The sequence below is a fragment of the Anoplopoma fimbria genome, chromosome 12 (genome assembly GCF_027596085.1).
Source record: "Anoplopoma fimbria isolate UVic2021 breed Golden Eagle Sablefish chromosome 12, Afim_UVic_2022, whole genome shotgun sequence".
Lineage (NCBI taxonomy): Eukaryota > Metazoa > Chordata > Actinopteri > Perciformes > Anoplopomatidae > Anoplopoma > Anoplopoma fimbria.
In genome coordinates, this window is record NC_072460.1 from 24,549,154 (window position 1) to 24,693,332 (window position 144,179).

At 40.1% G+C, this 144,179-nt stretch overlaps 3 protein-coding genes across 6 annotated transcripts; all 3 read right to left on the reverse strand.

Annotated features, from left to right (window-relative positions):
• Nucleotides 1-21,416: 21,416 nt before the first annotated feature.
• Nucleotides 21,417-41,845, reverse strand: uckl1b (uridine-cytidine kinase 1-like 1b). Of its 3 annotated transcripts, none has more exons than XM_054609712.1 (15): nucleotides 41,729-41,845; nucleotides 34,812-35,005; nucleotides 34,184-34,290; nucleotides 31,520-31,690; nucleotides 31,151-31,222; nucleotides 29,806-29,995; nucleotides 29,523-29,584; nucleotides 27,945-27,961; nucleotides 24,954-25,052; nucleotides 24,761-24,854; nucleotides 24,312-24,374; nucleotides 24,089-24,211; nucleotides 23,757-23,864; nucleotides 23,516-23,672; nucleotides 21,417-22,603 (listed from the first exon to the last, which is right to left on the reverse strand). In XM_054609712.1, the coding sequence occupies exons 1-15, from the start codon at nucleotides 41,797-41,799 to the stop codon at nucleotides 22,524-22,526; spliced, it is 1,608 nt and encodes a 535-aa protein (XP_054465687.1). In that variant the 5' UTR covers nucleotides 41,800-41,845; the 3' UTR covers nucleotides 21,417-22,523. The 3 variants fall into 3 exon arrangements, with proteins under 3 accessions (XP_054465687.1, XP_054465689.1, XP_054465690.1); XM_054609714.1 differs by lacking the exons at nucleotides 27,945-27,961; nucleotides 41,729-41,845 and adding exons at nucleotides 26,746-26,765; nucleotides 38,110-38,305; XM_054609715.1 differs by lacking the exon at nucleotides 41,729-41,845 and adding an exon at nucleotides 38,110-38,303.
• Nucleotides 41,846-47,465: 5,620 nt separating this feature from the next.
• znf512b (zinc finger protein 512B) lies at nucleotides 47,466-80,498 on the reverse strand. 2 transcript variants are annotated; one of them, XM_054609710.1, is made up of 17 exons: nucleotides 80,487-80,498; nucleotides 77,613-77,747; nucleotides 62,858-62,937; nucleotides 62,560-62,688; nucleotides 61,376-61,551; nucleotides 60,994-61,274; nucleotides 60,828-60,899; nucleotides 59,167-59,301; nucleotides 58,129-58,250; nucleotides 56,472-56,564; nucleotides 52,959-53,057; nucleotides 51,377-51,550; nucleotides 50,413-50,766; nucleotides 49,727-49,828; nucleotides 49,482-49,544; nucleotides 48,867-48,965; nucleotides 47,466-48,148 (listed from the first exon to the last, which is right to left on the reverse strand). In XM_054609710.1, the coding sequence occupies exons 2-17, from the start codon at nucleotides 77,743-77,745 to the stop codon at nucleotides 47,837-47,839; spliced, it is 2,424 nt and encodes an 807-aa protein (XP_054465685.1). In that variant the 5' UTR covers nucleotides 77,746-77,747; nucleotides 80,487-80,498; the 3' UTR covers nucleotides 47,466-47,836. The 2 variants fall into 2 exon arrangements, with proteins under 2 accessions (XP_054465685.1, XP_054465686.1); XM_054609711.1 differs by lacking the exons at nucleotides 77,613-77,747; nucleotides 80,487-80,498 and adding an exon at nucleotides 68,289-68,446.
• Nucleotides 80,499-87,268: 6,770 nt separating this feature from the next.
• Nucleotides 87,269-129,512, reverse strand: samd10b (sterile alpha motif domain containing 10b). The gene is made up of 5 exons (XM_054608779.1): nucleotides 129,407-129,512; nucleotides 117,329-117,516; nucleotides 102,864-103,032; nucleotides 95,748-95,888; nucleotides 87,269-87,291 (listed from the first exon to the last, which is right to left on the reverse strand). Exons 1-5 carry the CDS (start codon nucleotides 129,510-129,512, stop codon nucleotides 87,269-87,271), a joined length of 627 nt encoding a protein of 208 aa, XP_054464754.1.
• Between the last annotated feature and the right edge of the window lie 14,667 nt (nucleotides 129,513-144,179).

Here is a 144,179-nt window from a genome sequence, read left to right on the forward strand (position 1 = left end):
AACCGAAAACGTTAAGATCACAAGTTAACTCCAAGTGGACAAAAAAAAAGACAAATTATGAAATCACTTACAGGTTTACAGTTTTCATCATTTACTTGGCTCAATTCTTGAACTTAGATGAATTTTCTTTTTTTTCTCCAAGAGTTTACAACAGATTGGAAATTAAGGATGAAAAAAAAGTTGCTTCCACACTATTCTCCAAAATGTTACTACACAAGTATCCTTGGAGACGTCTCCCTCGTCTCCCTCTCCAAAAACCCCTTTAACTGGAAAAAAAAGAAAGAAACCTCAGGGAGAGCCCCTGAGGTTTCTTTCTTTTTTTACAGTTAAAGGGTTTTTTTGGGGGAGGTTTTCCTTTCCACTGTGAGGGTCTAAGGACAGAGGATGTTGTATGTTGTACTGATTGTAAAGCCCCCTGTGGCAAATATTGGGCTATAAAAATTTAATTGGATTGAAAGTATTGGCAACAAAGTGCACTTAAAGTATAATTAAAAGTATCTCTCATCTCTCCTGTTTTTTAAATGTAAGATCTATCTTGAGTAATAGTAGTAGTAGGAGTAAACTTGCTACATTTTCTTCTAAAATGCAGCAGAGCAGAAGTATAAAGTAGCATAAAATGTAAATACTCAAGTACAGTAACTGCTCTTCATCCCGTGAACTGGCTTCTTACTTTATACAAAAAAAAACAACTAAAAAAGTAAAAATGATGTTGGAGATGGAGATATAGATAGATACGGGCTGATATCAACTGCTGGTTCTGAGACTCTCAACCCAAATCCTAACGCACATGCAGCCAAAATTCCCTGTTACATCATCCATCTCCAATCCCTTCCTCCTCCCCCTCCTCCTCCTCCTCCTCGTTCTATCTTATCTCTGCTGGCCTCGTCTCTTGGGGGTCGTTCGTTTTTTTGTCATAATCACCTTGGAGATTGGGGACCGGTGCCCATGGCAGAGCTGAGCTGAGCGGAGGAGAGGAGGAAAGAGGATGAGAGAGAGTGTTGTATGGTGGTGGTGGTGTTGATGGTGGTGGGGGGGTTGTTGAGATGAGCAGTGGAGGACAGTCTTGCGGAGGGGGCATGACGGCTTGTCTGGCTCAGCCCCGGCTAATGCGAGGGGACAGCCTTGGCTTCGCCTTCACCACAGTCGCGCCGTCGATGCCAGGCGGAGAGAGGGGAAGCAGAGAATAGACGGATGAAAAACGCTCTCCCTTTTACAGCGCTGCCTCCTCCTCCTCCCGCCCGCAACCGACACATGCATTTTTCTGGAAGGCGCGTGGGGCCCCGATGTCACACCCTGTAGGTGTTTTAAGCTGCTTACTCGCACCGCAACAAGAGAAAAGGAGATGAGGCAATAGAAGGCCGGGAGACGGGGGAGAGAGGGAGAAGGAGCTGCAGAGAGAGAGAGAGGATGAGAGAGGGAAGAAGAGTTAGAAGAGGATTGGGGGGCGGAGGTCACGGTCGTAGGAGGGCTGTAATGTGCAAGTATCCCAGTTTGTCTTCGCTCCGAGTAAGGGTTGTTTCATGTGTGTGTGTGTGTGTGTGTGTGTGTGTGTGGGGGGGGGGGTTCATCACTCACCCCGGTCTTGCTTGTGAGCGTGACGATGATGCTGCATCGACAGAGACGGAGAGGTGATGTGAAGTGTCGTCCTCCCGCCCCACCCTGCTGACTCCTCTTGTCTCTGAGTTAAAGAATATTTCCCAGAATACTTTTTCTCTCAGAAAGAGAGGCGTGGGATGAACCAGTCAGTCATAGTGAGAGGGGGGGGTCAAGGTGTGTTTAAAAAAAAAAAAAAAAGCCTGTCAGGCGTGTGTGTGTTCAGGCCTGTGGTTGTCAGCCGGCAACTTCCAGTTCTAAAGAAGTGAAGCCAGTGCTGAAGTGTCTTAAAGCTGCATTCTCTCTCCTGTCCATCAGGGGGCGACTCCTCTGGTTGTATAGAAGTCTATGAGAAAATGACTCTACTTCTCTCTTGATTTATTCCCTCAGTAAACATTGTAAACATGAGTTTATGGTCTCAATCTCTAGTTTCAAGTCTTCTTCAATACAGCATGATGTTCATTTAGTAAATGATGCTCCATTTAGAGTCAAACAGACCATAAAGCAGGGTATGCTTTAGGGCGGGGCTAACTGTGATTGACACAAGAGCCGTATATGGCCCAGAGTTCACCTTCTTGAAACGGTCAGCGTTGAGATATTTATGCATATCCAAAAACCTGTTGATATCCAAGTCCTTCATAAAGTTTAAAAGTAGGTGTGTTTCACCTTCCGAACCAGAAATCTGGGCTTTTCCTTTGGCCATGCATCTCTACTCCAGCTCGGCACAGAGTTGGTCGTAAACAAGAAAAAAGGCAGTGTGTCGTTAAGAGCAATAAACCCCCCCATTGAGACTCATATCCTGAATGCTTTGTATACATATCCAAAGAACGCTCCTAAAACCAGAACCTAAACACACATTTGTTCATCAGAAAATGCCCCCATTCAGAATAAGACCTAATTCAGAATATCCAAGCGGATTATGATGTTTACATAAACCATAATCAATTCAGAATATTGTGAATAATCGTGGAATATGACTGTGCATGTTACCATAGTTACTTTAATAGACACTCACAAACAAGCGAAAGGTCAGAAAGGTGACGACAGGACAAAGACGACATACACGTTCGACATCGGCCCTTTTTTCTGCAAAAGAGAAACCCGTATTTCTGTCCTCTCAGCAGCCTCCTTGTTGATGCATGCTGGGTAGGTTCTCAGACACTCCCTCCTCAGGTCACTGACTCTGTTTGTCCTCGCCCTCCTTTCCTTCAACCGCTCCGCCCCCCCCCCCCGAACTCCTCTCTGCCGCTCCTCCTCGCCTGACCAGCTCCTCTAATTTGGTTTCTAATTTTTTTTTGTTCTTGTTGTCGTTGCTCGACCTAATCTTCTCTCTCTTCAGCTATGTGGGGGTAAAGTACAGCCCCCACCCCTTAGTTATGTTTGTGTATGCTCTGCAAATGTGTGTGTGTGTGTGTGTGTGTGTGTGTGTGTGTGTGTGTGTGTGTGTGTGTGTGTGTGTGTGTGTGTGTGTGTACGGCTTGTATGTAAATCTGCTAAAGTACTCAAGGTTTGTAGCTTCTTCAAAAACGCTGATTTAACACCAGTGGCCTCTGGGAAAACAAGCCCTACATCCGACTCACGGCTAACATGCGGAGAAACATGTGGGCTAATGTCATGAGTACACACACACACACACACACACACACACACACACACACACACACACACACACACACACACACACACACACACACACACACTGTAAAGAAATAAAGACTAGTAGATCAAACAAATGTGTTAAATGTGAGCCGCAAGTCAGACTGCCGTCCTGTTTTGTTATACATCTAAGGACGACTGATTTTTTCAAACATCAATCTGACTGTGTGTGTGTGTTTTTTTTGTGTGTGTGTGTGTGTGTGTGTGTGTGTGTGTGTGTGTGTGTGTGTGTGTGTGTGTGTGTGTGTGTGTGTGTGTGTGTTTGCTGGAGGGAGAGACAGAAATTGAGCGCAGCGTGGTGGTGGAGCTTACAGTAAATGGAGACATTTAGAAAAGCAGTAGATAGACAGACACAAACACACAGATCAAAGAGGTTTGAGCATTACAGTACACTGGGGAACAAAAGGAAAAAGAGAGAGAGAGAGAGAGAGAGAGAGAGAGAGAGAGAGATAAAGAGAGGATGTGAGTGAAGGTGAATAGAAACCCCAATCGATACGCCATCCAAGAACAGCTTGAGCCGGGGCGAAGGAGCCGAGAAACTGAAAAGACGGAGACGGAGAGAGGGAGAAAAATGGGTCGAATAATGAGACGAAAAGGACGAGAGGAGACGGAGAGGGAGTGATAGAGCGGGGGTGAGGAGGAGAAAGAGAGAGAGAGAGAGAAGAACGATCGAGGGAGTCGCGAGCTCCCGACCCCTGCTGACCCCCTCAGCCGGGAGGAGGGCTCGAGGTGCTCGGGGCAGGGGAGGGAAGGGGGGAAGGTCTTTGGGGAGGTTTCAGAGATGATATTGATGTGGCAAAGAGATCTGAGGGGGGGAGGGATGAAGAGGGTCAAAGGGGGGATGAGGGTCGACCGACCGTCCAAGGACAGTAACGAAGCCCTTTTTGTTTCTCGTCTCTCCAGCACCAAACTGAAACTGAATTTAATCCACCTCCATACTCACACCTGTTTATCTCTTTACACTCACTGATAACCGGGTGTCAGTCAGCATCTCGTACACATCACACATTTGGGCTGGATAACGTCCCCGTTATCTCCGGGGTCTTTTCGTCTGATTGTCTGGAGAGAGAACGTGATATGTGGTGACTGATTAGGAGGTTAATAGTCATTAAGCAAGAGGCAGCAGTCATCAGCCACTGTTAATGCTGCGCTACAAACTAGGCAGAGGTAGGCATCTGCCCCCAGGCCCCATAAATAACAGCTTCAGTGTCAACTAGAGAGCTAATTTTTCATGTTTTTTATGTATAATCACGTGGCCCTGTCTTGAAGAGGGTACTTGTGTCCGTTTGGCTCAGGGGCCACACAGTAAATCTGGATCCAGAGAGGCTTCAGGGTTGATAGATGCCCCCTCACAGGTCAATCCTTCCCGTCCACAGGCCTTTTTCTTGGAAGAGATTTTTAAATGTAACAGTAGGGAAAAAATAGGGTGTAAATAACAGAATCAGTGATGGCTGCATTCCATTTAGTTGCCTCTGTTTACCGGTCTGGTATTGCAACACTTTCTTATCCCAACTCGTCAGATACTGACGCTTTGTCGGACCGCTTGGCGTCACTTTTTAACAGACTAGAGGAAACACGGGGTTAACAATGTGAATTCTAACAAAAACATTAGTTACGTTTAAGGTAAAATCATCATGGTTGGGCTTAAATTAACTACGTAAACTAAGTAAACAACGTAACATAAGTGCAGAAAACTCGATCTCTATACTGAGATAAGCCTACTTATCAATTCGTAAAAATGTGTATAGTTTACAGACTTGTCTCTCTGCTTCCTCATTCCTACATTATTAACTTGTTTAGCTTACCTGTAGATTGTCCGGGCTATTGAGACATCCATACGTTACATCAAAGGTGGACAAACTTTTTGTATTGTGGGCAAAATACACAAGTATAAAGAGTCAAGGGCCAATATATAATAAATGTGAAGTTTTCAACCAGTTACAGTGCAAGAAAGTCTGTGTTTCAAGACCAGAAAACAACATGTGCCAGAGGAAATACATAGTGTATGTCAAAGTAAGTTAAAGCCCACTTAAAATATTATGACAATATGTGTAAATCTGTAAAAATGCAAATTAAATATTGGAAAAATAGTGAAATATTGGTTTTCCAGTCACGGCCTTAAGGTCAAAACTCTCCTATCTGTGCTTATGAATTATGAATCATTTCAGTTAAACTCAGAAATTGTTTGTCTGACGGACTTAAAATAGTACATGTGTCTTCTTGCATACTAGTACTACTACAGTGAGTATTCTGTGGCATAAATATACTCACACATTCTTCAGAGAATACAAACAGAGTGTATGTGGAGGCTCTCAGATATGCGTTCACACACTTTACTGTGTCTCTATCTCCTAAAATCAATACGTGTTGCAGGACGTTGAGTATTTCTGTGGAAATGTTTTCGCGTAACCATCACGGGCAACATTCCTCCCTCTGGTTCTCTTCCCGTATCCCTCCATCCTCCTCTCCCACACCCTCAATTTCATCTCTCTCTCTTTCCATCTCTTCCCCCTCCTTCTTTCTCTCTCTCTCTCACACACACACACACACACACACACACACACACACACACACACACACACACACACACACACACACACACACACACACACACACACACACACACTCTCCCTTTCTTCAGCCTCCTCACAGTCCAGATGGCCTAGCTGCCCCCACACTCACTCCCCCACATACACTCACTCCCGTTGCACTCCACCCCACTCCTCGTCTCCCCTATGGGAACAGCACTCCCTTTAGAGGAGTAGCCCTCACCTAACCCCCCAAACACCACTACCTCTATGCCGTCCATGTTCACAATGTATATACCCCCACCCAACACACACTCTTCCACACATCTCCGCTGTCCCCCCACAGTCCACAGGCTCCTCTACTCCCACTCACAAACACTCTGACGCAGAAGATCTCGTTCACAATTCTGCTCTTCTGCAGCACAATGTCTGATGAGAACGACGGTGCTGTAGGTGTGATGTACGGCAGAGTGAGAGCATGGCCGTTCACACGTATTCTTTTATGGTTTTGTTTTATTCTTCTCATTCAACCACACACACACAGAAACGAAAAGATTGTTTCGATCTCTTGCGATAATGTTGGAAAATCTGATCGCCGACACCTTTTCAGTGTTGACTCAGCTGTTGCTAAGCAGAGACGTGATCTTAAGAATGTCTTTCAGTTTGACACACCTGGCTGATGACATGACGAGAAACTGGAAAAGACGCCTTAAGAGGGAGGGACCTATGAGACCTTATACCGGACGAATTCTGTACGTTAGTCAACAGTGAGAGTCAAATATTTTTGGATCCTGTTTGAATTGTGCCGTGAATAATACATGATGTTTGTCAATTTAAAAGATAATTTTGCAAGTCAAAAAAGTCTCAGTTTGTGGTAGTTTCGTTAAGTTTGTGTGAAACTACTCAAAAAACTACATCTCTGGTCGCACACAATTTACGTAACCAACTTTAGGTTCTTGCAGCCTAACGCTCAGAAGTCTCGCGAGACTGATTTTTTAACACAGGCCATCTCGCAGATCTCGTGGCACAGCCGTTACCTCAGATAGTTAGCTAGCTAACTTACCTGAAATGTTTTTACACAGCGACTCCCGTTGTTTGTGTCAGTTCATCCTGGTACGAAACACACCATCGTAGCTTCAGAGAGCGACGTCGTTTATAATTACCTGTTTTCATTACGTAAAATGTAACTATCTTGAAGTGCAAAATTGTCTTTTAAGCTGACAAAGATAATTTTAAACCGGATCAACTAATGATTTGTCTCTTGCCATTCACTTCCATACGTATTTCTTTCTAAAAATAAGTTTCTATGGTGGTGCACTGGAAGGGGCGGGGCTTCACCTCTCTATCACAAGTGCAAACCTACCTGTGAAACCACAATGGCTCAAGCGAAAACACGCCTACGTACACTGGTGTTAACTTATATTCATGCCTAGCTGAAGCTGAGGTCTGGCACATCATTTGAAAAGGGCGTGCACTTTCACAAAATACTTTGCAGGTGATTGGATGACCCATCTTTTTCATATAGAAAAGCCTTCAGTTTCGTTCTTTGCTCTTCTTTCAATGAAGAAAAACTCTCCAGTTCTGATATAGCTAATGCTAATGCATCTATGATAACTGAATATGCTAACCGTAGCTGCCAATAGCTCCTCCCAGGACGCAGATTTTATGGCTTTTTGGATACAAACGATTTACTTAAAGCCTGACAATATTGTTTTTTGTGTGATATGTCATCCTACGATTCTCGCTTGATTTCGTGGCGTCGCGAGAATCGAGCTGCCGGCACGAAGCAGCAGAGAGAAAGTGAGCGCTGGTTGTCAGGGCGGAGAGAGGATCATAGCAGAGAGAGAGAGGCGTGTCGGCTACAGTACCAGGGAAGAGGGCTATTGTTGGAGCGTGTGCTTTGTGTAGCTTGGCCGGGGAATAAAGGGAGAACGAGGGGAGAGTTGGTGTATGAGCAGTGTTTTATTTTCTAGGGCTTGACGTGTGGTGGTGGTGGTGGTGTGAGAGGGTGTAGGCCGGGGGAGGAGGGTGTGGTTAACGGTTATAGCGCTCACAGGAAGCCGTGAGGCAGGGAAAAGGGAAGTGAACCCACCCCCACACTGTTCCAAGGCCGCGGCGGCGTCGGTGCTCTCCTCGGGGCTGGAACTAACTGACCTCAGCTCACAGCTCCCATCACACCTTTAAAACACTCACACACATATATAGAAGATATATTTTTATTACAATTCAACAGACACATTTCAGCATGAAAATAATAAAACAAATACATAAAATGGACAACAACACAAAAGTTATATTCTTTGCAGTTCACAAGTCCACAGTGATTCAAAGACAAAGAGACATTTGTTCCAATGTTTTCAAAAACAAGAGGAAGACCTTGTGTCACGTTGTGTTGGCTCGGTTAAAGCCAATATGATCTTATGAGTCAATTAACTGAGACATAAATTGTTGTTCACTGCATGCAAAGTGGGAACATTACTCACAAATATATGACTTGGACTTGTTGGGAGCTTGAGCAAGATTTTTTTGAACTCATTAAAGATAAATTAATTCCAAATTTCATAGTGTTCCAAAATATGTGTGCTGCAGAAATAACAGAAATAAATCATCTTATGATGTAGTTTTTCTACATGACATAGCCTTGGAATAAAGCACCACAGAATAAGAATATCAGTGTTATCTTTGATCAGGATTTAAATTTTTAACTTTCACATAAAACAAACTTGCCTTTTTTCACCAAACTTGCAACCTGTACTTTCTTGTCTCGCAGGTCTCCATGGATCTCGGTTTCACCTGGATCCTGATCACCCTGCTGGACACCCACTTCCACTAACATTATTATTAATCACATTTTTGTTACTATAACTACTACTCTTACATTATACTTTCCATAACATCCATACTGCTATCATTATTATTATCATATTTATATTATTTTTCCTGCTTTACTATCATTCTATTATAGTCACTGTAGCTGTTATTAATTTTATTCGTCCTTTTTTCTATTATTATCAAAGCTGTTGTGCTTTAATTGTTGTAGCTCTCTTTCTCTCTTTCTCAATCCAACAAGTCATGCAGATGGTTCAGTTCTGCTCGAGAGTTCTACCCGTAAAGGAGGAGGGTTTTTTTTTCTTGCTCGTGAAGGAATGCTGGGTCTCTGAAGACAAATCAAATTGTCTAAAATCAAATATTTGCCAACTTTATTGGCGTGAAATAAAAGTATTTCTGTATGAGGTGATGATTATTCCTTTAGGCGTGATCTTCCAGCATGTATGAAGCAAGGGGTCATAGTGTTAATTCCTGAATCAGGTAAAAAAAATTGACATTGTTAACAGTGACTATAAGATATATGTACATATACACAGAATTGGTCTCAAAAATTGAACTTTGTTAAATCTATTTACAAAAACACCCCTCTTATTCTAGATATTTTATATTACAGTGACATGATAGAGAAGAAGGGCTTTCTTTTTTTTCTCAATTTCCAAAAAAGCCTTCGACAGTTTCATAAAGTTCATGGAGACGTTATTCAAGAACATTAATAAATGTGTTTGAATACCTCATGGTTACCTCACCTTGTTTTGAAGTACAGAAAATAATCAAACAGGGTTGTCTGGCGTCTAGAGAGTCTAGGACTGTTCAATTTAGCTGCAGGGATGCTGGATATCGTGAATAGAACTTGTTGGTAATAAGTCAAGTTTGCAGACGACGAACCTGCTGATAAAGGACGAACATCAGACTCCTGTTTGCTCTTTTTCAAAGGCGTCTGGACTTTTCCTCAATATTCAAATGCTTCAACTGCTGTCTATGTCATTGATGATGCACCTGTTAAAACTGGTTATATAACTTTGTATTTATGTGACAAAAGATGGAAAGGAATGTGAGCTGCAGTTGATAAAGATCTATCCATTTTGTTCACTCTCCATCTTTGATAGCACTTAATTCAGACTTCAGAAAGTCTATAAACCAACTTTAATTATCATATAGAGGAATCAAACTCATTATATACCAAAAAGCTATTGCTGTCACAGACTTTTCTAAAGGTGGACTTAAGATTTTGAATGTATTATTGGGACTTAATAATTGAACCGGCTGAAATAATGTGTTAAATCAGCAGGTGGTCTCCGGCACATGTTCCCTCAAACTATATTTGACAAGGTGGGTGGTATCGAATATGTCTTAAAATGTGATTTCAATGTCACCAAATTACAATTTTACAATCTCAACTTCACACAGAATAATACACCATCAGGAGCTGGATGGATTCTTTTATTACCTTACATAGATTTTTGTTGTAAATATGACGTTGATTGCAACCTTTAAAGAATTAAAATCCCCTATCAATGCCAGAATTAATACATTCATTATTCTAACAAAACAAATAAAAAGTGCACTCTCAGTCTCCATCTCTCATCCCCACGTCTATTATAAATGTTATTCATTTTATTGATAAAAGAAAATGAATAACATTTGTTGCAATTTCAAAAGGTCTATTCTTACAAGTGATTTATACTCTGCTCAGTAATGCATAAGGTCATATTTTAAGGTTTATTCTTTTTGACAAACTAACAGTATCCAAACAAAGTTCTTCAAATAGCGTAGTTCCACTGAAAACAAAATAAATTCACTCCAATATAATGAATGTTTTTTTACCCTTCCAGTTAAATTCAAAGATAAAGATTCGACTTTGAGAGCAATTAATGTGTTTTTCTGTAAAGGTGATATTGAAACAGCAGAGAATCTCTTTCTTTCATGCTGCCGTTGTTCTGGAAACAATTCACAGAAGCAAATCCACAGCAATGCCTATTGATCATAATTTTATTCTTTTTGGTGTTTTATGTGAAGACAGCAAATTGGACATAATGATTGCATCATGTTTCACTAATTTTAGCCAGTTTATTTATTCATAAAGCAATATTCTTTAAAGATTCCACCCATCTTCATCTTGATAATTACAAAATCCAAATATGCCACAGATTTAACTAGAAAATCGCTGATCCTTTCATTGACATCCACTTAAGAATTGTTTTGATATTTTCAAATTGATTTATGGATTTTTCTTACCATGCTTTCTTCATATATAATTTTCTGTAACTTATTCTATTTAATCAGCATATTATTTTACTTACTTTTTCATGTACTTTTATTATAGACTACATTTTTAAGAAATATATATAGACTGTATAATTTAAGCCTTAATATGAAGTGTGAGAATGCTTAGGTTTAGGCTTACGATATCAGGGTGAGCCAATCAGCAGGAGAGTAGAAGTGGCAACACACTTAATTATTCATAACGTTAAGCCCTAATATATTCAAAATGGGTGAGTAGTATAACAATACATCCCTCATAAAGTTGTCATGAATTGTTTATTAGCTATGGATACCAAAACCTTTGTTTGAACCGGGCTGAAAACATGTTTATTTCTGCTGTAAATGTGGGCATTTTAACATGGAGCTCTATGAGGGTTGAGCCAGAGTGAATATAATTCAAAGTGAATTTAATTCAAGCCGTTGCCATGGTTACAAGTAGTCGTAGAGGTCATCGAGGACCCGGATGAGAAAACGTTACGTCATCAACGTAAGTGGGGCAACAGTAACAACTGAAGAGACTGTTGAAATTATTGATTTAAAGTCGGAATAAGTGGAATTAAAGTGTTCACAAACTTTTCTGACGGACTCTGATGTTCAGCAGACTTTTGAAGCTGGTCTCACCTTAAAACCACCACATCTGTGAAGAGGAACCTTTTCAGCATTAATGCACATAAAGACTTTACAGAAGTTACAGAATGGACCTGAACGGGGCTTCTGTCCTTGGCTCATGTTCCCATTGAAAACAATGAGAGACTTATGAAACCTGAGGAATTCACTGAAGGAGGAGGACTCATACAACAAACGTCATTCACTTCTCTGTCCAGAGGCCTACATATAAAGTGCTTCCTTTTGATAATAGATGAATAAATAATATTTAGGGCTGTATAGAAATGTCGAATTCATAAAGTTGGAATTCAAATTATTATTATTAAGAACTTAAAGAAACCTTGTGTGCAATAGTAGACCCACACCTTCCACCTTCTTTACCTATATCTCTATAGGCTCTGAGTCATCTAGGCTGTAATGGTATTCGTCCAACAGTCAAAATGTATTGAAAATCATTTATTTCATAATCTTACAAAATATTTAGCTTCAAATCATATCTGTTGGCATTTAGCCTTTCAAAAACCTTTTCTGCTTTCCTGGTTTGCCATAACTTTGCAAAACAAAATGTAACAAATACATAGATATGAATTACGGAGTTGATATTTATTATTTAAAAAAATAAATCATGCACCAGCAACTTGGTAAATGAAAATCTGTGTGGAAAAAAAGTGACAACCTTTTTTTAATGCAACAAATAGGTCAAAGGGATGTAAAATTCCAGTCTATGATGTTTATAGTAAATAAACAATCAATTGAATTGAATAGATCGGCCCCGATGTGTACCTGATCCAGGTATTAGTATCGGTGCATCTCTAATTTCTAGCATTGATACTGCTCCTCCGGGATGGGTTAAATGCAGAGAATTGTAATTTCCCCATTGTGGGACTAATAAAGGCTTAATTATTATTATTATTATTATTATTATTATTATTATTATTATTATTATTATTATTATTATTATTATTATTATTATTATTATTATTATCATCATTATTATTATCAAGTGTCCAGAATGTTAAAAAAATCTGTTAAAAAAATAAATGTAAAGTCAAAATGTTTAAGCAATCTAGCAGCAATCTACCTGGACCATACAACCAATAATGATAACACAAAATCATATTTCCCCAATTTTTGTAGGGTGACGAGATCATTGAAATATGATAATAGGCTTCGAATGTAAAAAAAAAAAAAGCTCCAATATATATATTTTTTATTAGTTTTTTGATCTTTAACTGGCTTTGTGTATGTTGTCTGATAATATACTACTGGTGCACCGTCACCAGACGCTCATTTTCTGTGTTTATTTGTGCGCTTTTGCGGTTTTGTAGTTGTGAAGCTTTCTACTGGTGTGATGACACCATGCTCTCTCTCTCTCTCTCTCTCTCTCTCTCTCTCTCTCTCTCTCTCTCTCTCTCTCTCTCTCTCTCTCTCTCTGGGCGTTTATTATGTTGTTTATCAGTCTGATTAATGTGGATTTATATTTTAAACCAGTCTTTCCCAGGAGATTTTATTTGGGTTCTTCCATAGTTTTTTAATTTAACGTTTATGTCTGCAGTTCACCTTTGAGCCACTTGAGGGAGCCTGAATGTTCGTACTGTTCTGATGATTGTAGCCGACCTATAACGTTAAATCTAATATTTAAAGGCTAGCATGCATTCTTGTTATTTTACTGATGAGACGAAAAATGTTTATCTCTTATAAATATGTGGTTTATCTATTTCAGATAATATAAAGTGAGGCAGAAATGGCGGTAAAAATGTTCAGGAACGTTTACAACAACGCACAAATTTTGCTTTTCTCATGATTTATAGATGAGGCCTGTGGTGAATTTATGTCGGGATGGTTTGTCATTTAAAAAAAAGTGGATACCCAGAAAAAAGTTTGTGAAACACTGGTGTAAACTATATTTAATCTATCAATGCTTAATGAAGACATATGTAGACATATCCATATGCCACATTGATCACTGGCTCAAAGATTTCACTGCACTTTTTAACCGCACTACATTAGTAGTAGTCATATATATTTGTGACACACACACACACACAGTCTTACCCAATCTTACCCATACAATCAACATGATGCAATATTTATTATGATATATTTACTATCTTGTATCCCAAATTATATTTCTGACTGTGTGGAAGTGACTAAGATCATTTTTTAATGTGTAAAGCCAAAAAATCATCTTACTTTGTCAAACAAATTATAAAAAATACATAGATATGAATTACGGAAATGTTAATTATTATTTAAAAAATATAATAATATAATGTATCGTGTACCACCTACTTGGTAAAAAATATATATTTTATTACCAATAATCTTTAAATGAAAATGAATTATTACTCAATTGTCAATCTTATTATTGCAGCAACAAATAGGTCAAAACTTCAACAGGGATTTAAATGCATGTAAAGTTAAAATGTGTAAGATTTGTAGTGAATGGGCTAAAATATTCATATTTCTTTAAATTATAAAATCTACCATAGCATGATGGATCTCTTAAAGCAATGATGTGAAAATGTGTTTTTCTAGCAGTAACCAGCAGTAATTTGACAGCGATATTGATAAAAGTCTTTTTTTTTAAGTCAAGCACCTCTCCTTTTATTTCCGTGACGTAAGCTGACCTTAACTTCCTCCCCGAGCCTCAGACAGCGCCGTACGCCAGCCGCCTCGGCTAACACTCTGCCAAAACGAGATCTGGCTTCTCAGTCTCTCTCACATGTTCGTTGAGCTCACTCATTCAGAGCCGGCTGACCTCAGGCGACGTTGCTTAAAACCCTTAAACCCCCCACCACCCCCACCACGGTCAGCTGACTCACAAACAGAATGCTGCTGGGCGACTAAAGGTTAAAGCTAGGAGAGCTATCACCCGTAAGATAAAAGTCTGTGTGTAGTATAATCTAAGAGTCAGCGTTCACCCATGTGACCCAGGTCATCCTGGCTGCACGTCACGTTACCGTGGTGACCAGGGTTTTTTAATCTCTCCACAGAGAGCATGGATCCCAAATCCGACCCTTGACCCCAGTGAAAGAAAAGGTCACCGGGGGGGTCACACACTCCTCTGAAAGGGTGTTTGTTAAATGAGACAGAAAACGGATGTGAATACGTTTAATTGTAACAAAGTTATCCTCCAAAACCAGACTACAGATGTGATTTTAAAGGTTGGTAGGGAAACAAACGTGAGACCACTCCATTGTCCTTTGATTACAGGCAGGTGTGTCGTCTCTTTAGACCCTTTCCAGTAAGGCCTATACGCTCAAACAATACCTGTAAACCAATATAGGCCAGTATAACCAGTGATGGACATTTATGGAACACAGTCAAACCACAAACAGCTAACATCCTGTCAGTTTTTAAAGCCACATCGATATTTACACCATCTTTAAAAACAACAAAAAAATATTGTCTGCAGCTCTTTTGGACAAGAGATTATATCTATTTTCTCTTTTTTTCATGTTTAAAAAGTTCCAGTTAAACAGAAGTAAGACTTCTGTACTGTGATGTATTCCCAGAGGAAACAGAGTATTACATAAGTGATTTAAATCAAATTCTTAGCATTTGATTGGACCAATAAAAAGGTGGGCGGGCTTATAGTGCTATATACGAAGCTAACACACACCTCTCTTGTTCCTAAAAGTTGAAAAATCAATTGATGGATGGCTGTTATGATATATTTTGTAGGTACTAGCTAACGTAAAAAAAATCATATTTTGTTTTACAGGAAAATATGAGTAAACTCTTCTTTTTTCTTTGCATAAATTGTTAAATATGTGCACAAAAAAGTTTACAAAGGCTTTCTTCAATTCATCTCCACTTTACCTGTATATTTTCTTGTCTCTGAATAGGAGCCGTACGTACTCTCTGAGGATTTACATAATCTTGAAATAGGAAATTGCTCTCTTATCTCGTATTGCAACAGTTGCTGTGATAGTTGAAGATAGTGGAAGTGGAAACTATCGTTCTGAATACAAAACAACTCAGGACCGGGTGATATTTCAATATGATCATTTATTGTCTTTCAACGGAATCATATCGTGATGATTTCATGAACAGAGAAAGCACGATACACAATTACGTCGTCTAAATCTAGAATAACGAACACATTTTGACTTAAACTTAAACTCAAAAGATCTGAACAAATAAGAATTCTGCTTCTGGAAAATCTCCAGTGACATTAAATCAAAATACTGTCTTAATCTGAGTACTCCGTGTTTGTGTGCATGCATGAAAATATAGTTTATAGCTGGGAATAGTTATTTATGTTTCTCTCCTATTTCACTTGAAACTGTTTGTGTTCAGTTCTTAATCAAACGAGAAAATACTCCTCATATGTCAAGTATTTAATTCACACAGGAATTTACCATGTGGTTATTTCATACAGACTATTTATGTATTGACTTACCAGAAAAAAGGCTATTTTTTTATATATATATATTGTGATCGAGACATGAAATGACCTGTGTCTAATTCTAATTGGATATATCAAGGTTCCTCCATTTCATTTGCACTTTCTGGCTGTTTTTTCCGCTGTACAGTTCAGATTTCCCCAGAAATATATATATATATATATATTATTTTAAAGCACATGTTGAGAAAGCATCCTTCCTGGGGTTGAATGCCTTTTTGTTCAAACGTCTGTAAAAAAAAATATTTTCACAAAACTTTTGATTCTAATAAACAGTTCAAAACGCAAGGAGAAAAGAAAAGGATACGAAGTGATGAATGAAAAAAGATTCATCTGACATTCTATCTCTGGATTGTTTGAACAAAAAATAAATAAGAATTACCTTTTTAATCAGTTCTGTCTCTGAGAGTATCCAAAGGCAATTATGATTATTTTATTTATCTTCATTTTAAATGGTGTTACAGTTTCATATACTTACTGCTGTTAGTCTGTTTTATGATAGATATTTCACAAAATTTTGATTTAGATTTGTTTAACAAGATAATTGAACTTTAATTTTAATATAATGAAATTTTAGGATTTTACTGTTTAGTCTGCACACAGACATGATGTAAGCAGTGATTCCTGTTGCACATATAAGAATCTCAAAACAAAGTGGTCAGTTAAATATAATAACTGAAACCTAATCAAATATAAAGTCACAGTAGGTGATTTATTTAAAAAGTCTCACAGAATTTGTCCCAATGAGATAATAAAGTAACAAACAGAGTATAATATTGTGCAGCCTGTCTTTGTATTTACAATTCCCATACAAACAATATACTTAATATGTAATATGTGAATACATGAATACACTTTCTCATCCTGCACCGATCAGAAATGGTTTCTGCAGATGTGGAATAAGATTAACAGTCTTAGCGAGTAAACACATTATCATCCAAACTACCAGTGTATTAAAATAATATCACATTTAAGCTCAGCGTCCACTTTTCTATCGTTTACAGCAGTGAAGTAGCTGTTGTTGAAACAGGAGATTCAACCTTTATATTAAAAATCAAAATGATCAAAGTGGTTTCCAACAGCAGCGTCTGCTCTCTGGTTAGTGTGAACGCTACTCCCTCTGCTGGTGATGAGGCAGCACTTTGTTAGGAGGAAACTACCTCAACATTAGGAATGCAGAGTTCTGTGTGAGGACAAGGGTCGCCCAAGGTCAGTTGTTTAGATGTTTGCCATTTATAATAATAATAATACGTTTCTGTTATTCCTTTGTGCTGATGTGCAATATTTAACTTTATTTAATACATTACAGAGGAACTGGAAATGTATATTTTGACAGTAAAGTCGTGCAAAATATGAGCCGATGAAATATTCATGAATTAAACAGTTGATGAAATATTAAATAAAGGTGGCAGAAGCTATTTGAACTCAGATGTTAGAAGCCAACATTTCTATTTACACCGACCCAGACACACTAAATACTATATGTTATGTGTAACCTACTGACAGCTAAAATCTAACAAAGTCTTGTTTTCTAAACTTAATCAAACTGCGACTGAAAACTGGAAATATTAATAATGAAAGAACAGAAAATAGTGTAAAAAACAGACTTCTCTCTGGATTCAAACCCCCGGTCTTCTGGGTTAAAGTCATGAGTTTGACCCATTTATCCACCACAACCTACTTCGTACACATGCATTATCTCCCTGTATACTACTACTACTACTACTACTACTACTACTACTACTACTACTACTACTACTACTACTACTACTACTGAATTATTCATGAATGAATGAATGGATTATGTATATTTAAAAAAAAAGAGAAAATAATAAGTCAACCAAGTATAAAAATGAGCTTTTCTTGGGATTCAAACTCCAGTCTTCGGGGTTTAAGTCCTGAGTTTGACACATTCATCACCCACAACCTTCTGCTTACATATACATTATCCCTTTTTATACTGCAACGACTATAACTACTACTTCATTCTTCTTTAGTTTGCCGATCCAAATAGTTTTGTTGCCTAAATCGAACCAGGAAGTTTTGTTTCTTAAACCCAACCAAACTGCGACGGAAAACTGAAAATCATAAGTCAACAAAGTGTAAAAATGACCTTTTCTTGGGATTCAAACCCCAGTCTTCTTGGCTAAGCCATTAGTTTAACCCATTCATCATGCCACAACCTATTCACTTAACATAGATTATCCCTGTTTATGATACTTTTACTATCACTACTATTAATTCTTCCATTCGGCTAGTTCACTATTGCTAAATTAAGTAACATATTCGACATGTGCGGGTGTAAATGGCTGATAAATTGACGTGTGACTTTTCTCACCTGGGTGCAAATAAACACTCCTATACAATATATTTGTCTGATGAGCAGATATTTCAAACCCTTGCTTTCTGAGTATAAAAACATAATCCAGTGCCGTCCTGTTTATTTTTTTATTTTCCTCCTCATAATCTGCTGAGGCGAGTCGGCTTTTCATGGGCTGACGAACCTGAGATTGAGCCTCAAATCACCATTCTCAGGTCGGACAGTCCTGGAAAAGAACCGCTCAAAGAGTAAAAGAAGGACTTTATCTGACGTCCAGGCTCCTCCGTAAGCCTCAGCTCTCAGCGTCCACACATCTCCTTTGACAGAAAACAAAAAACACTCAATTAAAGGGATTAATGTTTGTCTGTTTGAGGATAACTGGTCTGTTTTATGCATAATTAAAACGTTCAGATGCACTTTTTAAACCCTAAACGTATCCTATCAAATTAGCTGTACCGTATGTTTTAGATTTTTTTTAACTATTCTGTTGTTATTGAAGTTAATAAACAAATATAATTACAGACTAAAATAATCCAGCATCCATAATGTAACATCATTTGGATGGACGGTTGGGATTTTGGCGCGAAACACAATTCATCCTCAGAGAAAATCCACCAAAAAAGTTGGTAAAAGTTACAAAAGTGATTTTAGTTTTTATTAATTATGTAATTTCACTTCCTCCTTTTAAAATAAATAAATGTCTGTAATGGTTTTTATGTTTGTAGGAAGATACAGATGAAATATCACATCTCATTTCAATACATTTTAGGTTTTGATCTAACGACAAACTTTTAAATGCATTTAAACAACATATCATGACTCTGTGCAAAGAATGTTCCCGTTCAGAAAACTTCCGAGCTCAATATCAGAAGTTTAACACATCTGGCTCTCAGTCATTGGCTCCGAAAACCACTCAGAGAGCAATTAAAACTCTCCAGTGGAGCCCTAATGCACAAACTGCATCTCGCACTGAAAAACAAAACATCTAAATCACCCCGACCCGACTTTACGAGGAGAGTCCAGATCAACTATGCAGATGGAGGAGAGGAAACGAGAAATAGAGGTGAAAGACAATACGTTAAAACCTCTTCAGCGGACTAATCCAGACCCTCATCTCATGATACAGAAATACTTCACCGTCTGAATTATTCATATCAGATATCTGTACGTGCTTTTGTTGACCCTGCTCTCACCATCACTCCATTTAAAACACACACACACTCACGGGTAGATTTCACGTAAACCAAACAAATAAAAACATAGTTTCCCTCCGTGTTTTGCTCACTTTCATCTTTGAGGATTTGTTGCAAGTTTGTGAAACTTCCTCCTCCTATCAGAGCTTTTAAAATCCCTCCCTACATGAGTTCTTCTTACCCACACGGCAGACTCCTCCATCTCCTCGAGGCCGATCAGTGATGAACGATCTTCATGACCTGTGAGGTCGAGACCCAAAAAGAGAAGAAGAAGAAGAAGAAGAAGAAGAGAGCAGAGCGACCTGGAGACGAGTGAGTGACGAGAGGATGAAAAAGGAAACTTAAATAAAAGGCCACACCTGCTGTGTCTTTACTAAGCTGTGACCTCATCATGCTCTGTGCTACCAATGGGGATGCAACACACACACACACACACACACACACACACACACACACACACACACACACACACACACACACACACACACACACGCACCACCTTCCTGTTTGTCAGTGCCGGTGGTAAACTTTCCACTGACACCTCAATTCAAAGGACCAATATGAAAGTTTTTCATGCATTTTGACATTAAGAAATAACCAAAAGTGCACCTGCATTCAATTTGAATTCTATTGAGGCAAATGTCATCATGCAATAGAAGATGTGTGTGTATGTGTGTGTATGTGTGTGTTCAGAGGGGATACTACAACATTTTGTGACTTTTCAAGCTAATTTAAATTAACATTTTATTTTAAATGTTTGCACAAAAACAAAAGCTCTCCAATGTTTCCACATCTGCGTATTTACTTCAACAGTGCGAGTATGACACATGCCTGATATTATTAGCTCTCGCATGTCTTTTGACTGTCCTTCTCACGCCCCAACACCCCTCCGTCTAAAAAAAGACGCTTCTTACAGGTCAGTATCCGCCTGATAGGCTGCCAGTTTTTTGTAATTAACTGATGGAAGATGTCAAGTTTTTTTGTTTTTTTTTCCATGAGAAGAGGACAACCACGATATCCTTCCTGTTCATTTTCAAAGTGTAGATGAAGTCTTTCTGTTTTTGATAAAGGGACAAAACACTGAGGTGATGGTGTGAAAGTTTAAATTGTGTGTTTTAATGACCCTGAATAAAGATATGATCTCTGTTTAACCGGTGCAAAACACACTCCACATTTGACATGAATTAAACAATACACTGTGAGACATTTAAAAGCTTTTATTTAACAACTATATATATAATATATATATATATATATATATAATAAAATAAATAACAAACACAAAGCAGCACGCAGCTTCTGTGCAAACACAACTGGTGGATTTTCAGTTCAGTGACTCACTAACAGTTTTGTTCAGCAGTCAGCTGTAAACCGCACGGTAGCAAGTGACTGAATGGAAAAGAAATGGAGAGCCAAAAATAAACGTTTGTTTTCACCTTAATGTTGTATATTTTACATTATGTCCAATATGTAAAAAAGTACATGTATGTGTGTGTATATATGTATGTACGTTTATATGTATATATATATATATATATTTATATTTAAGAGGCAGAACAATGCACACTTGTTTACACATGGTTTTTTCACCTTAATGTATATTATAGATTCTTTCCAATATGTAAACAAGTATATATATATATATATATATATATACTTGTTTACATATTGGAAAGAATCTATAATATACATTAAGGTGAAAAACCCATTTACTACAATATATATAAATATGTCCATATATGTATATATATATATATATATATATATATTTGTATATAGGTTTGTGTGTGTAAAAACAGTACATATATTATATATGTAAAAATGTACACACAAAAATATGTATATATAATTATAGGGATTTGAATAAAAAATTGGAAGAATATAAATAAATGTACATATATATACACATATACATAGATATGTTTATATTTTTACAAATTATCCGTTAAAATCTGTATATTTATAATTCAACTTGTTGAAGAGAACATCCTATTAATGAAACTGCATAATGATCAAAATGAATATGCAACACTTCTTATGTTTTATTACGTTAACTCAAATAGCCGTAACATTGTGGAGTGCGACCAAACATTTGGCAAACTGTCAACAATTTTTTTTCTTAAAAAGAAGAAGGCAATAATAAATAGGCACCAACTTTACCCGACAGATTTCATTCATTTCAGTTCTGATACTGTTTATAAATATCAGGAACCAGTCAGCAGGGCTTTGTTTGCAATTTTCAACATCTAGATGTTCTGAGTTCACATGTAGCCCTCTTTTAAAAAAAACCCAATCCCATCTTATGCATAAAAATAAAGAGTCATAAATCAGGATGTGCGTCACAGAAATAATCACTCGATCTATGTTTGTTAAATGCAGCTAAGAGATGCAAGACTTGGCTGCTCACTGGTCAGATCCATCCGTAGAAAAAAAGAAAATGTAAATGTAAAACATGCTGCATAAATATACTCCACAAGTGCATACTTTTAGCTGTATAATGAAAAAAACAGTTTTATAACAACCGTTTTTCAACTGTTTAGGTCAGAATCCACAAAAAAGAAAGAGGTTGAACCAGAGAGCTAAAAAAAAAAAAAAGACAGATACACCCACACGTTTTCCGATTGAATGGTCCTTCAGAAAGTGCTCATGGCGATGGAAGTTGAGCAACACGAGTTCACGTTCTGATTTTCACTTTTGTGAAAGTTGTGAGGAAGGTGTACATGTGTGGGGGAAAAAATAACCTTAAAAGCGTAAAGTCTTCTTCTTTTAGCGGCACGTGCAGATTCACATTCAGTTGTGTCGTTCCACAGCACACGGCGGCTTAAGGCTGGGTTCATCTTTTCAAACAGAAACACGCCTGCAAATGTCTGAGATTGTCACAATTCAAACAATAAAATAAAAAATATTTGGCCTTAATAACATACAGTACATATAAAAATATTTCATACTTCATAAGTTAAATAATAAACTTTAAACTTTCAACATGAGTATTGTCCTGTTTTCAGTGGATTTCTCGGGGCTCCTTGTGTTTGGCCCAACGGACACAAACAGTACAGTGATCCCTCGTATCGCCATCAGAGTGGCAGATCCCTGAAGCTCCCGATCATTTCACAATAAATCAATAATCAGTAACTGGGCTCGTCCATCTCTTCGTCGCTCCAGTCCGGCGGTGCATCTGTTCCAAAGTATCGATCCCCGAAGTTTCCTACAAGAACCAAACAAACACCAGCATCAGTTAAGACCAAAACATAGTAAAAAATGAGTTAAGTTAAGTCACTATCCATCGCTGAAGGAGGTTCCACGATGCGGATTGATGAAAGGTATTGCTGTATTTATACATTTGCAGTATGATGAACTGTTTTTCTCCATTGTGTACACAAAAACACAGAACTATGCACCAGAGTTGGAAACTTAAAGATTGTGCCAATAAAAATCCTATATTGTAAAAAGTAGTTTATGTCTTTTTTAAATTCTTATATTAGGTTTAAGTGATACATAAATACTGTGAAAGATTAAAAATAGAAACTGTGCCTTCAAACAAATAATATATATATATATATATATATATATATATATAGATATAGAGATATAAATATATATAGACTATTTTATAGTTTTAAAAAGTCTAAATATGGCTCCCTTTATTTCTGTATTGCAGTGCATGACATCAGCTGACAGGGAGTAATCAAGGACCCAAGCTGTTGCCTAGCGACACAATTCTGTTGAAAATGCGCTAAAACACTACAGTTTTAGACAGAGTCAATACCGGTATATTCAGACAATAATTGTTTTGTTTTTTTATCATTGAAGCATGTAAACATGTTTTAGTAAAACCCAAAATACAAGTGTGAACCTGAAAATGTTTCCTTTAGCATCAACGCCTTGAACATGAGCAGATGCCGAATTGTGACGTGGAAATGTTTGGATCCTTTTTAAACACAATGTGTGTTTTTCTGGCGTTATCAAAGCTCCTCAAAGTTCCTTCATTACCCGTTAGCGTAGTGAGAAAATGTTTGATGTGCATTCACAGGCAAAAGCGAGCTGCAGGGAACCCCCCCGCCTCTTTATCCGTACAGACCCTCAGGGATGCGTCATGCATTAATCACAGTTTACTCACCGATGCCCGGTATGATGTGGAAGAGGTCGTTGACCTTCTTGTCCACAGCTGTGGTGATGATTTTGACCTGTGGGAACGCGTAGGCCACTGAATGAACTCCCATTTCTGCCATTAGCAAAGACACCAGCAGGATCTTGTCCTCCTGAACGTCATGGTCCTAAAAAACAAAAGACACACACGTGAATACTGGCGACGTGAGGGAGTCTTCACGGGCTTTCGTTGGCAAATACAGCGAACCCACCAGTAGGACTCGAACGGCCATCATGGCGGCGGCTCCAGTGGACACGGTGCAGTCCATCAGGATCACGTGATCTTCACCGATGTCTTTAGGCAGACGCAGGTAATGAAGCTGAAAACGTTCAGAGACAGGATGTGGTTTAACGGCAACACCTAACACACAAACACTTTCATCCTGTAGCTATATGAAAGTGGGCATGAGCAGAAATCCACCCAACACGACGGGATAAAAGGACGACAAAGCAACCAAACCAAAGTGCAAGTTGATATCTAAACAAGCACATATTTATTTGGAAGTTTCCATATTTAAAAATAACAATAAACTTAAATCTGTACCTCTGGTTCTCCTGTGTCCTGGTTGGTCTGGATGAGGATCTTGCCGATGCGGACGTCCTTGCAGACGGCCCTCAGAGCCGGCTCCATGGTCTCCCCGGCTCGCAAGATGGACACTCCTGTGATCTGAAGCAGAAAAAAAACCCAACAACAAACATTTAGACAGAGGTTAATTGCATCTCTTCATATAAAGAAAGACGGCAGGAAGTAAATGGAGTTCACTCACCCTCTTCCCGTGGAAAGCCCGGCCTTCGTAATCCTCCCCCTGGGGGGTCTGGACTACGTGGACCTGAGATAATATTAAAAATCACAACAGTGTGAGGATGAGTGCTGCAACATAGTGAACTATAGGAGTCATTTATGTCACTTTCATGTGTGTGTGTTTCTGTAATTGCAAAACCTGAATCTTATGGTTAAGGTATGGAAACTTTCCATTGCGGTGACTCGATAAGTTTCCGTGCTCATGCTGCAGCCATTCTCTTTTTCCATTCATCTTTATCTCTCCCCAGTTTCAAGGCCACATACTGTACTGTATCAGCTTCTGTACATCCACTTTCTATCTCACGCCTACTTCCTCCTGCGTCTATGCCCAGAGTCAATGTCCTACTTTAGACAAAGCGTTACAGAGCCTCCATGCAGAGTGAATGTGAACTAATTAACGGCGTGTCTTGGCACCTGCGAGGGGAGGAAGGAGAGCGCTCGCTCGATCAACAGACGCATCAACCTCTTGGAGTAGAAGATGAACTCGTCTCGGCTGGTCTCCTTGTTTCTACATGTGGCGATAAGGGAAAGAAAGATGCATTTTTGTAAATCACAGTTAACGGAGACAGATTGATGTCGTTGGGGTAATTTCTCCTCAGCATCGTACCTGATGATGGTGTGCATGCCCCTGACCTGGGGGGTGCTCTCCAGAACACTGAGGGTCTGGGGGAGGGGCTGGGCCTGGTGTGCAGAAGCCAGGGCTGCCCTGTAACCACGGCAACAAATAGCAGAGCAGGGGGGGGGGAGAGGGGGCGGTTGCAGGGGTGAGGGGGAGCGGAAAGAGGGAAGACGGACAGACGCATGAATACAACTCGGAAAAACAGGAGTGCAGTTCTCTGCACGCACCGTGTGCAGCGTTAGGCTTTAGTTTAATGAGGTGTCCGTTAAGAGGCAGAACAAAGCACAGCAATTATGTTCATATTATTGAACATTGACAGATGTTGTGACGCACATTTCTTATGTTGCTGGATTGAGCCCCGCTTTCGTCATTCCAGCAAACCTTGATTGGTGTTTCTGGGACAATCCAAGCCAAAGCTATTTAAAAATAAATGAATAAATAAGAGCATCATATTTGGCACGCGTGTGCACGATGGATTGATGAGAAAGTTTCACCATCGTGGTGTGAAATAAAGTTTTAGCGTGATCGTTATCGGCTGATAATCAGTAAGAATATACAATCTAGAAACTGGCACCAGCTGATCCCTGTAATGTTACACTGTGAACAAATAATCTGTGTTCAAATCAGCCGGAGGAGGAGAGCTAGTAACGTTACCAGCACCGGAGCTAACTGCTAACGTACAGAGGTTACATTATGATGCGTTCAGGCTCTGTTCTTTAAAAATGAGTATGTGTTCATGTGTTCATGATGAACTGCTCTAATGACCTTTTTTTTGTCAGAAATATGTAATTTTTATTTCCAAATCATTTTTATTGTGTTGCCCTACTTTTTTCTATCGTGCTGATCGATCCGTGAATCAAAATTGGGATACGATCTGAACCGATCTGTAGCACTCCGAGTGTTCGTTTCCTCAATTCATCAACCCATGTTTTTCTCTGCCCACTTTGACACCAAATTTGGTATCAATCAGAGTTTATCATCATGATCAGCTACATTCAGTTCCGTTTCGACATCTTTCACTCGGCCTGGCTTTATTTTGTGTCACAATTTCTGTCAATTTAACCATTTTTTGCAGTAAAATACTTTCAGACAATAATCCTCTTCATATGTAGGTGACCTAAAAAGAGTATAAAAAACATTATTGTGCTTTGTTCTACTTCCAGTACGGGTATACCAACATTCTGGGTGCCTTCCCACAAGACTATATGTGCGTGTTTACACACAAGCGTGCACACACACGTACTGTATGCACATTCAGAAAAAACAAACACACACATAGTCGTGTAAGTACGTGCAGAAAACTGAATACACCACAAAAATACTTTTTGTCAGTAGTAGTTAAAGCAAAGTAGATTACGGTTGTGTGCAACGGCTGTTGCAGGGGGGGGGGGGGGGGGGGGGGGGGGGCAGACGCATAAAATTGCAAAGCACACAGTGCCAGTGTTGTGTAATTCAGAGGGGAAATTACAACAGCAGAGAGACATCCATAATGGAAAATACTTTGTTTAACATATTAATTATATGTTTTTGAAATAAAAGAAAATTCAACTGAGTCAAATAAATCACTGCATGTTGGTTATTTTCCACGATAGGTCTCTACTACTTGTAATAACTCCATCAACATTAGGTTTGAGTTAGCCTAGCCTCAGTTAGCCTAGCCTGTGCTCTAAAGGATAAGACACACTAATGCAAATTAAGTCGTGTTGACACTACAGTATCCACCACGTCACCGTTAGCCAGATGCAAAGAAAAAGAAAAGAAACATAGCAAATCTGCTCACATATCCCAGCGAAGTTTCCTCTATAGGGAGAGGTTGTTTTGTTTTTTTGTCGACGAAACACAACCAGGACAGAGGGGGACACAGATAGACGACAAACAACAGATAAGAGGAAGGGGGGGGAAAAAAAACATCAGGTGGATGAAGGGATTATCACAGCGTGGCGAGAAAAGGTGACAGCCGAGTGTTGGAAATGTCAAATGTCAAATGTCTCGTCTGCCAAACGAGGTCATTTTAAGTCAAATATCATCACTTTGTTATCAATTATGATTCAGATTAACAGGACATGCTTTAAATGATCTTTACAGATATAAGGATAAAAAAAGTCTTTCTAGATCAGATTTATAGACAACCGTTGCGTGTTTTGCGTGGGAGGTGCGGCTGTCACTCTTTTCACTGTGTAGAACAGCAGAGTTTGGTATTTCAGCTCACAGGCCCCGGCACATCCTGTGTCTAAAGACAGGCACCAAGCTCACTTCCTCTCTCTCTCTCTCTCTCTCTCTCTCTCTCTCTCTCTCTCCGTCTCAGACACTGTGGCCAACATTCAATGGAAAAAACTCAGCGCTTTGTAGTAGGGCATTGGAAACTTTCTCTGTGGCTGAGCTATGTGATAGTCAACAATAGCTGTAGCAAAGAGCTTCCTCTCTCTCTCTCTTCCTCTCTCTCTCTCTCTCTCTGTTCTGAAAGGAGGGTCAGTGTCTCGACTCATTGGTGTATTTTTAGACACAGAAGGCAGGAAGAGTGTAAGCTGTCATTTTTCTCTACGAGGCAGAGAGAAGGAAAGTCTTTACATGAACATGCTGGCTGCACCACACCACGTTCCAAGCTTTTCATCTTAGCAGCTTTATGTGCGTTTCGTTTTTTAATATCTATTCCACGCTGGTGTGGATGAAGCCCTTTTTTGGAGCGGTCTCACACTCTTAACGACCAATCGCCAATTAGCCGTATTTGCTCTGCAGATGCAACAGTGCCGCCTGGTGATGTGCCGCGGCAGCCAGCAGATCAGTGGCAGGTGGAGGTTGTTTGGTTTTTTTTTTCTCTCCACCTGGCCTCTTTTCCTCTCTCTCTCTCTCTCTCCCAGTAAGAAGCTGGAGAAGTCGGGGTGAGGAGGAGGAGGAGGAGGAGGAGGAGGGGGAGGTAGGGGGGCACTGGACAGATGGCGAGAGAGGAGAGAATGATAGACAGGATAAAGGCCACTCTACCTGACGCTGAGCTCGCGCTGTGAGCCGTGGATGGGGAAGTGTGGGAGGGTAGGGGGAGAGAGAGAGAGGGTGAGATAGCAGTCCATCAGTGGCGTGTGTGTGTGTGTGTGTGTGTGTGTGTAAAGCTTCGTTTATACTCGCATGTGGCACCGAGCAACGAGGACGCAAAAAAAGAGCTGTTTGTTACATGATCCTCCAAAAACGCTAAAGGGCGTTCAAACTAAACGTACTGTGAAAACAACAAAAAGACAACGAGTGTAACCTGTAAAACGCCATAAATAAAGCTCCTCACTGCTGAGGAGGGACTGTAACTAACCGTTAAATCATATCTCATATTCATGGACTACTTTATTGTCTTTTTTCCAAGCCCTGTAAAGAAAGGAGTCAAGTATTAAATGCATTATAAAGATATTAAAGGTTCAATATCCTGTAGAGAATTTGGTTTGGCTGCAAAATATTAACTCAAATGTAGATTTTTAAGACCACCAGTTTCTAAAGCATCTAAAAAACTAATTTGCCGTCTTCGTAAAAGTCAACTGAAATGTTTTTAGCTCTTTTATCAGCAAAATATTTGGGTCATTTATGACTGAAAGCCATGCTGGCCGCGATAACGTCATTTTTTACCACGCAAACCTTTGCCACGACGAGTATAAACCAAGCTTAAATGTGTGTGTGTGTGTGTGTGTGTGTGTGTGTGTGTGTGTGTGTGTGTGTGTGTGTGTGTGTGTGTGTGTTAGGGAGAAAACACAGCAAACTGCAAACAAAGTGCTCCCCCCCTCTGAGAAAACAATTAGTGACAATTGGTGCATGATGCTCAACAAATCCAAAAGTCAAAACTGTGATTCAGTGTTTTTCTGGAGAGGAAGCAGAATAAACCTGTAATAGTGGGATTATTATTAAGGCCCTGCAATTTAAGTACTAGAGTTATTCCACATTATTAAATGTGAAATGGTATTTTTAATTCAATAAAATAGTTAAAATTAGTATACTGTTAAAACAAATGTGGAGCTGCAAATGTCCGGAGACTCCTAATCATCTACATATTTATTTATATGTCTCAGGGCTTCAACTCTGTGTTATCAATTAATTACTTGCTAATTTTAGACCTTAATTAGACAGAGTGAAGACAGTATAGTTGCTTTTTTGCACCAAAAAGGTAAAAAAAAACATATTGCTCCAAACTGCAATATGTTTATAAGCTAACATTAATATATACTTTCTATTTTATCATTCTGCTCACACTAAGTTGCACATTCATCCTGCTCTTAAGATCTGTGCAGTGCGGCTTCTCTCCACTAGATGGAGGGATTGAGCTAAACCTTTATGTCTGTAATTACAGACATAAAGATTTAAGGGACGGTTGCACCCTTTTCTGAGTGCCGATCATTCCAACGGTATTCTAAAAATGCTTCAGCTCTGACAGTCAGAAACCAAACAAGAAAACTAACATTAGTAAGGATGCATGAAAGGCCATAATACTCCACTAATTGTGAGAGAGAGTGTGTGTGTGTGTGTGTGTGTGTGTGTGTGTGTGTGTGTGTGTGTGTGTGTGTGTGCGTGTGCGTGTGTGTGTTATACCTCCTCCAGCTGACTGTGGACATGCTGCACGATCAAATCAATGGCCACCATGTTGCAACCGCCTGACGACAAACAGCAAAACAAAGCGGCAAGATGTTCACTTTGAATCATGGGAGATTTAAAACAAATACACAGTGCCTTGATTAGTTTGACGGCAGTACAATGCAAGAAAAAAAAGACTTAATTACAAACACAAAACAATCTTTTTAAAGTACTAGAGTCGTAGTAGTTATAACCTATGTGCCGTGTTTGTAAATGTGTGTGTCTGTGTGTGTGCACCCACCACGAGGCACCACAATATCGGCCAGGCGCATGGTGGGTTCGATGTACTGCTCGAACGCCGGCTTGACGAACTTGTTGTACTGTTTGATGACGCCCTCGATGTCCCGGCCCCGGTCCGTTATGTCCCTCCTCAACCGACGCACCAGCCGGATGTCAGAGTCCGTGTCCACGAAGATCTTCATGTCCAGCAACTGTGAGGAGAACGTTGACACGGAGAGATGAACGTTGTAGGACACAGAGAAAAAATGTTACACTTTGATAAACTTTGCGGGACAAATACCACACAGACCAACCTTCACATACATGTTACTGAACGACAACAACAATGGAGGTTAAAAGAATAGAAATAGAACCCGCTGGTATGTGCTTCGGCCTTCCCATCATTCAGAGCACTTCGTGCCTTCATTTCTACTTCTGCACTTATTCCGTATCATAGCAACCAGACAACCCCCAAAAGCACCTCAGCTGAAGAAGACGCTGTGCCTCATTTACCCGTCTGTGTTCTGCATTTAACAATAAAAAAAAATGTCTTTAATGAGTTTTAAAACTGTCGTCTTTGTCATTTAAAAAGGATAATTGAAGTGATTTTGAAAAAGAAACAAGAAATAATAGAGCAGATCACGCTGTTGAGCCAATCATAACCACCACAGGGGAAATTTCTTCACCGCAGCAGCCAACACACATAGATGATATAATAAAAAAATAGCAAGCTAATTATGACTTCTTCATTCTATTTGTTGTGATTTAGGTTCAAACCCTAGAGCATCATTTCGATACTAAAATCACTATTCATTTGTTTAAAAGTTCACTGAGCATGAAATCTATATTTTTCCTCTCTTTTCAACAATAATCGGAAAAAGATGTGTCTTAAAATGAGATTAATTAATTAAAATCAGCTAAAATAACATTCATAATTACAGTATCTTATTGAAGAGATGGACTTGAAGATGAAAGTGTTTTGTTTTTCAACTCATACTTATAATTATTAATTATTATTCTTATAAAATCAATTAATACAAATATCAACAAACATTTTTACAGCACCTGAAAATACAAACTTTGTTAGTCTGTGTAAAAAAATAATCCTATCAGCACTCTCTGGTGGACAAAGTATGTCACTTTAAACATATCTTTGCCGTTTCTGTGCTGGAATCTTCTTGTCATATTCCAGTGTTATGAAATGAGTTAGGTTTTTATCACTCTCGACAAGCTGGTCGGTGTTATTGAATAGAACTGAAAGAAGTTCCCTCCCATATTACGCACAGAGAAAACATGTTTTGACTTCATGCACACAAATATAAATCTGAGCAGCTGAGCAGGTTCAGAGGACAATAACCTCGTCGTACCTGTAAGAGCTTCTTATCTGCAAAGGACATGATTCCCTCGAAGATGATGACGCTGGCTCCGTAGACGGTTTTCTGTGGAGGACACACGTCACATGTTTTATTACTTATGTTCAGCACAGACAGATACACAGACAGAATGTCATATTTGGACTTGTGCCACTGCTGAGAGAAAGTCCAACTGTAAAAAGTACAAGAACGAGTAATCCCAACAATGGCTTGTCGGAGAACATCTGGAGAAGCGGATTTGCAATGTGACTCTGAACCTCTGGCAAAAAAAGGGAGATTAAAAACCTTTTAGGTAATCTAGCAAACTGGGATTATGTGCGGTAACTCGCTGAGTGCACCGCCGTGCGTGTGTTTCGTCCTCACCCACTCCTTCTGCCGCCCGTGCGTCGTGAAGTCGTACACGGGGATTTTCACGCTCTTGCCCTGTTTGAGTTTGCGCAGGGTGTGGGTCAGCAGGTCGAAGTCGAAGGCGTCGGGGTGGTCGAAGTTGTAGTCGTTGCTGGCGGCCAGAGTCTGCTGATCTGGGGTCAGGACCTGCAGGAAACGCAAAACAACGCCGGGGTTACTTTACTGCAACAATCATGCTTTAAAATAACAATTTCATGTGCAAGATATTATGTAATATCTGTATCTCAGTTTCTTTCTTTTGCTATGACTCTCACATTAAAGTTTGCATATCATGAATTTAAAAATGAATAAATTATTAAACAATTTCACATAGTAAAAACAAGCACACGGGCTCAAATAATGGTTTGACATATCGTTGACACAAGCTTCTGCAAAAACACTTAGACACTTCAAGAGCAGGCAAAGTTAGGGGACCTAAATTTAGGAGATCATCATGTGCCACTGTGACGTCTGTACCAGGTGGTGTGTGTGTGTGTGTGTGTGTGTGTGTGTGTGTGTGTTTGTGTGCCCTTAGGGTAGTTGAGCATTAAAACCACAGACTCTGTATTTGGCAACACCCCCTTCTCTAGAGAACATATTCCACACTGAGTACGATAAACTGGTGTAACAGGCTCAATATGAGGAAACAGAAACAGAAGAACAGCAGAGATATGATACTTGGAAGGCCATGAATTCCAGACCCAAATGTTTTGGACGTCGGGGTGTTGCAGTGAGCTAACTGGCCCCACTCGTAAGCCCCTACCACTCTGTCAGATACACAGTGACAGGATTACATAACGGCAAAGTGAAGAGGGGGCAAGAAACGCTCCAGTCACTCCACCACTCTTTTTTTCTCCCGCCTCCTAATATTTTATCAGCTCTCTCTCTTTATTTCACCCTCTGGGATCCAAAGGAAATCCTAAATCTACCACTTCTGTCCTCTGCACCCTCAGGGCCACTGGAGGGTTAGCAGCCATTAAAAAAAGATGGTTGATTTCATAATAAATAGAGCGATTTATTTTACTTTTCTGACATTTAGATTGTAAGAGAAGACACTTCAGGTGCCTAAAGGTAAAACATGTTACTACTAGTTATCACCGTGAAACTCCACAGCTGATTACTGACATCAAGACAAGTAGTTTTTGTATTACGAGTTTGATGAAATGTTATGTTTACGTATGCATTTCCAGAATGGAGGTGTCATTATTGTTTTGTTTTATTAACATATTAGAGTCAAAGGTTTTAACAGAGGACATTTTGAAAATACTGTCAACAGACATAAAAGCAAAAACATTTCCTCCATGTTTTTCATAATAAAGTGTTGTATAAATCAGGCTATGAATGATATATGAGCAAACCCCTCTGTAGAAACCTTCAGAACATAGAGAGGAATGAAGCTGTAAAGTTTGGTGTATGTAAGAGCTACTGAAGTGGAGATTTATGGATCAGAGTCTGAGAAAAAACTCATTTAGAGAAAACGTCCTTTAAAGATATGTTTAGTTAAATTACATACATGTTGAAGACTCTACAGGTGAATAGGGTAAAAAAAATAACTAATAGATATCAACATGGAACTTCCCCGGTTGATAACTGACAGTAATACTATTATTTTTGTATTAGAAGTTTTCTAAAATGTCATGTTTAAATATGCAAATGAGGCATTATCTAATGGAAACTTTTGGTGAATTTAGGGGGAAATCTACAGACGTAAAAAGTAGTAAAATAAACACTTAAATGTGTATTTTGGATGTTTTCTTTCCACTTGTCTGATATAAGGCATGTTATGGAAGTTGAACAGCGCAAAATCAAAAAATTTACCAGTGCATGAAAAACAATAGTGTCCATTTGGATTGACATGAACACATATGTCAAATTAGTGTGTGTGTGTGTGTGTGTGTGTGTGTGTGTGTGTGTGTGTGTGTGTGTGTGTGTGTGTGTGTGTGTGTGTGTGTGTGTGTGTGTGTGTGTGTGTGCCCTTAGGGTAGTTGAGCATTAAAACCACAGACTCTGTATTTGTCTGTTTCAGAACAGCAACACCCCCTTCTCTAAAAAAAAAAAAAAAAAAAAAAAAAAAAAAATCTACCAGTGCATGAAAAACAATAGTGTCCATTTGGATTGACATGAACACATATGTCAAATTCAGATACGCTATATTTTAAGAAATTGGCATCCAGTGTTTTAGTCACGCACCTGTTGCTGAATGTTCATTTAGAAAGCGCCTGGCCTGATCACGAGCTGAGCACGCATTTTAAACATCAATATCGCTGTCAATCATGTTCATGTAATTGATGTGATTAATACTACTAAACACATACTGAACACAGTATTATATATTATATTATATTACAGTCATTTAGCAGACGCTTTTATCCAAAGCGACTTACAGTCAGTAGTATATTACATATCATTCACCCATTCACACACTGATGACAGGCTACCATCAAGGTGCCACCATCAGACTCTAACTAACATTCATTCACATCCAGTCCACACCGATGGCAAGCCTTCAGGAGCAACTTGGGGTTAAGTGTCTTGCCCAAGGACACATCGACTGCCAAAGCCGGGTATCGAACCACCGACCCTCTGATTGGAGAACTACCTTGCTCTCCACTACGCCACAGCCTCCCAGTACACACACACCTTGTAAAAGGAGTCCATGGAGAGCAACACCACCCACGGCACGTCCAGAGCCTCGATGATTTTCCGGGCTACCGTCGTCTTCCCTGAAGCGCTGCCGCCACACAGACCTGAGACAGAACATCGTCATGGAGACGTGAAGCAATGTTGCACACGTCAGGTTTACAAAAGTAATTTAAAAATACCTTTGCTTGGTGGGAACACACTGTGCAAGCACTAGCTTGACGAGGGGCCCTAATAACCAGAGGGCTTTAGGCTAGCGGTTGCATGTGGAGAGAGGCAGGCAGAAACAGATACCAGGGCCCTCCTCGAGGTAAACACCCCCACTAACAGGTGGAGGTAGAAGAGCAGAGCCACTTCTAGCTGCTTTAAAATGTCAATAACAGTTCTGAATGAGCTCATCGATACACATTAGCAGTAAATACGGTGTTTACTTATTACTGAAAAAAACACTTCTTATCTGCTTGTAGAGGATATCAATACAAAATGACCTTTAAAATTCAAAAGTGCACTAATAAGGTTCTCAGTTCTTTGGATTTAGACTCTTTATATTATATATATATATGACACTGCAAATGATTAGAGGAATGTACTCTCGTGAGTGTTGTGACATCACTGATGTGCATCCTACCGATGACGAAGGCCTCTTTGGACTGCGCCCCGTGTTCGTTGTACCAGGGAGGGCGGCCCGCGGTGTAGATGGTTCGTTTGGAGGTGCGCAGTAGAGGGGGCTCCGACTTGCACTGACTGGTGGTCCTCTTCCTCGGGGAAAGGCCGGTGCTGACGGAGGGGAGAAGCCGGTCCAGTGACCCCTCGCCGCCTCCGCTGCAACGCAACAAATACACGCCATGTTTTGTTAGTGTATATTTTAGACAACTGGTCACATAACAAGGAGCAAGTTCTTGTTTTTTTGCACAGGAATGAGTTAATCTCATTATTAGGGGTGATATTCAGTAACAAAGAGATCCGTCTCTGCCAATATGGATCGGCAATGATCTGCAATTAGTATCAGCAAAAAAAAGGTGATCAGGGATCTCTTAAAGTTATATTGGCTCCCTTTCTTCATTTTGTGCTGATTAGATCTGTGATCTGATCCGAGACTCTGATCTGTGACACAATCCGAACTTTGAGTTTTATGCTCCGTCACACTATAAATGATTATAAACGATGACATTTTATCGGGTGACAGTGTGGGATTTCTAATCTGCAGGATCATCTTTAGAAAAGCTCCCTCCTGTGACTAAACAAACGCACACAAGCAGTCAGTTTGTCTTCTGGATAAACCTGCAGGTGGGTTTTAAAGAACAGTGACCCAGTTAAAGAGTTGTTTTCTCCTGTCCAGGGTTAATGTTTAGTCACTGATGAGCTTTGTCCAGCCGTGTACATTCAAACCTCTGCAGGTACCAAAGTGCACATATCTGTTACCTCTGTGGGAAAAAAAGTAACGACTCGATAAACTGCATCAACTACAGTCCTCCCATCAGTTGTGCAACTGAACCATGCGTTAAGGCAGCACACTGAGGGTGTTGCAGTGACTGACAGCTTTGTAATCGCGTGTTTTGACGGATGAAAAGTCCTCATAAACAAATGACGAGTCATTCAAAGCAGGTATGAGACTCTCATGGGAGGCAGGTACAGAGTGAATTTGCATGGACTATTCAAACCAAACACGCTGGTGGAGCACATATTCCACCCAACACAAGAACAACACTGACATTTCAACTGGGAGAATGTCCTGTTTAATAATGAATGCAGCTGTCGTGTATTTCAACAACCATCAATTGCTTCTACAGACTTATGTAACAGTCAGGAAACCAACCGCTCCAGCCAGAAAAGAGTTTGATTTAGTCACATTACAAGAGGAAAGTGAAGAAGAATGAGCAGCGACACTAAGACAATGGTCGTGACTAAGAGCAGAGGACGATGACAAAACAAAGAACCGGTCCGACCCGTTGCTTAGTAAAGTAACCTGCTCCACCTCTGATGAAGTCTTTGGTGTGGTATCTACTAAAAATAGTTTAGTCTGAAGAAAAGACTACTTAGACATAATCAGCAATCAATTTGTCATTAACACCAAAAACAATTGCTGTTTCTTTGAGTCTAAAAGCAATACCCACTGCAGTATTTGAGACATCCGCACTTCACCCAGTGTGGATTGTAAAACGCTGGTTGCCATATCTACAGTACGTTGTGTAAGAGAGACGTCCTGTTCCTAGATATACCCTCTCGTCTGTCTCCCCTGGTTATTCAGTAAACTCTGGGCTTCCCATATCTTTACAAGAGACCGTTCTCTCCTTCTGGGTGGGTGGGGGGGGAGTCAAGAGGACAGATATGAAGCAAACAAGAGAGGGAGAGATAGAGCAAAGATTGTGCTTGGATGGAATCAGGGATGGAGCGCTGACTGGGAGAACACATGGACTGCACAGCGCTCCTCTGCTGGGTTATCAGTTAAAGCCAAACCCCGGACGCCATTAAAGATAAGCCTAGTTGACTGTGCTGAATCATGCCCTTGTGCCCTGCACAGTCATGGAGATCAGAGTAAACATGACGTACGCATCTGTGTGAAAAGAAAAAAAAAAGAAGTTGTCCAGAGGTCATCGTGACTTTCTAAAGTCTCGACAATCAGTCACGAGATAAACGATTTTGCAACAATGGGGTGACGTAAACATAATCGGGAGTTTGGTTTCATTTCAGCTCAGTGTGAGTCTCTCTCTCTCTCTCTCTCTCCTCTGACCTCTGGGTTTCATCCAGGTAGGAGCAAAGACACGACAGTCCGAGAACTTGTCGCTGACAATATGAGCTGCTCGGATCCAACAATGTTATGCGGAATAAAAAGAGAAGGCGTGCATGCAGGCTGAATTTCAATCATGGCGTTCTGTTGCGGAGATGCCGTGACTTCAAAACAAGTAAGAGTTGAAGAGCTTTTAGTTTTTATTATCTATGAGAGTAAGGAAAAGTAATGTAATAACTAAAGTCTGCTAGCGGCTAGAGTAATTAATATAGTGTAAAATGCCACAGCGTTCAGGGAGTGCCCCGTCTTAGGGCCTTTTTTTTGTAGATAACAGCACAGATTTGTGTTGTTTTTCTTATGTCGCAAAAAGAATGATGCAGTTACATTTTTTTAAAGCACTTTCTAAACAAAAAGGGAGTTCAGATTTACATGAATGCTTGAAAAAGCAAATTGAGGATGCAATTCATTGAGGTAAAGATCCACAGCTCTAGTAGTTAATGAGAATAGGAGCAGTAAATAAGACAGAAGGTCATGTGTTAAATAACATCTTGAGTCTTCTTCCCGACATAGAAAACCCAGGACTCATAGGTTTGAGGAGGATCTCATGGATTAAAGACACACATGGCAGTCATTTGACAAAAACACAACCATAAATCTAGTGAGCATGACAACGACTTCTCAGTTCAGTTTGGGTTATAAGAAAAAACAATGCAATAAAGTAAGAATGTTTTTGTAATGTTGCTCCAGATAAAGGCGTATTTCTGAAAGACTAAATATAAAAGAATTAAAAGTGTGAGTCTAAACAAACTGCTTGTATCTGACAAAACTCCTCAGACACCTCAAACTGAAACAACTTTTTACTTTTTCCATGACAAATTTTGACAAATCATTAATTTGTGCAACAGAACTCGATCGTCAAAAATATTCCACCAAAACCACAAAAGCAACTATAACACAAACACACGCCAAATTGATGTTACTAAGTGACAGATGCAAACTTTCCCAAAGCGCGTCAACAACAACCTGATATCAAAGACAGAGCTATTGGAGACTGCAATCGTCCCTCCTGTTGATCCACTTTTTTTTTAAAAGAGAGAAGCTCTGGAGACTTAAAACTGTCACAGGTTTAAAAGAGCAAAACAAATAGTTTGGTACACCTGGAAAAAGGTACAAAAATAAATAAATAAAACGCACTTACCTGCCATCAGATCTTAGATTCCAACAGCCAGATATTCTAGCTCCAGAGAAGGATGGTAGAGAGTTCATTACTGGAGAGAAATGTGCGTACTCCACAAGTTGTGTTTTAATCCTAAATGACTGCCAACACGTTCTCTCAGTGTGTATGTACGCACACACACACACACACTCCCGCACAATAAAGCACTCTGGTACAACACATCCAGAGAATAAGAGGTATGTAGAGGGGTGTGTGTGAAGGGGGGAGTCAGATTAAATGAGAAGCGAAACTTGAAGCATTTGTTTAGCTTTCCGTTTCTTCCATTCAGTGGAGCAATAGAAAGAGAGAGAGAGAGTAGGCGCTGCAGCTCGGTAGAGAGAGAATGACTCTATGTGAAACACCCCAGCGAGGCTTTTCCCTCCTCTTTCCTCTCGCCCTCCACTCCTCCCCTCAGTCCAGGCCAACAAATGTAAGAGGATAACCTGCCCTACAGATTATGTTCATTAGGTGGTATTAATAGCATCAGGTTAGAGCTAGACCTTCCCACTCCTGACACACACACACATATATATATAAAACACACACACACACACACACACACACACACACACACGTCAAGCTAGGGTCATCTGTTTTTGACAGTCGGTGTTGCAATGTAGTGGCAGGAGCTGAAACGAGGGAAGAAGAGCAGCACCAGTGAGAAAAACTGGAAACAAACTCCTCCTCTTCTTCAGTTTGTGTTGAGGAAGAAATGAGGGCGACAGAAAGGGAAGGGCTTGTCTCCCCCCCCGAGGGGACTCGCTATGTCTGTGTTTAACCGTAGTCTGGAAACACACACACACACACACACACACACACACACACACACACACACACACACACACACACACACACACACACACACACACACACACACACACACACACACACACACACACACACACACACACACACACACACACACACACACACACGCGGTGGAGGGTGGGGAATAGACAGCATGATGAAACCCAACACTGACGACCAAAGGCAATGTGCACACATACAAACACACAAACACACCCGGCGTAAATGCACACACTCTCCCGCTCCTACCCACAGACAAACAAATCATTATTCCCAGAGATCAGAGGAGACAGACTAGGGCAATTGTTTCACCAGTGCAGCAACAACTCACAAAACCCCACACCGCTTAAAGGAGTTAAACCAACATTTAAAAGCATATTTGGAGAATGGACCTCATTTCTAGGGTTTGGTTCCTCGTTAAAACTCACAAGGGAGAGGGACGTGGGGATTCAATGTTTACTGTAGTTTTGGGAACTGTGGCTTTTTAAAAAAACTGCAGTCACAAGACAGCTGCGAAGCAAGAAAGACACATGGAAACAAGAAGCCTGAGCCGGTTGCTATGCCAAACATTCAGCTGTCTCTCTATAGCTGCAGACACACTGAAGGGTCAGTGACCCGAACTCAAGTGGCATTTACTAATATTGTGACGACAGCGAGAGGCGTGTAAAACTACTTATTAAACAGAGCATATAACGTGAAACAAATCCATCTGAGTCTCTTTAAAACGTTGATCATTGTATCAGTAAGGAAACTGAAATGAAACTGAATGTCTTAAATAGACATTCAGTTTCGATTTATGTCACATTTCACAGAAGCCGTAGAGATATTTCAACATGATCCAAATTCCACATGCTTATTCTTATCGTCTTAAGAAACTAGGACAGAGTTATGTAAGTAGCTACTATATATACACATGAGGTATATATATATATATATATATATATATATATATATATATATATATATATATATATATAGTATCTACAAAATAACAAGCAGCAAAACAAAATATATGCAAAGCTTTTCATTTTAAGTGTTTTTCAGGCTATAGTTTGTGATACTTGTAAACTGAATTACATCATATTCAAGGTTGTGTTTTACACATTTCTGCCAATTTCACATTATCAGAATCAGATTAACTTTATTGGTAATATATGCATACACATACAAGGAATTTGGACTTAGTTTGTTTCCGTTGCTCTTAACAGAAATAGACAAATAAACAAAAAAAGAGTAGAACAAAAGGTGAGCCAAACTGCTTAACTATGTACAAATATAAATATATACACAAAAGTTTATATATACACAGTACCAGTCAAAAGTTTGGACACACCTTCTCATTCAATGGTTTTTCTTTATTTTTATTTTTTTCTACATTGTAGATTAATATTAAAGACATCCAAACTATGAAGGAACACATATGGAATTATGTGGTAAACAAACAAATGCTCAACAAACCAGAATATGTTTTATATTTTAGATTCTTCAAAGTAGTTGAATGAGAAGGTGTGTCCAAACTTTTGACTGGTACTGTATACACAAGATATATATATATATATATATATATATATATATATATATATATATATATTTATTATCTACAAAATAACTGGCAGCAAAACAACATATATGCAAAGCTTTTCATTTGCAAAAAATATATATATATATATATATATATATATATATATATATAAATAAACCTGCTTTGGTGTTGTTTCATCATGTGATTTTTGAGGCTATAGTTTGTGATACTTTGAGCTGAATTACATTTTTCTGCCAATTTCCAATTTCACATTATCAGAATAAGATTAACTTTATTGGCAATATATGCATACACATACAAGGAATTTAGACTTAGTTTGTTATATATATAATATATAAAATATATGTATAATATGTATAATATATATATTATATATATATTATATATAAATAAATATGTATAATATATATATTATATATAAATAAATATGTATAATATATAAATAATATATATATAATATATAAATAATATATATATAAATAATATATATATATAAATAATATATATATATATAATATATAAATAATATATATATATATAATATATAAATAATATATATATATATATAAATAATATATATATATATATAATATATAAATATATATATATATAGGAACACAAAACACAACAATAGATAATAGTGCATTATCAAATGATACTTCCAAGCTTTTGTTGCCTCCCTGCTCCACCCTTAATTACCCCTTAGCAGCAGTAGTATTGCCTTTAACTCTGGTGGATTAAACCCAATGCAGTGACGCCCTCTTGTGGCTCAGCAGGGTACCAAATTGCACACAGGAAGCTAAATAACTGGGTCAATATTACAGCAGGACATCATGTATAATATATATATATATATATATCTAATTTTTTTTTTTTTGTCAGATAATAGTATTTAACTAATGCTGCAGTGTCAGCAGAAAAAAATAAAAAATAATAATAATAATAATAAAAAAAAAAACATGCTTCTCCTCTCAATGACAGCCCTATCTCCCTGCTTCATCCAAGCCATGAGTTTCTCCTGTAGCTAATGCTAAAGCTAACGCCGTCACACTTTACGTCAGCAGACCACTGTCGTAAAAGAGAGGTGACGGTGACGGCCAGTGTGGCGAGGGGCTAGTCACATGTCAATTACCGTAAAGATGTTTCAACCAAGTGCCAGAGAAAAAATGTTGAGAAAACCCACCCCCCGACCCCCACTTCGTTTTTTATTTCCGGGTTTTTTTGAAAAAACAACAACGTTAACCGTTTTACCTGGTCGACACAGAGGGAGTCCTCTCGTCGGTCTCCATCTTTGAGAGCCTTTCTTCCCCGCTAACGGACATTGCTACTCTGTTGACAATAAGGTGTTTGGTAGAGTGGAGTGAGCGTTGACGCTTAAGGCATCATGGGAGTTGTAGGCGTGTCGTGTGTCAGCGTCGCACCGCATTGACGGAGGATGTGACCCTAGAGGGACTACAAGTCCCAGAATGCACCCGCCTGACCCACAGCACGTGGACTGAAAACTGATTTATCATTTTATTAAATACATATATTTTTAAATGTTGTGGGTTAACTATGTATATCATTATGTACGTCATAATCATAAATTAATAATATAATATAATAAAAAAATATAATAAAAAAAACAATAGAAAAGTAAAAAATTGCACCTGTAGGTCTATCGTAATAATAATAATAAAGATTCATATATATATATATATATATTTATTTATATATGATAATATTTATATATATTTATTTATTTATATATCATAATATTTATATATATATATATATATATTTATTTATATATAATAATATTTATATATATTTATTTATATATATATATAAATACATATATATAAATAAATATGTATTTATTTATTTATTTATATATATATTTATTTATATATATTTATATTATTACTATTATCATTATTGTAAACATTATTACATTATTAATATTCTATTTCATATGATATATATATTACATTATGTATTATAATATTATGTATGGAGTCTGTATTTATATATATATATATAAATACATATATATAAATATATATATATTTATTTATATATAATAATATTTATTTATATTTATTTATTTATATATATATATTTATTTATATATATTTATATATATATAAATAAATATATATATATATATAAATATATATATATAATGAATATATATAAATATATATAAATAAATATATATATATATTTATTTATATATATATTTATTTATATTTATATTATTACTATTATCATTATTGTAAACATTATTACTAATATTCTATTTCATATGATGTATATATTACATTATGTATTATAATATTATGTATGGAGTCTGTATTTATATATATATATAAATAAATATATATATATATTTATTTATTTATATATAATAATATTTATTTTTATTTATTTATATATATATATATATTATATATATATAAATATATATAAATAAATATATTTATATATATTTATTTATATATATATTTATTTATATATATTTATATTATTACTATTATCATTATTGTAAACATTATTAATAATATTCTATTTCATATGATGTATATATTACATTATGTATTATAATATTATGTATGGAGTCTGTATTTATATATATATATATATATATATAAATAAATAAATATATATTTTCTTCCCCGCTAACGGCGGATTTATTTACTCTGTTATATATTAATATTTATTTGGAGTGAGCGTTGACGTTTAAGGCATCATGGGATATAGGCGTGTCGTATAGCGTCGCATGCATTGACGGAGGATGTGACCCTAGAGGGACTACAAGTCCCAGAATGCACCCGCCTGACCCACAGCACTTGGACTTACATCTGAAAACTGATTTATCATTTTATTAAATACATATATATATATATTTTATAACTATGTATTTCATGTACATCATAATCATACATAACATTTATAATATAATAAAAAAAACAATAGAAAAGTAAAAAATTGCATCTGTAGGTCTATCGTAATAATAATGATTCATATATATATATATTTATTTATTAATAATATTTATTTATTTATATATATATATATATAAATATATATATATATATTTATTTATATATATATATATATTTATATATATATATTTATTTATATATATATTTATTTATATATATATAAATACATATATATAAATATATATATATTTATTTATATATATGTATATTTATTTATATATATTTATATTATTACTATTATCATTATTGTAAACATTATTACTAATATTCTATTTTATATGATGTATATATTACATTATGTATTATAATATAATGTATGGAGTCTGTATTTATATATATATATATATATATACATACAAATATATACATCTATATGTATTTATAGATGTATATATGTATTTATATATATAAATATATATCATTATTCATTATTGTTAACATTATTATTAATATTCTATTTCATATGATGTATATATTACATTATGTATTATAATATTATCATGTATGGAATGTGTATTTTATATATATATATATATACACATATATATTTATAGATGTGCATATATACAATTATATAAATGTATATATGTATTTATATATATATATATTTATTATCATTTTTTTCTAACATCATTATTAATATTCTATTTCATATTTATGTATATATATATATATATATATATGTATATATTACATTATGTATTATAATATTATGTATGGAGTATATGTATATATATATATATATACATATATATGTATATTATATTGTATAATACATATATATATTTATACAAATATAAATGTATATATATATGTATTGATATATATATTTATACATTTATATTAAAAGTTGACACAGTCGACACATTTTTAGTCAACAAACCTTTATTAATTAGTTGAGGGATACTAATGCACAGGAAATACAACAAGTTTTGGAGAAAAAAATGTAACAGCTCAGACTCAGAGGAGGCGTTGATGTCTCCTACGTTAGGTTCTATACAGCTTAATTTCAAATATGGAAATCTTTAATACACCATTAGTCTCATTTCACCTGTTACCTAAATATCATAACCACGTTATGAGCTACAACATCGCCTCTTAAAAACCCTCAACTGTTTCATCACTATGGCCCCGACAACAGAGGCGGACGCCATTTCCTGCTTTTAAAGTAGGTAGCTTACAAAACTAACCACTGTTTTGTCCAAATAAAAAGGGTAAAATTCTCAGGCTGTCTGGAGGGATTCTAAGGTTTGACCTCGGTTTTTGGAAATAACATTGCTGACAAGGGGAAGACACTTGAGCCCGCTGTTTTCCCTGGGTACAAAAGTCACACCACACACAGTCAGGGTAACTAGAAAGCTCCAACAACACTCCTATGTCAAGCCTATTTCATGGTATAGTTAAGTGCACTAAATACAGAAACAAACACACATACATATGCCTTGTTGTCCCATATTGAATAGATAATAATAAAGGACTCTCTCAATGTGTTTGTCGTCGTGTACTGAAAAAAAAAAAAGCTCAATTCATGTGCATCATCAAAATGGATAAAATAACAGTGTATGCCGACACATTGGCCTACAATGTTCTCTGTGGTCTACAAATGTTTTTTTTAAATCAATATTTTTTTTAACTTTTTAGATTTCATAATGTGTAAAAAGCATTTTTGTCAAAGCAAAAAAAAAGAAAAGAAGGGGGAGTGGAAAAAACAAAACAAAAAAAGCCAAACATTTTTGAGAAGACACATCAATATCAAAATATCAGCAAGCCAACAAAACCAGCTAAACATGGTGTATTGCTGTACTCTCTAAACGTTGTTGCAGTTAGCTCACACTGCGGGATAGATATGTGTTTTCCACATCGTAGGAAGACGGATAGTAAAGGGTGTGATAAAATATAAAATACCCACTGTTAAAAAAGCAGTGCCTAACTATCATACTATCATATTGCAACACCGAAGCTCGTCAGGTAAACACGGTCAATGTGACGTCATTAATGAAACGAGTAACAAGCAGCTGATGAACCCATTCTGTGCCAACACTCAACCAAAAGTGTCTCCATATCTGACATCCAGTCTTTTACAAAGGTGCTAACTGTTTCTGCACACACACACATACACACACGCGCACACACACACAAGGTCTGGACAACTCCATTTTGAAAGAAAAAAAAAAGGTCCGAGGACCAATCAGTGCTTGTCTAACTTGTCCTGTCCGTCAGTTTGAACCTGGATAGAAGATAAAAGGGCCACATGGACTCATGCATAATCATCCCCACCTGAATTGAGCTCCATCAGTTGATTAATGACGGAGGAATTCAGCTCCAATCTTTGCTCTACAATATAAAAAGGTCTCGGCGTAGGGATGACACCACCTGGGACTCTAAATTTTCTTGAAAATGTCCTGTTGACATCAGTGCTCCATTTTTATTTATTTTTTTAAATGATGACATTGACATTTGTTGGTGCAATAAACTTCAGACGACTTGCCAGTGAGGAGAAAACGACAGGATGGATGAGCGGACTTCAGGTCCATTAAGGTAGAGTGGCAAATAAAGCACCCTTTATTATCTCACCAGAATATACCCCCACATCACAACCTTGTCCAAAGCTATCAGATTGCTATATGGGTAACACACACACACACAAGAGAATATAAAATAGATTTATGATCTGTCGTTTTTTTATTTTTATTTAAGCAAGCAAGTCATTATTTTTATGGACAAATATAAATCAAATATTTGTTATCATTTGCTCGAATCGTTTATATAACTGTGGTTTCAAGTATCTACTTTAAACATGTTAAAGTGAAAATATTCTCTGATTGCACACGTTTTTAGATTTGAAATTAATTTAATAATGATTGATTATTATTATTATTATTATTATATATTTTTAATCTGAACTAACTTGGAGCAGCCTTTAAATTCAACCAGACCTGTTATGGCTTTGTTTAAGTCATAATTCTGCGGTCGTGTTGGATTACAGATACTATCTAGAGAGAGTTAAGCGTTATCCGTGTAAAGACAAATTTAGTTTCTTTTTCTTTTTCTCTAGAGTAAAATATTACTCCTGGAGTGCAAAAATACAAGAGGGGAGCGAGAGGGGTTAAGGGGTTAAAGTGCAAGGCGATAACTTTGAGCATCCAGGAATTAATTTCATATACATCATAATAAGTGAATCTTCATTTTGCGATTTTTTTTAATAAAAGATTATTTCCCTCAACCTCTCTATAAAAAGATATTCTCTCCTCAGCTCTTTGATTCAAGCTAAAGCAGCGGACCAAAACATGGCCCTCCTCTTTTAAAATGGTGTCGCATCATTTTTGATTGTGCTGCAACGGTGCAACAAGCTTCACACAAAAAGTCCAACATTTAGCTCTGCCCGTCCTATTTTAGACAGAAGTATTCAAGTTTTTCTGTTGTTTAAATCAATTAAACAATGCCTTATTAAGTATTAACATATTCCTGACGGATGGAAATCTCAAACAATCACTTTTTTAAGAGGGGCGGAGTATTCTGCTTATTAACTTAAGTGTAAAAGAACTGTGGAAATAATCTTTTGACACTTAATGATGGAGGTCAAAACAGATACCTTTCATCGTCATGTGATGCAGATTTAAAATTGAAAAACATGTCATAGCTGAAGGAAAAAACAGAGTGGAATATGATTAAGAACATTTTAGCTTATATGACATTTGCTTACTTGAAACATAAGAAAAACCAAAAAAAGTAAAACCAGAAAGAAATTCAAATAATCATGTTCATTGCACTACAGCACACACTGCAACAAAAACAAAAGATCTGACTGCTCATGATCCGATTGGACGTGTGAGGCTTTAAAAATGACAGATGGCATCATTGCTTTGAGTATATAGATATATAGATATAGATATTGTTTATGTACACAGTACAGTATATCTGTGGGAGAAAAGAAAATGTGAAAACACTAGCTATCATTAAATGACTTCACCATGCTAATAGAATATCCTTTTTTTTTTTTTTTTTTTTTTTAAACCTCTCAAACACAACATGGACATTGTCGAGAGAACCACTCTGCACTCGTTTGGAACTCTTCCTCTGTTTAGAAAAAAACGCTTTTATCTTTGATTTACTACCGCACGCCCCGAAACCCAAATGTGTGCCTTTTTTAAAAAAAAAGGAGGCAAAAGTGGAATGGAGAAATAAAACGCTACTGTTACATGGGGGGGTTGGTTTTAACAGCAGACACATTAACTCTTGGAAAAAGTCTCTTCTAAATGTTTTTACTTCCTACGGGTTGATTTGACGTTTCTCCTCAGTGACGAGTCCTTGTGGAGTCAGAAAGGTCTTTTAGAGTCCTGTGACAGTGAGCGTCCTGAATGGAACTACTCCTCTAAGGTTTGCTTCGTCTGGCGGCGCAGAGGACGGGCTGTCTGTTTAGGCCCGGACTAGCACCGTCTGTTGGGTCGGGGATCCGGGTCGGGGACTGTGAGGGGGTCACGGCGGGGGTTGAGTTTTGAGTAGCGGACGAAGCTTCAGTGTTTGTCGGTAGAGGCTCGGCTGCGGGGGGCCGTTCTTTGGGCTTGCGGCCCCTCTTCTTGCCGGTGGTGGCGCCGTTCCTCACCTCGGCTTTGATCCCGTTGTTCTCCGGCGCTTTGCTCTTCGCACTGGAGGCCACTTGGCTGGCCGCTGCACGAAACCAGTTCTAAGGAGATTTTAAAAAACCGACACAGTCAGGACCAGAATGTTTCAAATGTTGTTTCAAATTAATGTTTCAAATGTTGTTCTCCACTCAATAACCCCAAAAAAAAAGAGTATGAATTCAAATAAATGAAAGTGTCTGTGAGTGAAAGAGATTGTTTGTCTCATGGAGCCCGTAGAAAATATGGAAAGGTGGCGCCTATTTGTAGATGAGCTCTATATTTTACTGATGTTTTGATTAGTGAATAGAATTTCAGGAGAGGGATTTAACAACATAGTTGCATTTGTACAACAATTTTCAGGCTGGTCTCATTCAAAATTCGTAGCTACACCTACGAAAAACAATGCGCCGTTATTCGTAGATATTCCACAAAGGTTTTTTCGTATGTTATCCACGTTTTCTTAAACGAGGAATTATAAAGAAACCTTAAACCTAGCCAAGTATTTCACAATCTTTTCCTAAACCTAAGTATTGTTGTTGCCTAAACCAAACTGAGTTGCTTGTGAAGATGGAAGTTTATTTTGTCAACTTGTCGTAAGATATCATATAAACCATGAAGATACGTTGATCAGTTAAATATTTAGGGGTAAGCCACAACTTTTGCGACTCAGTACTTTATGTTAACTGAAATTTTCATAAAAATGCTGCCTGTGAGAGAATTCTTTAAGTAACACTAAATAATAAAGAGGGTTGTAAAGTTGACTGGCTGAGACTGACCCACCTGTGAGTGTGTCTTGCTGATGTGGTACTTCACACCGCTCTCCGAGCTAAAGTCCTTCTGACAGATCAGACAAGTGTACTTTCCCAGTTCTCCGCCACGCTGCAACACACACACACACACACACACACACACACACACACACACACACACACACACACACACACACACACACACACACACACACACACACACACACAGTACATATAGGTGTTATGAAGCTGAGAACAATGTCTTCAGCAGGCCATGCTCTGGGAATCTGCAGCCGTTATGTAACATTTTTCTCATACCTTTTAGGTTTTATTGCTTTCATGTGTTGGTGCAATAATAACACATTTTTAGCTATTTTAAACATTTTGTTTTTCCCAAATCAGGTGAGCAAAGTCTGGAACCTCCTCTTCTAAAAATAACCTAATATATCGAAGATACACATGCAATTCTTATACTTCTATTTTATGGGATTTTATTAACATTTTACAACTAGATTTCATCTTATGGCTATGAACTGAGGTATAAATGTGGGTTAAAGTTTTGTGTGTGTTTGTTAATTTTTCTACTACAGTATCCACAGAGACAAATGTAATCCGGTTGGTGGCTGTGCTCCAGGTGAGTGTTTACCTGGCTGCAGTTGGCCAGGTGGGCTTTTAGTCCCGATACACTGGAATAGACAGCTTCACAGTTCTGAGACGAAACAGAAACAAACAGACTCACTTAATCCATATTCCTGTGAAATCTACAGCCTGATTATTATAAACCTAGTGCTCAATATCAAGACAAATCTCTGAATCTGTATTTAGTTTATTTTAAATATGTAAAATCATTTTCCATACGTGGTGACACGTTAAAAAAGCCGATGTTCTTACTTCGTTGGAGCAGCAGATGAAGCCCTTCTCCTTCACTTGGTTCTTCCAGGTCTCTAAGAGCTCTTGGCTGAAGTTGGGGAGGCCGGGACGGGTGTAGTTTAGCTACACACAAAAGACAACATATACATATATCAGTATTCCTGGTAGTCTTACAATTTAAAAGTCTGTTTGCCCGGTTAGTCCTGGTCGTTTGTGCTGGCAAATGCAACCTATTTACATTATGAATACTATTATATTATTTAGGGCTATGAATGTGTTTAGATACGAATGTGTCTGTTGTGTTGCAACAATAAGCAGCAATTTGCACCCAATAATGCCATAAACCTAAAATTGTATTTATAATTGCCAAACGCAGCCTCCATAATCTCAACTGTAAGAGAGGCAGAAAAAAGAAGTGGAAAAAAAACCAAAACATTCCAAATCACTAAGATGCTGATTCACACAGGACTAATACTATCACATGACCTGTGTGTTTGTACAAATAAGGTAATTAAAAATGCTGGAACTTTTTCCTTCTTTAATTTAAGGACATGGCAGATTTGCACGGGATTCAGATCACATACAACCTCTGCAATATTTACAAATGACCAGAGGTCACCATGCAAAAAAGGCTTTCAGACGCTTATGTTCATGTCTGCAAACAATGTGGATCGTGTCTCCTTAATGCCTCGTCTCTCCGTCCTCACCCTCTTGCTGTCCGGCACCAGGTCGTCCTTGATGCGGCGCTTGGTGCCCCAGTCTTTGGCCAGCTCGTCCTCCGCTATCTCCTGCAGGTGGAACACGGCCACCTGAGCCGACCGGCGCCTCACTCTGCCGCTCGGGGTCCGTTCAAAGTCGTCGCCCTGACTCGCCGTCTGTGCCGGTCTCTCTTTGACCCGCTCCCTCTCCCTCTCCCTCTCCCTCTCCTTCTCCTTCTCCTTGTCCCCGGTTTCTCTTTCCTTCTCCTTCGGCTGGACTGCGGGGGGTTTCTCCACCCAGTCCTTCTTCTCCGACTGGCTCTGCTCCTTCCTCCCTAATGATGGTGACTCCCCAGAGACCACCTGGGGGAGCAGTAGCACACTTCATGAGTGGAAGATGTTTGTAAACTAGTTATTACAAGGGATGCAAGGATACCTATGCTGATATCAGATACTGACTCAAATAGCTGGATCGGACACCATTATTTTAACAATTCAATGTGCAAAATACGGGATGTTGGAGAACAGATGAAAACTGAGAGGAACAATTGAGAAGTGTGTTGAGACATAATCTAGTAAAACTTTGATTTGTAAGTGTTCATTTCAAAGTAAATTTGATGTGTGAGAGAGAGAGAGAGAAAGATAAAAAGTAAAAGAAATAAAACTAGCTTTTCTTAACCAAGAATTTGACTATTCGAGTAAGTAGAGGAAGATCTTTTATCATAAAGAAGTAGTATAATACTAATGTGATATCTTCTGTAACTAAGCAACTAATCTACTTCCTGTTTACACAAGCCCAATGTACGTGAATAGTCATGTGATGTTCGTTTTCAGGCGTTCCATTATGGATGGAAATTATTTCTAAAACGATGCTGAAACGCCCGTGAAGACATTTTCGGGAAAAATACTTAATTGGTGGGAAACTGAAAAAATCTCCCCCTACAATAAAGACATTCTTTCAGGATGCTCTTACCCTCTCTTTGCCGGTGTTGTTGTTGGTGTCGGTGATAATGTCCTTGTTGTTGTTGTTGGTGTTGGTGGCCGTCACGGCGGGGGTGGTGGCGGCTGCGGCGGCGATGGCCGGCGAGTGTTCGGTACGCACGTGGTAATCTCTGCCAGCCTTGGAGTGGTAGGTTTTCCCACAGTGCTGGCACAGAAACACAGGCTTCTCATCGTCAGAGAACTCGCTCCCACAACGTTTCTGGTGGTACTGGTAGCCCATCAGGCTGGAAAAGTGGGCCGAACAGCCCTGCGTATATATGTATGTATGTATGTGTGTGTTTTTGCACACATAGTGTTTGTGTGATCGAGTGAGGCCAGTGACAGAAACGAGACAGAATGAAAAGCACACATTAAGCAGGAAACTGGGTTAGTGTGACGGCATGTAGGTGTAATGGAGCAATATTACAGGAAAAGGTCAATATTTTACTCTTAAAGAGAATCGAGAGGAAACTGCTCATTTATCAGCGTGAGTCACAGTAGAGAGTCTATTTCTTCTGCAGCTCCTCGCCTTCCTCGCTGCCTTTTTTGCACTCTAGTGTGATTAATGGGAAGTAGAGAGTTGATGTGGTTTTGGGCAACATGTCAAGAACGGGGCATGAAGGAAGGAGGAGGGAGAGAAGTGAGAGGGAAAAGGGAGAAACGAAATCCAAACTGGCAGATGAGGAGAGAAGGGATGCTCCCTGAAACCGAGATCTGAAGGGGAACTGGTTCTAAATGAGTAAAAAACGGAGAGTATTGATGCAGTCCGGAGTTAACGGTTCTGCTATCAGTACTAGAAGTTCCAGAGTGAGATGTCCTCGTCTCAAACCTCCTCTCTTTGTCTTTATCTTTGTCTTTACTCTGACACACACACACACACACACACACACACACACACACACACACACACACACACACACACACACAGACTCCGGCTCAGTACAGTGAGACACACATCATGTCAGAGAGAACACAAAGATCCAAAGTGGTTCTACGTCTTCCTCCAGTAGATGCTGAGAACTCTCGTTGTCTCAAACTCAATAAAAACCCTCACAAGTTAAGGGAGGAACCAGCAGCAGTTTATCAACAAGCAGAACATCAGTCTGCAGAACTGATCAGGGTTCTACTGTTTGGAGATCAGCCGTCCATCCTCGTCCACTGCAGCTAACGTTAGCGACGCCATAAAGTGTGTGCTAATAAGAATAGGCTAATATATTCAAGCTAATTGTTTAGCTGCAAATGTATCTCAAGGATTTTGGAACTTCTTGTATTTGCTGCTCAAGAAAGACTATTTGTTTACATACAAGAATAATAAGGAATGTTTATTTATGTCCTAATTAATTGTCTTTTTTTGTCACAAAATAATCAAAAAGAACCGATAAAAGTAATGATTAGGAACCGCACTGATAAGCAGAATCTATAAGAGTACTAGTGTCGATACAATCTTAACGATACCCATCCCGTAGAGGAGAGAGGAAAATGTGACATGGAAGACAAAAAGTAGGACAAAGGTACCAGAGAAATGAGAGGAAGTGAAAGAGGAAAGGACACAGGGAGACAAACTCAGTGTGTACCTCACTAGGACACTTGATCCGTCCCATCTGTTTGAGAACACGCCGCAGTCTTTCTCTCTCCTCGTGCTCGTCGCCCGTCTGGCCTTCGCTCCCCGAGGGCTGAGGAACAAACACAACGTCACATTTAAAAAAAAAAAAAGAAGGAATGAGAATGTGTTTTCCATCTCGGGCGTTCACACTTGCCAGGATCATTAAACAGTTTCGCGGCGAGGCTGTTACTCAAGACTGTTTATGACAACTGTCAAACTCGTGTTTTCACTCGAGTGTTGGCTGGTGCCGAAACCTCAGAATAAGACCAGAACAACAGATAGCAGAGCTGCCAGGGAGGAGAAAGCAGAGGGACTGGAGTCCCAGTGGAGCAAACTTCATGTGTCAACACTCGGAAAAAGACTTGAGATGACTGAGAACACAACCTCAGCTCTCTGGAAACTTAAGAATGAGATGAGATGCTGCCAACATGCTTAGTTAAATCACACTCAGACACTGATTCACGGTGGTGGGAGCATGAAAGCATAAAACTGCATGAGCATGTATTCTTAATATTGCCATCATAAACAGAGAGCCCAAAAAAAAGAGAAAACACAGGAGGAAGAGGCGGCTGTGTCGCAGCAGTGACGTAAACATCAAGGTCGAACTCATCGGGTGACCCCTTTCCTTCTGTTAGCCCTCTGCATTTACCCACAGTGCACTGGGGGCGGTGCCACATGACCGCACTGACAACAATGACAACACTGGACCCAGGGTTGGTGCGAACCACGAATCAAAACAAACTTTCCGGCACTGTCCGCTTACACAAGACTGAAGTACAAACTGCTTCACCTAGAAATGATAGAAAATCCACAGTAGATCCAACCTTAGAGTTGGATAAAAACTAAGAACAAAAGTAATAGAAATGGAGCATTTTCCAGTATATAAACACACTTCTATATAAAGATACTGTACTAACTCATGGGAACAATGGAAAATAAAATATCTCTTTTTCACAAACAACACCTCTGCATATATAATATGTCCTCAGATGACCAAGCCTGTGGTTATTCAGTAACGCATTGTTGTAATATAATTACTTTCCCCAGTAAGAAGGGATAGCAATTTTACAAAAACAGTAATAATATATCAGTTATTGATTCAACGTTGCATTACCGGTAAGAGATTCGTTTTTTTGTTGCCATGGAAGCTTATGTTACGATGATGTGAACATGCTGCAGGTCAGAATGCATTGAGGTGAACTTTGGTGAACTTTCAGTCGAATATCTCCGAGACAGGCCCGGTTCTACCAGGGTGCAAAAGCATGCATTTTTTAATATTTTGCACCCTCAGTTGAAATTTGAATGATAAATGCCAAGCGCCAACATGGTAGGTGCACCTACAGCGTGGGCGTCTCCATGTGCACCCTTCTATTTTAGTTTGTGTCTGTGCAGCAGATGATATCTCAGTCACATCAATCGTTGCATAGTTGGAAAAGAGGCTACAATGCATCCTGATAAGAGGACGTCTCCTCCGTAAACGAGCAGAATATGGAGTTATGATAATATGTGTAGAGGTCTGTACGGTTTTATGCAGCAGTCTGTTGTCGTTGTAAGTAAACGTCCGTGCGTGACGGCTCTGCACTCTGGAGCGCCACTTCTGAGAGCCTGTGGATTTATCAACATGAACATGTGTGTCGTGCTGCGTTCAAATGCTGCAGGGATTTCATAAACTGAAAGAAACACTTTTCATTCAGTATAAAGCAGCTGTGGACGGCAGATACTGTGAGAAGCCAACTCATTCATTCATGGATCGATGCAGACTGATTTACTGACTTTCCTGCTTTTACCACATTAAAGGTTATTTTCTCTGTCGATTTTGGTTGGAGGGTTGAGATATTAATACAGTAATATAACAAGTAGCGTAACCATTACTTTTGATATCAAGTAATAAGTGAAGTAATGTTATTATTTTTTAAACAAGTAATAAGTAAAAAGTAAGTATTTTCTGAGTAACTTGCCCAACAAAAACTCTGTCAAAACAAAATATCTGACTTCTTTATACATTTGAACGGCGTAAACAACATATACTCTATATAGGAATACATAAAAAGGCCTCAATATGTAATATAAACAATAAATAGCATGATTTATTGTATATCTGTTAACTAGATTTACAGGCATCATAATAGAAAAGCAGACTACTCTTTGCAAAGTATAAACTTCTTCCTAAATGCTCATGGAGGTATGATTATATCTGTCTGATTCCTTCTGGTCTTTGATTTTTGAATTTACTCCTGTTGGAAGTTATCTTGTAGATAGAAAAGAGAGGGGAAAAAAGCAGTATGACACGAGTCAAACCTGCAAATGATGAAAGCTTTCTTTAATCAGCAGCTACTCCAGTCTGGAGCACAATCACAGACGGCACAGCTTGTCACAAAAAAATTAATTATCTAATCTGAAAAGAGTCCCAGAAACGTTTGTTGGTAGAGGAAGAGAAAAACTGTGAGCATCACACACAGAAACACACATAGTGCTGCATGCTGCTTACACAAACATGCATGTTCAGATATATCATATACTGAAAAACACAATCACGCATGTTACAAGGTTTCCTGCATGTGCATTCATTAATCTTTCACAAGACTTTTTTGGAAATGGGCAGCGTTTAATTATTTAGTAAACTTTCATAGCAGAGTCGTCGCTCTGATGCAGGAGTGTCACGTTTATATCTTAATGAAGCTCTCTGCTGTCACCAGTGACGACAGCTGCAGAGAGAAATGTGAGCGCTTCTGAGACAACAACACCATTTGCAGTTCAAAAAAATTATCATTTATGAGCATCCGATTTTTCAAGACAGGCACAGAAGCTGACAATGAGCAGAGTTGGGTTGGTTGGTTCCAGTTTTGTCGGTTTGTTCTGGTGTACAAGCTTGAACCGGTTTGATTTTAAGCAAACTGACTGAATCTGAATATGTCCTAAGTAGCCCACATCAGCAATGTTCCAACGGCGTCACAGAGCTAAATCTACCCTTTCTTTATTGCATTAGTAATAAGAGCAATTAACTGGCGAGTAGAGGCCGGCAACATGAAGGAGATCAAGTTTCAGTAGAGTGGGGGAGGGGGAAGATGAGCACGGTGCACCGCTTGTGTTTGTTTACTAGGAAGTTCATGTGTTTGTTGGTGTGACGGGATGAGACACGGCAGAGTTGTGGCCTTTACCCACTGAGGGCGGGACATGTAAACTAGATGAAAATACGATATATACTCCAGCATGAATATTTCACATCAAAACTATTCACACCAGCAGTGATGCACATTTGCAACAGTAGCAACACTTTTCCAATAAAAAGGTTTGAATGGATTTGAAAACTGAATGAACCAACAGTGTTGTATATATGTTTAGGGCTTTTATTGTGAAAGGTAAGAACAGAAAGAGATGGGGTCCTTTATTGAAACAGCAAACCAGCATAGAGTTACATTACCACTAGGAAGTGGAATGGAGTCGCCACACTCTCATTCATGGTCTCGTACGTGAGTGTTCCTACCTTGGTGCTGTGTTCGGCCATGGTGTGGTAGTTGAGTCCGGCCTTGGACCTGAACTGTTTTTGGCACTGCTGGCACTTCAGGGCGTCCTGGAGCTGCAGGGGTTAAGGGCCAAAGAGAAAATCAAATAACATTTCTATTAACAAGTAACCCAACTATTATCTGGCTGTGCTCTTTATTGTGTCCATCAATATACCACTCTACCTCTGTAACCTAATAGAGTTTGTTATAAGTGTGCAATTTTGGTGGAAACAAAAGGACAAAGGCCACATCAAGTAACTTTTAGGAAGCAGAAAAAAGCCAATTTAACACCATTTTAACACTCTTTTTGTGGTTTAACCCTTCTCGTCTCAGTATTGATTCGGAGACGGAGGTGTTTCGACGGCGAGTGACCCCGAGCTAATGCGGTGATTGTGTCATTGCTTTACAGGCAGACTGTCACTTTAATAGAGTCACACGGGCCACTGGGCCATGGAGACATTAAAGCAGCTGTAGGAACACGAAGTGCCCGGAGGCTACTGCACCACTCCAGCTGGTTTGTCCTCGGGAACGCTCAATATAATGTTCACCCTTACCTCGTTCATTACTGCTATTCACCACAATCGAGTGCGGTGCAAACAAACCGAAGTTGTCCTATTCCCTTGATCCATTTCCACTGATATTAGCTTTCATATGAATGATATTTCATGAGAATACTGCACTGCCTGATATTATTTCTACAGCCGTCCAATCAATATCATTACTGTAAAGGCTCCCTGGACTCGGCATCGTGGAGTCCTCCGGGAGAGGTCTCTAATAACGTTGATATTATCCAAAAGTGGATATTACAGCTCTGGGTTGAGAGAGCTTTATTTCATACTCAGAAAGAAGAGCTTGAACGCATTAAAATGTAACTGAATGGAACCTCCGTACATTAGCTGTTAGCTTCTTACTTAGCAGTACTGTGCCAGGAGAAGCTGTTCACTGCGATTAATCTTAAGTATTCATGGTAATTAAATACAATATATTAAGCCTAAGTGTCTGATTTTGTTAGATCTTCCAAATGTTGCTATGCAGACTGTGCTGCCAGCTGGCTGCCAACAGCTAAAAGCTAACTTTAATTAGCCCACCTAGTTTCTTTCCAATGTAGCATTATCAGGGATTTGCAGGTAGAAAGAATGAATGCCAATCTCCCTATCGCATATATTTTTATGTTTTAATTTATCAGCCCCTAATAAAGATTACATTTATTTTTCACTTGCTTGATCGGACACTGGGCAAGCATTAAATCATCCCCTGCTTTATGGTCTGTTTGACCCTAAATGGAACATAATTTACTAAATGAACATCATGCTGTATTGAAGAAGACTTGAAACTAGAGATTGAGACCATAAACTCATGTTTACAATGTTTACTGAGGGAATAAATCAAGAGAGAAGTAGAGTCATCTTCTCATAGACGTCTATACAACCATTCTGCATTCTCTCTACTGATGGTCATTAGAGAGAATGCAGGTTTTAAGACCCTTCCACATTGGCTTCACTTTTCAGCACCGGAGATTGACGCCTGGTATTGACTAGTCTGACAGGAAAACAATTGTCACAACAAGCTCTATCCGAAGAAGTGACAGCACAACCATCCACCCCCGCTCCCAGTCTGATGGACATCTCGCCCACTGACCTTCTGGCAAATCTCCATGTGTTTCTTGAGGCCGTGGATTGTTTTCCTGGTGACGATGGAGCAGGTGGGACACACCACCTCGCCTCGCTCGTGGATCGCTCGCTGCCATTGGGTGTCGGCACCTTAGAAACAAGTGGAAACAGTATTACTGCCAGATAGCAGACCGGTGCCCCTTACGGGTATAACATTTCCATTTGTGTACTTAGTATTCATGTTTACCTTACAGTTTCATTCAATCCTTGTGTTTACAAGTGATAATGTGTTGGGATGTTAAATAGTCCCTGATAGGATGTAGCCTAAAAAGAGGTTCTTGACAATCTGGAACAGGCTTATTTTTTTTAATCATAACCAGGTCATTCTGTATTTTAGATATGGTATTCATTTACTTTTTAAACATAGTAATAAATTCACAAAATAATGTGTTATGTATTAATCCAGCAGGTATCACAAGTCATCTTGAATTATACGTTACTATTCATCCCTTTGGTTCATACTATTAGATCAAACCAGCACCAATTTGGGAAAATTGGGCTTGTTAAGTTATTCTTTGGACAATAGTGCTGTAACAATTTGATTGTTTTGTTGCTGTTCTCTTTCATTATTTCATTGTAGTTGCAAATCTTTGGGGTTTGACATTGTGTTGGACAAAACAAGAACAATAATTTGAAGACATCGCATTGGACTCTCAGAAATTATGGGGGACACCATTTCACTATTTTCTGACATTTTTTATACTAAATGATTGATTGACAACATAACTGATTGTAAGTAATTGTTAAATATGTAAATAAAAATGCCAGTTTATCGCTATCTCAATATTTTATGATGTTTATTATGTTTCATTTTTAGGCATAAGAAAAAGGAAGACAACATGACATCCTTCATGATGGATGTTTTTGCAAAGTTGTACTTAAAAACTGGCTTTTGTAGAGACATTACCAAATATTTGTACTGGTAACATTTTTGAAAGATTTAAAGCTCTGCATTAATATTTGTGAATTGACTTATTTAAAAAAAAAAAAAGATCTATGTGTTCACCAGAACTTGTTGTAGCTGGATCTTTCTTGGAGGACTGACTTGAAGTCGGTCTTCTCTGGGGCTCCTCGCTGAACCCACTCCCCTCTGACCTCTTCACACGACCAGCCTTAAGCTTCTCCTCCACCTTAGTCATACCTACAACACACACAAAAACACAGGCGTGGTAGTAATTAATACTCCTATTGAACGGATTTAAGGTAAATTGAGAGTTACAAGCAGTGAGGGACAAACGGAGGACGGGGCTGAACAAGAGAAGTACTAAAAAGAAAAAAGGAAAGTTGATACTAGATATAAAAAAAAGAGATGGAAACTGAGAAGAGGAAGTTGTTTTGAGTTATACTGAATCAGTGACAGATGGACTGAAAGAGAGCAAGAGAGAGCAGCGAGTCCTGCAATCTGTGGTTGGATTGTTTGATAAGTGATGATAAGTAGTTTACAGCCCCTGCTTTATGAGTCATGAGACATTTTCAGCATATGAATGAGACAGAAAGAGAAAGAGAGATGCTGAGAAAGCTGTGTGTACGTGATGTCTGCTCGGTGTGTTCAAAGACCAGCACCATTGATCAGCAGCAGTGGGGAACATTCATAATCACTCACAGAGCCAATTACACAATGTTGTTCGGTTCTTTTGAACGAGCCCATGGCGCAAAATCTTCAAACCTTTACATATGTAGATACGAAGGGCTCATTTTCTAAGCAAACCAAAACAAGACAACCTGTACATTGATGAAAACACAGCTATGAATGGACTAGATTTGAGTCTCTAGCGGGCTGCAACATCGGCCAAATGTTTCAGAGATGGAGAGAAAACGTTGCTAATAGTTTAGCTAACCACGTCAGCCGAGAGATGAAGAGATGGCCTGCTGTTGGGCCTTTTTTTTGTAAGAATTGTAGCATGAAAGCATGGCGGAATTACCAAGCTAACCAACAGACAGCTAGCTCGCTAATTACACCATGCTTTCGTGCTACACCGGTTACAGGAAAACTATGAAAAACAAAGTTTACACTGGCGCTAGCAATGTGATTTCCTTCCTTCTGACAACCTTCTGTGTGTTGATGAAGCATTAAATTGTTTAATTCAACTCATTAAGCTGCTGGGTAGTTAGCGATCTACCTCGCTAATTCCACCATGCTTTCATGCTACAACAGTTGGTGGTTAGCAGCAGGGCTTAGTCTATTGGCCCCTCTGCCTCACTCCTCGCCACTTGGAGACTACTTCTCCAGAGGGAAGATCAGGCAGGAGCTCTGGAGACTCGCTAGCTAACTAGCCAGCCGTCCTAGCAGACGGAGCTCCAGTCTGCTCTCCTCCCGGCATAGCATTCTGCCAGCGGCATAGGGGTCGGCTAATATGGTCCCATCGGTTATTGTTAACTTTCTCAAGTAACACTCTCTGCCCTAGAAAGTGAGTGACTGTACATATTGAGAGAACATATTGGGGGAATATTTTAGAATGATTTCCCAATCCTCCGACGCTCCACTCACAAAAATGTGCCATCATGTTTACTAACAGAAAAGGGGTCTATGATATATTCCATTTCTGCCAATAGATCCCCCCAAATCCTACACACCTTCAATTTAATATCACACCCGTAGGAGATTACTTGATGACATAATTTACTGTCAACATCACAGTGAAATAAGAGACGTTTTTTGGTATTTACCTTTCAATCCAAATGTTCCAGATATAGAAGGCTGCTCTCCAGTGAACTTCTTCGGTGTTTTCTGCTTCCGTCCTGGCTCAAGAGACGAGGAAATGGTCAAAACACATACGAGCATATAATGAGAACACTCAGTCCATCACGAGAAAAACATATGTTGTAATCTTACTGTGCCTCATTCGCTCCGGGTCTTCGTCGTGGAAAGAAGTGGGAAAGCTGTCCCCTTCGCTGTCGCTGCCCTCCCCATCGGAGGACGCGCTGTTGGACTGCTGGGACTCCTGGGACTGAGGCTGGACCGGCTGGGACTGGTGAAGCTGCTGCGAAGGCTGGCTGTGCTGTTTCCTCTCAGTCTTGTGGTGGGCCAGCTCTCCGTTGTGGGACGGCGTGGACACCTCATGGGTCTTTTTCACCTTGAAGAACATTGGAGACGGGGGATTGTTCTCCACCGGCCTGAATTCACACACCAAGGGAGGACAGTTTTGGGGCGGTTAGCATTACGTTGCACAAGCACCATTATGTGGGTGGTAATTTGAGCTCTAAATCCCAGTCACCTTTTCTTGGTGTTGGACTTGACGGGGGCCTTTTGAAGCTTAGGCTGCTCGTCCTTGGGCTCCATACTAACCCTGTCCGGGTGGTTCCACAGCTTGTGCTTCTGCAGGCGCACCTTTGTGGCGAACACCGCCTCACAGTAGGGACAGCCGTGACTCAGCTTCTCGGCTACGGTGGCCTGAAGCAAGCACAGACATGAGCAGAGGGGATTTAGAGTGAGCTCCCTGCGTTAAACAACTTAAAACGACAGTGGGAAGCTGTCTTGAAACAGCCATGTATGGGCATTGACTAATTTTACCTGCACACTCATTTTCCACTGTTATTCCAAATATGACAATATTCTGAATGTGATATGGTTCATGTCAACATATTCCATTTGGATTATCTGAATTAGGAGTTATTCCAAATAGAGCATTTTCTGATTAAGACGTTGGATATGTTGATATTATTCGAGTTCTGGAGCATTCTTTGGACAAACAGAGCATTCAGAGTATATGTCTCAAAAGGTTATTTTTTTACGGCACAGACGGCCTCTTTCTTGTTTACAACCAGCTCTGTGAGTTAAACACAAACCAACTAGCCAATAGTTTATAAATCTGGAGAAGAGATGCCTGCCCAAAAGAAAAGCCTACATTTCTTGACGGTTGCTGTGTTTCTACGGTCGAACAAGTCTGCCCACGGTGTAAAACTGGTGAAAAAAACATATTCTGACGCCAACAAACAAAAAAAGTGTCTCCTGCCGTTACGCTTTTCCATATTTTGACGCGATAAACGATGTCAAACAAAGCCGAGAATGGCGCAGACGTAGGATTCACCGGCCCTGCTTATGAGGATGCGATATGGAGGCGTTTTACGATAATCAGAATATGCACGTCTGCATTTAAACCGGAATATAACTGGAATATTCCTTTTCATTAGCCACGTATACAGCTTATCAGGAATATTGTCTTTTTTTGGAATAAGGGCAAAAAAACGAAATATTTGGTGCATGTAAACAAAGCCAAGGATCACTAAATATTTAAGGTGTGAGTATTTTGAGTTATCCGGCAGTTTGAACCCTGATTTAAACTAACCTTACGGGTAATTTGATGCCTCTCTTCAACATCTTTACTTTCATCAAGACTACTCTGAAGCAACAAGGTAGAAACAGCCGCATAACAGGAAAGAACAGAGGTTAGTGACTCACCCCCTGGCAGCGTTGATAGTGGTACTTGACGCCATAGATGCTGGGAAACTCTAACCAGCAGCCCGAACACGGACACTTAACCCTGGAGCGGCGCTTAAACTCTTCCTTCCATTGTACTATCAAATGGGCCTGCTCGGGGGTGAGGAGGAGAGAGTTCAATGCATGCACGGATTATCGCTATAGCTGTACTGTATATGTCGTGCATATTCATGGGGAGCTGCCTACACTGCAGGATAAAAAAAAAAAAGAAATGAAGCCCACTTCAAAACACCCACTCAGTTCAAAGAGAGATACTCACAGGAATGCTTCTCAGTTCCTGCATTTCTGCTTTAGGGCGACCTTTCCTCTTCCCCTCTGCTGGCTCATCACACACTGGACCTGGTTATAATGAGAGAGAGAGAGAGAGAGAGAGAGAGAGAGAGAAATCTGAATTAGGACCGCAAACGCTTCATATTCATGGCAGATAAATATGAATTAATTCTAACTTTGTAGTCACACTTTCTACATATATTTCTTGACATTTTAGAGAGCTACAACTTCGTAAAAAATCCCTGAATCCACTCGTATATTCAAGCTAAATACGGACATGAACACATATGATGAAAACAGATATATACAGCTACTGTGTTGGGTTTCAATATTAAGAAGATGTCAGTTATGATTGTGGGATAAATAGAGGAAGAGAAAGCAGATAGGGGAGTGTGGGTAACGGCCTTTTGTTGATCCAAATAGATGAGCTATAAATCGCTAGCGGCCTGTGTGAACCTCTGACACAGCACTCACCAGAATGACCACCTCAGCTCTCACTCTCTCTCTCTCTCTCTCTATGCTCCCCCGTTCCTCCCTCCCTCTTTCCTCACCTCTCTTTGCCTTCCCTTTTCCCTCCAAACACCCTTCCCGATCTTTCTCCAATGCAAACTTTGCAGGACAGCCTCATTACTGCTTTACTTCTCTGCTACAAACGCTATCCGCCCAGCGCTCTATTTCATCTATACAGTGCTGCTTAAAAGAGAGGGGGGGGGGAGATCTGAGGACGAGTGTATGCAAAGGGAGGAAGAGGAGGGGAGGGGAGGAGAGGAGAGGATGCTGAGAGGGAGAGAGGAGAGAATTGAAGGGGCAGAGGACTTCTTCCTCTGACCAAGCAGAATTCTGAATGACAGTGCTGCAGGTCGGTGCTCCTCAGAGCGATATATCTTTACATGCACTCTCGACTCCCCTGCATTGATTCGGCGAGATCGGACAGCGGCAGCAGAAACGTGGCAGTCAGAAGACAGAGGCGCTGCTTCAGTCATATCAGATGTAGAAAATGTCAAAGGGAAACTCCTCGAAGTAGGCGTGATAGACGTTTGTTGTGAAGTGCAGCAGTGGTCTTGAATCTTGCTGAGGAACATGTGTTCCTATATCCAGACTACCACACTACTTAGTATGCCAGGAGAAGATTTAGTACGCCCCAGTACATAGTGTCACATGCAGTATGCCAAAAATACCAGGTGCATTTTGATGATCAGGCTGCAACCTTCAGTTCTGTAAAGTGAAACCAATGCTGAAGTGCCTTAAAGCTGCATTCTCTCTACTGTCCATCAGGGGGCGACTCCTCTGGTTGTATAGAAGTCTATGAGAAAATGACTCTACTTCTCTCTTGATTTATTCCCTCAGTAAACATTGTAAACATGAGTTTATGGTCTCAATCTCTAGTTTCAAGTCTTCTTCAATACAGCATGATGTTCATTTAGTAAATGATGCTCCATTTAGAGTCAAATAGACCATAAAGCAGGGGATGCTCATGTTTACAATGTTAACTGAGGTAATAGGTTTTCTCATAGACTTCTATACAATCAGAGGAGTCGCCTCCTGATGGACATTAGAGAGAATGCAGCTTTAGGGCACTTCAGCACTGGCTTCATTTTTCAGAACTGGAGTTGCCGCCTGGTCCCAATTGAATGCACACAGCACTCATCAGTACGAACTTGGTAAGGGTAGCTGCAGTATGCACTAAAAGTAAAAAAATAAAAAAGTTTGCGTTTCTTGGAAAGCAGCTTGTGTCCGCCAACTGCTATTTCTTCTCCTGCAAACTCACTGACAAGCAGCGACGGGATGCACTCACGCCTGCTGCAGCTCATTTGTGGCAGATCAGAGCGTTCAGTGTGCCGACAAGGATTATAAAAAAATAAATGGTTGGAGGGATTTTTCATCAAATAAATGAACTGACTTCTGCCATCGTTGCTCAAACTAAAAAAAAAAACCAAAAAACATCTGTCTCTGTCAGTGATGTTAATAAACCATGACCCCCCTTTCTCATTCCCCTGTTTTATTACACAATATCAACTTTCCCCTTCTCCCCTCATTTGTCTTCTTTTTGTTTCCCCACTCAAGCACTGACACAAACACACGCAGACGGATTATACGTAATCTTTTACTTCAGACTCACCATAATAAGGTAGAGAGAAAATAAGGCGAGGCTGAATAAGATTGAATGAGAAGTAGCACAGTATTGCTGGCTGCGTTTGGGAATAGCTCACGACACAACCAAACACACGCGTCAAAAAAAAAAGAAAAGCTCACGCCAAAACACACAAAAACAAGTACACAAAACCATTACCAGCCTGTGTGATGTGTGATGTGTGTGCATAGATATGAGTGTATTAATATTCTCCAGGCGGCAGAGCGTTTCTCTATTAGCTGTCTGGGTAGCAGCTGGGGAGGTGATGCAGTCGGCGGTGCAGCTCTTGTGCTGAGGAGGAAATTGAGCATGCATTCTAATTCCTGTCTTGGAAAATAAAAGGTCTCGCAAAAAGAAAAGGCGTAATTAATGAATTCTGCTCTTGGGAAAGATATGTTCTTGTTGCTATGGGAATAAGACCCACTTGTCTTAGTTACCATTATCAGAGGCCTCTTTTCAGGCAGGCAGCACTATTAGGCCGGCAAACAGAGGGCTGCAATGCAAATGGGCACGTACATGCACACAAGCCAAGGAAGCACAGGTGCAAAACTGTAAAAACAAAAATATATATTTAGCAGCAGACTCTTTCCGGGGGTGACATATGCAAACACGATAAAATGTGTTCAGTATCTTTTACTTTGCTTTGCTTGCTTAGGTAAAGTGAAACACAGAGACAGCAACCTCCAGTTCTGAAAAGTGAAGCCAATGATGAAGTGTCTTAAACCTGCATTCTCTCTACTGTCCATCAGGGGGCAACTCCTCTGGTTGTATAGAAGTTTATGAAAGAATTTCCCTACTTTTCTCTTCGTTATACCTTGCAGGATTGACGTATTTTTGTAGATCAACCAGGTAGTTAGCGTTGCACTGGTTCCCTCAACAAAAAGCCAATGAAATTGCAATTGCCTTTTTTAAGACACAAGCTTCTAAACTCACCAGAGGGGTATTTACTGAACAAACGGTAAAATATCTTTAGCTTGTGTTAACCACACACCCTATTTCAGGCATCTCACCAAAAACGCATTCAAAAACCACATCTACTTTGAGACAAGGAAAGTGGAAGTGCACAAAACGCTGACTCATTTATCGTTTTTTCTGGACTCACTCCTGCAGCACTCTACATCCAGCAGGGGCGAATCAATAGTTAGATTGTATAGAAGTCTATGAGAAAATGACTCTACTTCTCTCTTGATTTATTCCCTCAGTAAACATTGTAAACATGAGTTTATGGTCTCAATCTCTAGTTTCAAGTCTTCTTCAATACAGCATGATGTTCATTTAGTAAATGATGCTCCATTTAGAGTCAAACAGACCATAAAGCAGGGTATGCTTTAGGGCGGGGCTACACAGTGATTGACAGGTCGCTGCCGCTACCAGAGACGTATACGGCGTCTCTACGTCACTGCTCCACATTCCAAATATGGTCACTTACATTAATTGGTTGCTAAAAAAACTACGTGCTACGGCCGTTATCCAAGATGGCGAAGGCAAAATCGCCGAACTCCAGGCCTCAAAACGTCAGTCAACAATCCAATGGGTGATGCAACAATGACTACGTCCACTTCTTATATACAGTATATATTTTTAACACAGTTTGTGGCCGCTTATGTGGGAAGAACCACCTGCCCTGTATATTTACTATTTTTTGTTTTTTGCATTTATTCTATGTTCATTTTGCACTCAAGGTTTTAGTGAAGTGAAAAAAATACCCAATACTTTTAATTTGTCAAGTATTAAATTCACACAGGAGTGAACAGAGATAGTCTTTACCATGTGGTTATTTCATATGCACTATTTATTCATTGACTTGCCAGAAAATGTGCCATATTGTGATATATGTCTCTATCGAGATAAGGGCTGGGTGATATATTGATATTCCATAAATATCATGAAATTGTTTTCGATTTTGGATATCCTAATCTGAAGTTATTAGATTGTTCTAGCTGTTATATTATTTGCCATTAACCACATAGTCATTATATCCACATTATTGTTGATTATCTATCAAAAATCTCATCGTGTAATTATAACTATTGAAATATTGAAAGCACCAATAGTCAATCCTACAATATCACTGCAATATCAAGGTCAAAAATATTTTGATATTGGATTTTTCTCCATATCGCCCAGCAAATGTTGACGACTTTAACCCTTTCACAGTGTGTTTTCACTTCATGAAAGTTTGTCTTGTTTAGAGTTTTAAATCGCTCCAACCTCTGGTGTCACGTCTGGTTGCAAAAAAACAAGATGGTGACAGACAAAATGCCAAACTTCGATTACTGCTTATACACGGTCTATGGTAGCAAATTCTGGCGCCCAGCAAACACAACCATTGTCTTTGCACGAAACAAAGCAGGTCCATTGTGTCAAATCTGACCCCCCCCCCCCCCAGTTTCTCAGGCACAGGGATAAAACAGCTGTTCAATAATGTCAGACTATGACTTGCTCCCAGCTGTCAGCAACTGTTGCTCCACACAGAAGAGGAAGACGAAGACGAACAGAAAAGAAAAGAAAAAGAGTCCGGACCCAGGAGTGCTGGCAGCTGCCTAATGATCTCAAATAACCTCCAACTTCTCCTAGCTACGCCTGCAACTGCTCCCCCTGAGTGCAAGGGTGCACACATAACCACACACACACACACACACACACACACACACACACACACACACACACACACACACACACACACACACACACACACACACACACAGAACAGTCATTTGTTTTCCTTGACAAACACTCACACAGGAGCCTTTGTCTTCGTCTGCACAGCGAGGTTTGGACACACTGTAGATTAGAGAGAGACGACGCACACAGATACAAACACCAGTCGCCACTGACATGACTTCTACGGACAGAAGAGTTCAGGATCACTACTTCCTCAATCTCAAACTGAACAACGGGTGGAGAATTTGATACAGCCGGACACGCTGACGCAGTGTTAACACCTCTTTTTAATGTGTAAGCTAGAATGGTTTACTGCGAGTGCAACCACTGGCGTTTCTTTTTCTTACTTTAGAGTTTATTCATTGTGTGTTTCAATTCATTACAACTTTCCTCTTTCACACATTCTCTGTTTAGTTGCACGTCAGCACTTTCACACACACACACACACACACACACACACACACACACACACACACACACACACACACACACACACACACACACACACACACACACACACACACACACCTCCTACTACATCCTATTTTCCAACATGTTATTTGTCATCCTGTGCTCTTATTCTCTCTCACACACTCGTTCACAAACGTTCCCATCACATACGCACCTCTCTTCTTTGACGACGTCCCCATAATTCCCTCCCAGTCGGGCCTGATTCCAAACAGTGAGTGAGTAGAAGAGAGAGAGAGGTGGAGTAGCACCAGAACAGTCTTGTGACCCAGACACTGAGTAACTGAAAGAAAAACCTCAGTGAGTCTGGCTCTCTCTCACTCTGTCTTTGTTTTTCACTCTCTCGCTCTCTCTCTCTCTCTCTCTCTCTCTCTCTCTCTCGCTGCACTCCCTCTCTCTCTCTCTGTTTGTACAACTGTATATCTATGCAAATCTCTTACATAGAAAAACTTGTTGATAGCGGTGCAACAGATCATTTCACAGATCAGATCAGCACAAAAGAAAAACAGGGAGTATATATAACTTTTAGAGATCCCTTATCAGGTTATATTTTGCCGCCAATACTAATTGCAGCAATATTGGCAGAGACAGATCCCTTTGTTGTTTGATTATAGCAGCTGGTCTACAAGGATCCAGACTATTCTTTTTTTTCTATCGCTTCTCTGAAGTCAGTAAAACATCAAACATTCTCAATGTTATCCTTTTCTTTTGAAATAGTAATTTATACTGTTTTTTTTCTTTATAAAAACACACAATTCAAATTTTAAGTAAAGGAAAGATTGTATTTTTATGGATTAAAACAAATTTTGTCATTAGTAGCTATTTAGAGGAAGTTTCAACAGCTACTACTTCCTTTTTTAATATCTATTTATGTTGTCGTGAGAACTTCTTCAAACAACAGGATATATTCAAGTTTCCCATGACACTACATTTGAACACATCACGATTACATTATAATTGACCTTTCCCAAATACTCAATTTACTGAATAGAGCCTAAATGCATCATAATGTTACTGAATGGAACCTTCGTTCTTGTAACCCGCTGCTAACGTTACAAGCTCTCCTTCTGTCAGTTTAAACACAGATTGGTTGTTTACAATGTAACATTATCAGAGATCAGCGACTAGAAAACATAAGTGCATATTTTACTGAATATTTGCGGATAATGATCCTCGGTAAAACTTTATTTCACATGTTGAGGGTTCACGTTAAACTGTTTAATTATTCGGCGGTTCACATTTGTGCCGAACCACACCGGGATTTCGTTGACAACTGGGATGTGTGTCGTTAGTATTTCATCGATACTAGTACTCTTATCAATACTGCTAATCTGATCGGTTCCTTATCGATACTCTTTGTGATTGTTTTGTGAGAAATAAAAGACAATTAATTAAGAAAAAAAATCAACATTGCTTTCTTTGAGTTCTGATATTGCAATTATTCTAATAGTAAAATTAAATCACTCTTCCTGGTGAGGTTAAAGTAAACGTGGCTTAGTTTTTGGGGGCTACAAAAAAAAGACAAAGACAATCTGCTAGGGTGGAGGAAAACGTGAGCTGCTTGCGTCATGCTTTCTAAGAGATTTACTGGTCCTTTGAGTTAGATAAGAACATAATGGATTTACCTTTAAAGCGAGACATATGGAAAACAGATTTCCTAGGTATGTACAGTCTTTCATAGATATATTCCATCAAGACAAAGCAATATGACGTTGGTAATCAGAAAATGATATATAAGATTCTAGTATTGGGGGTATCAAAGCTGTAAAATGCAAATTCCGCTGGTTGTGGCTTTTTTTTATGGGCATCATTTATTCATGGTCAATTTGATTTAAAAGTTTGTACTACTAACAGCCAAGTAAGCAGGAGCTATTCTTACTAAACAACAGGTAATAAGTATCCAATTTAGAAGTGCGAGTGTCGTAAACAAATACGATTTTCACTGCCTTCAGCGAAGTGAACTACTGTGCAGGGAATCACTTTGTATAAGAGGCCAGAAATCACCACACAAACCTGTGGTAGGCTCAGTTTACTAGCAACACTAAACCACACTTGAAAGAAGCCAAATCAAAGAAAAGAGCTTTAAGATTCCTGTTACATAATCTGGTGACTCACAGAAACTCAACAGCCTCTTCAGACCTGTATTGATTTGTACAGCTTGTCACATCAGCTGCATGCTTCATATTATTGGAAACATGATCTATTGCCTGCTGCCCACTTGGCTCGGGGCCAATAGTATGTTTAGTGACATCCAACCACAAACAGCTTCCGGTGACTGGACACATATGCGGCCAGTGAATTCCTGGGGGATGATGTCGACACAAATAAAAACATATTTAAATGTAGGAATGACTTGACAGAAAATTGAAATAATACACATGGATTATGGTGGAATGTGCCATTAATGCACTGAGGTGTGTTTACACATCACACATGATGCTACCTCCAAGTCTGAAAAGTGAAGCGAAGTGCCTTATACCTGCATTCTCTCTACTGTCCATCAGGGGGCGACTCCTCTGGTTGTATAGAAGTCTATGAGAAAATGACTCTACTTCTCTCTTGATTTATTCCCTCAGTAAACATTGTAAACATGAGTTTATGGTCTCAATCTCTCGTTTCAAGTCCTCTTCAATACAGCATGATTTTCAGGGTGTTTTTTAGTAAAACGGTCGATGGCCCCCAAAAACCAAGATGGTGATGGCAACCCGAAAACCAAGAATGCCTAGGCTGGAAACAAAGAGGGCAAAAGCCAAAAACCACAATGGCAAAAGGTCAAAAACCATGATGGCAAATGACAGAAACCAAGATGGCGATGGTGGGCCCAAAACCAAGATGGCAAATGACAGAAACCAGAAACCAAGATGGTGGGCCCAAAACCAAGATGGCAAATGACAGAAACCAAGATGGCGATGGTGGGCCCAAAACCAAGATGGCAAATGACAGAAATCAAGATCGCAAACTGCCAAAAACCAAGATGGCGACGACCATAAACTAAGATGGCGATGGACAAAATGCAGAAAATTGTGGCTTTAAAACGGCACTCTACAAACCAATGGGTGACGTCGCAGTGACTACGTCCACTTCTTATATACAGTCTTCAAATTCCAGCTTCCATTAAAAAAAGACAGGTGTTTATGCAAAGGCCCATATAGTATTCACAAGCCAGACAGACAAAGCCTGCTCCAGACTGTTTGCAGAGCCCTCCTTATGGACAGTGACTCACCAACTCAATTTCTCTCCTCCTCCTGTACTCCCTCTCATCTGCCATCTTCAAGCCTGCCAAATAAAAAGTGTGACAACGATGACAAAGGACTCTCCTCAAAAAAAAAAAAAAAAAAATGCAGCATCAGGCTGAGAAAAGCACCGGCATTCAATTTCATCCCAGAAACAAACACTCTCCAATCTATAGCTCTTTATCGATCTTACCTTTTGGAACTTCACCAATTTCTGAGACTCAAAGCATCAGCACGCGAGGACCACAAAATATAGAAAATATGAGGCGTGAGGATGGGGAGTGGGGATAGTGAGTGGGAGTAGTGGGAGGACGGTTGCGCAGCTGGAGGCCTGAGGATGCACTGCTGCTGATAATACTGCCTAATAAGTGAGACGAGAGAAAGATAAAGAGATTTGAGGGGGGATGAAAAGGAAAGGTACCGACAGTTAAGTGTGGAGAATGGGGCAACAAACGAGCGAGAGGAAGTGTGAGAAAGCAATAGATTGCTGCTGAGGCAAATATGCAGGTTCAGCAGATGGGCCTGAAATGAAGGTCCTGCAGTGAGAGTAGAGTGGACTGTCATTAGAGAACACTCACATCTTTGCTTGCACATGTAGACATGTAAACACAAACAGCACAAACTAGCACATTTAACCGGCACACATAGCCACAAGCACATAAACCTAGGCAGACCTTCCCCATACAGATGGAGACAGCTCTGCATAACTCTGACGGACGGGAAAAGAATATGCAACCACAGGCTGAAATCCTAGCAAAATGCCTGAAGCTAGCTTAAAACGTCAAAGTATTATTAGGCATCCTATGTCTACTAACTAAAATGACAATGGGACAAGTAAGCTGTTAGCGAGCTAATGTTAGCTATGTGTTAACATGCTATTGTAGTTAGCTAAGGCACTTGCAAACATAATACCGCATGCTTTGATATATCTACTTTCCACCATAACACAAGTTGCAGTGTGTCGAAACGCGTTAGCATAACTTACAGAAATACATGTATTGTTAGCCTAAAACTGACATTTGGACAAAATGTTTGCTGCACATGTAACGTTGGACATACTGAGTGTTAGGAGCCCACAGTTCTCCCATTCTTCCTGCTGATGCCTCCAGCCTAATTGCCTGTATACTCAGTTGGTTCGGGCAGCTTATATATAACATACACATAAAATATGAGTAGAATAGACATTCCCATTCAGATTTACGCAGCAGGATGGTCAGAGCTGCAGACTTTATGTGTACAGTTGCAATTGCAAAAATAGGACTTCCGTATAAACTAAACAGACTAACAGCTATTCATGATCTCACTGAGTTGAGCTTTTGCAGTAACGACTAATACAAACAGTGAAGTAGTAACGTTACGAAGCTTAGAGAATAAATTATCAAATGAAATAACTTAATGTTTCATCCACACACTCTGTCACAACGTTGTAAAAAGAACATTGCCATCAACAAATGAATAACAACTTTGTTCGGCTCATTTTAACCAGTGTAGCACGAAAGCATGGTGGAATTAGCGAGCTGGCTAACTAGAGGACAGCTGGCTGGTTATCTAGCCTTGTTATTCCACCATGCTTTTATGCTACACTGGCTGGTTGCCAGCAGCAGTGCTAAGACTAATGGTCCCTCCTCCTCCCCACACGCCTCCGCTCTGGAGAAGGACAAGCTAACGAGGTAAATAGGAGCATTGTCCAATCTCCTCCTGGCTGAGCTGTGACAACACTTTACAGCCTCACAAACGTGGATGTCACCATAAAAACTGACAACAATCGCCATTTTCTTTTCTACTACTCAAATGACTACGAATAATTATATTTCTATTACAAAAACTTGAAAGTAACCTGTAAGAGTGTCCCTACACACATAAGCTTTTAGGCATATTACTGATGTTTGCTAACAGACAAAAGTGACACTTTCACACAATACAAAGTCAATGGAGACTTAAATATGCTCTGTCTATACAACCAACAGTAAAAATGTGTGCTGGGGTCAGGTAGGGTATAGCACCGCTCTCCATCAAAGAAGGAGGATGATCACACACACACAAGCACACACGCCTAAACTCCACTCATTTATTCTTGGTTTAATGTTTGCAGAAAGGAGCCTAATTTCAGGGCTCGCCTAAAGCATTCGGCAGAACCGCATTAGTTCTGTCCAAATACTCTCACTCTAGGTTGTTTAATAGCTTAGACTGCTGCTGGAGAGAAAGAAAAATGACAAAACCAGAGCTCTAATAAGATGTTAATGTGAAAAAAATGTGAGAGCAAGAAAGAAATAGAGAGACAAAGAGAAAGCAAGTCACCCACAGGCACCACATCGTTTCCTGCAAGTTGTCTGGTGTGGCGAGGTGACAGCTCCACCGCACCACTTCAGGAGAGCGAGCACACAAACCCGATTTGCAGCGTTAGTTTCCATGCATAAATTCACAGAGGGGGTTTTAAGGAAACCACAAAGAAAAGTACAGGATTTCTTCATCGTTGCACAGAAGGACACGCATCAATCGGTGTGATTACTGATAATACGAGGTGGAAAAAATGTCAAAACTTTCCATGAATGTCGAATGAAAAATTATACAAGAGCTGCAGGAAGAGGGCAGATAATTCGGTACCTGGTTATCTGAAGAGCACACTGTGTACAACGGACTTAAACCGACAATGAAAACCTCCACAGGGAGCCTTAGATATTGATGTCTTTGTTTCCCCAGACTGAGACTCACAGTCCCCCCCCCCCCCCCCCTCATTATGATTAGCACTGTAGCATTTTTCCTCATCATCAGCTACAGAAAGCTCAAACCAGACACTGATGATTAATAAGCAGAGGAGGCCAGATTCCTCGTGCATTTCTCATACTCTGCTTTGTCAGAATCAATTCCTACAGTAACTGGTTCCCCTCAAGGTCGCTGGATGTTCTTAGAGAATCTTAAAACCTCATCACGTAAAACTCAGTCAGCTGGCAATCTGACCAACTAAGCCTCTCCACAGGCAAAGGAAACCCCTGGTAATGTTCTAGATACCGCAAAGAGGAACTTTCCAGCCAAACAAGACAATTCTTCAACACACAACACGGTGGAATGTAGATTTATATCTTGAGCAATCAAATTGTGCTGGAAGCTATCCTTAGCACAGACTTGCAAAAATTAAAAAAACACTGATACAATTACTGTAAGGGTACTTTCTTTCAGTTTATTTAATGAGAGACAAAGCAGATCGACTGTGGGAAAAGAAAACGAAACAGATATCAGAAACGGTAAAGTCTTAAGTTACCAGAAAAAGTCCCGTAAAGACCAGGTCCAAGCAGTTACCTGCAAAAGTATTATCTGCGCGCACACACACACACACACACACACACACACACACACACACACACACACACACACACACACACACACGCACACACACACACACACACACAATCATCGGCAGTACTCATTAGTGAACCCCAGCCAAGAGTGTGTCTCTCGTTTCTACCCTCCAGTCTCAAAACAATCAGCTCAAAGCCCACTATTAACTTCACGCTGATTGATTTAAGCACTTCTTGTTTATTGAGTAATAAAGTGTAAAATAAAAAATAAAATCTATAAAACAAAAACACTCTGAGAGGCTGCAGAGTAAAAACCCTGTCGTTCAAACACACTCCGTTCTGCTCCAATCAATTCTTTAAGAGCAAAAGCAGCACATCAGTCGGCAGCCTGTAAACAATAAAGAGTTGGAGGCCGATACTGTGAGCCTGTTACTAAAGAGACGCAAAGTCCCTCCCCTACTGTGTCCCCATGAGACCATTTCAGAGAAGATGTGTATGATAGTCAACAGTGAGAGACAAATCATTTTTCATTCCATTGAATTGTGGCATGATGTTTGTCAATTTAAAAGTTAATTTTTGCCGTCAAAAAAGTTGCATATTGTTGAAACCGTGAAACCGCTCAGTGAACTACATCGCTTGTCTCGCACAGCGAGCTAGCTAATTTAGCTACGTTCCATGCACAAATGTATGGTTACCTAACTTGATGTGTTTTTCCAGAGACTATTTTCATCGGCTTGGAAGAGAATGAATGAGCAAATCCCCGTTTTTGGTGTGAGTTCCTCGTTCGTAGTACGAAACACACAGGAATCGTAGCTTCAGAGAAAGACGTCACTTGCACCACTTTTTGGTTTGGAGTCTCAAAAATGTTATGACAAAGTGGGATTTTGTTGAAGTGCAAAATTAGCTTATTAAATTGACAAACATTCTTGGCACAATTCAAACCAGATCAAAACATTTTCAGTCTCTTGCTGTTCACTACAGCACATATTCTTTCCAAAATTAGGTCCCATGTTGGTCCACCAACAGGGCTTTCTAAACTGCCAACTATTAGAAGATTAAGCAGATTCCCCGCTCTGTTCTGTCTCACAAATAAAAGCTCTGTATTACCGTCCACAGCGAGCAAGCACACACACATGTACGCACCCACACAGGCATGCAACTCCAGCCTTCAGGGCTGAATATTAACATGGAAAGAAAACAAATCCGAGCACCTAGTCTGGTGCTGTGTGTGTGTGTGTGTGTGTGTGTGTGTGTGTGTGTGTGTGTGTGTGTGTGTGTGTGTGTGTGTGTGTGTGTGTGTGTGTGTGTGTGTGTGTGTGTGTGTGTGTCTGGGAATGAGGGCTATTTCGTAGCAACCAAAACAACTGGGTCATATTAGAGCAGCTCCAGTTTTCCAATACCGAGACTCTATTAACAAAGTCCTGATGATCTGCTCTGTACGGGATTGAAACATAATTCCCCGGACTGGCTCTCTCTCTTTTTTCCAAAATCTTCCATCTCCATCCAGATGGCTTAGAGTTTCACTAATGTCAGTGCTTGGCAGTTCTTTGTTTGTTTGGTTTTTCTTACTGTATAAACGGTCTGAGGGAAAAACTGCTGTAGTTTCCAGGCCCTTCTGTGGTTAAAGGGGTAAAGTGACATTTAAGGCCCAGGATCCATTGATTCTTGGTAAAATATAACCCATTGAAGAAAAAGCAGCAGACAGTTATATGTGCGGTATGTTGATCAAATCCTTGAGAAGCCACGCTGGAGCTCTGAACAGCCAGCCAAGTGCTATTATAAGCTACAAAACCATTACAAAAGACCAATGGAACATCAAGACACATTTGCAACCATCACATATGTCAGTATGTCATATCTATAAATAAGATTATATATATATATACTTAATTGAGACTAGATATTGTCATAGATTTCTGATATTGTAATATGGACTAAGTGTTGTCTCTTCCTGGTTTTAAATACTGCGTTACAGTAAAGTGATGGGATTTTCTGAACTTATCGGACTGTTCTCTCTGTTCTATTATTCATCAGGGGTGCAACAGACCTTAAAATTCACAGTTTGGATCGTATCATGGTTTTGAGTCACGATTCGGATCAGCACTAAAGAAAAAAGGGAGCAAATATAACTTTTAGAGATCCCTGATCATGTTTTTGCCGCTGATACTAATTGTTGATCGTCAATAATCCATATTGGCCGATACAGATTGTTTTTGTTGTTTTGTTTTGTTATATAGCAGCTATATCACACAATTCCAAAGATTAGGAAATAACAGATTGTATTTTATTGATTAAATTAATTAATTGGTAGTTTCAATGATGTATTAAAAGCAGCTTAGAGCTAGTGTTATGAAGTTAAACAGGTCATAATTATATTTATTTTATATTTCTGTGCAAACATCTCCTCCAAACAAGTGTCTAGCCAAAACCTACATTTTACAAGATTACCTCATGATGATGTTATAATTTACTTTTGCTCCATAGTCATTTTTTCTGAGCAGAGCCTGAACGCATCATAATGTATCTAAATGGAACCTCTGTACATTAGCTGTTAGCTCCGGAGCTGCTAACGTTACTAGCTCTCCTCCTATAGATTTTAACATTAACAGGGATCAGCGACTAGACAGCATTAATGTCAATCACCTGATATCATATTTTTTACTGACCATCGTCCGATAAACATCAGCAGTAGAACCTTTATTTCATACTATCATGGTAATATTTTGTAATTAATCCGCAGTTCACATACGGATAAATGACGGTCCGTTACACCACTGTTAGTGATCAAAATTCTCATTGTGTATATATTTTGTGCAAGTACAAAAGGTCATCCCCACTAGTATGTCATGTTGGATGCTTTTCTTGGGTCACACAAACAAAAGCTTTCCAAGTTTCCCACATTCAAAACAAGCCGTGAGAAGAAACACTGCAGAGCGGCTGCTCTTCACTCACTGTGTTTGCTGTGGTTTTCTGGGCCTGCCGTGGGCCTGACAGGCTCCTGGGGATGTCCATGCTTGGGGGTCCGGACCCTTGGCAGCCCTGATGAGGACAGCTTCCCAAGCCTGGGGCCACTGGGGCTCTCCATGCCTGAGGGGGAAATAAAAACAGAGAGATATTTCACTTCTGGTTTCCTTGTCTCAAAGTCAATGTAGTGGGTTTTTTTTTATGTGTTTTTGGTACGATGCCTGAAAAAAGATTTGTGTTTAACACAAGCTGACGACATGTTAACATTTTGTTCTACGAGAGAAAATACGTCAGTAAAAACCCCTCTTGGGAATTAAGAAGCTTTTACATGTCTTAAAAAGTGTCTAAATAAGGCAACTAAACGTCCTCACTAGAACACTAGTCCTCCTTTAGCTTAATGGTGGAGACGTGAAGTCATGTGACTAAATGTTCTCACTAGAACACTAGTCCTCCTTTAGTGGTGGAGACGTGAAGTCATGTGACTAAATGTTCTCACTAGAACACTAGTCCTCCTTTAGCTTAATGGTGGAGACGTGAAGTCATGTGACTAAACGTCCTCACTAGAACACTAGTCCTCCTTTAGCTTAACGGTGGAGACGTGAAGTCATGTGACTAAACGTTCTCACTAGAACACTAGTCCTCCTTTAGTGGTGGAGACGTGAGTCATGTGACTAAACGTCCTCACTAGAACACTAGTCCTCCTTTAGCTTAGTGGTGGAGACGTGAAGTCATGTGACTAAACGTCCTCACTAGAACACTAGTCCTCCTTTAGCTTAGTGGTGGAGACGTGAAGTCATGTGACTAAACGTCCTCACTAGAACACTAGTCCTCCTTTAGCTTAGTGGTGGAGGACCCCATTGGCCTTTTGTCGCGGGAACTGGTGCGATGCTAACTTCCTGTTTCCCCTTGAATAATACGTCAACCCTGCAGCTTTCTGTTAAAACGCTTCCTGACGCTCACTAATCCAGTTCCAACACATTTCAAAACATTGTCCCACTGTGAGGACACTGTCCCTCCGTTATACGATGCACTGTCTTGGTCGGCGCTGTGGGACTGAAGGTTGTCTGAGTGGAGGCGAACACATCATCTGCAGTGGTAATGAGGGCGCGACCTTCCATGTTTCATTTCAAAATCAATATGCTCACTTACACACTTACTCCATGCTCTGCCCATTAGACAAAAGGTGAGTCAAGGGGAGGAAAAGGAAGGGAAGGGAGGGACAAAGCTACTTTCCTGCCTTCTTTCTTTACTATAAAAACAAGCCAACGGGTCACTTGATCAGCAGCAAAATTATTTAGTTTCAAGCGAGAGCTCATCTTTGTTTGTTGACTGCTAAATATAGGTAACACAGCTTAATCTACTAATCAATAGAGAGGCAAAGTCCCACCATGGGGTCTTATTTTGGACTAAAAATATGCATGGTAGTCAACGGTAAGAGACAAATATTTTTGGGATCCGGTTTGAATTGTGCCCTGAATTACAAATATGATGTTTGTTGATTTAAAAGATAATTTAGCACGTCAAAAAAAATCTCAGTTTGTTGTAGTATCATTTAGGTTTTTTTTTTGTGAAACCCATCGGTGAACTTAGCTACGTTCCACGCTCAAATGTAACGTTATGTTAGGATGTGTTTCTATCCAGCGACTCTGGTACGAAACACACAGGCATCGTAGCTTCAGAGAGAGACGTCATTTACGCCACTTTTGGGTCTGACGTCTTTGTAAGTACGTATTTTCATTTAACTTTATTTACAAAAAGAGACTTTCTTTGCCGTGCAAAATGTCAAACACCATATTTATAATTCAGGGCACAATTCAAACGGGATCAAAAAAGTATGTGTCTCTCTTTTTCCATAATATCGTCCCATGACAGTCCACCAGAAGGGGCGGGACCAAACATCATGGCACCATCACCCATAGCAACCCCCCTACATGTCAGTTTTTTGGGGCCCCGTGTTGATGAACCCTTGCTCCTCCACCAGCATGGGACGGGCTAATGGATGACGGCTGACAACGTACTAAGTGGAACCGATTACGATCCAACCTGCCTTTTCTCTTTGCACACACATTCACGTCACCGTCCTGATGAATTACAACAGCACACAAAGGGGGTCACTCTTTGGGGGGGGGGGGTCACCTATCGGGGGCCACTTAGTGTCAGTTTACACGCCACGCTAATCACTCTGCACACTGAGCCACGGCGGCTCATCCCTCACATGCTTGGCTTTTTGATGAGTCGTCTAATAAATATGACACGTTGAGCTCGCTGCAAGATGCAAATTGCAGAAATGTTGCAAGCGTCCGACACCCGACAACTTCCTGTTCCTGTTCCAAGTGTGAAAATAACTACAGAGGTGTGATTACCGTCCTAAGAACACAGTGAGGTTTTGGCATTAATGAAAGCCCTTGTATGAGTCTCCATAGTGAACTCTTTTTTTAAAGTTACAAATCAGGCATTCCTAGAATATTCTTGAGGACAATAACACACTTTATAGTTTGGGCTCTGGGCGTTTGTTAAGTGTTAGAAAAATAAATAACAATTGCAGCTGTTGTTTTCATAAAAGAATGTTTCCACAAGTTAACCACATTAACATACAGTTTATCTAGACACAACAGAACCTGGCTGACTCCCACTCTTCTCTCTCCACACAATCCTGCTGACAAACAGAACCTGGAAAGGAAGTATTTTAGCTCCACACGTGGCACTGTGCCATGCCGACTCTAGTGTGTGTGTGTGTGTGTGTGTGTGTGTGTGTGTGTGTGTGTGTGTGTGTGTGTGTGAGTGTGTGTGTGTGTGTGTGTCTCAACCACAACAAGGTTACAATGTTGCCTTTTTTTAGATGGTTTTGTCGGCCACACCTACCTGAGCTGTCGGGCGGTGTCACCCAGCACCAAGGATTTTGGGGTGGGGGTGGGTGGGGTGGGGGGCTGGGTGGCCCCGGGTCACCCACTGAGGGAGGAAAGGGGGTGCACCTAGGTGGGCGTTTTTTTTTTTTTTTTTTGTCTCCCACCAATGTTATGTTACATGGCACTCACACCTGCTGTGCGTCAAGGGCCGGTCAGACTGGGTTTAGTGGGTTGGTGGTGGTGGAGCTGCTGGTGCTGCTGGTACTGGTGGTACTGGTGGTGCTGGTGGAGGTGGGGGGGGCTGTCCTGTCCTGTCCCCCACTCTGCGACGACGAGGCGGAAGAATACAGAATAACACAGAAGCAGGGCAGCAGAAGAGAGATTACAGTTTCGGCTGCACATGAAAGGGGAAAAAAAAAGGAAGCAGAAATCCCGGAGACTTTCTCCTCTTTTATTTTTAATCCCAGTTTCCAGCAGCCTTCCACCCCCTTCCTCCTCCTCCCTCCTCCTCCTCCTCCTCTCCTGCATTAATATGTAGGCTATACACCACGAGGTACTTTCTTCAACCACCTCCACCCTCCTCCTCCACCCTCCTTGTCTTCTCCTTAAACCGCTCCACAAATGCAAAGCAAAAAAAAAAAAAAAAAAAAAATAGGCCCAGTAAAAAAAAAAAAAAAAAAAAAAAAAACCAAGTATAGATCCCACGACTTCTTTTCTTGGAGGAAAAAATATTAGAATACTAGGATGGTTTATATAGGCAGTGAAGCAAAATGGCGACTTTATTACGAAGGAGGAGTACAAAAAAAAAAAAAAAAAAAAAAAGAAAAGAAGGTCCTTGCTGTGTGGAGCTGAAGGAGCCACGAAATATATTTAGAGCAGAAACGTCGACGCCGGAGACGCACTTGGAACAAAAAACAGGACGAAGCGTAAAGACGCGTAAAGACGCAGAGAGCTCCGGCTGTCGGCTCTCTCCTCCGGTCCTTACCTCAGGATTATTCCCTCTTTTTTTGTTTTTGATACGGATATTATCTCTGCGGCCGTGTACAGTATTACAGTAATGTGTGTTGGGTCATGCGCGAATCCACTCCACCTTTTGACAGTTTCAAGTACAGCTCTTAAGGCAACTTGCAAACTCTCGCGTTATTATTATTATTATTATCATCCATATATTGATATATATATATATTTTTTTTCCTTTTCTTTTTTGTTATATATATATATCCAGTGTTAAACTCCCGATGAGATGCTGGCTTGTGCTGCTCTTCCGACGTAACGACGCCAAAAAAAAAAAAAAAAAAAAAAAAAAAAAAAAAAAAAAAAAGGGTCAGAGCTGAAAAATTCCTCAAATCAAGCTTCACCAAGTGTGTTTTAATCCTCCAAATGTCCCCACCCTCCTCCATCATACATCAGTGGAACCAAACCCTCAGTCTGTGAGATCTTTACTCCTCATTTACCTCACTGTAGGCACAAAATAACCCCTGGAATAACAAATATGCATTTTATAATAATCAATACCCCCCAAAAAACATTCAAGGTCAGTGTTAATGACCCCACAACACAAGCAATACAATCTAAAAGAATACATAATGTTATTTAATTACATTTATTAGAACTGTATGCACATGCACTCATTGGCATTTCCCCTTTTATTCATAAATGTTACATGATGACATCCTCCTGTGTCACAGCTCACTGGGTGAATCATTGGTGCCATCATTGCCACCTCACAGCAGAGGTTCCTCTCTCAGTCTGTGATTGGTGACAGTCGTCATGACCTAAAATCTCCCATTAGCTGAAAAATCATCTGAGACCATGATGTAATGAAGGTTTACAATGTGTCTGCAGCAGCACCAGTGGAGGGCAGCAGAGCCTCGTTTGTTAACTGTGATGTATCACACAGACTGTGTAACATGCATTTAAACAATTACTTTATTTATTGACATATAGCACCTTTAAAAACAGAGTTTACAAAGTGTTTTGACAGATAAAGCAAAAGCAATATGACGCAAGATCAACTAGGGTCAAATGTCAACCCTGATTAAACAGATTAATCACAAAAAACAATCGATACAATACGAACAAACTATAAAAAAATATGTAATAATAACAATAATTAAAGACAAGGAGGTGAAAGATGACCTCACTGTAAAAATGAATTTTAAGAAGTGATAAAAAAGAGATTGCTGGAATAATTTACATGTTTATTTTATTACTTTTAAATCAAACATGTTTTCACACTTTTTATCACAATGACAATATAATAAGTACATTAATATGCAAAGAAAAGTTTCAGGAAGATGAGAGAACAAAGCATTAATGCATTGAATGACTTAAATACATTTCTCTAAAGTTAGAATAATGTCTCACTGCTATGCTTTGTCTACTGTCTAACAAAAATACAATGTGCCATTCATTCTTCTTTAATAATAATAAAAGTAAATATGTTGACAAGTTTTAGTTATTATTATTGCAACTGACAAATGATTACAAACACTATTTAGTTTGTTAATGTCCAGTTGATGGTTTGTGTGCTTTAGTCCTCCACTAGGGGGCAATGCTGTCCTGTGATTTTTCAAGAACTGCTCTTAAACAGGCTGCAAGTTTCTGAAAAGTGAAGTCAAAGCTTCATGTCTTAAAGCTGCATTCTCTCTGCTGTCCATCAGGGGGCGACTCCTCTGGTTGTATAGAAGTCTATGAGAAAATGACTCTACTTCTCTCTTGATTTATTCCCTCAGTAAACATTGTAAACATGAGTTTATGGTCTCAATCTCTAGTTTCAAGTCTTCTTCAATACAGCATGATGTTCATTTAGTAAATGATGCTCCATTTAGAGTCAAATATCGGTGGCCTAAATGGTCTTATTCAGAGTTTGGCTAAACTAAGCTCCACCCTCTGTGTCACTTCTGGTTGCAAAAAAAAGATGGCGACGGTCAGAATTGCCAAACTCAAGGGTTCAAAACATCAGTGAACAAACCAATGGGTGACGTCATGATGACTATTTCAACTATACAGTCTACAACAGTTCGTATGCTAAAAAGTTCAAAAAGACAAAAAGTTACTCCTCATTTTTCTTGCATTTTCTTACGAAAGTACAGCAATCATGGTCAATTTCCACTTGTTACACGCATGCAATCTTTTCAAAATGAGCTTTCCTCTTCACAGGAAACAACTCGGTTAGGATTAAGCAACAAACTGTATTAGTTAGGTTTAGGAAAAGATTGTGGTTTGGATTATGATAACTATAAATTACGTGGGAAATAAATCAACATTGACTTCTTGTTTCACATGTGGAACAAATATAATCTTCTGGCTGAAAGATCGCTGTTTATTGGACCAATCCAAATTTGTGGTCTTTATACTTACATGTTCATGATTGCATGGATAACCTACAAAAAAAGCTGTGAGATATCTACGAATTACGGCACATTATTCATTGTAGGTAAAGCTACAAATCCTGGATGAGATCGGGCCTCAGTCTCATCTTTTTTCATTGCAATGTCACGTGTCTTACATTGACGTCAGGAGACTTGAGGCGGTGATCAGCTGGTTCTCAACACTCTGAGCCTTCTGGGTGATTCACTCTCCACCGAGTGACAACTGCCATTTTCCTTCACCGTCTGCCCAACTGATAGCCTTAAATCTTTAATGTCCGCTGATGAGTATTTCATGCAGGGCCTTGTTTGACCGCTGATTAATCCTTTTACCCTGGCAATGATTAATGTTCCCGTTCCTCCTCTGCTGAGTGAGCAAAAAGCCTTTTTTTCTTTTTTTTTTAAACGCACCAGGTGGAATCGTCCTTAAGAGTCCATCCAGCAGTTGATTGTGTTATTCATCTTGTGACCTTTACCAGTGAAAAATGCACTTTTTTCTCCCATGATCTTGCTTTGTAGTGGTATCCTGAATATTAACACTTGGGCTCTGGCCAGAAAAAATTACAGTCTTCAGCTGTTTTTCTCCACATGAGCATCTGCTTGAGGGGCGAGAGTGTTTCTCATCATACTCCAGTGCAGTCAGACGACGGAGATCCGACTGATCAAAGTCACGAGCAGATAACGACAAACAAACTGGATGGAGCAGCCTCGACGTTAAGGTGTTCGACGACGAAAGACAAGCTTTATCAAAAAGGAGAAGACACTTTAAACAGTAACCAATTAACGGCACCATCCGACCATCTGCTCCTCGGCTTTAGTCTCTGTCAGGGTTGAGAAGGCCGCCGTTCACTGGATCTGTTTATCATACATGTGTGCCTTGTTATCAACTGGTGAGATGCTTCATGTGTCTCGGTAATTGGATCCCAGTGTGTGTGTGTGTGTGTGTGTGTGTGTGTGTGTGTGTGTGTGTGTGTGTGTGTGTGTGTGTGTGTGTGTGTGTGTGAGCTCAGACAGAGACTAGGTGTGTCTCTTTAGGGAGGCAGTGCAACAATTTGCATTTACTGAGTTAAAGTCGTGACCCTGAGTGACATTCAGAGCAAGTTTGAGATACGCTCACGCTAACAAATATAATGTTAAATTATTGTAATTCAGATTTTTTTATTCAGTTTAGGAATAACTGCATTTTCTTTTTTTTTTAACAGATTTTTCTTTCTTTGTTCTTCTTTTCTGATATTTAAGGTAATAATTGATGAATAAATGAATTAATTAATGGGGGAATTTATTTATTAGAAGTAGAAATGTAGGGAGAAACAAGAACAATCTGCAGAATGAAGATTGGTAATATGGAAAAATAGATGAAGAACGAGAAATAAGTACCCAAAAATGCAGAATAGGATTATCTATTTAAACACTTTTGAAAGCTAGCTAATTAGTCAGACGGTCGCTAGTTAGCTTGCTGATGTCACCATGCTTTCATGCTACACTTGTTGCAAAAAAATATGCTAATTATCTCTCCATCTCTCGAATAATTGAGTCTTGTTCGATGCAGCGGTTGTAAAGACAAGGGAGGTCAGCAGAAGGCTAAGCTAAACTATTAGCAACATTCCTCTCCATCTCTTAAACGCCTTTTCCGATAGTGTAGCACGCTAGAGCCTCCAATCAGTTTATCATCTCAAATGTATACATGTGGGGTTGACTTTTTATTTATTTATGTTAGCAGACATTTTTCTGGGGAGGGAATCTTTTTGCTTTGATGCTTCAAACAATGAAACATTATAGTTATGCAATGTGAAAATAAGCACCAACACTGAATCTCAATTTAGTTTATTCTAAAAAGACAGCTTTCATCATGTCCCATACCATATGTCTTCATATCTGTAAAGCAGATAAATACGTTTTCATTTTTCATCTTCTTGCATTTCATACAGCACATCAGTCATCGGACGGAGTAAACCAAAAGAGTTCATATATTTACAGTACATCAGGTAATCCAAAAATAATACAGTGAGTTTTCTCCCTTTTAATAGTCAAATACTTACATTTCCCAAAGACTCCCTGTCGAGGGACGGATGGGGGGATGTTGGAGGGGGGGAGGTTTTGTTTGTTGGAAGTTTATTTATTTGATTTGATTTATTTATGTGACTTAAGCATCTTCATCTTACATAGCAGTCTGCTGCTATGTAAGATGACACCAAAGGGTGCTCTCTTGAGATGAGCTGGGAATCTTGCGTCTGTGTATCTGTCATTTCGATTTCTGAGCATTTGAATTCTCGGCGTCACACACTGGGAAAAGAAAGTGGGAACATAGGCCTTGTCCTACTTCTTAGTATTTGTGTGCGAGAGAAGACGTACAGTTTACAGTAGAGCGCACACAAAGCACAGAAGCTTTGAGTTTTGCAAATGCTGCTGCTGTTAATAGGCAAAATGTATATTTCCCTCAGCAGACACTAACATTTGCATCTCAAATAATTTATCCAAAGCAGCGCTGCTCCTTTTCCCCTTTCTATCATTTAAATGATCAGTGATTATCACATTAACTCCGGTCCTCTGGATCCATTCCTTTAATAAAAGACTAGTTACAGTAAACGCAGATTTACAGTGTATGTTATTCTACAACGCTCATAACTGTATATTTATATATTCTATTTCTATTGTTTCTCGCTGACATACTGCAGATCAGTCGCAATACAAAAGAAGACAAATTTTTGGAATGACATTCGGCTTGAATTTGTTATTATTGATCCTCCAAATGTTTACTTCCACAACTTAAGTCCTGAGAGGAAAAATATGACCTGTGGATGAAGAATTGATCAGGATTGTATCAGCTCTGAGTCCTCCGTAATTAGAATCAGTGTTATAGATCCAAAGAGTGGTGGAGATTGGGTGGAGGTTTTCTACACTTTCCATCCAGTGGCCAAATGGTGGCGCCACATGTTTGCACCGCAACGCAAACCATCATCCACATGGTTTCAGCAACACTGGGCTCAAAGGTGAAGGTTTTAAAAAAACATGCCAGAGAGTTATTCATGTTATGACCTTAACCAGACGTATCCAGGTTGTGCAACATGTCAAAAAAATGTCAAAATGAGACAGGAAACCAAAAGGAGATTTTGCTGTGATCAAGCATACGCCACTGGCAGGCCTACATCATCACTATGGTTGTGAGCTTTACATCTTATCGCTATGTTACAGTGGGTTCCCCTTCGCTTTCATCACCGTCACAGTGTCTGTGAACCAGATTGGCCGCGTTGAATGAAAAGATCCTCCAGACCGGTTGGCATGTAGTCTATAGGCTCGTCCTTTCACCTCCCCGTCGATTCTCCGCTCACGTATCTGAAGACAGCAGCTCTTCCAAGGCTCCTGCAGATGGTGTTGTGTCAGGGGGATGTGTAAGGAAAGGGCTGCCAAATGGATCCAGAGAGATGAGCTAAGAGAAGTTTCCAAAAGAGGCTGCAGAGAGAGGGGAGGGAAAGGAGAAGGAGAAGGAGGGGGGAGGCATAATTAGTATTCACTTTTTGAGAAAAAACAGAGGTTTAAGTTACTACAAGGAGCTTTTAACTGGTTATGATACAGTCTCAATTAAATACTGATGTCTCTATGTAAGCAAACAAGACCATGAGCGAGGTTATTGGATATTTCTATGAATTCTTAATGCTTGTCCTCGGGTCTGATTCAACAAGGAAACTATTTAGGTCACACGGGTTCACCAAGAACTCTTTCACCTCAGACTCCAGCGCTGAGCAGTATTACTGGACTTGTTGGCATAAAAGAAGGCACAGGAAAACCAGAACCAGGATCACGTGGGGGTAGACTGTCGGACCCTTCTGCAGTAAAATGAGAGGTTTTCTGAGGCTACATCAATCATCCACAATACTACATTTTTGTTTTAAGAACCCCTAAAATAGAGACTTTTCAGCCGCTGCTGACAACATTTTAGTTTGAAAACGCCGTGGGCTGCGTTTTAGTCTGGACGGGCATAAACAACAACCTTTGAAAACGATGACACAGAAACCAATGTTCCCTTCTTGATTGGGACTTTATATCAGTCATGATGTGTCCTTCCCTGATTCGTCATGCCGTCAACTTTTCATTCAGACAACAAACAACATCATCCTCTACCAGTGGTTGATTTCAACATGGATAACAAATTATAGGCGTTGCTGACCTTGTTGACTATGCTAGCAGCTGATGCACAATTCAATTCTGCATTTTATAATGCTACTACTGCCTTCAATGCAGGAGCCAAGCTATTATTATGTGATATGTGTTTTCAGGTGTGGTTGTATGGGCCGAGATTATTTCAGCTAGAACATTTAAATGAAAACTTAGCAGTGTGGCTGTAGTCTAAAGGAACTCTGGCACTTGGAAGCATTACTACTTTTGTCCACAGGGACCGCCAAAATCAACACTATCATAAAATGTATCATAGTAGCTTTGAAATGTAGAAACATTAAGCTCTCACATCATGTCTTATTGTAGCCTCAGTGCATCGTCAAAAACCCATTTATCTCCATTGGTCCGCCTCTGTTAATGCATCCTGAAGCAGTCACATCCTGCTTTTAAAAGCGGTGTTGAAATCGCCTTTTCAGTATGGGCCTTACAGCCTTCCTGATTCAGTATGTGACACCTTACTCCCCCAAACTCTGAATAATCAAGTAACCAGGGAGGCTGGCCTCTCCTCATGTAACACACTGCACTCAATCACAGATCTACAAAAAGTAAGAGAGTAATGGGGGAGCATGAAGATTGTCCCTAGTGAAGGTAGATACAATGTGAAAGGAAAACAATGGAAACGTCTGTTTTTATAAACATTTATTCTATAAAAAGTCACAGGTCAGAGGACAGATGTAAAGCTAGAATTGTATTTCACACAAATCCAATTATATATATTTATACTATATCATTCTACTGTGCTGTTTCACTGGCATATCACATAGTTTAGGGCAGAAATAATGGCATTAAGGGGATCATCATGTAATAAAAAGCCTGTTTTCCTCAATATAAGATTGGCGGTTTCCCTGACAACAAGCCAGTTTGCTCCATCCTTAAATGACACCATGGAGTCAGTAAGGCAGCCTCTCCTCTCCCAGACTGTTGGCATTTCAGCCCTAAGCCCTCCTCTGCTCTCCTGGAAGCCGAGGAAGACGCGCCGCACGGTCTCAAGACACGGTCGGATAGAACGCCGGCACTGGAGTGAAACTGAACCAGGAAAACGATGGGAGAGAGACAGACGGATGGAGATGCAACTGATATGACTAGAGGCTTGTACAGACAGAGAAAAAAAAAACACCTCTTTGATAGAAACCCTTTTTTTAAATGAGCTCCCGATGGAGCACCAGTGGAGGAGAGGCGGACGGTGAAAGCAGCACAGAGGAGAAATGACATGCGCCTTCTTTTTCACTGTCTATTAAGCTCAGAGTTTCATTCATATTCTAATTCGGTGCTAAAGTTCGACCGGCAAGCACCACATGGAGCTCTTAGCGAAGCTCCGCAAGGATGGGTAGCATCACAATGTTACCGAGACCATCTCCCACGGCAACCAAAGGCGCTGCCGACAATGCAATCTTTTGATTTTGAGTGTGTTGGTCATCCTGTTTTTAGCTAATTACCAAGACTCTGAAACGTGGCAGATGGCTAAACACAAAGGAATAGACCGGCTTTGATGAAAATTTGATGTGTTGAAAATGAAAGACGGATTGAATAAAGATGAACCAACAACCAGAGGCAAAGAAGAAGAAGAAGGGCTGATCCCCCACTGGGCTCTGATCTGGATCCTCCCTACCAAAGCTTTCCAGATGTTACCACAACCCCTGCATGCTTCACCCTTCCCTGAGAGAGCTGTGGCTCTGGGCTGTGGAAGACATCTTCCCTACCTTTCCCTTACTGACTGATATATTCAGCCTGCGGAAAATACATGAAATACTGAAGTTTTATGCACAAAAATAGCAGCGGAATAGCTTTGACAGCCATGAAAGGGTTATGTACAGCAGGAAGCATAAACAGCATACTGTGAAACTATGCGATGTTGAAGTTGTGGATGGGCCTTTATACTGCATGTACATTCAACTTTGATTTGATCTGATTTGAATATACACTCTGCATGCATTTCATCTGTTAGCGACTTCAGAATTTGAATAACTTTTGTTATCTAACCTGAATCTTTGCCCTAGGATTTTATGAGTGTTACTTACACCAAAAAGTTTCAAACACTTTTCTGTAGACTTGAGAGGTGGCTGCAAAAAGTTTTTAGTTCTTGGAGTTACAATAGATGCCAAAAGTTCATCAATGCACTCCAGCATTGTTAAAGTGTAGATTACAAACTAAACCACTACGTGTACATTTGACAGTTTCTATACTCAGTGAATGTTGGAAGAAGAGATGAATAATTGACATCATAGATATGTTGAGTGCAGTTCAAGTTTAACCAATCGCAACAGTAGTACGGTCCTCAGGTAGAGTTGATGCAGCGGAGGCTAGTAGGGTCAAGCTCCGAAAACCCTGGATCCTACAATTCCCATGATGCAACTCCACACTTTCAGTTTGCAAATGCAGGTTTTCTGTTTTATACGTTAACCTTGAGGATATTTAAGACATTATAATACTTGTTTGACAGGCTGAGTCGTCCTCACCATGACGGGTAACCTTCATGTGTAAAATTGAAAAACGTATCCTCCCATGTTTCGTATGATATCCTACGAAAAGTTACTCCTCCTTTTTTAGGCGTTTTCCTACGAAAGTCCAGCAAAACGTGTCAATTTCCGATCGTTACATGCATTGAGGTCTTTTTCAAAATAAACTTCCTAGGCTAGTTACGTTACAAAAACATCAACATTGACTTCTGGTTTCACATGGGGAACGAACAGCCGTCTCCTGGCTATAGATTGCTGTTTGTTGGACTTTTTGTTATACTTCCTTGTTCAAAATAATGTGCATGACATACAAAAACATTTTGTGGGATGTCTACAAATTACCCACATTGTTTTTCGTAGGTATAGTAGTGCTGGATGAGACCAGCCTGAAAATTGGTGTAGTTCCACTTAGATACAAATGCAATCCTTCTCTTGAAATTCTATTCACTAATCAAAACATGTGTAAAATATAGAGCTCATCTCCAAATAGGCGACACCTTTCCATATTTTCTACGGGCTCCATGATACAAACAGTCTCTTTCACTCACAGACGCATTCATTTCTTTGAATACATACTCTCATTTATTTCTCCTTTGGTTACTGAGTGGAGAACAACATTTTCAACATTAATTTGAAACAGAAAGTAATTCCATGTTAAGTGTGAAATGCTATTACGGAGCTTGTGAGTAAGTGAGCCTGCTCCAGACAGATTAGCATGGAGCGGAGAGCGTCGGGGCCTCACAGCCGGGGCATGAAAGTCCTATCACACCGAGCTTTCCTCCGCTCTCCGTGTTCTTTCATTAACCTCTTACCGCGTCTCATTTCTTTATCTCTGTGATCCGTCATTCTCTCCCCCCCGTATTTCTCCCAATCTGTAACACATCTCACCTCTAATCGCAGCTCCGTGTCCTCTTTATTTTCCGCTCGCTAGACTTCCTTTTCTTCCCTCTCCATATTCAGATCCCTCAGGTGTTTCTCTGATCTTTTCTGTCATTTGTCCTTTTTAATAACATATTTTATTTCCAACAGGAGTAGACACACCGAGCGAGCGCTTATGCTCGTAAAGGTTTAAGAGATCAGTGAATGAGTGCATTTTTACAAAGCTGCTGATGTGAATAGTATGAGAGTCTTGTTACGGTCGCGGTAAATCGTGCTATCACGGCTCAGATCAGACACAAACTCACTCCAAACTCAAGCTTATTTGTATTTTTCATCCTCTTTTTCAACAGTTATTGTGAGATCAATATTTAATCTTTGGTAAATCCATTGCAGATGAATCAGACCTGACAGGCGGTATGACACACGGCTCTGCTAAATCAAACCAGAATTGTAAAATGGATCTGGATAATCTCTCAGGGAGAGTCGCTGAAAGTGTGTGTGAGGTTGTGTGGAGAACAGTGTGAACCAAAAACAGCCTGCAGGGGCGTCAGCAACAAGTCCGGCTCTTTCTTTCTCATCTCAAGCCTTTATGCTTAAAACTTCACCCTCACCAATGCTTCTGCTGCTTCTCTTCTATCCTTTACTCGTCAAAACATTAGCATCTTTTCCGCACGAAATAATTTCGTATGTTATGGATGTTATAATGAAAGAGGAAGTATAAAAACGGAAAAGCACTCACAAGGTGGCAGGAGGGAGGTGCATGGGTCCAACAAACAGCCAACTTTCATCCAGGAAACCGCTGTTCGTTCTCCATGTGAAACGAGTCAACGTTGATGTATTTGTCACGTTTCTTGTGTGCTTCAGTAACTCCCCGTCCGTCGTAATTTTAACCCTAACAAAGATCTTTTTTCCTAAAACCTAACTAAGAGGTTTTGCCGCTAAACCTAACCGTTGTTTCCTGTGAAAACGTAGGTTTATTAGTAGCTTTTGCTGAAAACTCATAAGGATGTTGTATGAGGATAGGTTGACAATGTATACCAACATTTTCTAATTAGCTCATAATACAAATAACAGCTGATGGGACTTTTATAGTTTTGCAGGTATTTGTTCAAAAACTATTTGTCAAATTTAAACCTGATGATGGCGCAGTCATGACAATTCACAAAGATATTATTTAATATTATTATAATTTGTCATCATCCTGCAGGGACCATGAATGTCTGTACCAAATTTGATAGCAATTCATCCAATAGTTAAACACATAGTGAACAAATACTTGTCGTTGACACAAAACTATAAACCTCATGGTGGCGATAGACCCCTGAGATCTTTGGCGCCTCCATGTTGGGAACCTCTGCTGTAGATAATTACAGGACAGGTCATTTTATGGTAAACAGTTCGCTCGCTCAGACCTTTAGCACCTCTGCCCTCATCTACTACCTTATTACCACCTCATCACACTGTGCGCTGAAACAACCCCCATTAACACCCCTTCAGCTGCTTCCCACCCCGTCCTACTTTCATCACCTCTGAATACCCTCCAACCCTGTGAACCTCAGGTGTTTTATGAGGCCACCAAATTAGCCTGCCCTATAGCTCAGAGTCAGAGCCTGCTGAACTGGCAAATTACATTTGCATTGCTCTATTAATAGAAGTGTCCAACAGCAATTTTAGTTCGTTCTCCTTGCCAATCAATTGTATTCCATTAGCTTTAATTTAACTCAGTTTGATTCAACTCATGCTTGATTGGCGTGCATGTTATATAAAAACAACTTGTACGAATTGTCTAAGAGGAATGAGCTAGAATGAAATGAGAGGCAACAATGAATTAGCAAACAGTGTTTTTGGATTAGAGGTCGACAGGTTTTACAAAGTATCAGTACCGGTGGAAATGGGCTCCGGTAGATGCCACTAGTCAAATGGGGATACATTAATGTTTCACATAGGCAGCAACTTTCTGTTTTAACATGCAAAACCAATGCTGAAGTGTGTTAAAGCTGCATTCTCTCTACTGTCCATCAGGGGGCGACTCCTCTGGTTGTATAGAAGTCTATGAGAAAATGACTCTACTTCTCTCTTGATTTATTCCCTCAGTAAACATTGTAAACATGAGTTTATGGTCTCAATCTCTAGTTTCAAGTCTTCTTCAATACAGCATGATGTTCATTTAGTAAATGATGCTCCATTTAGAGTCAAACAGACCATAAAGCAGCGTATGCTTTAGGGCAGGGCTACACAGTGATTGACAGGTCTCTACCAGAGACGTATACGGCGTCTCTACGTCACTCCTCCACAGTCCTAATATGGTAACTTCCGTTCACTGGTTGCAAAAAGCCAAGATGGCGACAACCAAAAATGGCAGTACACAAACCAATAGCTGACGACATGATGACGTATGAGGTGTAAAAACATAATCGCCTTTTCCCTGCGCCAAACTAATGTCATTAAGTCGGTTAACCTCTAGTTTGGGCGTCTTTTATGCTGGTGATCAACTGGTTTGAGGCACATGTGGCTGGTTTAAGTCAGGCCAGAGATTTGCGTCGAATATATTCCATATTTCTCCTTCGTTATGTTTCCTTTCGCAAACTTCAAAGCCAAATGCTGAAAGTGAAATCTTAAAAAGTCAGTTGAAGCTGAGATATTCCTATTCGTATTATCACAAGCTCAAAGAAAGTGTGGTTTGGCACGTTGTGTTTAGAATATATGTGCATTTATAACGGCCTTTGTTAGTCATAATTAGCTAGCAGCCGATTGGTGCTGAATGCATTGGATGGTCTTCTTCTGTGAATGCTCCTTTTGTTCTTTAATTGCAAGTGCTTCTGATAACTTTTCTTTGTCTGTTCAAGAATCGAAAACTTGTCTTTTATGTCTTTTAAGAGTTGATTTAACTTTTTTATTTCCCTGAACGTATTTTGAAGAAATGTTTTGTTAAAACTTTTTTAGATTGTGTTATTCATTGTCTTCAGATGAACTGAATACATTTTTATATGTCATCTCACAGTCAGGAGGCCGTTTCTTTAACTCCTTTGGTCTCTAGATCACAGGGTTGCGGCACTGTGCGTCTTATCTTTTATATCAAATCTACCTCTTTTTTCTCTCAAACAGACTCTTCATATTGATGTTCGGGTTGTGTAACTCTCAATAAATCTCTGCTCTCAAAACGAAGTCGATGTTGCGTCTACAAAAACACTTTCGGGTCCAGAGGGTGGGTCATGATGGATTGAAATGGGCATCAAAACCCAGAACTGTTTATATAATTTCTGTCAAGCTCTGACCTCAAAGCAGATGGAAGAGCATTGAGCAGCATGAATGATCAGAAAGTGAGAGTTTGAGCCTGACAGATTTAAAAAAAACTCTTTACATCTAATTGTTTGAATGAAACTGTTGATTATCAAATGCCATCAGTTCATAATGAGCAGCTGACGGAATCAACAACGTCACTGCTCTGCATGAAACGCTCTATTTTGGTCAAAGAGGGTGATTAAACCATTCAGAGAAAATGTTTATGCAATTATTTTCATTTATTTGTTGTTTATTTTTTGCAGAAATGCTTCTGCTCTCCAACAGCGCTCCATTAATATGACGAGACACGTCAAAACCTCCAGATATTGGTTTTTTTTAGCTCCTTGTTTGAATACTGAATTACTGAAGCACATTGGAAAGCAACAAGCATTTGGAAATTCAACTCCAATGCTGCACATCCCCTCTTATTTAAGACAGCCGGGTTGCTGCTGAATATGGTCGTCATCTCGAAAAGTTGTGGTGCCCAAAATAAGTGAAATAACTGGAAGCTGTTCCGTGCATTTGAATAGAAAATTAAATTCAAAACATACCATTAAAGATTTAAAAAATATTGAATTTAAGTGACTTTTCTACAAATGATAGTTAATTGTATTATCTGGACCCTACGGGTGAACACATATAGTTGCAAAACTGGAAGACTTAAGCAATCTCAATGGACCATTTTATAAATTCAGTTCCAGAGAAACGGAAATTGTGTGGACAATTCACTTTGATGACTCGTAGCCATCAATGACCACCAACGACGAGCACAACAACAGCCGGAAAAAAACAGATAGGCAAGAAGCGAGCTGCTTCTACGGCTGAATCCAGGTCAGCAGTGATTGAAGGAGCCTGTTTATTGATGGACCAGATAATAAAAGTGTTTATCAAAGCCATCTTTCAGAGGCAAGGGCAGCAAATCAGGAGCTCCCGTCAATAAAACCACATGCAGCTACAAACAATTGCACTTCGCTGTCCAACTTCACGTATGTGACAGCGGGCATGTGTGGCCTCAGACCGCCTCCACCCAATTTAGCCTCTCTCCTCTTTCTTTATGTTTTCACTCTCTCACAAAAAACACAGAAACCTGGCTACACACATCGTCTTGTCACTTACTTCGACTGAGGAGCTGCAGGTTGCGGACCTCCTCTCTGACCTGCAGCTGGAGGACCTGTTGGAGGACCTCCTGCCTCAGCGTCTCCTGGACGATCCCCATCCTCTCCAGCTTCTCCCCGTTCAAACGCAGCAACGCCCGTCCTGCCAGGAGGAGGAGCGGATTTAGTTTCTCTGCTAATGTATAAAAATAGATGTCTTTCAACGCAATTATTATTCCAATTAGAGATGAGTCATTTCACAAACAAAGTAAAAACAAAGCCTTTCCTTTAGCCTCTGAACCCCAAAATCCACCTGCGGGATGGAAAAGCATGTTTCCTTTAAACATTCGCCAAAACTACACCGTTTATCACAGCTGGAAGCTGTAAAAATGGTCATAATTGGCACATTTTCATCTTTCATGGGGTCTTTAAACAGATCATTATTGATGAACACTGAAAAAGCAACGGAAACAAAGCTTCAAATTGTGATTTATTTCATCAGAAACATTTTATTCTACATGTCTCATTTAAAATCTTGTCCCGAATAAGCTATGAAATAACTACATTCTGTAAAAAACATGTAGTAAAATACATTATCAAAGAAATTCAACTTGCATTCTTTTCTTTTTCTTTATGATTTATGGAAAAATATTTTAAACTTCACCAAAGACATTTGGAGTTCTCTACTTCTAGCCATGATTGTGCTTTTGCCCATAGAGGTGTAGGACCAAAAAAACCCTTCGTAACTGCTGCTGGTTTAGAGGGTTAATGGGGTTTGCACATCTTTCTTATTTGCAAGTTGGTTTTTTCCAATACTTAATAGGAGGACATGCATTTCACAGGAATAGGATGCCTTAAATGGCCATTTCATATGAACACAGGACACACAAAACTTCTGCATGTGCATTTATGTTGTGGATTTACCATCTGATGTACAGAGTTATGTGTATATTTACACTTTTTCGTACAAAAGAGCATTTTTGCACCTCCCGCTCCCTTGTCTCGAAGTAGATGGGTTTTTGCAATAGTTTTGGTAAGATGTCTGAAATAAGGTCTGTATTTAACACATGCTTATGATATTTACATTTTTTTCATTCTAGTAAATTTCCCTCTTATGAATTTTGAAGCTTTTACGTGTCTTAATAAAAAAACAGTGGCTAAATCGGACGACCTAAATGTCATCACACCGACTAGTCCGCCTTTACAGCCTTGTTGTGTTTGTACTAACGTTAGCTTTTTACTTCTGCCAATTTTATTCCCTCTTCAAAAATCATAAAAGTGGTGTTCATTTGCAGAGATTATCTTCCTGAACAAAACATTTGTTTGCCACAGAGATTCTTTCTGAAATAATAAAAAAACAATGGAAGAACCCCATTGACTTTTGTCGAGGAAACCAGTGCTATGCTAACTTCCTGGTTGGCTTACAAAAATACTTCCTCCCTTGCATATCTCCATAAAGAGGCGGAGTCAGGCTTGCTTGAGTTTAACTACAGAGTTTAGAAGTTGAACCCTGGAGACATGCACATTTAACATATCATTACCCACAGTAAACAGCTTTTACAACCAAGCTGCACTCGCAAACAAACACAAAGGCAAAATGATAAACGTCCATGTGTGATTATACACACACACACACACAGGTTACTATGGGTTGGGGAGCCATATCCTATGCTGGTGCAGACGTTAGAGGAATCCATCATACCTGCAGCAGCTCTGTGCGATGCCCAAACCATAATTAGACTCATTACTCACGCAGCGCTCTCTCCGCATCATTCCATTTATTCTTATTTCCCTCCCGTATACATTACTTTATCCTCCGTATCTCTGTTTCTGTTCAGTTTCTGTGAATTTCTCAGTCTCTCATTCTGAGAAACAAACATTTAGAGACTCAAAATGAAGATTATAATGGTACACAATCATTAAAGCGTGTTTGCAGTTCCTTTATTTATCTACAGCAGCTAATTAGCATGACTGTCTGAGGAGTGCAAGAACAAAAGAGGACAGTAAATGAAAAAGGAGGATTCTGTGCGATTGCCCTGGAGACGGGGTCTTTGGGGAATGATGGGGATTTATGACGGCACTTGTTTGTTCTTGTCCAGTTTCTTCTATCTACAGGGATTGAGGAAACTTTTTTTGTAAATAAAGCTTTTTTTTTCAACTCTTTGAGATATAATGTATATTTCTAGCTGCTAAATTAGGGGAAAACTGTCAGCCTGGTCTTGCCTTACAATCTGAAATAAAGGTTCCAAACGGGTTCTACCAAGAATTGTTTGCTTCTGAAGAATCCTTTTATGAATAAAGGGTTTTTCAAGAGTTGTTGGGTTCCATTAAGAATCAACCAAAGAACCCTTTTTGTAAGAGTTTGTCAAGGATTGTTCAAAGCACAGGTGTTAAAAGGGAACCCCCACAATCCAGAACCACAATTCAGAACCACACATCCCCAAAAACCTGATTATGAAGCATCATTTTTGTGGTCTGCACTGCACCACATCATAGAACATTGGAATATGACATTTTTCTCGGTAAAATCCCTTTGGTGGGTCCTACATGAAACCCTTGGCATATAATACGGTTTCCTGTAGAACTCCTTAGGTCGGTCCTAGATGAAACCCTTGAGATATAAAAGGGTTCTATGTGGAACCCATTCTGTGGGACCTAGATGAAACCCTTGCAATATAAAAGGGTTCTCTGTAGAACCCCTTTGCTGGGTTATAGTTGAAACCCTTGGGCTATAAAAGTGTTCTCTGTAGAACCCCTTTGGTGGGTCCTAGATAAAACCCATGGGATGTTAGCACCTTTAGAAGGTGGAAAGGTTCTGGATAGGTCCTTCACAGAGGGTTGTGTGTGGAACCATAACACCATAGAAGGGTTCTATGTAATATGGGAATCTTATATAAATATTTAAACAAAGAAGAATTATATATATATATATATATATATATATATATATATATATATATATATATATATTAAAAAACATATATAAGATTCTTCCAGGAACAAAAAGGTTCTTCCTCGAGGACAAGCGGAAGAACCCTGTATGGTTCTAGTCAGCACCCTTATTTCTAAGAGTGATGCAACCAGATGAAATAATACAGACAGTAGCTTCCTCGACTGAGTGCAAGTCTCCGCTCCCTGGGAGAGAAAACCATGACAAACCAGTTAGCTCTTATAGTGGTTTAATGGATGTGTGTGTCTGTGTGTGGCTGTGTGTGTGTGTGTGTGTGTGTGTGTGTGTGTGTGTGTGTGTGTGTGTGTGTGTGTGTGTGTGTGTGTGTGTGTGTGTGTGTGTGTGTGTGTGCACATTGGGTTTAAAGGCAGATTATTTACTTCTCCTCAGAGTCCAGGTGCTCTCTGTTTCCATCACATAGACAGGAACAACCCATTATGTGTGTGAGCGCAACTGTCTTGGGGATACAACAACTATAATTTTCCATTTATTTTGAGAGCAGTTTCATTTTATTTATTTATTTTTTACACACACACACACACACACACACACACACACACACACACACACACACACACATAAACACACACCTTTGTCTGCACGTACACGCACACACACACACACACACACTCACTCATCAACCTCTGCGACCCGTCTCCCCAACAGCCCTCTGGTGTGTGCTTGGCAAACAGCAGAGCCAGTATGTCCTAGAAACACCACTGCCCTTGGTCTACGTGTGTTTGTGTGTGTCTGTGTGTGTGTGTGTGTGTGTGTGTGTGTGTGTGTGTGTGTGTGTACAAACGAGACAAAGCAGATGAATGGAGCTCAAATCAATTCCCCTCAGACAGACTTAATACAGCTCCTAATAATTGCCTGCAGATAGGGAAAGTAGTGCCGTCAAAGAGAGAAAAAGACACACGGAAAAAAAAACAAAAGCCGGTTCAATGGAGATCGTTTCTCTCAATTTGGCTCCGAAATAAATTGCTTATTAACGACGTCTGTGGGCAAGTGGGAAGCAGTTCTGCCCAGGCTATAGGGCAATAATGACACTTAAAAAACAGTCTGAAAAGCAATCTGAAAGGGGGGGGTAAAGACTTCCTTATGAAAGAACAAGCTTTGGATTAAACCTTTTGATAGCGGAGCAGTTCAGTCCCTGAAGGTCTGTTCTGTATTACATGTCTTTCAGCTTGTAGGAGCACCGAGGTAAGTGTGCAGCCTGGAGTCACGTTTATTTATGTGCAGAATTCTATATCCTGTAGGTTCCTTCTACGTCTCCATCTCGTCTGCTTCAACTGCAATTCACACAGAAATTCTGACCTGCGTCCATTTATATTAGCGCGATAAGGAAAAGTAGAATATCAATGCAAGGTGTGAATGCATGCAGTAGCAGCTGGAATGCGATCCAGTCTGCGAGGTCCACATCTGGAGGTGGTCTAGCTTAGCATTTTTACACAGATCTCAAATCTTTAAATGGAATCGAACCCGCTTTGCAGTCATTTTGCTGACCGACAGTAAGCTTGCAATTTTCTTATCAGAGTGTGTGCAGAATGTTGACAACTAATCAATTTAAATAAATAAATAAAAACTCCTGGTTTGGATGGACGGCGAGGGATCAGGTGTTGTTAATCTGAGAATTGATCGATTTACAGATCAAAGTATTGAAATCCTGTTGAAAACGTGGCCTCCGTCACTAAATCACACACACTCACACACACCGAGCCACCATTTTCACTGCCGAGTATTAAACTTTTACAATCTGCCAGTATAGAGTGCTGCAGGAATGAGTCCTGAAACCCAGAAATGAGTCAGCAGTTTTTGCACTTCCTGTTCCCCTCGTATCAAAGTCAATCTGTTATTTGAATGTTTGTTTGTTGCCTGAAATAATGTCAGTGGTAAAAGCAAGCTTAAGAGATTTTAACGTTTTATTCTACGATATAAGATATGTCGACAAAAATCCATATGGTGAATTAGAAGCTTATACGTGTCATAAAGCATCTAAATGAGACGACTAAACTGGTCCTCCTTTAGCTTAACGGTGGAGACGTGAAGTCATGTGACCGTGGTGTAGTTCCTTTATAGCCTTACTTTAGCTTTTTACTTCTGTTGATGTATTCATGCTTCAAAAAAATCATAAAAGTGGTTAATTTGTGAAGATTATCTTGCTGAACAAAACATGCATATATGTTTTATCAATACCTTAGTCCATCTTTAAAATGTTTACACTCAATCACACATGAATATATAGGCGAAAAGAATAGAAATATCCAAAAGGTATATATATTATAAATGGCATTATTGAAGCAAGAGACCAGTTAACCAAAAAAGAGAACTGTTTTTTACCGAAGACTGTTATCTTATCATTAATGTAAGTTATTTGACTATTCAATTCTCCCTCCAGCAAATGTTACATAGGTTCATTTCCAGTAAAAGGAACAACACCAAAGTGTGAAAATACATATTTACAAATACAAATACTGCATTTAATACGTTCTGTTAAAGTACTTATTATTAATAATTAATTATGCTGAATAGCCCCTTTTCAGATACAAACTGCTTCACCACACAGATGATATATGATTCGGTAGTGTATAGACAACCAATCATAGCTTATCATATATTCAGCATGAAAACCTTTAATCTGCAAATAACTATAAACTACAGCTGTCATCTGAATAGTGAAGTACAGCTTTTCTCTCTGAAATAAAGTACAAATGCCTTAAATTTGTCAAAAATAAAGGTCTTTTAGTGCGTACCAGAGCCAGATCAGGCTTGCCTGTCATCCAGAAGCAATCACAATGTGTGATATAGGGACCTCGATTCCTCACGAGCTCCACATACATCACCGTGTGGAGGAACAGAATTATAATCACACTGCACACAAAGTCTGACAGTCTATTTCTCACGGTATCTAAATCTTGTCTACTCCCACCGACAATAAAACAGACAGAATAATAAAAACGGTGGCGATAAAATTAATAAATGACCAACAGGAGATGGATCTTTGGACACACACACACACACACACACACACCCACACACACACACACACACACACACACACACACACACACACACACACACACACACACACACACACACCGTTACATATAAAAGCAAGAGACACTGAATAAGCTACACTGATCTCCTCGGGCAGCTTGTTGCGCTGTAATGGCGTCCTCACTGAGAGAGAGACGCAATTACTTTTGGGTCAGTGAACTAAAATGATACAGACTCGGAATCCATTTCTAGCCCGTTGGTTCGGATCCAAGATCCTTCTGTTTGTTGATGCCTTATGCATCAACAACAACAAAAAAACATATTCGCCCAACATTTGCACAAGAAAAGAAGACACAGGAGCTAATAACTCAGGGAAAATGAAATCCAGCTGGACAACTGAATCCATGAGGATAATTGGATCTAAGCCTCTCTCTGTTGGAGAATACATAAATAAAAATGATCAGATCAGAGCTGCTGTAACTATGACGCTGGCAGCATTGTTAACCCTGAAGCCTGTGTATGTGTGTGTGTGTGTGTGTGTGTGTGTGTGTGTGTGTGTTGTGTGTGTGGTGGCTGACCCCTCGGAGCACAAACAACAATCTGTTCTCTGCAAGACGCTGAAAAAGAAACCGTCTGGTCTGTCAGTCTGTAAAAACAAACTTGTATTTGTGTGCACATTTGCACGTACCTGCTCATGTGTGTCTGCTGTTTTTTTTTTTGTGCACATGAACTTGCATGCATTTGTGTTTGTATGTGTGTGTGGGTGGGGGTGTTGTTTGAGCTTGAAAACACGATAACCTGCCATTACTTTCCTGCAGCTTTCCCTTTTCTTCTCCAAAAATAGGCCGCACTCCTTCTTCGTTGCCTCACATGCGTGACTTTTAAATCTCCTCTGAAGGAGATTTCAGTGTAAAACCTGTTTCCAGTTGAAAAATCTAAGCTGAACCTAAAAATAAAACTTTTGTAAGCCTTTTATGGCATTTGGTTTGCAATGTCTTAGACAACGGAAGCGTCAGTGCTGTGCTTATTAAAAGGAGACAGGTCAATGGACAAAGTCTGCAACAACATCTACAAGAAAACTAAATTTCTGCACTTTTAACACTTGCAAAGATGAAAATTTGCTTTCAATTCAACAAAATAATCCCAATCAGACGTGTAGGATTTCAGTGATGCTGCAATGTCTTACTGTACCTGTGATGGCGTGATGGGAGAAGGCCTCTACATAGGTCAGGTAGTTGTGAGGACAGTGTTTCTTAAGCCACTTGCAGACATCCTGCTGAGTCCACAGCACCACCGGTTTGGACAGACTGGACAGAGTAGGACTGGTGTGATACACAGTGAAGGCTTCGCCGGGACGCAGCTGAAACACACAAGAAGCAGAAAACTTTATGGTAAAGGTGCTGAATAGGAGATTGGGAGCATTTCTGTTGCATCTCAATGTGGCGATTGCCGAGCCGGCGGCTTGCAGCTAACAGTGCTGAGGGGCCGATCGCACCGAGACCCTTCGCTAGAAACTTGCTAGAAACTTGCTAGAAACCTACAAAACCATTGTTTTCCTACTGCCTTTTTCAAACATTTCTTTAGACCCATACAACTTTTAGCGCCAGATGCTGAGTCGCAGAACTCGTAAAGGTCACACTAGACCGAGGCAGCCAATCAAATCAAGCAGGAGGCGGGCTTTACTGCTTTACCCCTGACTTCCTGTTTTGATGCCGGTAGATGTGGTAGGAACAGCGATTTTTAATTACGATGAACTTTATTTCCCCTTCTCCTAATTCAATATTCATAATTTCTGCAATTTGATCCTTTGGGTGTGCATGCACCCCCGCTCCACATGCTCACCAGCTGTTTTGCCCGACTCTCTTTGCCAAAGGGGCGCTTTTGAAGCGGCAGCGCCTGTTGCGACTCATCTCATTGTGACCGGGGCCTAACAGCGCTAACAGTGCAAACAAGGGCAAAAGTGCTGGCAGAGCTAACAGTGTTTACTTGAGGAGGAATCAGTGAGTGGGTGCTACGCTTCTGTGGTCGGGACGGCGTTATCGGCTGTAAGCGGCGTATGAGAGCAGCGCGCGAGCTAACGTTGCACACGGGCGGCCCCGCTGTGTCAACGAAGAACGGAGAAGCACTTATTAAAACACACAGAAGGAGGGTGACTTCATTCTCTGCTCATGTGGACATTACTCCTCTACATCTCTACATTGATAACAGCTGTTTGCTGCTGTATTACTGCTCTGAATCCCGTATATATTGCACCTTTAATTGATCCACTGCAGCATGTGTTTGTGTTGGTACAGTTCGAGAACCACAGAGCGAGAGTGTGTGGGTGTATGTGTGTATTTGTATTTTAATATCCTGGTGGTACAATACGACGATGAAGTTGGAACGTTTTTTTATTGCTTTTTTATTCTACGGATAATTGCTCTAGCTTACTTAAATATATGAAACATGCTGGATTTTCTCATTAATGTGAAATTAGCTGGGCTGATGTGTTTCTAATGCTGTTTGCAATAAAACCCCTTCTGGTAGTCTGGAAGTAAATCACAAATAGAAAATGTGCAGAGTGCAAACAAAGCAGCTAATTAAGGTTTTATACAGTATTGTAGTGTAGTAATGTAGCCTGCAGTGCTTTTCTCTCATTTAAAGCAGATACAAGACACAAATGAATGAACTTTGACCACTTTTGAAATGTTTATGGTCTGCCCTACATCTCAATCTCCCATGAACCCATCAGCCATAGATCTGATAACGATAAGCCTCTGGGCTCAAGTGGTCTTTATTTCTGAGCTTCCTGTCCAGCAAACGGATATCCGGACCAAGACACTGCTCGTTATTTATAGTCTGATTAGAAACTAAAGGAAGCGAGTCTGGTGTCTGAGTTGAGAGACGTGTACGATATATATATATATATATATATATTTATATATATATATATATATATATATATATATATATAAATATAGGCTTGAGTTAGAATGGTATGTAAACCAATGATTAAGACTTAAAAACTAAGACACATAATAAGCACAAATGTAACCTGAATTAACAGCAAACATAAAGTTAAAAGGCTTGTAGGCATCTTAAGGCAAACAGATGCTGCTCTTTTGATTAACAGGAGCACTCAGCTTTTTGCCTTTCAGCCTTTATTAAGAGAGACAAATGTGAAGGTGCTATCACCATATTTTCTTTAACATTCTGAACAAAGTGGCACTTCTCCGCTCTGCCAACAACATATCGTGATATGGTAATTACATTCCGTATATTATTTCTACAAGCAATATATTTGTTGTTGACAGAGGCACCTTCATTAAGCAGCCAACGCTGCATCAATGTGATTCTGTAATATTTATCGTTGTGTCTTTATTCCTCTCATATCCAATTTTTCTCTGACTTCACATGCCATTCTCTTACCCCCATAGACTTTATGGAAAAATTGGACGTCGTCACCAATTGGTTTGTAGACCACCAAATTTGTCATTTTGACCATCGCCATCTTGTTTTTTTTGCAACCAGAAGTGACATAAGAGGGTGGAGCTAAGTACAACCAAATGCTGAATTTAACATCTTTAGGGGACCAAAGTGTTGCAATTAACTATTATGATGTTAAAACAAACAAACATTGTAAGATAAAAACAGACAATGCCTTGTTATCGACCCGTCAATCACAGTAGCCCCGCCCTAAAGCATACTCTGCTTTATGGTCTGTTTGACTCTAAATGGAGCATCATTTACTAAATGAACATCATGCTGTATTGAAGAAGACTTGAAACTAGAGATTGAGACCATAAACTCATGTTTACAATGTTTACTGAGGGAATAAATCAAGAGAGAAGTAGAGTCATTTTCTCATAGACTTCTATACAACCAGAGGAGTCGCCCCCTGATGGACACTAGAGAGAATGCAGCTTTAAGACACTTAAGTATTCGCTTCACCCTTCAGACCTGTAGGTTTCTGCCTGCTTGCCCATATAGACGTCACGCTTCTCTTTGTGTATCACGTCTTTGTGCGGGGAATTAAAATGGATATTAATAAAGTCACAACCAGTTCATGTAGGCAGGAAACACAACCACTCCTCCCTCAGCTCTCTCTCTCTCTCTCTCTGTATTGTGTGACTTAGTCTCATATCTAATCCATTCATTCATGCTCTGACTGTGCCAACTCCACAACAAAGGCTTTGGCTGATTTTCAACAGAAAAAACACAGAACTGCTGCCAAACGTTCCACTCCATAACTGACTGCATTTAATGGGATTATGTATGCTGAAATGTCATACACACATAAACGCAACTCTCGCACTCTCTTGTAGCTCAATACATAATGTTCTCCCTGACGCTTCCTCGTTAATGACACAAAGACCGGCTCCCAGAACACCTTCACCTCAATAAGTGATGGACACAGTGTTCGTAACTATTCACATCTTCGCCCGACGCTGTAATGGGGTCTCCTCCTGTCAATTTAAGCACCAAGCAGCCCTATCAAGTTCTGGCTGGTCCACCAGCTAAGTGCGTTCTGCTTTGTAGGCCTTAATTGAAAACAACTCAATTTCTTGCGCTCCAGTGTATTTGCTCATTTCCTAATTACACACATACTTCTAGCCCGACTCAATGGAGCGCTGAGGCCATTTTAATAACCCAAATTTACTGCTCGACCTCCCGTCATTAATTGAGATTGAGTTGGGAGAGTTGTGAAAATAGAGTGGACAAGCGGGGGATCTAATCTTTGGATGGCCATAATTTCCTTAATGTTCACGTTGACATAGTTGAGTAAATATTCAAGTAAGTGGTGGGTGTAAACGCCTGGACAATCGTTAAGTTTCCGTGCAATTCATTTACATGTCACATCTTCTTTTGCATTGTTGTTTTTTGTCAGGGGCACTTTCACACATAACGCGAATATAACAAGACAAAAAAACTGATTAATTTTTGCGGTGCCAGGTTGCAACAGCAAGTAAAGGCATCAACCAATTACGTTGTGCAGAACTGACATATTCAAAAAGTACACTATAGTGCAAAAAAATTTGGAGGTTCCAAAACCAAGACGTGAGCCTTTATTACTCCTTTTAACCTTGACAAAGGCAGAGCAGACCAGATCCACTCCTTCAAATAAAAAAACAACAACTTTGACGTGGAATTGAAGAGGATTGTGTTGCATTAGAAAAGAAAGATAATGTAAAGTTGTGTTGAAAATAAAACAGGATATCCATTAGTGACACACACTGTTGGCGTCTTTAAGTGCGTCAATGAGTCGAGTCTTCTGTTCAGGATACTCCACTATACTTTTCCCCAACATTGCCTCTCCTGAACTCAGTACCACACACATTACTGACTACTACATTTATCTGTATGGAGCATTTGCTCTGTGCAACGGATATCAGATGACATGTCTGCTGCCCACGTGACGCTGCCGATGTGTCTTGCACTTAGGACTGAAGAGGAGAGCAGATTTCCCAGCTGGCTCCGAAACCATTAACATTATAGCATACAGTAAATCAACACCACCACAAACAGTGCAGGTAAAGATTCAGCAGGCAGATTCATTATAATCCAGGGACCTGTGTGTATGAGAGAAGACATTTTAATAAATGCTGAATATACGCTCCCCAAAAGATGACCCAACAATCTGTAATAACTTGTCGTTAATAGTGACTGTGGTATTGCATCTTCACAGAAGCAGCTAAAAAGGTGCTTTCAGTGGAGTGCAGATCTCTGCCAGGTCTGTCTGCAACAAAAACAGCTGTAATGTTTGATTGAATGGTTACAACCTGCCATGCTATGCAGATGACTTTACCGGCTCTCTGCAGGCTTCAAGTCTACTTTATTTATTAAGTTTGAATATATTTTCAGGCAATAAAGTGACTGTTTCGATTCCAAATATGTAGTCAGTTTATCCAAATTATGCCTGTTTTGGATATTTGCTGCAGCGTTTTCAGGGATGTGACGGATTGCCTTGAGAAAGACCCGGCCGTCTCTTAAGCATACTTCAGAGTGAAGAATCTACTGGTATAATCATTCTTAATCAGTCACTTTAGTAGGCAGTAAACATTACATATTGATTAAGTGTTAGTATGCAGTAGCTGCATTAGTATGCAATTTCAAATAATCAGCAGGCTGTCAATGTCAGTATAAAAATGGCAATAAAAGGTTCTTTGAGAAAGTTTGCGTCACCTCAACCACCAGAGGTCCTTGAGCATGCAGCCATAATCTAACACCCAATATATTATGCGGTTCGCTGCAGCAGAATAAGAGATAAGCTGTGGACAGATGTGGAGATGCACACTCACGCATGCATACACTGACTCAGCGACTCATCTGGCAGAGAAAATAATAAAATGAAGTACTTTTGATCCACTGAAGCATCATTTAGTACCCATAACAATTCTGGTGAACAGATGCAGATATTTTGAATACATTATAATACGTTATTGAATATATTATGACTCATATTTGACACTTATTTAACTTTATATGTCAATAAAAACTACTTTAAAGAAAAACAGACAGATGACAGTCGGATAGAGAGGGTGAACTAGAAACAACAAAAAGAGAGCTAGAGCAGACCGGTACACTTTGTGTGAGTAATGGCCTTCATCATGGAGAAGCCAGACGGAAGGAAAATGGAACTCTAGCTCCCCATCATCCCTCCTTCTCTCTTCTTCCTCCCTCACTTTTTCTCTCGCCTCTCTTCGGCCATCCATCAGAGCGTATCTCCTCTGGCCAGTTCTGTGTCGTCCCCGTTCACCCTCCACTACATCCCCCAACTCCTCCCGAGACCTACTTCTGTCCAGCGGGAGGAGCTCCCTCATTCATTACGTACAGGAGGGGAGGGGGGGAGAGATATGGACCTGGAGGGGAGGGATGGAGGGATGGGGGGAGGCTGTATATGGAGCAGAAGTCTAATGAGAGGTGGAGGGCGGAGAGGAAGAGGAGGATGATAATAGATATGTAGTGATAAGTTGTAGTCAGCACCAGAATGGCTGGAACAGGAAGCCAAAGTCATTTGTTTTTCATCTTATCCTCATAAACGGTTTGTATGATATCTTACTAAAAAAGTTACTCCTCATTTTTGTTGCTTTTTCAAAGAAAGTCCAGCAAAACGTGTCAGTTTCTGCTCTTTACGTGGATCCAGTCTTTTCAAAATAAAACTTTCGTCCTCAAAGGAAACAACTTAGTTAAGTTTATGCAACAAGCGTACTTAGTTAGGGTTACATAAATATCAGGAAATACTTAGTTAGGTTTACGTAAAGATCGGGAAATATCAGGAAAAGTTAGTTAGGTTCAGGAAAAGATTGTGAAATACTTTGTAAGTATTGGGCAACAAAAATACTTAGATAGGTTTAGGAAAGGATTGTGATATACTTAATTAGCTTTAGGAAAAGATCGTGAAATACTTAATTAGGTGTAGGGAACAAAACTATTTGGTGATGTTTGGTAAAGGTTGTATTTTGGGTTACAAGTGCCCAAACTTAAGTACAGAAGTCACGTGACAAATAAATCAACGTTGACTTTCCGTTTCACATAGGGCACTAACAAAGGTCTCCTGGTTTTGGTTGCCATGTGTGGGTTTTTGCGGTCTTCAAACTTCAAGGTTCATAAATACTTAAATTTGATATTAATAGATTTTTTGGGATATCTATAAATTCCAGTGCATTACATTTTGAGGTATAGCTACGAACGCTGTATGAGAAGAGCCTGGAGTTTTATCCGTTTAGTTCAGTTTAGTAGTTTAGATCATCATTTTATTGATAATATGCTCACTCACTATCTTGCTGGGAGTTAGATGAGAAGATTGACAACACTCTCCTGTCTGTACAGTACAGGCGCATATTCAGCTACAGTTAGCTTAGCTTAGCATAAAGACTGAAACAGATAGGAAACAGCTAGCCTGGTCAATCAGAAGGTCATGCAATCTTCCCACCAACACCTCTCAACCATTAACATCTTATAGTATCTTGTTTGTTTAATCTGTGCAAAAAAAACATCACCAAGAGGCAACCAGGAAGTCTCTGCACACGGCCAAGAAATAGTCCTGCACATAAACCCCAACTCATCATTTCTACGCTTTGGTTTTTGCATTAAACAAACAAGATATAAGTTATTAGTGAGCATAAGGATGCTGGTAAGAGGAATATTTTGGAGCTTGTGGACACAAATATAAAGGCGAGCTGTTTCCTGCTCTTTGTTCCAATATATAAGCTGACAACCAATTGTCATATTTTGTGTACAAATACTAATAATGAACTAAAATTTGCTATTTTTTAGGTGTCTCAATATATTGAAGAAGGTGAGCTTTGTCGATGTGAAATTCCTCGTCTTCCTCACATCCTTTGTACTCTTGGTACTCTGACTTTCTTCTTCGCACTTCTCTATTGATCATTCTGTTTGTATCCTCCAACAGCTTATTTGTCCTTCCCTGCTTACTTTGTTCTATCATGTCTCTTATCCTCCACTCTACTTCCTCCTCATAAATTTTATTCTCTGCCTGCCTGACACCCTCCCTCCCTCGTCCCCTACCTTGTCCTCCCTCCCTCTTGTTTCCTCCCTTCGATCTTTCTTCTGCCTTTGACTTTTTGCCAATTGTCTGTGTTTCTCTGTGTTTTTATGATTGCATGCTCTGTCTCTCAGGGAAAAATTATGCCTTGTTGCATTTTAGTTCCTGTTCACACCAAATTTTTACAAACAAATCAAAAGGAGTAAACATGAAGTTATACAGACTGACAGGTGACTCGTCATCCTGCATCATCAAGACCCACGACGGGAAATCAAATTCCTTTCAAATCAGTGTTGCAAAGCTGACAAAGAAATAACTGATTAGTAGATTGCAAATCGCTCGCCTGTTATGACGAATAAAGTTAGAGACCCAGATGTGAACGTCAGGAAGCGCACGGACACATGCACGAGGAATATTAAATTGATGATCCAGGCGGCAACCTACGGTTCTGCCAAGTGAAACCTAATGAGGAAGTGCTAAATGACTGTAATGTAATGAAGTGTCTTAAAACTTGCATTCTCTCTCCTGTCCATCAGGGGGCGACTCCTCTGGTTGTATAGAAGTCTATGAGAAAATGACTCTACTTCTCTCTTGATTTATTCCCTCAGTAAACATTGTAAACATGAGTTTATGGTCTCAATCTCTAGTTTCAAGTCTTCTTCAATACAGCATGATGTTCATTTAGTAAATGATGCTCCATTTAGAGTCAAACAGACCATAAAGCAGGGTATGCTTTAGGGCGGGCTTTCTGTGATTGACAGGTCGATGCCGCTACTAGAGACGTATAAGGCGTCTCTACGTCACTCCTCCTCATTCCAAATATGGTAACTTCTGTTCATTGGTTGCAAAAAACAACAACATGGCGACGGGCGTATTCCAGGACGGCGACGCCAAAATCACTGAACTCATCAGTCCACAAACCAATGGGTTACAGTCTATTGTGGGATCACTTTCACACACTTTCTAATGGACTTAATGATCTGACAAAGTACATAAAATAAGATTTAAGCACAGCAGTTTTAACAGCTTTAAACCGACTTATAACTCAGGTAAAACACACACGATGACTTGCATACATGTTGATTTATATACATGACCATAAATACAGATCAATAAGGTCGCTTTATGAACAGATTCAACAATCAATTCAAGGGATTTATTAAAAGTTCACATTTGTGAAATCCTGCTAAAATCACATATCTGCTGTAGTAAAATCTTGTGGTTTGTTTGTTTGCTTTTCACCCCAGAAACAGAGTCTGCTTGGCAGCAAACTGGGATCTTTTCAGACAGTTGTTTATTTCATACCAGAGTTCGACAGACGGCTTTCAAACCAGCCCAAAAGAACAAGCCTAACATATCAAACGGACCTGAGTTTTGACTGAAACAAACAGGTTAGATGTGAAAGCACCCTGAAGCTGAATCAGGGATTATCTGAAAGTCAGGGGAGCGTGGGGAAGTCACTCTTTCTGTCTTTCTGACATGGATCGATGACGCTACACCAATTAGCAAAGTGTGTGTGTCTGTGTGTTTATTGAGTAAGTGAATCTGTGTTGAATAATCATTTTCTGTATCTCACACCTGCCTTTTCCCCGCCGTCACTTCATCTCTCCACAGGTTACTAAACACTCCTCCTCCATCTCCCTCCGTATGCTCTGCCGTCTGACCTAACAGCTCTCTCTTTCTGTCTCCCGTCTGCCGAGCCGATCCATCTCTCGCTCGGCTTTTCTGCCAGAGACCCTGACAGATCCTGACACACGATTCTTCATATTTCTCCCTCTCACCTCTCTCCACCACTTCTCATTTCATCTTCCTCTCCTCTCAGTAACACTGAATCCTCCCTCCACTCCCCTCCTCCCTTTTGTCCCTTGCAGCTTTCTGTTGCATCATTTAGTCTAGCCTTGTGCATACGTGTGTTTGAATGTGTCGCTGTGTTTCTGAACATGTTCATGTGTGAGTGTTTCCTGAGTGTCTATTTGTGTAAAAGAGTGTGTGAACTGTCAGCCTCCGTTAGCTTCTCGCGGCTCTCTCTCTGCCTTTGGACGTCCTCGAGACTCGCCGTTCTGTGAACGTCTCGCACTCCCTCAGTGGGGGGGACAAAAGGGCCAGATGGGACTTTTCACAAAGCTTTCTATTTAGCATGAGTCAAACATGTGTCTCGGACAGAGCAACACATTGCTGAGTGGCGAGACAAGGACAAAACAGGCCGGAGCGTTTTCTGCCTCACCGCCCAGCAGCTCTCTCTAATTCTTGTCTTTTTTAAACCTCTGTTCTCTGCTGCATCATCACTGACATGACAAGTAGCAAGTGACATGTGACAGTTACAAGAACGATTCATATGAGGGTTGTCTGATCTGCCAACTTAAAGGCCTTTACACAGCGGTGGCGTGACGAATAAATGACAAGAAAATGGGAGAATGCTCAGCTGTGAATATTTCGAATCACATCATTTTTCATACTGGCAGCGAGGTGAATTTGCAATCAGTTGCAACACAATAAAAGGAACATGTTGTCTTTCAAGTGTTGGACGAAAGCAAGTAGACTTTGCTGGGTTCAGACCTTTAAATCTGTCCAAATCCACAGAGTTTAAGTGGACTGATTCATCTGACATCGCAACATGAAATAGCGGTTTCTTGATTGAATAGTAATCGATGACTAACGATCTGCTGTGCACTGGAACCGAGGAGTAATAATCACAACATCTGAGACCGCTACAGGCAACACAGACGCTTCTATTGCAGCTAATCTACATTTACTTATTTACACAAATCCTCCCAGAATACACTCTTTTTTAAGTCTTTATTATTCAAAGCGTAAAATATATATTCACAACCATGAATAATGAGTGCGAGAGACGATTATCCACCTCAATGACTTGTGTGAAGTGAGCCCGTCATCACATCTGTTTGGAGACCTAAACAGACAAAGTTGATCCAGTGCCTTTATGTGAAAGCCTGGATTAAAGCAGGACATCGTCTCTCCTCTTTTTGCATAACAGGACGGTAACTAGAAGAAGCCAAGCTGAGGTCTTTATGTGTGTGTCGGGTTGGACTTTGTGCATGTGTGTTTCGGTAAATCAGATTCAGATTGCCACCGAGAATTACTCCCAAATCTCTGAATCGCTCACTCAATAGCCATCTCTTTGGCGTTTGGGATGCTGAGTAATAGTTTGGATTTAGATGTAACCCTCCCTTGAAGAAAACAAACACATTTGAAATATACAACATTTCTTTTTAATATCTCTGGACATCGCAGGCTTCTTTAGTTTTTTTTTCAAACGTATGTTGTTGTGGTTGTCATGGAAACACATCGCCTGTACACTTAAATTGACTTTAGATCCAGGCGTCTATCAGACTGAAGATGGAGATAAGAGTGAAACAAGTCAAGTCTGATATCCGACAAAAAATAGAAAAAGAAACATATGGAGAGAATCACCAAAACCCCCATTTGACTTCAATCAAAAGAGATTTTTATGATTTAGAATCATAGCTTGTTAGAGATCTTATTGATCTAATGTATGCATGTTTGAGATTATGATAAATGCATGAAACAGACATATTGACGTTAAGTTGACGTCACAGCAGCAGTGCACTTTTAGCAAAGTTTAACATTAGTTTAAAGGCATCGTTCAGTTAGTAACTAATGTTGGATTGGTGGCTGATATAATGAGATCGACTGGAGACGACCACACTAAAAGTCCAGACTGTAGTTCTTATTCATGTGCTGATAAGAAGTGGTCAAAGTCGTGATGCTTTGTGTGCAACATTTGTGTGCTTTCTCTCCGGAGGTTCACTGCTTTGTGTTGGTGACGGCTGAGAAGGTCAGCCACTGTGTTCGGAAATGAAGAGGGAAAAATAATAACAGACTGGTCTTTCTCTCTCGTTCGCCCGGCCAGCATGGCAAATTAGTGAATAAGGGCCTCGCTGCCTGGTTCTGATGATGGGGAGAGAAGGCACATGTGGCTGCTTTCAATTTCTAAATTGTGTCTCTGTTATTCCACCTATTCCCCCGTCTCATCTAAAGGTTCACCCACCGGCTGTGTGTCAGACAGCTAAATGAGCCACCCACTAACACCTCCCCCCCTCACCCCATCTGGCTTCCCAAACAACAACCAATTCAAGGATGCCACAGATGATGCACCAAGTACACAATGAGTCATTATTTGGAAAAAACCTATTAGCTGGTGGCCTGCGTACAGGTCCACCTGCAGCAATGAACATGTAACAACACAAATGAGTTTATAACCTCTATTCCAACAAACCATTTAAGCCATCATGGACTCGGGCGCTGAAGGTGTGGGGAGACATAACTTCACCTGTTTACAGCACAAAATAATGGTGCAATAAGGGAGAGTGGGAGCATTTCTTTTTCTCACGACTGAGTCAGCGTCTTGTAGCTAATGGTGCTAACAGCGCTAACAGTGCAAACTGAAGCAAAAGTGCTCACAGAACTAACAGCATTTACCTGGGATCGACCTCTGGTTCTGAAGAGTGAAGCCAACGCTTCAAGTCTTAAAGCTGCATTCTCTCTACTGTCCATCAGGGGGCGACTCCTCTGGTTGTATAGAAGTCTATGAGAAAATGACTCTACTTCTCTCTTGATTTATTCCCTCAGTAAACATTGTAAACATGAGTTTATGGTCTCAATCTCTAGTTTCAAGTCTTCTTCAATACAGCATGATGTTCATTTAGTAAATGATGCTCCATTTAGGGCGGGGATACCTTTTTATCGACAGGTCTCTACCACGGCGTTGTCTGGTCCTGGAGTTGTCTATTTATTTATTTTTATGTTTTTTATAAAAAGCCAAAATGCTGAACTGTAAGCTTCAAAACAGTAGTCTACAAACTAATGGGTGACATCATGACGACTGTGTCTACTTCTTATATATAGTCTATTGTTTCAAATAAAAAATAACGCATAAATGCTGAGTAGTACATTGTGAATGACAAAATATATATATATATCTTATGTATGTACTCTGGGAACGGGTAAATCTGCCTTCCTGACAGCATCTTTGGTAATAACAGCTGTGCTTGTGCATGCATGAACAACGATATCTATCTACGATTTCTGTCCTTTCTGCTGTTTTCTATCTCATGTCTCCCCTGAATGGTCTGCATCAACATATTTGTGTGTGTGTGTGTGTGTGCACAGGAGTTTGAATAGGAGTGCATAATGAGTTGTATTAGCTTTGTTAAACAGATAAGGAAGATTACCCAGGTCCCACCTCTTATATACAGAAGCCGAGCTGTGTTTCACTTAACTGGCTTCCTCATTACAGCTGATGTGTGCACAAGCAGTGAATAATCTAATCATCACTCCTGAGAGAACTGGACGTACAGACACAAATCCACACAACCCCGCACACACACACACACACACACACACACACACACACACACACACACACACACACACACACACACACACACACACACACACACACACACACACACACACACACACCTACACATACATATACACATGCCCATTCTTGAAAACTAGAGGTGCACAAATGGAAAAAATTGTGCACACAGAGACATCAGAGAGCCGGACTGCTCTCCCAGTTGTTGAATAATGCATGAAGAGCCGTGTTGCCACGAGGAAATGATAAGCCTTACTTCTCATGGTATAGAGGAGGTTTAATTATCCAGCCTCTGTGTAATCACATGGAAACAGCTTCCCACTCGTCTTTTATTAAGCCTTTTATAGCTGTTATAGCTGAGGGGGCAGTCTTTTATGAATTATTGAGCAATCTTGCAGTGCATATGTACATCTCACGGCCTCACAGTGCGGCCCAGAAAAACTTTCTCAAAGGCAGAGGGGAGACAAAATAAATGACCTCCTCTGTGGCTATCTGCTTTATTTCATGTGAGGAGTAGGAGCCAGGAAGGGAGGCTGTTGTGTCTCATGCTGTTTTAGGTCAAACACAGGTGGAATGCCTCCAAATATATATATATTTTTAAATATATATATATATATTCCCTTTTTGTTTTGCCTCGCTCTGGTGCTGCACAAATGGGATTCCATTTTGCACAAAGGCGATGTGTGGAAGAAAATGATGCTCCGGCTGCTGGGCTCACATTATACAGCTGAGACTAATGGAATAAGAGTAGAACATACATTCCCATTCAAGGCAACGTAGCAGGATGGTCAGACCAGCGGCCATTTTCATCTGTTGCTATAGCGACTGTTGTAGTGGGCTAATTCCTTTATAGACTAAACACTTATGGTAAGTCACTTATTCACTGAGGAACAACTCAAATGAGCAGTGGATGCATTAAAGACTTGTTAAATCTTTTCTTTTATAACATTCTCTGTGAGTGTGTGTATGTGTGTATGCTCAAGCTAAATGCTAACTTATACAGTGAGATATGTGATATGATATTACGGCCTCCCATTGACATGAGTTGTCACCATAACAACTAACAAAAATCTGCCTTTTCTTTTGTACTAGTCAAATAATCCTTTGGTGGAAAACCATGCATATGTGGAATACATAACATTTTTAGACACATTGGGCATAGAGTACTATTTCTGAGTCTATTTTCCTCTGTATGTGCTCTTTTGTACGAGCACTGTTACATCACAAGTAGTGAGGAACAGTTCTCGAAGCACTCCTCTGTTGCATAACTAGTTTCTCTCTGTTGGTATCCAGAACAGGCTCAGGTGAGACCAGCGAACATCATGTACAAGATAAAACCATTAGACTTCCTGCTACAACTAGAGATACAACAGTGATGGTAATATCGCAAATGATGCATTCAAATATCAAGAATAAACCACTTAAAACACTCATGTGAAATTGGTTGACCTGAACCAAAGCTGCTACAAAATGTGATTAAAATGGAAACTATTGAGTTCTTAAGGTTTTATTGTGGCAAAGGACTTTCTTTCAAAGCTGCTGTGATGGCCCAGGGGCTGGAATGTATTCCCTCTAAACAATCCCAAATCAGTGACAGATTATGCGCTAGAATTTCACAGCAGATGGCTTCACTAGTGAAACCATGTATCACTCGGGCCTTTCCTTCTCTTCCATGTTTAATATGGTCCAACCTGCCAAATACTGAGCCGTCCCTCGCTACCTGAACGACTCATTCAATCTATAAACTGTTTTCGTGAGCAAAAGATATTCACACCCAGTGAAAACAGTCTTTACAAGCTGCCTTTATACCTGGATGCCCTCTGTGCCGGGCTGCTGCAGCAGTTTGACGGTGCGCGTGTGCGCCGTCGTCCTCTGGCCGCGGCCGTCGTGCCAGGTCAGGTTGCTGCCTCCGGCGCGACGCGGCAGCTGGTAGCTCAGCTCCTCAGCAGACACCGTGTGCTCCAGGGAGGCACGGCAGAAACTGAAGCTGGACGCCGCTGAAAAGAAGAAAGAGAGGAAGAACAAACACCGATAAGCACCCACTTTGTAATGTCTTTGTTTAAGGGTCCTTGCATACACATTGTCTATGACCTAAGCAAAAGGGAACACCTAAAAATGTATTGATAATCCTCTCAGAGCTTTACATAATGCATTCGCCCTCGATTACATGCTTTTTGTGCTGACCCTCATACAGCTACAAACAGATGGCTGTTTTGGTGATGGTGGTGGGCAGTAGTGCTCCACTGTGATCTCCAATTATGTTGAGTGCATATTCGCAGGGGAAGCGCATGTTTTTTGGGGGTGGAATTGTGTCTCTCTTGCTAGATTAATCCTTGATTATTTAAATCCTACATCACGAATATATCTTTTTTCATTCTTCCCTCTCTCTGTCTGCCGCTCCCTCATTTCCTCCCAGGATAATAGTGTTAGCTGGGAGACAGCGAAGCAGACAAGTTGTCAATGCGGGGTCAGAGTAGATCTCTGAAAGAGCCACAGGGCATCTTCTGCAGTTCACGTCAAGTTGAACAGGCTTCTGTGGTGCGGTCGGTCATCTGTGACAGTGGGTTCATTTTGAAAAGGGGACGAATACCTAGACATTAATGTATTAGTCATGTGAATGATAAAAGAGGATTTGACTGCACATCGGCCCAGACCCAACAGAGAGGAGACAGCGGAAAGGGGGTCAGGAAAAGGTCAAGAGAATGCATGACAGAGTCAGCTTTCTGCAGCGACCTGATTTTTAAACGTCATGTTAACAATAAAAGCCATTTCTTAGGGCTTAAGAGAAACCTGGATAACACACGTCAAGTCAAGTCCAACCAAAACTAGAAAGGTGCACTCAGTAGAGTTCATATCTCTGCAAGGTCTGTCTGCAACAAGCACTCTTGTATTGTGTGATTTAATTACCAAAAACCACCATTGGCTAACCCCCCCCCGTCTAGACACCAACAGTCTGAAAGTGTCACATTGCATTCAAACGCAAAAACAAGCCGTGATGTATGCTGGCAGTCGACTTAAAGTCATTGTATACTGCATTTCATACAGTCTTGCAAAAAGCAAAATAGAACTCGCCAAACTGTCTGCCGGCGTAGAAACAGTAGCTGAGTGGCGGTGAGGTACTCAGCAGTGGGTGTACTGGTAGTTCAGTATAGTTGTGAGCTGTTAGCCAAACACACTGTCCAAGACAATAAAAGCAAGCAAACTGTTTCATCCCACTTTTGTAAACACAGTAGCAAATGACTGTCGGCGATGCACTCATTACATTACATTACAGTCATTTAGCAGACGCTTTTATCCAAAGTGACTCACAATCAGTAGTATATTACATATCATTCACCCATTCACACACTGATGACAGGGCTACCATGCAAGGTGCCACCTGCCCATCAGACTCTAACTAACATTCATGCGGTTATGTTATCACTAGCGGCCCCTTACCGGCCAGGGGTCGTTTAAGATTAGTGATTGAAGAGTAAGCAGGCAGTCGGTGGCAGTAGAAAACAGGCAGTAAGATATGTTTTGAGAAGGTATGAGTCACCCCAACTACGAGGGCTCTTTAAGCATGCAGCCATAACTGGCCACTCAAAATATTATGCAGTTTGCTGCAGCAGAATGTGAGATTGGCCGTGGACGGACATAGATGTGCACACTCACTGACTCATGGATACACTCACACACAAGTACGAGCACATGCTTTTCCTGGGTGTGACAATAAGTTACAAATGCTGCATCAAAAAGCAGGAATATACTTTGAACTTTCTACTGTTAGTTCAAAGATGTGTTATGACAGAATTATTTACTTTTACTTATAATCTGCAAATAAAAGCAGCTTTGCAGTGCATGCCAAGCACACACTATTTTGCATGTCAACTGGATTTCTCTCTTAAATCCCCTGATTCGTGTGTGCTTGTAAAAGCAATCAATGAGAAAGAGACAGAATTACTGATGAAGGGGCTAAAAGTGGAACAAGGCATAATAAATGTTGCATTCGTTACTTTTAAATATGAAAAGAAATGTCTCTTAAGAGCAGAACAATGTCAGAGCTTTCTTTAAGAAAAGCCTCATTTCATCTCCTGAATGAATTCCTAATTTCTTTTCGTTCCTCCTCTTTTGGGAGCAGATTAAAAAAAATAGGAGAGATTGGATTTATTTGAATGCGGTATGTAAAGTTATATAAGGTCTTTCCAATGTGTTCATCCATTTGTTTTCGGTCATTCTTTTATTTTTATCATCGCATACCTCATAAATAAGAGATATGCTGGACGTAAAATTGGACGTAAATACAAACAATACAAGTAAAACCTGCAATTCCTTTCACCAACAACAAGCCATCCTTGAATTTGGACCTGTGGTTAAGCCCCGCCCCCCGCTGTTTCTCCATCAGAGCTACGTTACCATGGAGCCCACACTGTCACTAACTACACTCCCTGAAGAAATACTATCTAATACTAATTTTTGGGAAAAAGTGAAAAAGCGATTTTCAGAGATAAGCAGACAGAGGGTTTATAATATATGTTTGTAAGGATATATCCAGGATGTCAAACTGATTCTTCAGTGAAAACAGGATAAAAAGATAAAGATAGAAGTTAACAACACTACTCTTGTAAAATCGGGTAGATCTTTATTTACTGTTACCATCATTAAAATACATTCAGTATACCTTCAGTAGCTAACGATGCGCTAACGTACTCTGCTAATGTTAGCTCCACAGGTTTTTACATAGAAACGAAGCATTTTAGAAACATACATCTCCTTCCAACCTCTCCGCGTAATGAGTATCACTATTACACGACGTTTAAATCCACTAAACCAGCCTGAAAATTAGGAGCATCTGAACTTTTTCTCAACCCAGAAGTCTGTTCAAGCGAGCAGTGGTGAATGCAGAGTTCACACAACTCAGGATGGAGATGAAAAACAAGAAAGATCTGTCAGGAATCACTGATGTGCAACCTTCTATCCCTTCGTACGTCGCTTTCTCCCTCTGAGCTCCCGCTTTCCACATTTCTATATGCTGCTACTTTTATTTCTTCTTATGCAGCATGCATGTATATCTTTTTCTTGTTCCCCTTCTTCTCTCTCTCTCTCTCTCTCTTTCCGTTTCTCTCTGGCTGTCAGGTCTTTGTGGTCGTCGGGACAAACCGAGGGCAGCCCTGATGTAATTACTGCCAGTCAGACTGAGGGGGGAGGAGACAGGAGGAAGGAACGTGGGAAGCTAAGCGCCTTGCGACCCTAAAGACCTGCCAATCTCCCCCGAAAAAGAGACAAGAGAAAGCGCCAAACCAGACAAGAAAGAAAGAGAGAGAGAGGCAGAGCGGTATTGTAAATTAGCATCGGATCCATGCAAACTGACAGTGAACTGATCAAACTGTGGCAAAGAAGTGAAAGCATCTCGGAGAGGAGGTGAGGGAGACGTGTTTATAGACCCAGAAACATCTTCATTTCACAAGCTGTTAAAGGTTCCAATTATCAGACAGAGACCACCCAGCACTTTATGGACGTCACTTTGTAGATGAGGAAGTGCAGCATCATGACTTCCCGGTTTCACTGAGATCTGGACAGCCGGACCGTAAAACGAAGACAGAGCGCTCATTCCTCAAGCTTTAATTGACTCGGTAGATTTGACCTCCTGACACGGGACACGGCAGAGAATGTCACCTGAAAGTGGTTAAATGAATCAGTCCAATCAGGAAGACTGTTCTTATGCATGTTTGGGCCTGTGGTTTATTATGTTGTTGCGGCATCGTTGACAGGTGTGAACGGAAAGCATTATGTTGTCAGGTTGTTCTCGTGAATGTGAAATGTCAGGAACGCCTGGAGGGAATTTCTTCAACCCATGCCAAGAACCTTGGCAATCTTTTTCCTTTAAATCCTATGAACCATTAAAAGTTTGTTGCATGTTTTCTTTAAACAATCACCAAAACTACACCTTTTATCACAGCCAGAAGTTGTAAATCAGTCATAATGTCAGATTTTCATTTTTCGAGGGCCTAAACCACATCATGTGTGACGAACGCTTCCGTCAGAAAAAGCAACCGAAACTTATCTTAAAATTGGGATATTTCATAAAAAAAATTAATTAAACTCTTGCCCCAAATGAACCGTTTGCTTTAACGAGATTCTGTAAAAAACAATAAATTCTGAGCTCCTCGGAGCAACTAGGAAGCCATGATTGATTTACCTGAGACCAACAGTCATGTGACAAAAAATATGTGAAACTTGGACTGAACTGCAGGCTGCTGAACACAGAGCAGAGAGGAGAGGAGAGGCTGTAAGTAGAGGTTCTAAAAATGTAAATAGCTCAATATATACAGCACTTGGAGCATCCGTTTTTTGTCTAACATTGGTAACACTTGTGGGCACCTGGAACAATGATGGATATACTGTATAGATTCCATTGTTAGCCAATTTCTTTCTGCTTTATGATTTAGGGCATTATAACTGTGTTATTTTGCACAAGAGAAAAAAAATCGACTTGTTCTGTCTTGAGAGCAGAAGCAGAGACTGAGTTGATTTAAAAGTACAACTTTTTACAAGTAAACGTGCATTTGCATAATACAAACAACACTAAACGCAACAAGGAGAAATGTGCATAAAACAATAGGTCACCCAACCTGACTGCTTTAGTGTTTTATTTGGTTGTATTAATAATTATAAGGGCAAAAGTACACCGTTTATGTTTGTTAACATCAGAATAATCTGTGGTGTCCTTTGTTGAGCCGAGACTTGGCGGCATCTTGGAGCTCCGTTCAGGCAGGTGACTCTTTTTCTGCCAATCTGGCCGAGCAGAGACTCTGGCAGGAGGTAATAAGGGGGCTTGGGCTTCTGATGAATAATGCACTAGTTGAAGGGGCTGACGGGGGTTGTACTTCACTCGAGTCAGACAAATAAATTGATTGATTGATAACATAAAGGTTTCATGCAGGTTGAGCTTTGCTATAGCCAAGAGGAATAAGGCACTAGCTGTGATCTGTCGGCTGAGTACGTGACAGTTTTTCAGTGTATAAGCAAACAGAATTCTTTCAAAGTTTTCAAAGTCATTCTATTAAGATGATGATATTCTGTTCAGAGACTTGTGCGTGCTGGCCTGCATTGTATGTCTCAGCCTTTATCTGTAAATAGTTTCTCCCATTTTCCCATAATTATATTTCTCTGGAAACAGGAAATTGTTTGGATGTGTAATCCAGGGATTAAACTCGCCTTGAGCGGATTTCTTCAAATTTGGCACGAATGTCTACTTGGACCCAGGGGTGAAATGATTAGAATGTGGTCATCAAAGGGCCCAGTGACCTCACAAAACACGTTTTAGGCAGCGTCTTTAAAGCTGCATTCTCTCTAATGTCCATCAGGGGGCGACTCCTCTGGTTGTATAGAAGTCTATGAGAAAATGACTCTACTTCTCTCTTGATTTATTCCCTCAGTAAACATTGTAAACATGAGTTTATGGTCTCAATCTCTAGTTTCAAGTCTTCTTCAATACAGCATGATGTTCATTTAGTAAATGATGCTCCATTTAGAGTCAAACAGACCATAAAGCAGGGTATGCTTTAGGGCGGGGCTACACACTGATTGACAGGTTGCTACCAGAGACGTATCATCTCGCTGCTGTCTCTTTAAATCATATCATCCTGCAGCCCTTAGTATGTTCCTGCTGCTGTTACATCACCACCCAGTCTTTATCATTCCATCAGACAGTGTCTGGACTCAACGGGGGGGATTTATCTTTCAGACTCTCTCTTCTATTACAATTCTTCCTGTTGAGTCTAACCATCAAAGACTTTCCGTCAAGACTTTATCTGTTATAATGAACAATTATCATTCACTTCATCTCTACTGATTAAAATATCCATACCTCTCTACTTTATGTCTCTTTTGAAATGACATTTCAACTGCCAGATGCTTTTACGATCGCAAAGCCTTCAGAAAATGCAATGTTTTCTAAACGAGGCTGAATGAGAGGAGTTATAGCCTTTAAATGGATCTTTGATTGCCATCCTTACCATTCAGCAGGATGTGATTATCAGTCACCTTTCTTTGTCTGTCTCGACATGCTTTTTGATCAGCCTGGACTATCGCCAAATCTCCTCCATCCTATTTGTCACTGGCTGATGTCGTATTATTTTCTCGCTGCCCTTGCCGATGACTTTTATCACCTCCAGTTGTGGGAGGAAAGAGGAGACAAAGGATGATGGACGGAGGCAGGATGAAAAGCAGGGGGAAAAACATGGTATGTGTCTCCTGAGCCAGTAAATATGAATAAATGAGAAAGTATGATGTAGTGCGATTTTCAAAAGCTCAGGAATCTGTAACGTCGGAGGGAGAAGGAGAGAACTGTTGGTGGTAGAGGTGCCAAATCCAAGGGCAGAGTGTCAGACAGGTGTTTGTGTGTGTGTGTGTGTGTGTGTGTGTGTGTGTGTGTGTGTGTGTGTGTGTGTGTGTGTGTGTGTGTGTGTGTGTGTGCGCGCAGAGGGTAGGTAGGTCAATACGACTCAGCCCAGTGAAGTGTAACCTCATATCACCTCCTCTTGACTGAGCAGCATATCTGCCGCGCAGAGCGGCCGCTAAATCTCAGAGGTATTCCCTCTTGAAAAGGTAATTAAGCCGTTAGGTACGGCACCCAGGAAGGTCGTTCCGAGCCAAATCCTACAGCAGATTAACATGGCATCACTGGACATCACAGATTTGACTCCAAAAGGGAGCATCTAAATTGGTCCGGGTGGATTTTTTTTTTTGCTGCGTTGGCTTTTTTGTAGAAGTTTGATTTTTTCTTTTTTGCATAACCTTGGCGTCAACTTCTGAGAGGTGGAGCCTCTCCGATTGCGGTGGACCAGACTTCTATACAATCAGAGGAGTCGCCCCCTGATGGACATTAGAGAGAATACAAGATTTAAGACAATACTACGTTGGCTTCATTCGCCAGAACCAGAGGTTGCCGCCTGAATTCATTGCACAATTCAAACAGGATCAAAAAACAATTTTACTCTCGCCATTGACTACTGAACAAATTTATTTCTGAAATAAGTACCCATGGTGGTTCACCAGAAGAGGTGGGACTTTGCCTCATTATCCTCTCACCTGGAGGGCGAGGCAAGTTTCCTGGCTAATCCACTTTATTTCAGGGATCACACAGAGGTTTGCCAATTTTAGCAGCGTGATATTAACATCTACTCCCTCCCTACCGAGCACATCTTATTCAACTCAAAGATAAGATTTCTATTTGCAGTCCAACGTTTATAAGAAAGAGGAGAGAAAAAAAAAATCCCAGTCTACCTCATTCCTCTGTAATCTGCAAGGGGGCTGAAACTCCATCATGCAGTGATTTCATGCCTGTGTTACACATTAAAACCTTAAGTCCCAAATATAGCATCCAACCGACGCTGCCACTATGTCCACATCCAACCGTGATCCAGATTTGTTGGTCCTATATATAGTATGTTTGAGGGTAAAGCGAGAGGCTATTTACAAATCTTCCACTCCACCAGACCTGGTCTTAACCCCAGGAATGAGCCATGAAATTACTCCATTTTGAAAGAGCAGAGGGTGGGGAAAAAAAGAAGAATTCTGGTCGCGGCTCAAAATAAATATAAAACCCAGGAACCCAGGGGGCTTTTCCCATGATGCATTGCAGTCTATTACCCACTCTGACTCTGAGACACTGGGGCTGAGGTCTACCTCTCACAAACCATCAGTGTCACTGGAACACGCAGATACAGAAACGGGAGTAAATAATGGACATCCGCGACAACACACCAACTCTCATCAGGACACAAACCAGGGAAACGGCAGCTAAATCTGTGTGTATGATTGTGTGTGATTGTGTGTGATTGTGTGTGATTGTGTGTGATTATGTGTGCGACAGTGAGGGCACGCTCATGCATACGTGAATGTGACTCATGATGCCAGCATGAGGATCCGCATATCCACACATCTGTATAATCCCTGTCTGCTTTAGTTTCGGCCAGCGGATCAGAATAATGCTTCAGAGAGTCTGTACATGCAGCCATGTGGATGGAGGCTGAATTCTGAATTTAAACTGCAGGGCAATTATTGCTCAGGATGCTGGTCGCTGTGGAGCTCCATCTATTCTGGATGGTGTGAGAAAAGCTGAGCACCTTGGCTTCCTCTTTTTAGGCAGTACTGTTTGGAAAACTAGTTTCTGCTTCACGGTTGTGTCATGTTGCCGATTAACATCCATGTCTGCCCAAAATGTCATCACCCTATCATGTTATTCTAATAGACATTTGTGTAAATTTGTAATAATTACCGTAAAAAGTGTCTTAAAGCTGCATTCTCTCTATTGTCCATCAGGGGGCGACTCCTCTGGTTGTATAGAAGTCTATGAGAAAATGACTCTACTTCTCTCTTGATTTATTCATTCATTTAGAATCAAACAGACCATAAAGCATAGTATGCTTTAGGGCGGGGCTACCTTGTGATTGACATATCTCTACCACATTGATGTCCGGTCTGGGAGTTGTCCGTGTTTTCATCTTACAAATGTCTCCCTTTTCACTTTGTTTTCACTTCATGAAAGTTAATTGTAACATTTTGGTCAGCTAAAAAAATCTGATTCAGCTTCCGCTCAATGGTCTTGATGGGGACGCCCAAAAACCAGGATGGCAACGGCAAAAATGCCGAACTCAAGGCTTCAAAACGCCGGTCCACAAACCAATGGATGAGTTCACGATGACTACGTCCACTCCTTATTTACAGTCTATGGTTCATCATTGATGCAAAGTGGACGTTTGTGCCAAATTTGAACAAATTCGCTCAAGGCGTTCTCATGATATGAGATTGGGTTGGACATGAGTTCACAATTACCTTTGACCATCAAATTGAAATCGGTTCATCCTCAAGTCCAGGTGGATGTTTGTGCCAAATTTGAGGAAATTCCCTCCAGGAATTCCTATGATATTTCATTCGGACGGACAGACGACCCAAAAAACATAATGCCTCTAGCCGCAGATTGTCGCCCACATGGAGGAATAAAAAAAACTGGAGCATCCAGCGTTGAGGACAGCATGACTTTTACTCTCTTAACTCCCTTCTCTGGTCCCTACCGCACTCCCAACGAGACAGACAGAACTATTGATTATCCATCACTGTGTCAGAGAACATACAATTACAGATCACTTTAGATAAAACACACAAACTCAGACGGGGGCACGCACACAAACACAGTCCACCTCACTCCTCCACCCGAGGACACTGGCTGTCAAATCCACTCCGGCTCAAAGGGACTGGCTGCATGTCTCGCACAAGAGGAGGAGAAAGAATGTCACCGAGGAGGAGATGGGATACGGAGGCCTGACATGGTCGTGACCTCTTAAGAGGATGAAGGGATGAAGAAAGACAGGAAGATGACGCGTCATAGAGGAGCAGTATAGATGAAAGATTAGGCTTCTGAGCAGAACATTAATATTAATCGCTTTAGGAATTGAAATGGGAAATGATGAGCAGATGAGATCATGTGATTGTTTTCTCCCCTCTTCACAGCCAAGCCTTAACATGACGACACAGGAGGACAGATTAGATCTCGCTCACAATCGATAATTCAGAGGGAATGTCAGAGGAGAAGCGAGGAGGAGGTCGAGTGTTAGAATGTGAGGTGTGATTGGGCTGTTTTCACACGGTCTTTGTTGCTATACCTACAAAAATGAATGAGCTGTGATTCGTAGATATCCCACAAAATCTATTCGGATGTAATGGAGACCACTGTCTTAAACGAGAAGTCAGCATTGATTTGTTTGTCACGTAACATGCGTACTCTAGTTATGGCCCTTCAGTTGTTATTTTAACCCAAACCACAATCTTTTCCTAAACCTAACTAAGAATTTCACCATCTTTTCCTAAACCTAACTAAGTATTTCACCGTCTTTTCCTAAACCTAACTAAGTATTTCACCATCTTTTCCTAAACCTAACTAAGTATTTCACCATCTTTTCCTAGGGGCTTTTTGACGCATCACTGTGTGATTGTACCATAAGTTGTTTCCTGTGAAGTGAGGCGCTTATTTTGAAAATACCGTATGCATGTAACAAGCGGAAATTGATACTTGTTGCTGGACTTTCGTCGGATAAAAAAAAAAAGAGGACTAACTCTTTTGTAAGATATCACAAAAAAACGTTGTACGAGGATACAATGTCAAGCTTGATTGAAATGGTTGACTGACTTGTGCACTTATATCCTGGTTATCTGGTTTTCTGGTTTGTGGAGTATCTCAAAAACACTCAGATACTATAGAAAATAGTTCCTTCATGAAACTGCACACAACACAGTCTTTGGATTATCTTGAGTTACCGGGTCATTATTCCTGCAAAGAGACATTGCTGTTGGATTTTTCAAATATAATTTTTTTGGGGCGCTTTGAGCTCCACAAACCGAGTGACCATATAGTCTCATTATATTTAAGAGAGAGACAGACATCTCTACGGCAGATATCTTCAATTGGCAACTCACACCAAAAAAATCGAGATAGATCAATAGGACTACAGGTAAGTGAACTGTTCCTTTAAGCCCCTTTCAAATCCTAAAGCAGCTATAAGTGATATTTTTCTCCACATCTCTAAAAATAAAACCCACTCTACATTTTCAGGAGAATTTTGAATTAATGTACAAACTACTGCACTAATATGCTGCAAATTTTGACCCTGACAACGTCCACATACATCTTCTGTTTACTGCATTTGCATAATGGATCCATAATAAAAAAATATATAAATAAAAGACGCTTTAACTGCTAGAGCTCTTCAAGGGCGCACGCTACCCGTGTTCATTTGCATCATGTTGTTTACGAGATATTGAATTATTATTCAACAAGCCAGCCTAACTTAGTGCTGTAATCAGATGATCAATCGTTCACAGCATATGAAAACCTTTTGACAAATCCATTCAAATTAGCCTGCTTAGGACTTCCAAATGGATCGCTGCATCAGAGGAGATGGAGCACAAAAAAATGAAGGAAATCACATTAAAAGGTCAAGCAGGCAGAGCACAACTTTACACGTGTTTAAACAGAATTAAATTAACATGGCGGTGATATCCAAAAGCAAGCATTATAAAGGTTAGGATGCCCTGTCTAATTGGTTGAAAGATTTAATATTGCGAAAGGTCAAATGGAAGAGATTTGAACATCAACATGGAGTCTGAAGTTTTACACTGTGACATACAGATTTTGCAAGATTTCAGATGTTTCAGTGGAGAGGAAGTAGAAGTGAAAGCCGGCATTATGTTCTTCTCAATATGTTGAATTACAGTAATTTCAGCCGTCACATAAGAATAAAACATTCCTCAGCTTTCAAATCTCCATTCATGCTTTGATCTAAACTGTCTTCACTTTTTCCTTTTTCTCTGTTATGAACAACTTCCTCCTCTGCATTCTGCTCAAAAAGAATCTAAAAATAATTGGCGGATATGAGATGAATACAAAGAGAACACAAAAACTTCTCGGGTTAAACAAGATTGGCTTTTTAAATATTTAGCGTTTGTTTACAGCTGTTACCCCCCGAGGTGGTGAAAACGTTCTGCTTGAGGAGATTAACAGATGTTTGGGTACAAAAATATTAAAACGTTAACTCCTGGCCTCCATAGAAACACAACAACAATGAATTACCAGCAGGAAGTCATTAAGCAAGTTATGACAAAAAACCTGCCTGTACTCGTTTTTTAATATCAAAACATAATCTTTTGTTTTTCAAGTGCAATTTGAGCTGATCATTTGGAACCAACTGCTATGAGCCAGATGGACTGCTAATGAACTCTAAAGCGATTCAAGCAATCAGACAAACAGGTTTTTGCCATTATCTTTTTCTTTTTTTTCTAAACTGGAATTATAGAAGCAATACACGCACGCACAAATGTTGCATGCTGGTTCCTTGAGTTCACAAATACCTTGAGTGACGGCCTGCAGGGCCGTCCGGCAGGGATCCACCACGCTCTGTCTGCTGAGCATAGAGAAAACCAGATCCTTATAGTCTTTACATGAGACCGAGGCCATGTGCGGCAGGATAAACCCAGCGGAGTCTGGAGCCTGAATGGACCTCGGTTCATGTTGATTGTCACATGCGGTCCGCAAATCGATGCGGTGCACTCACAATGTGGTCTGGTTAGACAGAAGGGGGGGGGGACCAGGACTCAATACTTTATTGAATCTCTATGAAAATCACACAAGCACTCTATTTTGTTTGCACATGTGTGTCACTGCTCAGAGACGAAACGTCTGAGCGGGGGGAAAAAAACTAACAACCAGTCGATGGCACAAAATGTACTTGCACAAAAACACAAAGGTTATTGAGCAGCGAGGGGGTTCGCAAACAATGAGATGAATAAATGACCGTTGTGAGTCGGGCTGATAATCTGCTCGACACCATCCGTGCATCCACACAAAGGCGACCGGGACGGGGGGATAAAAGAAAATAGAGAGGAATGAAAAAGAAAAGGCTTATAGAATGGACGGGGGGGAGGGGTGCTGGTGGAGAAATAAAAAGATAAAAGTTAATGCTCCACAGAAGCAGAGAGGTAAACAGAGAGAGAGAGAGGGAATTATGCCAACAAATCTGAAGATAGAGAATGAAAATTGCAAGCAGGGAGTTAGTTTGTAGATCCGTAAGCTGCATAAATGATTAGAAACAGTAACTCGGCGGTGGAGGTGGTGGAGGTGCTACTTCTTCTCTCAGAGCTTTGAAGTTTTAAAAAAAGTTTGTTGTGCTCCTGTGTGATGTGATCCAGGAGGCTGCCTCTAATCTTTACCGGAGGGAGGGAAAAGGAGAGAGAGAGAGAGAGAGAGAGAGAGAAGAAAGATGGGTTGCAGATGTAAAGGTTGTGGCGGGAGGCCACACAGAGGGGGTTTAGACAACACGACAAAGGTGAGGGGAGAACTGCAGCAACGCCACTGGTTAAAAACAATCAAAGAGGAGACATAGAACTCTGCACGACTTCCTCTTCATCTTTATTGTAACGAGATGTAAACCTGAAACTTGTCCGGCAAAAGATGAAAAAGAAACGACAAAAACCACAGACTGTATGTTATATTTTGGATATTTGTGCAAATGAAATTTGGCACAAGCATCCACTTGGACTCAAGGATGAACTGATAACAATTTTGTGGTCAAAGGTCAAAGGTCAAGGCCACTGTGCCCTCGTGTCACCTTGAGAGATTTTATTCAAATTTGGCACGTAAGATGTGGACGTAGTCGCTGTGATATCACTCACTGGTTATCGGAAATTAGTTTTCGAGTCCTTGAATTCGGCATTTTTGTCATCGCCATCTTGATTTTTCTTTCTTAACCAGAAGTGCCACCAGAGGGTGGAGCTAAGTACAACCAAATGCTGAAAAAAAAAAATGTAGCGATCAAAAATGTTAATAATTAACTATCGTGAACTGAAAACACACTGTGAAAGGGTTAAAATTGTTGTTTGTGTCTCCATATGATCCATTCTCGTGAATATGATATTTAAGGAACGCCTGGAGGGAAATACTTCAAACTTGGCACAACCATCCACTTGGATGAAATGAGTAGAATTTGGTGGTCAAAGGTCACATTGACCTCATATCTGCAATCATTGTCGTGATATCTTTGGATCTCCATTAGCAAATTTCTTCAAATTTGGTACATATGTCCACTTTGACTTTGAGTTTTCATAATTTACTAAATGAACATCATGCTGTATTGAAGAAGACTTGAAACTAGAGATTGAGACCATAAACTCATGTTTACAATGTTTACTGAGGGAATAAATCAAGAGAGAAGTAGAGTCATTTTCTCATAGACTTCTATACAACCAGAGGAGTCGAAAAAACCATGCTTCTCTCAGCAGCAGCTCAGTGGGAGATCCCGTTGGTCTGTGTACACAATCCAGTCGGATGTGTTTGGTACCGTCCCTTCAGGAGCTTCCCTGTTTTCAGTCTTAACAGCGAGACAAATTAGTTTACACCTGGAGGCGCACACCCATCCCCCCGTCTCTTTATCCACTCCCTGCAGTCCCACCTGTCTCTGCAGGACTCTGCGGCATGCTGTGCGGATTTGGGGGTCTGTCCTTCTCGGCTTAATTGCCATGTTATCATGTCTTCTCCTGCACTTCCACTTCGTCCAGTCCTTTCAGTCAGACGGACATGCCAATTACCCCTCCTCCACACACACACACACACACACACACACACACACACACACACACACACACACACACACACGGTTTCCAGAGGCTGCGCTGTCAGGTAACATAACGGACAGCAGCTGGTACAAAGCGGGCGGTTTGGGGGATGAAACAGGAAGTAGAATCAAAGCCATCCCTAATGCACACATGCAGTAAAATACACACATCAATGCACATAAAGTCCCAGCAGGAGCTTCTTGTCCCGGCCAAACGATCCCAAGGGAACCTTCCTCACCCCCTCGCCCTCATAATCCTTCACTCTAAACACTCACACTGTCTTCAACTCATCTCTACTGTTTTCTTAATCCCCTTTCTACTTAACTCCTCACGATTTACCTACCTTTCTTTTTCTTAAAGGCACAGTTCAACATTTTGGGATATTCGTTTATTCCCTCTCTTTATTTTCCAGCAGGTGATTTGGCTTATCTTATAATAACGTGTTATTTAGTGAGTTTTAGAGGTGCTTGTACTGAGGGTGTATTTTTGGATAGACCCAGGCTGGCTCATTATGCCGAGCTAAGCTCACCGCCTGTGGCTGTAGCTTCAGTGTTATTGATCTTCTAATTGAACTCTTTGCAAGAAAATGAATGTTATATTAAAATATCCCTTTTACCAGTATCCTGAACAGACACTGATATAGTTCTAGCAAATATAAATGTTTCTTTAACTGTATTAGAGGTGTGTAAAGATGATATACATATCGTATTTTATAGGAGTGTTCGGACACCGGTATTGATGATGACCGTGATATTTAACATTTATCATGTTTATAAAACACCTAAAATAAAATTGTTGTAACAGACTCTCTCTCCACCTCCCTACTAGACAAAATGCACAATACAAAGATGAATTTCACTGATAGCATTATTTTATTATGTTTTTAAAATTAGCTATATATACTAAACCTTAGACTGTCCATGATTGCTGCCGAATTTATGCCTAGATGTTGTTATTTTGAGTGTTGATGGAGCAGCTACAATGTTAGCAAAGCCTCGCACCATGTGATCCAGACTCCATTCAGAAAACAAGCATTTTAAAAGTTGTTAGCTTGTTGTCTTGCGGAGAGACCTGACAAAGCATGAATTCACACTTTTTACAAATCATGGAGTTATTTCGGGATCATTTTTTATCAGCTTGTTGCAATTCAATCACAGCAAAAAATCAGTTTAAATTGGGTAAACACTGCTGCAGGGAACCAGCCGACGTGCTGCTTGATACCGTAAATATACAGCTTGATGAAATTCACAGAGCGCCTCCGGGTGATGTTATGAACCCAGACACGACGGCGTGTGATTTCTGGGACTTCCACAAGATGTGCAAAGAAGCAATAGTTTGTTATTTTCAGCCGCGAATGATGAAACACAAGTATTAGGCAAAAAAAATCACTTTGTGTTTGGTGTGAAACCACCATAAAAATCTCACTTATTACTATGATTGAACCGGCTTCCATCCACCGCTGAAATAGTAAGTGTCTTGAAAAACAATCGCTACACTGATTGTCGATGTAATTAGGTAATTTTGGAAACTACTTCCTTCTCCCATTTGCTTTGGCGAATAGATCACAGCGCACCGTCAATGTCGGGTCTTCAAACACTATTAGCTCTCTATTGATAACTCCCCTGATGTTGACTTCTAATGACGCCAGATGTTTCTCTACAGTAAAGTAGAGACTCTTCTTAGCGACCCACCCACTAATCATCCTCTGTGTGTGTGTATGTGTATGTGTGTGCACTGGCTTGTTATTGCTGACACTTTTGATTTCACTAGTTCTGTTCCAAACCAGATCTCATTCCTTCTGTCTATTCCAGTAATGCTCAAAGTGGCATCCTGGGAACTCTGTCAGGGGATCCACGAAATGATTTGTTATAAATTACAATAACAAACACTTTTTAATGATACGGTGCAACTTTAATAAGCGCACATGTTCAGATGGGGACCATTTGCGCCAATAAAACAAGCATATTGTGTCTATTAACACGTCAGCTTTGGGTCAAGAGAAACTCTGAAATAATGGGTTCAGTTTGAAGCACTTACTGAAAGTCAGCTTTAGATAAGAACTTTTAAATATCTGGATTTATTGTGTTTTATTATTTATTATGGATTCAATGTTTATCATGCCTCCTGCCCTCCACCTCCTAGTTTTCCCTCGGATACATTGTGTTAACAATGGGGCCTTAATAGCACATGTGTGAGCGACCTTGGTCATTTACTTTTTCTCTTTCTAAATCACCCACACACACACACACACACACACACACACACACACACACACACACACACACACACACACACACACACACACACACACACACACACACACACGTCTGAGCCATTACATCTAATGCATTGGAGCCATTTTCACTTTAGATGAAAGAGGACAAGAGAGAGGAGCTTTATTATGCAACCCTTAATTACTTCACTTTCAGCCAAATTAGGTGCACCTCATCAAACCCGATATGCACTTTCCTCTGCTGTCACCCACTACAGAGGCCTCTGGAGAAGTTTTTTAAAGTTTAAAGAAGATCTGTCTCCGGTGATCCTTTTTGAAAAACATTTATTCTGTCTTTTGATGACACAGGGAGTCTTGCAAACTTAGAAAAAGGGATTTGTGTCGGTTTTTATCCGGAAGAATCTCTTTTCTCCGTCACAGTTAGTTGAACGCAAGTGCAAATGCGTGCACACGATGTCATGAACTGCATGCATGTAGCTTGAGTTCTGCATGTAGAACAAAGTGTGTCGGCCTGTGTGTGTGTTTGCTCCTGCCAACAAACCAAAGCCTGCAGAGCACCAGTGACCTGATATGTAGGGCGAGACCGAGACGGCGGGGTGACAGCTTAGAGCCCGCCCCCTCTAACTCTGACTGACGGCCCCCGTAACCCCGGCTGCCTCCCGCGACAATGGTTCGGTCTCTCTTCCACTTTCAACGTCTGTCATTCCGAGCTCAATACAAAAAAATAACAATTTCTGTGGCAAAGTTCTGTGTAAAAACATTGTAACAGGACCGGAGGACAAGACAAAACCAGATGAAGTGGAATGAGAGGAAATAACTGCTTTTAGGGCAATATATTGGGACGCAAACTGATGGCTGTTTATTCCTCAAAGCGACTGTCAGGATCTGCAAAAGTCTTACAACGCCCACGGGTGCGTGTGCACAGTCAAAATATACATGGCTGCACATGTAGCGCTACAGGATTCTTCTGTTTTTCCAGCTTCCGCAGCCTTTTGTGACCAACGCAGCACTTAGGCAATCACATCCCGCTGCTTCTATCTCCCCTACTTCTACGGGACAAATCCCTCCTAATCTACGGATAAGGCACAACAGCCACATGTCTCAGTGGATTTCAACAAAATCAGGTCAAAAGGGGGCAGACGCTCTAAAGAGCATTATTCTACACAAAGAGTGCACAGACAGTTTTTCCCACCACATGATGTAAAGGAGGCAAAGAACCAGAGTAAAGGATTAAAACGACCAAACATCCGAAGAAAACGGGTAAAAAAAAAAAAAACTATGACGTAAAGAAAGAAGAATTCAAGCTACACGTCTGGCAGACCAAATCAAGAAACAGATCAATGTAAAATAATATTTATTTTTGTAAAATAAATATACCCCAATGTCTTTCTGAGAATGGGCACCTGAGGTAGTGGGTTACATTTAGGCTAAAAGGGATTTGTTCTCTTCAGCCTCCAGGAAATATTTCGGGCTGTGACATTAAGAAAATCAGAGTGGGTCCTTATTTGACTGGCTGAAAGGCAGAAAATCTGATTATATATATATACACGCAAACAGAAACCTGCATGTCACATTAAACTACTAAAATATCCATGTAGCTTGAGCACGTTATAAATCTCTGCAATATATATTTGACATGGCGTGAGTCGTTTCATGAGAGTGCCATATGGCTTTTATACATCTCAGACAGAGATTCATCTGGGCTCAATGAGTTTGAAGAGAAACGTTTGAAAAGTGAAAATCTAATTTTGTCAATAAGCATGCGACAGATTGTGGGATTGACGTGATTGAGAAGAGGCTTTTTTATGTAACTCCAGAGAGACACCATAGGTGGATGACAAGAGAGAGCAGAGAGAGAGGGATGAGGATGAGATAGGGGTGAGAATAAAGTGCAGTTGAGAGGAATTATGAAAAAAATATACAAAAGCAGTGAATGTTTGAGAAAAAAGGAGACATATCGGTAGAATATTAAGATACAAGATCTTTTTACCATCATTATGCCACCACAACAAAATTGCAGTTACGTCAGCCTCAAATGCTGCTTTATAATAAAGACGACTGACATAAAAGAATAAATTAAGAATACGATAAGAGATTTAAAATGTCAGCGTTAACAAGGACACAATCCAAGCAATGCAAGTTCAAAATATAAGCAATATGAGTTATATCACATAGCCATAAAATACAAGTAGAACTTGAAAAGTGCACTCAGTGGAGTGCAGATCTCAGCCTGCACGATTGAATCAATACAACCCAATACTGGCTAACCCCCCATCTAGACTCTAATGTGCTGTAAGACACTTCTTTCAAACTCAGAAACAAGCTGTGATGTATGCAGCCAATCGTCTCAAAGTCTTCGAACCAGCAATATCATACATTCTTGCCTAAATCTAAATCAAATTCAGCAAGCATAGCAGCTGCTGAGTGGCAGCGATGTACACACCGCCCAAAACAATAAAAGTGAGCGCACTCAGCTGCGTTATGACTAGCCTTTAAGAGTGATGAGTGAGGAGTCAGCAGGCAGTCAATTGCAGTACAAAACAGGCAATAAAAGGTGCTATGAGAAAGTGTGAGTCACCGCAGCCACGAGAGGTCCTTGAGAACACAGCTGTAACTGGGCAACCCCAAAATATTAAGTAGTTTGCTGCAACAGAGTGGGATATTAGCTGTGGACAGACGCGGAGGTGCACACTCACTCACACATGCATGATAACAAGTGTGCAAAGCAGCAGCAAAAGTTCAGAAATTCAAGCTGCATTCACCTCAGCTGTAGTGCTGACACTTGTCCGCCTATTGACATGGTAAATTTAAGGGTCCATTCAAGCAGCACTGTGACATTCAAAGACCCTGTCAGAGCCGTATATATTCACATATTCACTATTACAACACACATCAGGAGACACAGCAGGAGAGAGAGAGAAAAAAGTAGAATATGCTCAGAGAAATATGCAGCAGAAGGTGAACCGTACGGATGTAGGACGATTAAAAAAACAAAACTAAATGTGTGAAATAAAGTCTGGAGCAGCGAGAGGAGGAGCAGAGAGAAAGAAAACGGCTGATAAGAGAAGAAGACAGGGTGCAAAATTGATTTCTATTTTGGGAAAAAGGTATGACCGATGGCTGGAATGAGTCTAAAACATTCCAACTTTCAAAGTCACACACACACACATACTTTTTTTGTGCATAATAACCATCTCACATGCAGATCAAAACGTGTCACAGGTCGTGCATTTGAGATTGCGCGCGGCTATGTAATTGCCTTCTTTATTTTTTCTGCGGCGGCTGAACGTGACTTGTGCTCCTGAGTGTGCGCGGATGTCGGCCTTGTTATGGTGAAGCTGGAGCCATTAGCCATTTGGTTTAATGGGCAATCTGCACCACGGGCTCCGCTGACCTCCGGCACTTTGTAGGAGGAGCGGGCCAACCTATTAACAAAAGAGTGAAAAGCTCCAAGCTTACCTTATCACGCAAGGCCACACTTAATTAGACTGTTTGTCTAGCAGACTCTAATGGGAAGGATGGCGCGTGGGGGAGGGAGGGGGAGAGGTGGTGGGGGGGTCGACTGCTCTCCTTGAAACTGCAGGCTGAAAGACATCTGCCCAAGGATGAGGCTGAGGACACGGGGATAATAGTGGAACAAGGTCTCATCACATTTTGGCGCTATCCATAGAAATATAACAGGAGTAGAACGGACGTTGACCGGTTTTATTATTTGACTGGTGCCAACGAAAACTGTTATTGGTTGTCATGGTGACAACACACAGGGCAGTGCTTTACAAATTATTGACAAAACGAAAATGGAGATATGATGAAGAGACTAATGCACACCAAAAAAATAAACAACCACACAAAAAATGGATATGGTAAAACAGTAAGAAAGTAAAATTAGATAAAAAATATAATCAGAATTAAAATATGTATATATACTAAAGCCATAGCATTAAAACTGGGCAGAAAATCTGACGTAATAATTCACAATAATAATACCATAAAACAATAAAACACTACATAAAAGCCAGACTGAATAGATGAGATTTTAGTTTCTGTTTAAAAATATTAACATTTTCAGCTACTCTCAGATCGTCTGGAAGGCTTTTCCAACGGCTTGGAGCATGATGTCTAAACTCAGCCTTATTCTATGTAGAACAGCTTAAAGATAGACTCAGCGGCCACCACTTTGCTGTTTGGTTCGATTTCTCTAACCAGTGTAGCATTAAAGCATGGTGGAATTAGCAAGCTAGCTAACTAGTTAACAATACTAGTGCCACCATGATTTTATGCTACACCGGTTACAGAAAAATTAGCCGAACAAAGTTGTCTCTCATCTGTTGATAGCAAGGATCTTTCCTACGCTGTGACAAGAGAGTGTTGATGAAGCATTAAGGTGTTTGTCTCTCTACGCTTTGTAACGTTACTACTCCACTGCTAGTTTTAGTCGTTACTGCAAAAGTTCACCTCAGTTAGTCCACGACATCTGTTAGATTTTACGAAAGCAAAGCTACACATAAAAATGGCCGCCGCTCTGACCATCCTGCTACAATGATTAGAACAGGAACGTCCGTTCTACTCCTGTTCTATTTCTATGACGTTATCTCATTTTCTCAGGACAGATGGTAATGACGCAGATCAACAATGGACAATATTCATAAATGGTAAATTGAGTAATTACAATAACATTAACATAACAATTATAGCTTAAATTATAGCTTTATCTGAAAGCCCAAAACACATTGATTAAATTGATTGAGCGTGCAGGAATAAAAAAAATAGAGCGAGAAGGAGAAAGAGACAGTGAGTGAGTTTACGAGTGTTAAGTCAGTAAGTAAGAACAGTGTGATACATCAGGGATACAACCCCTGTATCAAATTATACCTAATTAGTGCGATTCTTCAGAAAAAAACTAATTTCTGTTTTTCATCCATCCCTGTACCCTTTCAGCCCTCTCCCTCGATGCCTCTCCCTGTGCAGAAGGCTAATTAAAGGAGAGAAATTGGATATGGGCCTGTGCGCACTCTAATTCGTCGAGAGGAAGGAAGGAAGGGAGGGAGGAGGGAGGGAGGGAGGAGGGTGAGGTGGTGGGAGAAGTCGGACCCGGGACAAGGGCACTGGATCAGAACGCTGAGGCCTTGTCATTTCTGTGAGGCATTAAAGGGACGGTACCGTGGATGAGGGTGTCGAAGTGTGAAGCCTCAGAACAGAATCCAAGAAAATCCACCTTGTGTTAATCCACTGCTGATTTATGCCGAGGCGGACTCAAGCCTGCAGGAGCAGAGCGTAAATGTTTATCCATCCCACTCCCCCACTGCACACGTGGGGTCAGAGGTCAAACCGGTTGGCGGAAGGTCTGAGAGAGAGCACTTGACAAATCCATTAGATCAATAACTCGTTGAAAGTGTCCTCCCTCAACACAAACTCTAATAAATGTCTTTAGTTTTAAATACAATTGCAGTCTTAGGTGCTCTCATACGAAGATACAGGATTTGTTATTGGGTTCTTTTAAGGATTATTTCTGTTTATTGCAACTTTGGTCTTATTTACATACTTTTAGCCACCATCTCCAATGCAAGAAAAGGTGATCTCCACTGATTTTGCATATCAAAGTCTGATTACATGTCTTGTGTAGTAATAGGGATGCCCACCGAAACCCGGTTCTGGTTTTCAGTTAGTATAAATCCAAAAGTATTGATGCGGTCCGGAGTTAACGGTCCTGCTATCGGTACTTTAGAAGTTCTGGAGGTAGATGTCCTCGTCTCAAATGTCCTCTCTCTGTCTCTGTGTCTTTGTCTTTACTCTGACACACACACACACACACACACACACACACACACACACACACACACACACACACACACACACACACACACACACACACACACACACACACACACACAAACATACAGACTCCGGCTCAGTACAGTGAGACACACATCAAGTCAGAGAGAACACAAAGATCCAAAGTGGTTCTACGTCTTCCTCCAGTAGATGCTGAGAACTCTCGTTGTCTCAAACTCAATAAACACCCTCACAAGTTAAGGGAGGAACCAGCAGCAGTGTATCACAACATCTGGACAACAAGCAGAACATCAGTCTGCAGAACTGATCAGGGTTCTACTGTCTGGAGATCAGCCGTCCATCCTCGTCCACTGCAGCTAACGTATTTGTATTTGCAGCTCAAGAAAGACTATTTGTTGACACACAAGAATAATAAAGCAATGTTGATTATTTTCTTAGTTAATTGTCTTTTTTTCACACAAAATAATATAAAAGGACTGCTGAGAGTATTAATTAAGGAAGTCTTCTTCAATACAGCATGATGTTCATTTAGTAAATTCCAAATAGACCATAAAGCAGGGTATGCTTTAGGGTGGGGCAACTACTTTTATACAGCCTATGTTATACATTTGATATAAAAATGGGTATTCTTGAGTAACCGGGTCATGATTTCTCAAAATAAAGGTTCTTTTCTTGGTCCTTAGAGCACCACAAGTGTCCTATAGTCCCATTATATTAAAGAGAAGGCTGACATCTCTACGGTTCATATCTCAAACACTATGCAACTCACACCAAAACAATCAATATTCATAAGTAGCTCTACAGGTAAGATGAACAATATGTATTTTTGATTTTGTCCCTTTTATGCTCTCATAACCAGTAAAACACAATGGCCAAAAATTCAAATATGAATCCCAAATTGTAATAAAAAAACTACCCTTTAACCTTTTAAGACGTCACTCAACCGAGGGAACAATTTATGAGCACCTCTCCGGTCGATCTTCATCGGTCTTGTCGGGACATTTAGAGAGCCGAGGCAGTTTATCGAGCTGACGCTGATCCAGGTGCTGCTGCAGCTGGAGGGCTGCGGTGGATCAGAGAGCTGATGATGGACGGCAGGAAGGAGTGTGTGCGTGTTTGAGAGGATTCTCCATGCGTTACATTGAGTGACACCCTCCCTGCTGCTGGGGAGGAAGGTGATGAGGATGATGACGATGGACACATTAACACACACCCACACACACACACACACACACACACACACACACACACACACACATAAAACCCCGCTGTGCCTCTGTTACTGAGAGGGTTAACACACTATTGTTGTTTCTACTTCACCAGAGGACAGAAACACATTTGGCTCCAACACCAATGACGCCAAATGTGCAGGCAACTCCAACAAAACAACAAAGTGTTTGTCTGTTTGTCTAACCCCCCCCCCCCCCCCACCCCAGCCTCCCCCATCCTCCCCCATCCTCCCACCCACTGAGGTGCTGGCTTCCCCCTTCTGCTTCATTTGCATGTTCACACACACAAACACAGACGTAAACACAGTCATGTACCAAAAAAAGAACCATGCATGCACCCACATGGTCTGGTACAGACTGTGGTCCTGTGGCAGAGCGGGAGCGCCCCGCTGGAAAGAGGCCGATTGTTTCGCAGTTGAACGAGCACACGGCTTTGTGACCCGATCTGAAGAAAGACTGTTTGTGTTCTGTGTTTTTTTTTCCAGCAAAGGGTTAACAACAGTCAAGACGGGTGACAGTTTCTTAACACAACAAAAAAATGGTGGTCGACACTCATAGAAGCAGAGAACACAGCTGTACTTTTGAAAAAGTTAAAAACATAATGTTTCAGGCAGTTTTCAATGTTGAGATTTTAATTCCATAACATGTCTTCTTTCAGACTAGTGGAAAGAAAACATCCAAATACAAATTCAGGTGTTTATTTTACTACTTTGTCTATTTGCGTCTGTAGATTTCTCCTAAATTCCCCAAAACTTACCATTATATAATGCCTCATTTGCATATTTAAACATAGAATTTCTGAAAACTTGTAACACAAGATAAAATCGTCTTTATGTCAGTAATCAACTGGTGAAGTTTCATGTTGATATCTATTAGTTATTTTTTTTACCCTATTCACCTGTAGTGTCTTCAACATGTATGTAATTTAACTAAACATATCTTTAAAGGACGTTTTCTCTAAATGAGTTTTTTCTCAGACTCTGATCCAGAAATCTCCACTTCAGTAGCTCTTACATACACCAAACTTTACAGCTTCATTCCTCTCTATGTTCTGAAGGTTTCTACAGAGGGGTTTGTTCATATATCATTCATAGCCTGATTTATACAACATGTTAGTACTAAAAACATGGAGAAACTGGATTTTCTTGATGGCTGTTGACAGTATTTTAAGAGATATCCATATTCCATCTGTAAAAAACACTTTGACTCTAATATGTCAACAAAATGAAACAATAATTTTAAACTTTGCTTTATCCAATGTTCACATTTCAGTTCTGGAAGTTAATAAAATAATGCCTTATTTGCAAATTTAAAAATACAATTACAGAAAACTTGTGATACAAAAAAATAGTCTTAATGTCAGTAATCAACTGGGGAAGTTTCATGATGATATCTATTAGTTGGTTTTTTTTACCCCATTCAGCTGTAGTGTCTCCCCTTAAGGAGTAAAATCCTATTAAATCTTCTCAGTTCGATTGGAGACATCTGCACACACATTCTCCACATCTGTTAGCCCCCCTCCCACTCACATGTACTTTATTTAGGCATTGAATAGACGACATCGACCCTCATGCTCAGAGGGACATAAATTAATGGGTTGTTTCTGGATTCGTCTCCAGCTGTTTCCTCGTCTCCATGTGAGCCTTTCGGGGTTGATGGCCAGCACTTATGTCGGACAGTGAACGGATGGATGGAGGCCTCCCTGGTTTTCTCTGCACCGGACCAGATCTTTATATATCCTGCATGCTGAGCTTAGACAGGCATTGCCTCTTGGAGGGGAGGCACACACAATGGGTTGCCTCCAGTGGCGTAAAGTAGTCTCTGTAGTTCACCCTTAAAACTATAGACTCTATATAAAAAGTGGACTTAGACATCGTGATGTCCCCCATTGGTCTATGACGTTTTAAAGCCTCAAGTTTGGCATTTTGTCTTTCGCCATCTTGTTTTTTTGCAACCAGTGATCAGAAGTGACCATATTTGGACTGCGGAGGAGTTACATAAAGATGCCGTATACGTCTCCTGTCAATCACAGTAGCCCCGCCCTAAAGCATACCCTGCTTTATGGTCTGTTTGACTCTAAATGGAGCATCATTTACTAAATGAACATCATGCTGTATTGAAGAAGACTTGAAACTAGAGATTGAGACCATAAACTCATGTTTACAATGTTTACTGAGGGAATAAATCAAGAGAGAAGTAGAGTCATTTTCTCATAGACTTCTATACAACCAGAGGAGTCGCCCCCTGATGGACAGGAGAGAGAATGCAGCTTTAAGGCACTTTAGTTTTAAGACACAGACGTCGCCGCGTGACACAAACACGGCTCTCTTCATTTCGTCAAATGATCAAATAGAGACTTGACAATATCAACATAAATATTACCCAGCAATCCTCACTGCATATCTGTGTGACATTAAAACCAAATAAAATAAGAAATTACTCATTTAATTGAAGACTTTAAAAAAATATATTAGTTTTCATAGTTTATGTATTTTTTGTGAAAATAAAATGAATTCCATGACAGAGATTAATTCACCTTTTCCATGTGATATTAAACAAATGTCACTACATTGATTGCAATGCGCTTTCTTCTTAGAATAAAAAGGTGTTTTGTGGCACACGCCATTATATAGACCATTAGAATGACTGTTTTTCTTTATGCCTACCAGTTGGATCTGCATTGCCTTCTCTGTCTCCATATTAAAACCCCTAGTTGCCCCTGTGCCTTTTCCTGCTGTGAACAGACGATGGACAACCGCCGCTCTCTTCCTCCTCTGAAAAACATCCCTGCTGCTGCATGATGTTTGCTGGACACAGTGCCAGTAGCATCGTTTGTATGGCTGCTTATCTCAGATATGACAGCCAGATGTCCGTGGCGATTTAAAGCAAACATCTGATGAATTTCATCCACTCTGAATAACCCCAAAAAAACACGGAGGGGGCATAATTACATATCGTTGACTCGCTGTGCGGCAGGCTGCAAGACGGAAAATGTAATTCTCTCAGCAATTTACATGAAGATTGGGACGAATAATGTATATCATACCATTTAAAATTCAGTGATTGGGCTTCCCCCCCCTCCTCTTGTAACTGATAGAGTCACAGGCCTGTAGCTGACAGCCCACCCAACAATGAAACGGAAACCTCCGGACAAATGGAAATGAATGCCAACATTACCAATAAACTCTGCTATCATGCTTAATAAAAACATTCACGGTTAACAAACCAAGTCCAGATCGTTCCACAGTAAAATGTGGAG

Excerpts from the sequence above, each read along its gene's own strand:
- uckl1b (XM_054609712.1), bottom strand. The coding sequence starts at position 41,799 with ATGTCCGTTAGCGGGGAAGAAAGGCTCTCAAAGATGGAGACCGACGAG. Across the intron at positions 34,291-34,811 it reads CAAAGAGGCCTTCGTCATCG|GTCTGTGTGGCGGCAGCGCT; the intron begins GTAGGATGCACA and ends GTTCTGTCTCAG. Across the intron at positions 29,996-31,150 it reads CAGATAAGAAGCTCTTACAG|TTGCTGGACATGAAGATCTT; the intron begins GTACGACGAGGT and ends TTCTCCTCACAG.
- znf512b (XM_054609710.1), bottom strand. The coding sequence starts at position 77,745 with ATGGAGAGCCCCAGTGGCCCCAGGCTTGGGAAGCTGTCCTCATCAGGG. Across the intron at positions 62,689-62,857 it reads AGGAACTGAGAAGCATTCCT|GCCCATTTGATAGTACAATG; the intron begins GTGAGTATCTCT and ends ACCCCCGAGCAG. Across the intron at positions 50,767-51,376 it reads ACAACACCGGCAAAGAGAGG|GTGGTCTCTGGGGAGTCACC; the intron begins GTAAGAGCATCC and ends CTGCTCCCCCAG.
- samd10b (XM_054608779.1), bottom strand. The coding sequence starts at position 129,512 with ATGGCCTCGGTCTCATGTAAAGACTATAAGGATCTGGTTTTCTCTATG. Across the intron at positions 103,033-117,328 it reads CCGGCACAGAGGGCATCCAG|CTGCGTCCCGGCGAAGCCTT; the intron begins GTATAAAGGCAG and ends TGTGTGTTTCAG. Across the intron at positions 95,889-102,863 it reads CTCCCATCACGCCATCACAG|GACGGGCGTTGCTGCGTTTG; the intron begins GTACAGTAAGAC and ends TCCTCCTGGCAG.